General features: G+C 37.1%; 2 protein-coding genes across 2 annotated transcripts; both read right to left on the bottom strand.

The window, feature by feature from the left end:
- Nucleotides 1-6,361: 6,361 nt before the first annotated feature.
- Nucleotides 6,362-98,109, bottom strand: LOC131592086 (otogelin-like protein). The gene is made up of 58 exons (XM_058863364.1): nt 98,026-98,109; nt 97,011-97,050; nt 95,866-95,914; nt 93,725-93,782; nt 93,350-93,409; nt 91,919-92,017; nt 91,126-91,280; nt 88,358-88,479; nt 86,969-87,174; nt 84,161-84,288; nt 83,427-83,533; nt 81,107-81,213; nt 80,292-80,417; nt 79,489-79,597; nt 79,233-79,279; nt 77,765-77,910; nt 76,060-76,183; nt 74,298-74,475; nt 73,454-73,578; nt 71,459-71,668; nt 70,427-70,592; nt 69,293-69,367; nt 68,700-68,752; nt 67,853-68,015; nt 64,657-64,764; nt 63,602-63,740; nt 49,849-49,983; nt 49,231-49,377; nt 47,488-47,607; nt 45,188-45,304; nt 42,291-42,447; nt 41,834-41,860; nt 40,242-40,409; nt 38,423-38,701; nt 37,686-37,803; nt 36,372-36,451; nt 32,676-35,479; nt 31,825-32,002; nt 30,737-30,879; nt 29,660-29,683; nt 29,425-29,517; nt 28,619-28,808; nt 26,209-26,423; nt 24,229-24,370; nt 23,702-23,887; nt 22,980-23,192; nt 22,003-22,107; nt 21,580-21,687; nt 21,109-21,210; nt 19,755-19,859; nt 19,626-19,666; nt 18,607-18,670; nt 17,505-17,683; nt 17,089-17,197; nt 16,179-16,294; nt 14,576-14,621; nt 10,428-10,507; nt 6,362-7,983 (listed from the first exon to the last, which is right to left on the bottom strand). The coding sequence occupies exons 1-58, from the start codon at nt 98,102-98,104 to the stop codon at nt 7,783-7,785; spliced, it is 9,771 nt and encodes a 3,256-aa protein (XP_058719347.1). The 5' UTR covers nt 98,105-98,109; the 3' UTR covers nt 6,362-7,782.
- A 5,177-nt stretch (nt 98,110-103,286) lies between these two features.
- Nucleotides 103,287-107,034, bottom strand: LOC131592062 (small ribosomal subunit protein uS9). Its single transcript, XM_058863318.1, has 6 exons — nt 106,936-107,034; nt 106,790-106,845; nt 106,019-106,120; nt 105,279-105,375; nt 103,618-103,665; nt 103,287-103,483 (listed from the first exon to the last, which is right to left on the bottom strand). The coding sequence occupies exons 2-6, from the start codon at nt 106,835-106,837 to the stop codon at nt 103,338-103,340; spliced, it is 441 nt and encodes a 146-aa protein (XP_058719301.1). The 5' UTR covers nt 106,838-106,845; nt 106,936-107,034; the 3' UTR covers nt 103,287-103,337.
- Between the last annotated feature and the right edge of the window lie 15,341 nt (nt 107,035-122,375).

The following is a 122,375-nucleotide window of genomic DNA, read 5'->3' on the forward strand; positions in this document are numbered from 1 at the left end:
TACATTGTGAAGTATAAGCTTTGTAAAGCTTATAAAGCCTTTAAACTCTACAAATCCTTTACAAGAGGGACCTCTCGAATGAACTGAGACAATAGACTTATAATATTGATGGCATACACAAAAGTGTTTAAGGAATATTTTTCAGATTTTTAATCCAGTATATTGGGTATATAGCTGGCTTGCATTCCCTGAAAACACAATCTGTCTAGCCCGGACAATTCAAACAGTAGGAAAATCTGATTTTAAAGCTAAAAAATATATATTGGGTAATCACTGAATTAACCATTTTTAATAATTTTCCACCACCAGCATTTGTATGCCATTTTACTATACATAAATACATTCTACTTAGACCTAAAAAAACAAGAAATGCATTTTCAATTGTACACAAAAATTGTTCTACACCTACATCTAATAAGAGAGATTTAGAAGGTTCCTTTTTGTTGCCAGAACCTTGCCATCACTTTTTAGGCCCTCATCTAAAGACCCAAGTAATTTAAAAAAATAAAACCAAAATTATTGAATTGACCAAAAAGACCTAAGGTTCAAATCTATCCTCAGGCTAACTACTCAGGAGACAGGAGACCTAAACAACAAACAACTTATTAACTTTTGCTATCAACTGTGTCTCAACATAAGATTCAAGTAGGCTTCTCAGTCTGAAAAAGAGGCACTTGGGGGGAAATACAGCAGAGATCAATAAAATCTTAAGTAGCCAAAATTGTGCAGAAATGGATTTTCATTTTCTCTTCAAGTACAAGCACTGTGAGGGATGAAACACAGGTGGTATGCTCCAAATTTACAGAAGAGGGGAAAAAAGAGTTATTTACAAAATAAGTAGTTTATCTGACAAGGCTTAAAATGAGTACTAAAAGTTTCAAGGGGTTTCAGAGGAGGCCCATTTGTGTTTGGAGAAGTTTGAGTTTATAGAACAGAACTACAATGAAGCTCACAAATAGCACTGCAAATGCATCCATCTCAAAAAGCCCTTAAGCTGCAAATGGTGGGAAACTGAGGCAGTGAAGGTAATTTTCTTACACTATTCTTACAGTCCTCTTCAAGGGTCAGAGGTATGATAATTGTATCATTAAAGCTTTTAATTCATACCTGTCTAAGAGGTGACTTAAAGATGCTGGGATCTCTTATTTCTTCTGGGGAACGCTAAACCCAAAGCAGCAGGCAATAAAGCAGATTAAAGGTTTCAAAAGAGCTTCCAACTATTTAAGTAGAAAGAAGACTGGGAATGTTCAGTAGCACTAAATGAGATCTCCCTGTGAACAGGGAGCTAGAACATCAGGGAAAAACAGCCAGTCCAAATCACTAACCATATATTTTCAGCATTTACTTCAACTAGCTATCCACGCCCAAAAAGCAGAGTATTTTCCTTACCTTAAATAAATATTTTAATAAAAGCAGCAGAAGAATTGGTTGATCCATAGAGAAAGAAATATTACAGTCCCAGTATCTCTTAAGTCTTTGTGTCGCCACGGCTTCAAAGTGAAATCATGTCAGAATATCCTAAGAACAGAAAAACTGCTACACATATTTATTCTTCACATGGTTACAGAGGCAGCCAATGGTGCACCTGAGATGTGTGTCTTTGATCTGGCCCTGCCTCTTCCCAAGCCTCATATCAAGTTTCCTGAGATCCTTTAATTTCAGTGAACTCTGGATGTGCCTGCTGTTCACGAGTAATTTTAAAACCTCTCAATGTAAAAAATTATTTTTAGTTTCTATGTGATTACCAGATCAAAATTTATTGCAGTCACTGCTAGCCCTTATTTTCCTTCAGACTCTGTTTTTCTACACCTTTCTACCCAGATATTCTGTGGCCAGTGTACAAAATAAGCTTGAAAACACTTTTCTGCAGAAGTACTAAGCACAGCTGCAGAACCATTGGCATGTCTTACGATCTCACAGAGGTCCCATACAAAGTCACCAGTTTAAGCAACTATAAATAAAGAACAGACAAGAATTCATGGCAGTGGGACCACTGATCTATTTCTCAAAGGCTGCTGAACAAAAGCTTGGCTCAGAAAAAATACACTGGGTGATATTCATCTTTGGCCAGATCTGAAGTAGCAATTTCAGAGTTGGACTTACTTCAATATAATTCTCAGTGCCCTAAACTTTCCCCAGATAACATTTTTAATAAAAAATTAGTTTTCCACTGTGTTCTTTGAAATTAAATTGGTTTAATAAGCTGACAAAAATTGTTTACTGATTATAAAATAAATAAAAATTAATGCCATGGTATATGTGTACCATAAAAAAGGGCAACAGTCATATCATATTATTTTGTATTTTCCTAGGTGCTATCATCACATCATACTTCTGTCTTGAGACACTATCTTGTTTTTTTCAGTGGGCTGTTCCTAATTTTTACTAAAATATATATCCCACTGAACAGTGAATCATGAAATAAGGAATACAATTTTCAACTAAAGCTTTATTTAGAACTTGTAGTAAACAAGGCAGGCATACTTTCACCAGAAAAATAACATTTTGGAACTTTTATGCTATCCAGACTCAAAGACACACATAGTAAAACAAAAGCTGCTGCAATGAAACACCTGATCTTAAAACACTGAGTCAATCCCCCTGTCAGAGTGGCAGAGCACATGGGTGTAGTCACCTGAATGTTATTTTATCTATCAATGACAAAAGTAAGCTACTGCTTATTCAGCTAGTTTGCAAAACAGACATGCTCAATTTTTTTTTTCCAGAGCAATTTATAATCATCAGGCAGAAAGGGAGACTTTATTAGCAAAGTGATTTTCAAGACAGCAGCAGAAGCCCTCTCTGTGTTAACCCCAATAAAATAAGCATGCATGGCACATTCCACCTTAATCAAAAGAACACTCCCCAAAACATAAACACATTCCTTTTATTCAGCATTTCTACTGATTAAGTTGTGATACCATTCACTACTGGTTTTCTCCAGAGTGTGACATCAGTGCACAGATGCAGCTCCACAAGCTCCCCCATACTAAAACTACTCACAAAACTGGAAACTACACGGATATTTTCCAGACTATCTCCTTGAATGCTCAAATCTCTCATGTCAGGGACTCATTTACCACTGATTCCAGTAGATATAAGACCACCTAACTGGTATATATGTAGAATTATTTTTCAAAATAGGCAAAAATGATAGTTCTTAAATGATCAGCATATGGCTGCCAAGATCTTGTCAATGTATCTTATTTGCTACAGCCCATTGTCCTTCAGCTCTCAATATATTTTTCCTCCCTAAACTTTGGTGACCTGTTAATGGAGAGATAATTTTTTAGATTTTCTTATTCTATAGGCAGCTTGCACATTCCAATTGGCATTTAAAGAAAATTTAGACAAAATTTAGTACACACAAACTGTCTCCACCATAACCTTTTCTCAATAAAACCCCTTTCTTTCTCTTGCATTAATGTGCTGAAGTATACCCCTCAAAAGATTTTTTACTTACATGTTGTGAATGTTTTTTGAAAATATACTCCAGAGAATTATTGTGAGTGTGCAACTGTACAAATTTTTGTTAATGTCCTGGTCTTCGTGCTTTGTCCTCCATGATAGTTATATTGCTATGGTCATGTGTGACAACTCATTTATGTTTTGTCCCCTAGAACACACTCCTACGGGATTTTTCCTTTGGATTCTTCCTTTGTCCATGTATGGACACCCATACATGATTACAGCAGCAGCAGCATCTCAAGGTAACATCTGAAAAAGGTTTTGATGAGACAGAACTTGGAAAAATTAGTTGAAGTCAATGTTTTCCATTGCCACAGTATTCCTGAGTGGTACAAAACACCACCTTTTACACAAAGGTGAATCTCTGTAGTGTATGGAAATTGGATTTATCATTTAAATTATTGTAAAAGACAAGATAGAAGAAATAGATGTGGAAAGAATTATACAGAACTAATGAATAATAATAAAATAATTATAAAAAATAATTTCAGTTTCTGTAAGCTGAGTGCATCAACAGGGCAGAAGTTCAAGGAAAAAAGAATTTGTGTCAGGAAAAACGGACTGTGAAAGAAGGGGTAAATGAGCCACATCTGAAACAGAATTTTGTCACTTCTGAAGCACTTTGAACGGCACAGTGACCATTTGTAATCCTAGAGTGGGTTGCTGTAAATGCCTCTGCCTTTCAGTATATTATGTGTCTTGTAATTATGTTCAGACACCAAACCTCAGGCCTAATCCTGCCTTAAAATTTCACCAATATACAGGCTCATGTATTTGGGAAGAGCTCTGTCTGCAATGTGGAAATACATCATACAAACTAATTACATTTTACTTTTTATTTTTAGTATACAAATTTGGCTAGCTAAAAATGGGAACTTTAACTGCCTGTATAGCTGTACTCATATTTTATTAATGAAAACAGATAGTAAGTGGCTTATACCTAATATTAAAAGCTGTGCTTCAAATTCTAATTGTGTATTGGGGCTAGAGTTGCTCTTAAATTACCTGGTAAAAAAGCAATGTAATTATAAAAGCCTAAAATAAATATGGCAAAGATTTACCATTTTGTAGAAGCATATACAGGTACAATCTGATTCTTCTAAGTGTAGAGACATTTTTATGTTTATCTCTAAAATATCGGCATAGTTTTATGGCTAAGTCTCTATATTGTGTGAATTCTTTTCAAGCACAGGTAGGAAACAGCGCTTAAAAAGAATAATGCCCTGGAGCAGGGGAAACGTGGGAAAGAAGGGCTGCTGGAAGGAGTTACAAATGGCAGAAATGACAAGGCATGGTGGGACTGCAGCACCTCCATCGTGCACAGTTGCTTGGGTTGTCCAGTGACAGTGGGAGTTTCAGGAGTGCCTCCCCAGCCTTCCTTCTAGGGGAGTACAAATTATGCTTGTTAGTTTCAGAGCGGGTAGAAGGGAGTGAACGCTGTGGGTGTGAAAGCTCTTTTGGTCAATAATAAGCAGACTAATTAATTTTGGTATTTAACTAAATAAGATTTGAGTTGGATCAGCTTTCCAAAGCAGCACACAAGAGACCTGTGCAGACAAAGTTACGCAAAATTTAGGACAGGGCTTGAGGGAGGAATGCAGAATTGAAGAGACACAAGAAAGCCAAGACAGAACCATAAACTGCATATGTTTTGTATTATGTATAGGTTGCAGACAGAGGAAGGATGGAGCAGAACAGTCCTGCCCCTCTGCAGGCTCATTCAAACCTTCTCTCTGGAGCAAGGTCTGCAAGGGCTAGCTCATGTTATGTAAAACACATCCCATTGTGCCAGTGTCACCTTCCTGGAGGTAAAAGGGGTGGGTGGGCTGTCCAGGAAATGGTTCAAGGGTTTTAACAGATGTTCACTTTCTGACAAAGCAGCCTGAGTTTGAACTGTAAAATGAAAGACAATCTTAGAGCCACCCTATCCAGCCCCACTGAAGATGTAAGATTTTGCTGTAGGCTTCAGGGACAATCCTAACGCAGTTGCTACTGATTGTTGCATTTAAAAAAGCAAATTGTCTAAGTGGGGAAAAAATAGTTTAATATCATTTATCTTATTGGAGGTTGTCATGAAGTTAATTTTAAACATAACTTCTTTTATAATTTTCAGGCTTTCCTAAGGTTTTGCATTAGAATTAGTGGCAAAGCTTAATTAATTGCATCAACACTGATTTATTATCACTTTGCAAAATAATGTTTATTAAATTCTTTTCAATTACAAACACAGTTCTAAATGTTAGAAAAGCAAATAGCTTACATGGCTTACAAAAGGCCACAGCTGTTCAATGAAAATGTTTGATGATTATATTGAAAAATGCTATATTTTGAGGGCCTCCTTTTTGTCAAATGCTAAATTCATTAAGTAGATTTAGGCCAAACTCTGTTAAGGCAAGTACAGGATACCTCCCTCTATCTAAAAGTATGGTGGTGGTGTTTTTTCTTTAAAGTTGTCCTTTAATCTGCTGTTTAAGTACACCAACATTGCAGAGATGACTATGATTTAACTTCTATTTCTCGGGTGCCTGAAAATTTTCTGTGCACAAATTCTGACAGCAGTATCAGGGAATATTTTGGCCCTGGTATATAATAAAACTTGAAATATCTGCCTTACAAACCATAAAAACACAAAGATGAAGCATAGGCTTTCTCAAAGTGTCACTTTATTTTGATCACTAGTTGATAATTTCTTTCTTTATAATGGTTAAATATTTTGCTGATATTTTACCATGGATTGCTATTTAATTTTTAAACCAATTCACTATTTTTAATGATATGCATGAGTAGATGAGTCTTGTTAATAACAACAGATTTCTCTACATAAGCTATTTTTCTTTATAAGCAATCAAACTGAATGCAACAAAGATTTGTCACACAAAGTTGAAAAATAGCCTTGAATTTTAAGGCAGTTTTAATTGCTTATATTTCATTGTAATAACCCATGTGATAATCCAACCTTTTTGCAATTAAATGACGACAGCTTGAAATCAAAACTGTCAGAAGATTTTCAAACGTTTAGACAAGAATTTCAATTCTCACACAGTTAAAAGGAAAATTGATAAGGAAAATACTGTCATAATTAATATAATTTTCATTCAGTGACTTTATAAAGCAAAGTAATCTTCTAAAAACAAGAGTAAACTTGCATCCTTTATTTTTAAATACAGGTTATGTCGAGTAAAAGGGAAATGATATTCAACTTAAGGTGCAGAATCATGGATATTTACAGCTTGATTGAGCATGAATAACTCACCTAAGTCCTTCAAAACATTTATTTTACCTGACTTTTTTTCCTGGACTCAAAAATTATGAATCCTAAATTCAGGCAATAGTCTAAATATCTGTATTGAAAAAACAAATTAGAAAATATATTGAACACAAATGTCCAGACAGGAAAACAAAGACAAAACCCATTATGAATATTTAAAATGTGCAGTACTGTGGGGTTTTTTAATAAATATATATATATACATATAATCTTATTCTATACTAGCAAACAGCTGATTTCTTTTCTGTGAAAAGTGAAAAAATGGATATAAAATGGAAACCTTTGTAGCAGAAATGGCTTTCAGATATCTTTGAGGCAAAAAAGCTATAATTCTTCAGCCTTTGCCTAGTCATGCTTCATATTTATAATATACATAAAAATTAAATACATCTCTAAGGTTTCAAGATATTATGATTCTGCTGTATACTCTGGAAATTTCCTACAAGTACGTACAGATCACAGTGGTGTTGTTTCTCAGTCACAGTGTAAGCAGAATCCAATCACTGACAGCAGCTTAATGGACAAAATACAGGTTTTTGAGCAAGGTAAAAAATGTTACAGTTGAACCCACTGCTTTAAAAATAAATTAATTCAGTCATTTTCAAAATCCTATTGTGCTACTTTCCCATTTAAACATGGAACTGGTGATGGTTTTCAACCGGAGGCCTCTAAGTAAATGAACCATTGAGAAATTACTTCAGAAAGTCTCAACTTTGATAGGTAGCCACGATCCAAAATTTTAAAACACTGGAAATACTAGCCATATTAACCAGCTTTTTTTCGCCACCTCATCAGAACGCCACTGAGTAGAAATAAATGATGGATAAACTACATCTTATTCAAAAAGATTTATGGGGTTTTTTTCTATTCTTGCCAGTATTTTCAAAGACAATTCAAAGAACAACAAACAATATCTTTGCTAAATTTGGGAAAAGCTATATTGTAAAACATAACTGATGTATTTTTTATTTCCCTGCAGAATACTATACTCATCCATGACCAAAAAACTGTGTCTGGTGAAAGCTAAATCATGTCCACAGTGATGTTCAGTTCCATTGGCATGAGCAGTCTATGGGCTCTTGAAGGACATACAGAATTTCGGTGCCATTTCCTGAGCAGCGCAGGGGCACAGTCAGGACTCGTGTTCCAACTTCTCGACAGCATTTACAGAATCTTAGATGGCTATCAATATTGACATTGAAAATTGTTGCAGATGGGCATTTTCCATCACAAGAAGCCACATTTACCTATGAGTAAAATAAAAGAAAACAAGAATTAAAACTAGAAATCTCAAATTTTATTATAAAAATATTACATTTCAAACTTCTTTGTGATTGAAACCCATTTATACATTTGAAAAGGACTCTGGTCTTAAAAATTATTTTATCTTCTAAAATTCATTCTAAGTTTAGCCACAATTTTTTTTTTTTTAATAAACTTTTCTTTATTGCTTAATCATATGTTTTGTTTCAACCTTGTGCTACGGATACCAAAATTGAATCCCCATTTACAAATTAATAACTTTGGAACAGCACAGCTGAATTCATGTCCTTTTCATGTTCATTGATAAAAAGTTATATTCCTCTAAGTAAAGGGACGGGAAGTTTATCATTCTCCTTGAAAGATGAAAAGCATATCAGTGCAAAAGCTTTTCCTTTTCTTATTTATACAGGAGAGCTGTGTTATCACTCAAAGAAATATATCCGGAAAGTAGATGAAGTAACAAACCAGCTACGGCACATACTAGCTAGGAAATTATTTGTGCTCTAGACAGCAGAGCAAAGCTTTCTCTCACTGTTACATTATGTGAAGAATTTACTTAGCTGATATGCTGACCAAAAAAAGGAAGTATACTTTTAATTTAAAACTTAAGCAGAGTTAAAATGCTGGGAAATCAAGGATGGCTATACTAGGTCTAGTTCTCTTTGTGACAGACTTAAATCTGATTTCTTCTGCAGGTGGGGCATATGAAAGATGCTTTGAGCTACTCCTTTCTGAGCCTGTCATGAGATGTGCCATACCTATATAAATTAAGCTAAAAGATTACTCTCATAACTTTGAAATTTCCTGAGATTTGACAGAAGTAAAAAAAGATTTCATCCTAAGCACTAGTAATCACAGTTATTTATTAATTAATTAAATGTAATAATGCTCAGCCCTCTCCAAAGTTTGTTAGCAGTAACCCAGCCAAGAAGACATTCGTAGTTCCCAGCCAGTCACAACAGATACCATTTGATGGGCCAAAATCACCTGATGGAAAAAGAGTGCCAGAGGGGGAGGTGGAGAGGAAAGGGAGTTTAGCATATGAGGACATGAAAATCTGGAGATACTTCTGTGTTTAAGGTAAGAGAATCTGGACTGTGTGAAGGATGTACAGCCACCAAGGAAATTGGGAGAAAGGAGTTGCTGGGAAAAGGGGGCTCTCAGATAGAGGTGGCATGGTGGTAGGTCTTTTTGGAAGATGGGTAGAGAGGGAAGAAAAGATAGACTTTACAACAGAAAGATGAAAAGGAAGGCTTTGCTTGTTGTGCCATGTAAGACATGAGCTGGCCAACATTCTTGTTGCTCCTCTCTGAATGTTTTAGTTCTGCAGCAATACAGAGGGACCACAGCTGAGCAGAGCCCTCTCTCATAGTGCAGCACTGCATAAAAGACTCTAGAGTGAGTTTGGTTCCACTGCCTATCCATTTTCCTAAATGCCATAGCTCTTAGCCTTTTTGTCTGTAGGAGAGCAGAGATCTTCACAGAGCAGGATGAAAGGCCAAGGATCTTTTCACATCCCCTGAAAACCTATGAGGTTTATATATCTTTCATTTTAAAATTCTTTATTTAGTCAATACCATATCTTTATTTTGTTGTATTGCTGTCTCTTACCCTAGGTTGCTGAATTAACATTGAAGCTCGCCAAACTCATCTCTTAACTATGGAAAATTACTCTAATTTCATCTATATATTTATACTAATTCATTATAAATCCTTCTAAAACTAAATAAATATGCCATGCACTCCAACAATTCAAATTTGAACATGTCACTATTGATCTTTTATCAGGATGGCTTTTAACATATGATGACATTTTGCCTTTTCCCTGATGACTGCTTAGGTTTTCCAGCAGAATCTGGTCAGAGGCCTTTTGGAAGTGTTGAGATACTTTGTGGATTGCTTCCCTTTCAAGTGCTACCTGAGAAGCACATTTTCTGCTCAGAAATTTCCTGGAGTCTGTAGATGGGGCTACACCAAAGAAATAAGTTGTCCCATGAACTTATGATATGGAAACCCATGCTATGTGAGGGAAAAGACAGACAGCATAAAGGTCTCCAAAGAGGAATGCAGCAGTGTTCCATCACATTTTAAGTAGAAATATTTGTGCCTCTCTTTTAGAGCAGGATATTATTTCATAATATTTCATAACATCTCATAATATAACTAAAGAGTTCAGTGCCTTCATTAGTTAAAGTAATTACAGTCAGTATTTTTCATTTGAAGCCAGATGTTTCTCCAGGTAGGAGGGCTCAGTCCTTCAGTAACAGAAATAGCTAGTATTACTCCATTTATGGTAGAATAACTTTCACAGAGTCTAGGGTCTGCTTTTGAGAAGAAAGCAGGATTTTGTTGTTGCTTTTTGTAAACTATAAACAACTTCTTAATGCGTGGCTTGGCATGCCATAGGCCATTGAAATTTTATGCTTACCGGGCTTTGACTTATACAGTCATTTTTTCTTATGGTTGTCCTGATTGTCATTTTCTGGCAAATCCTTTCTTCCTTTTTGCCTGATAAAATACAAAAAATGCATACTGAATCAATACCTCTTCTGTAATGTATTTGCTTCTTTAAAAAGTAAAAATATTAACATACTTAAAATAGTTATACTTCATTTTCATTAATGTACACCTGGAAACTACTACTTCCATAATTTTCTTTTTAAATCTAATATATTAATATATAGTTCCTGTGCAGTATTACCTATTTTTGGCTGGTACATATGAACATCAAATACTCCAAATAAGCTATACATTTTTTAAAAAATATTAAACTATGAATATGTTTTAAAATTGCACATATGAAAAGAGAAATATAAACAAATAGAAAAAATGTATTCGGTAATTTTGAATAGTATTAGAATTAATTTTGTTTTATTGGGAATGTTGAATGTGAAAAGGATTTTGATCCTGCCTTTTATAAAATTTTCAGAACTTAGCATTTGAGAAGGTGAAGGTGTGAATGTGATTACAATCTTCATTCTATTTTGCATGATTAAAAATTAAATATAATTATATTATTTCAATATTTTTTGAGAAATATGTCCTTCATAGAAGCCTTAAAAGAGAGACATACATTTATTTCCTACATATGGTGCATTTTTTATTACCAGATCTGAAGCATGTAGCACATGCAGTCAACATAAAGATCTAGGATGAGGGAAATACTGAATTTTTATATTCAGTCTTGGAGCTATTGATAGGAGGGTTTGGAGTTTTTCTTCTTTGTAAAATAAAGCTGTACAGTTGAAAGACATTTTTTAAACATAATAAAAGTCATAATATAATACTGAAACAATTCAACATAATTTTTCATGCTTCACTATGTATCAGACCATTATTACTATCTGTGTAACAGCAGTTATTTAGATCTCCTGATCCACTAGTTTTGCTGTGTAACCATTCTGGACATACAGCACATAAAATAATAAGAACCATTCAGCAGTTTCTTGACCTTCCTTCAAGGTTGGGTGTACAGAAAAACAACCCTTCTGTTCCCCAGAGGCTTGAGAACACTTTTATAAGACAAATGATCTCTGAGTAACCAAGATATTTTGCAACCGCAGCTCCATTAAGTACTGAAAAATTAGGTTGGCTGCAGAATACAGCTAGATTTTAACCTGTGCATTCAGAAGGATCAAACTAAATTCTGTTACTGAATTAGCAGATCACTGTATGAGTGAAGTTGTTAGACTATAACATCTCACTTTTCCTTCTTCAGAAATGCTTAATTTCTGTGATGTTTCAATCTGAAAATGTTTGCCAGCTTGAGAGGACAGTCTTTGTACTGCTGCAAGTCTTACAGAGATGAATAGCTAACATTTTAGCCTATAAAGTGCTGATGTCTTATGGAAGCTCTGCTGCTTCACTTTCCTCTCTCCAACCTTGAACTGTGAAGAAGATCTGCATTTCAGTATCAGATGTGCTTTGTTTACACATTCCTTATTTGAGGAAGGAGTTTCTGTGATTCGCCTATCCTAAAGAGCAAAGAATTATATGTACTGCAACAGTTCTGTAACATTCTGAAATTTCTGGTATAAAAAGTATATACTGCCATGGGGTTGTAATTGTATGTGCTGTGTATCCCTCCCCGCTCCTGCCCTCAACATTATCATAACTTTGTAAAACATATTTGTGACAAAGAAAAAACACAGCATAAATCCATATCTGCAAAGGTGAGATGAGACAGTAACACACACTCTTGCTCTGTTTTAAGACAAAAGTATTTCCATCATTAAATTTAGAGACCTGGCATCAGATTTAGAATCTCTTGGTAACAGTATTGAGAATTATGAATTTTTTTAAGTAATATCTCTTATTAAATCTACCCTGTACAGCAAGTTTATGTGATAAAACCAATTTCAACAATGAGCAGGAGGAACAACTATCAACAACATATACCATAAATGGATGAACCTAATTCTGACAGGTGCTGAGCAGTGAATCTCAACCAGGCTTTAGAAAACCACTGATTTGGGAGACAGCAGAGGATCAGCATCTCTCAGTATCAGGCCCAGAGCCATTAACTGCATGGTAACATCCAATGATGATGACAGCTATGACACATACATCAAGCAGTGCTTATATTATTTTCAAGAAAAAAAAGAAAATACATTATTAAAAATAATACCTTGTTCACAATTAATACTATCAGTAGGCACTACTGGACTAATGGCAAAGGGTAATAGACCCAATCCAGAACCTGGCAGAATCATTAGGAATAGAAGATTCTCATGAAATAAAAACATTTCTGTATAAATGACACTTCATTAATTCTTACACTGCCAACTGCAATTTTTCTTTTAGCAAAAGAGGATGAGCTTTCCTGTTAGTCTTCTGCAATTTAGAAACTCTGCAGCTGCTTCAAGTCTCACTAAAGATGGCCTATACTTCATTATCCTCCTGGTTAACACCAAACTGGAATGCTTACTTTTAAACCTTTTTAAACCAAACTTTTGGAATTAGTCTGTCTATGGCAAGGTAAGAATTAAATATATGCACTCACTTTGCATGCATTAAATCAAACTCTTTCAGAAAAGTTATTTGTTCCCATTAAAATCCCAATGTGTTGCAAGCTCTATTTATAAGTACTCAACTGCTTCACCACAGGGCACATGCTTTTAATTAAAAGTAAAACAAACAAACAAACAAACAACATATAATAATATGAATGATATCTGGGGGTTTTAGCAGCCACCTTAGCAAGTATTTCTGAAGTATAACAATGCCTTTCCTGAGGCCACAGAATATGGCCAAAGTTATAAATCTTCCTGGTCAACAGAGAACCAGCAGTCAATAATTAAGACTAATTTTCTAAATAATGCCAACCTAATTTATTTATTTATTGGGGGGCGGGGGGTGGTGGTTGATGGGGCAAATTTATTTTTTTAATCTCATGAGAGGAAGATTGTTGATTAGTAAGATTTCAGTGCAGTTCCGGTGTGTTACTTCTCTAAGGTGATTCTCAATAAAAAAAACATTATGTTGTATAGAACTACCTTTCATTTTCCATATTTTGGTTACAATGGAACAATAATATTTGCAGTTTCCTTTCTAAGACTCACATAGCTTGGAAATTTGGTATAGGTCTGTATTTTATAAATATCACTACTTCCCCTTATTTCTCCAAATTATATTCAGTACATTGCACTTCAGTTTTATATAATAACTGTGCAATATATGGTTGTAAGTCTGCAACTTTCTAATCAATAATATAAGCAAAGATTTGTGCACAGAAATTCCAAAGACTAATTTACTTTTACGCTAACATTGAACACAAAAAAGGCCAAAAAAGAGGGTTAAGATTTTCTGTAATGTTGAACATGTCCTTGCTCTACACAATCTAAAAAATCAGTTTTATAAAACAGTGGTTTATATATATATGTACACATAATAATAAATAAAATAATTTTTTTTCTAGCCAAAACTGCAGATTAAACCAGTTTGTTCTCAATCTACTTTTAAAATTGCATAAATTATGAAACCTTTATGTCAGCTTGAGTCACATCTAATCATATTTTAAAGTTACACACAGAAAATGTGAATGTATCACCAGATATTAAAAGGCTGATTTTATATAAGCATTGCAATCATCAGTTTTACTCTAATTTTTCCTCATTTAGGATTTAAGAAAAAACATTCCAGTATTTTGGACCTAGAAAATACATATTAGGGATACAGAGTAAATTGCTAACTTTGAAGATGTATTGCAAAATGTCATTGAATCAGGAATCGCTTTTAAGAGGAAAAATTCTTGTCTTTTAAGAAGAAGATCAGAAGGTGCTATTTGAGAGCCAACTTAATGATAAAGAGAATGTTTTAATTGAGACAGTTTTAATCTTCCATACTTGGAGAGATTTGGTTATACTCCAGAACTATAATGTTAAAAATCACCAAGTCAGCAGCCAAATGAAGCAAGACATTTTAATAAGAGTAGTTAGGTAACTACAACAATTTTATCTCATTTTTAGGGGGAACTGCATGCTTTTTCCCTCTTTATGTCCCAGCAACTGAGGTTAAAAAAATAAGCCCTCCAAAACCAAAGCCAAACTAGCACATATTGCAGCCTTCATCACTTACAGGTCTTGCAGCAGCCATCATTATACGTCTGCACAACTCCTCCATTCTAGGAAAATAAAAGAAGAATATAGCAAAAAAGTCTGGGCCCAATGTAAAGGGAAATTGTATCTCATGACATTTCACATTTTAAAAATGTCAAATTAATAAAAAGTAGTGCCACTGAAATCAACAGAATTAAACAGATGTGTGTCAGCTGAAAGATTGTTTCACAAATTATTTACAGCTTTTGAAACTGAAAATGAACTCATCACTGATGACAAGCTCAGTCATGTTCAGTTGACATCTGATGTAGTTTCCTTTGAAGAAGTCACTTAGTTCCTATAAACATGTATTTTATATAATCTACTACCCCCTATTTCTCCACCATGGAGATTTATTAGGATAGTTTCAAAAATTCATGTGAGTAGCCCAGATCTGCATATCAAGCAGATCTACAGATCAGAACATAAATAGAACTCTTAGGATGACAACAGACAAAACAGATAAATTTTTCAGCTTCTATCTTTTCATGCAAGAATATATTTTTTACCTCATTACATTGAATAAGTTGTTCAAGAACTTCTTAAAAGAGCACTTAAACTCAGATATTCCTGAATTGTCCTGAACTGCCTGTGAGAAAAGCTTTCTTCTCAGCTACTGTTCAAGCCTATGTTCAGCATCTCTCAAAAACAGGTCAGACTGATTCAGAAAGTTAATTTTAGGGCTCCATTCTTTAAAATCTTAACATAATAGATGATGTCAGAATGGTTCCAAGGAAGAAACTCAAGCATTACCTCAAAATAGTACAGGCATTATTTTTAAATAGAATATCTCCCTCAGGACTGGAAGAAATAGGAACTTTTTCAAACAAATGGAAGGGGTAAGTAGGACTGGTACTAAATGTATAATCTGTAGTCAAGGCAGTAATGGTACTTGCCCTCTCAACATAAATATTTATTATTATTTGTAGCTCATATAAAATACAGGATGCACTGCAAGCAAAAAATTTTCCAAGTATTATAAAGTTAGAGAATTATTAAATGAGAATTTAAATTGTAAACAAATATGCAGTCTTTGTGAAGAATACATGTTCTTCAAAGCAGTTTATATGGATATGTCATCTTTATATTTTTAAATATATGATGTAGGTAAATACCTTGGACATTTTTTGTTATGTTACGCAAATTTTAATTTAAGAGATAATAAAGTTTATATATACTCTGTCATCTCCCTAATCATTCCACAATTTAAGGAATTTTTAATATAACTGACTTTTATATGGAGTATTTTTGGATTTCTTGATCTATTTATTGTGGCAAACTAGTATTCCAAACTAAAGTAAGACATAGTGATTAGCACTTTCTATAGTGATATGTCAAGCATGATTCCAATTCCACAATAGTCTAAAAGCAGTCATCAACAAGACCCAAGCCAAACACTCCTCACAGATATTTTGTCAGTTAAAAAAAACAGGAGCATAGGAAATGACTGCAAATTGCTCATTTACAGGTTTTTACTTACCTCTTTCTTAATTTAAAGAAAGTGAATGAAGTTTGCCTGCACTGTGGAGTGTAAGCCAAAATCCAGAGCAATTATTGTCACTTACCTTACCCTAAGTACAAACCTTTGTACACTCAGTGTCATTGAACGGGGGACAGACAACACTTGACCCCAGGACAATAGCCCCCGCAGCAGTCTTTACACATTTGTAGTTGGTACAGTTGGAGGTCCAGGTGCTTCCTTCCTGAATATATAAAGCAAAGCCACTGTTAGGAAAGCCAAAACACTTCACCTTTATCTCCAACCTGAAATGTCTACAAAAGTAGTGCCCTCATACTGTAGTATCTACTGGAGTGGAAAGCATGCTGCAGACCACCTGTAGGTGGTAAAAGGGAAAGACCATCTTCTAACTATCAGAGGCTATTCCTCCCTGCAGCCATGGCTCTTCTCTCCAGTGTGCTGCTGAGCGTGGCTGTCCTACTGCAGAATGAAAGGACTCTGCCAGTTCAATAGTTTCCTTTGCTCTAAAATAATTTGGAAGTATGAACCAAATCATGGCCACATCTAAATTTCTGTGTATGTGGATGCTGGAACACACTATCAAGATCCTGAACCCCAGAGCTTCAATTTACACTTTTCTTTAGTAACTAGCATGAAGAGTGGCCCTGAGAAGAGGGGGACATAGAAATCCTGATGTAGGCTCAGAAGCTCTCAACACATCTAAATCACAATATGTAATTTAGGGTTTGAACCCTGTTCTGCATTTAGAGCATATCCAGCCTTAAGTAAATGATGACATTTGCATATCTTAGCAGAAAATATTATAAGCAATAAGATATTTACGTATGTGAAATGGCAGGTCTTTAGATAAACACACAGATTTCCAATCAGACACCATAAATAGTCTCTTAAGCGTGTAACCAGCAGAAACGAGGTATGAAACAAGAATGACAGCATGAGTTAACAAAGAAATGCCTGTCAGACTCCTGTCTATTGTATCATTACAGTTAGCTCCTCTCTGGGTTCAGAGGCACCTACCTCATACACAGTCAGCGTTCCATTCTCTGTTTGAAAAGAGCAGGACACATTTTGACACGTACCACAACAAGTATGGTGACTGAAGGAAGGAATATATACTTGATGCTGGAAAGAAAGGAAAGGAAAAAGACGAACTAGTACTTTCTAAACATACATCATATGGAAATTCTTTGATTTCTGAAATTAAAAACACCAAGGAAAAGGATGGATGGATGGATGGATTTTTTTACACAGGCTGCTAGAAACTGCCTCTCAAAATAATCATGTAAACACAAGATAGACATCATCACTGCTAAATTCTCAAGTTCTTGCTGAGCAAACAGGGCTAGCAAAAGTCTTCACTAAGATTTCTATCCTAGTTGTGCAGTTGTGCTCACAAATTGCATAATTCCTGTATTTTAGGAATACTCACAGCTTCACATTGCTGGGAACAGTTCATCATTGTGAAATGCATGGCATTGTAGCCTGTGTTCTGATCTTTTTCTTGTAAACACTGTACAGTGTAACAAAGGTCTCCATCCAAGTACTGAATCACTGACTGTCCAGGGCTCAGTACTGTGACCTCTTGGAAGATGCATACATCATCCTTCTCTAAAACCAAAAGAAATAAATGTCACCAGAGGGGGAAAAAATATGAAACAAATTAACAGAACCACTCCTAAGACAAAAGTAAGGCAAATTCATATTCACTGCAAAAGAATTCTATCTTTTAGATGCAATTGGTTTGTGGTTTTAATTACCAAACAAGCATGGGAGGAATGATAACTCAGTTTTTGAAAATGTTACAAAATACAAAACTACCTAAAACTGGTAGTGCTCCTACTATGGAAGTAAAAAAAGTCTGCTGTTCTTATTTTTAAAGTGTTCTAATATTTAACATTCAGCTATTTTGCACATCACATAATGTAGCCTGCCAATTAAACAACTCTGCAAATACCTGTGGTCCAGTAATCTGGCCAGGCTGTGAAGGTGCTTGGCTCTTGGAGGCAGTTTAGCCTGGGCTGCTGCCAGGACTGCAGCTTGCCTCAGCACCCCATGCACAGTGCAGCTGAAATCTGCTCTACATGAGTAGCTGAGAGAGGGAAGCGAGCAGAGCTCTGATCTTAAGACTGGCTAGCTCCTCTTGTGCTGGCTGAACAGGTCTGGTGCTCTGTGGGAGATGTCTCTTTTGTGTTGAAAGCTGACTAGCAGCAGCTGCCCTGCTCACACTCAGCTACTGTTCACAGCCTGTTTCCTATTTGCCTCTCACCAGAGAGACTACACCTGCCTCTGAAGGCATGGGCACTTCTACAACACTCCCACACTCTGCCAAAATAGACACAAAATGGATGGGTTAGCAGGAAAAGTACCATATTCAGAAAAGAGACTATCATTGCGTAACTAGATAGACACATCAAATTAAGATAAAAGAGCATTTACATTTGAGAAGATTACAATTACCTCATTTCTGCTTGCTTTGCACACCCTTTTAGCTAAAAACTAAAACACAACAATGAGGAATAGGAAAATGTTACCACAAATGTAGTGAGTGCATCCACAAGCACTGGAAACACTGCTATCTATTTTTTTAACTTCCCCCTGAGTATAGAAAGATAAAAGTATTCAAAGTCAATTAAATGTAGTGCTACACAGACAACTTTTCTCTAAAAATGTGAAATATTATTTTCATCGCTTCCAGCCCTGGTTTCATAAAAGAGAAAAATTGCAATGTACTCAAGAAACAGAAGCATTCAGAGTTATTCAGTGTATTTATCTCTTAAAACAGAAAACAGCATTTCATTTTCTGTAACAGTGCACAGAACAGCAGAGTCAATAAACAGCATTTTTTCCTGAGATACAAAGTTATTTCAATAATAAATATATTAGCAAAAGATTGCCTCCTAAGGAGTTTCTTCCAAAAGATAGGTGAAAGTTATTTAAATATAAAACTCCTTAGTAGACTTTGTGTTATGCTGTCTTCACATAAGGAAAAACTTCAGGCATTGCATAAGGAAAATAATGGTCACTATAGTATTAATGGGAGTTTGAACATTCACTATTAATTATTTTCCAGATCACAGTCCCTGTCATGACAAACTACATGAGGAACAAAATATTTATGATTTCTCACATCAGCTAAATTCAATTGTGTTTAATAATTTTAATCAAAATCATAAATGTTTAATAAAACAACACATTTCTTCAGATGATACATATAATCATAAAGCTCATACCTCACTGGTTACTTCTTTAAATGTGAATTATTTGTGTGGAAAGCCTTACTAGCATATTGTTTCATGTCAGCACTGAACAGGACAAAAATTACAGTTGCTTTTTTTCTTTTTCCACCTTACAACACACAAAGTGAAATTTCTCCAAGGAATGGCTGACAACACTATGCAGACACTTGGAATTACACGCTTGAGCTGGGGCTGGAAGGAGATCCCACCCTGTCCCTGTTCACTCTTTACAACTAACCAAAACAAGGAGTGTAAAAGGGAGGAGTAAGACAGTTCAACACCCTTACTAGCAGGATTGGAAAGACACCACTTACCAATTTACAGGTCAGCATAGTGACATTTTCACAACTACATTCTGAGGAGATAAAGAAAACTGTGTTAATCTATTAGCTAACTGTTAGCTTTGGTTAGCAATTGTGACTAAGGAGTAAAGCAATAATTACCACAGTGCCATTCTGGACAACATTGCCCAAGTACTTTTTCCTTCACAGGTGTCATGTCATCTGCGCATATCATAGGAGGCTCAGAACAAAGATTTTCATCACAAACTAAATGAGGGGGAAAGACATGAGAATTTACTCAACTTCTCTTCATGTTTTTCAGCTTATATATTACTTTTGATAAACTAGTTTTAAAATAAAATTATTTTATATAAACGTTACTGTGTTTCTTAAGCATCTCAATTATGTTTGGAATGAAAAACTAAAAAAATATTTTCAAAAGTGATTTTAGTTGCCTTCAAACATGTTTAAATTTTCAGAGAACATCTAACAGGAATCATTTAATATTCTTCCTACTTCAGAGTTACTCAAGATTATAACTAGTACCAAAGATATCTAAAGGCATAATCTTTGGTAAACACGGACTTGAAATGTACTGTAAAGGGCACTTCTGGAAGATAACAGGGAGCAGCTTCTCCCCAGGTATGATGCTAATAAGAAAATAGTGCCTCCCTTATCAGAAGTGGCTAACTGGGATTGTGAAAGAAGATCACACTCTAAGATCTAACTTTCTCTACGCCAGAATTGGGGGGAAAAAATGCCAAAGGCCTTTGTAGAAAATTTCACCTGGGTGAAGGTCCTAAGAAAAGGAAAGGACTAAAAAGTGAAGTAAAAATTACTAAACTCCAAACTTAGTGGAAATCAATTTGATTATTTGAAATTACCCTGAAAGACTGCAATAGGATGAAAGTTAATCTAAATTAAGCAGGTATACTTATAGATGTTACTTTAAAATGTAGAGCACAATTTATGCATTTTATGAGGCTATGAAAAGGACTAAGTTACACTGGAAATATTTTTCTTCTGCCTGCTCATTGTTCGAATAGTAGTCAACCGAGAAGCATTTGAAACACTTGGTCTACTCCTTCCCCTAGGACCTAAAAGTGCAAAGAAACTGCCTAAACATTAGTGAATAGTACAACCGAGGTAAAACAACATGGAAACTGTTCTATTAAATGTGTTTTAATATATGAAAATTGTAGATTTATAATCCAAGAATAGGATTCAATGCCACATGAATATACTGTTATTTAGATCAATGAAGATAACCGTATTCTCTCTAGTGAACTAAACAACCTCTCCAGACTCCACTGACTAGGTTTGTCAGATCACCACTGGGCATACCAAGAACTTTGATTTTACGTCACATTTGGTACCTTCACACCTTCATTTGGACCTCTTAGTCTATACCTGAAGCCCACCCTACTTGCCAAACTTAAACAAATCCCTGCACACCCACACACTGTCATTTTTACAGAATTAGGTGACATACCAAACTCACAACAGTTACACTCACCACAGTAGTAATGAGGACAACAGTAGTGTATGGTATTAAGGTCTACAGTGAGAATTTCCCCTTCACTACACAAGGGAACAGGCTCAATACAGGATTCACAAACTAAATTAAAAAAAAAAAAAAGCCAGACATGTACAAAATTTTAAATACTAAAGAGTTAGCATGTGTGAATTCTGTCTAAGACTATATAACAAGCAATACAGCATTTGTTATTCAGTAATACAGTAAGATAAAACTTTTAAGGATTTTATGGATATAGAAGCTAAACAAAGTTCAAATATGATATTCAGAATTATGTTGGAAAGAAAAGATCCCCAAACCCAAGAATAAATATGCTCCAGTCAGCCAGATCTGTGTAAAATCTCACTCCAAGAATTCCTGCCTTGAGTTATTTATTTTAGAATTATAGTTTGTTTTTGTAAATACTTGACTATTTCTTAGCTCTCCATAAAAATATTAGAGGCTTCTTACCACAGAGATGAGAGAAACAACAGGGATCTTCCTGTTTTGCTTCAACAATAAATTGATCTTCTCTGCAGTCAGGCTGGGAGGCATTAAAACAAACTGAGGGATCACACTCTGTAGGATGTGAAACAAGCACTGTTTTAAAAGGAGTCATTGAAACAATATGAAAAAGGATAAATAAAATAGATATGCTAAGTAAAATAAAATACCCCAAATTGACTGTAAATCACAAGTAACACAAAACACAAACACAAAAAAATATAAAAAGGAGAATGTATTCTCCTTTAAAAAGAATACATCATTGCCTGGTGCTATTTACAGCGTCCCATTCTATTAAAAATCAAGACAACTTGTAATGCAAATTTTCTTCCAACATATAGTATCAGTATGGAAAACTTTCCACTAACCATGGTTTTTTATTTCCCTTACCACATCGGTACTGTGGACAGCAGGATAGGGGGTGGTAGCCTACCACTAATTTTTCATTGGGTTTGCATGTTGGAGTAATGGCATCACACAATGACATGTTACATTCTGTGGGATAAAAAACAATTTTGATGTCTTTAAACACATACAAGTGCAAGTCATATAGTTCAGGCTGTTTATATCATATATAATATTTATATATTATAATACAGAGATGCACAAAACAAGAGCAGCCCAAGTCAGCTTGAAGTTCACTCCATACCACCACATAGACCTTCAAGCTCAACCCAAGCAATCAGTTATATCCCTCTTAAAATTGGTATTTACTTGCTCTGCTCCCTATGCATGAAGCCAGCTATAATGTCCCACTGATATTTCCTGAGCAAACTGAAAATACAGCATCGGTTACAGGCATTTAATAAGCACCATATCTGCTGGACCGTATGTTCTCATTTTCCTTGAAGACATTATGAAAAAATTAGTATATTTTGCTTAATGTTTTAGGAGCAATAAGCTTGTTCTTTTTCTTAACAACCATGGCTAGGCAGAATATTAGTATTCAGTGAACAGCTCCCAGAAAACAGCTTCTGGGAAACAGCAGTAGATCAGAGGATACTGCTCGTCACACCAAGGCACTAGAAAGACAAGCAAGCAATCTCTGATGATGTCCCCAAATACCAAGGTACTTCTGTCACTGAGTACATATTAATTTATTAGTAAATTCCATGCAAGAGCTTAAAAAATAATTTTTAACTGAAGTTTTGTTTAACTGGTGGACTTCAAAGAAAAAAAATTATTTCAGTGAATAATTTTATTTATTCTTACAAAGAATAGAAGTCTCAATTGCTGGCCCAACCAGCCACAAGTACTTGAAAATTAATTCTAAAAAATGTTACCTTGAATCTAAAGTTTGTCAGCTGCCTGTGAATGTGAAGCACTTATTTTATAATTCTTTTACAGAAAACAAGTGAGGTACATACCACAAACTTTTTTGGGACAGCAAGCTCTCTCTTCAATGACATGGAGCAGAACTTCCCCTTCTCTTTCACAGACTGGTGCTGGATCCTCACTGCATTCAGGTTCTACAGCAATAATGCTTCCATTTTCTAAACAGTTGTACATGCAGCACCCTCTCATGGACCCATTCCAGATCTCCCCAGCAGAGCGGGGTTGTCCTTTATTATCTGTACATGCTGGAAGAAAAAAGAAAAAACAACATTAAAACTCTTTAACAAGCAGGCAGCTCCCACTTTCTGCAAGCAACTATGACTTGCACAGAATTATTGCATAAAATAATATGGCTGAAGAACATTATGATAAAAGAATCCAAGAAAGGATGATGACCTTAAAAGTCCCAAAGGAACAAATGGGTGAAAATATGTGGGGGCCAGGGACAGAACCTGCCCATTTTATTCCTTCCAAAGTTCTCAAGGGAGGAAAGTCTGGGAGCTGTAGAAGAATGACCATCACTTTTCCCTCAACAGGGGTACATCAGTTCCCAGGGGTACTGGTTCTTAAAGCCAAGTTAACTGAAAGCACAAACTGCTGTACACTGAGAAAAGGTGGGCTCTGTTGAAGGGACATTTACCAGATTCACATTTACTGAGGACTGACACAGAACTTAAGCTTATCTCTTACCATGAATTGTTAATATAACAGTTATTATCCTAACTGCAAAACTACTCTGTCCTGCTCTACTTACTACATTTTTCTTCTGGTATACAGAGGTCAGAGTCTGTTCTATGCAGAATGGTGCCATTTTTGCACACGCAGTCTTCCCTTAAATAGGAACAGGGAGAATCCTCATAGAACCATTTATTCAAGCATGTCTTGGCTTCACAGGGCTGCACACAAGCCTGGTATTCCTTGCCCTCAGGACAGCTCAATGCTGCAAGGAATAAAAAAGGACATTGAGTGCTTCTGTATTCTTTCAGCATTTTATTGGTTAAATAGTTAGTAATAACAAGTGAGTTAGCACAGAAAGCAACATTTATACCTTTAACAGTACTTTAGATAAGCAGCTAATTCAATGGAGATTAAAATCTATTCATGTCTAAATGATGTATTCTCATCTTAAGAACTTGTACTCTGATTAACCAATGCAGTGATAAAATGAGATGTTACTTGCAAGAAAAGGAAGAAATATATTTTAAACTTATCACTAAACAATCACTAAAAAATCTCATCACTGAAGCCACATAAGGGTATAGAATATGTCTATCTGCTTACAACAGTAATCAGGTGTCCTCCATCTAATGCAGATATTGTGCTTGTTGCATAAAGCCACATATGCAGAAAGTGCATCACACTCATAATTCCAAAAATTAGTACTGCTGATCCACATCTTCTCACAAAATTCCTCTGGTGACACCTAGGAACATATTGAAAGTGGGAATTAATAAGGACTTCCTCTAACTAAAATAAATCAGTAATTAGGAGAAATAATACAGTCACAACGGGAAAAAATCACTAGCACTGTCTAAGTTTTAAAATATCCTTTTCATCAGAACAGTCGTTCTGCAAAATTTAAACTGCCAGAATTTTTTTATGCTGATCAGTTGACAAAGAATGTAGTCCTAATGCGATTGTCACACACTTTAAAGAACTTTTCAGTATAGTGCTGTCAACAAAAAGTGAACAATCTCAGCTAAACAATTCTGCTACATCTTCCATACAATCCTGCTGTGAATGAATTATTTATTACTCTGTTTCTATGTCTGTAGGACCTGATAGCCTGTTTTACTGAGCCTAAATGCAGGTGATGCAACCTATCTTATTTCTGTTGGGTTTGTTTACATAAATTTGTAACAAGATTTTATTTCATTCTGCTTCTTCACTGCTCTGCTGCAGCTGAGTTCTCCCTGTGGTTTCAGCAAATCTTCAGGCAGTCTCTCACTTCTGCCAAGAAGGTCATGGCACTGATGACTCTGTTAATTATCCTTGACCAGCTTCTTCATGCCAGCAAGTGCACAATACACTCCACGCACTCTGGCTCTGCCACCATCATGTGTATGAAAAAAACCAAATGTCATAATGGATGAAGCAACCACTTGAAAGTCTTGATGATATGTCAGTCTTTGCTATAAACCAGGAAAAAATGCACTATCAGAGCTCTCCTGGGAACATATTTGCAGTAGGTATTATGACTCTTCAGATTTCCTTAAATTATTCTAAAATGAGATATGTCAAAACAATTATGCAAAGCATCCTGCTACTCCCTGGCACTGCTCTATCTTCTTGATTCCAAACTGCTTACCGCTGCTCCCTCACACTAAGTTTCTGTGGCAAATATCTATTAATTTTTGTATATAAAGAAACTACTTTAGTTCCTTCCTTTTGGAAGAACTCCCTGCATTTTTATTCTACCTCAGAAAATGAGGAGAAGTCTTAGGAATTTGAAGGAAGGGACTCAGCTGCATGCAATACTTCTAAAAACATCTGTCTGTGATGAAAATTGAAGTGCACACAATAAAAACAAAGGGTGAAAAAGTAGAACAAGAAGTGAATCAGGAATCTGAACACATCTATCTCTCAGAAAGAAAGGGCCACTTGAGCAATTAATCCTTTTTCTTTTTAATTAAGTTGAGGAAGTCAGTTAGACCTCAGAGATTTGGGGCTTCCTCATTTTCTGTTCTGGAAAGCAGCTGTGTGCACTACCCACTTCTAGTGACCTATAGAGGTCTACCAACCTCTAGAGGTGCATGCTACAGCTATATCCCCTCTAGAAAGTACAGTTTGTAGAAAAAAAAATTGTAATGATTTCTGTAAGAAATGCTACAAAATTGTCAACATAATATTGACTATGTCAAAAAATTTTAACTGTAAATTTATTTAGTCCAATAAGTCTGCAACTGCATGAATCTCTATTGTGTGCAGCAGAAGCATGAGGCTTTCTGTTCTAGTGATCCATGTCAAGCATTTAATAAAATAACATCTCTGGAACATGTTTATCTTGACATGATGATCCAGTGTCTCTCCTTTGAGAAATGCCCATTAAGTAATTTCAAAAAACACCATAAGAGCATAGGGATCTATATAGATGTGTGTTCACAATGGACGACATGACAGGGGTATTAAAGCCACATATTTCATCGTGAAATCAAAAAAATAAGCAAAACATGAAAAATGTGCATGTATCAGTCACTCTTTTCTTAATTATACAACTATTATTTGGTTTGGTCCTGCAATTTTTCTGATCCTCATACTCACTTTCTTGTGACAAGGGATGAAAATGCTTCTGTTTAATAGCTCCATACAGTATGTGCAGTTATCTTCAGTACAGTTTCTTACTGGCCTCCTGGTTGTTACATCAAGTGATTTCTCAATTTCCCAACTCTTAATGAACATTTCAATTTCCTCCATATTTGTAATTATGGTCATGTTTTGCATTTTCAGGTCATCACTAGGATCTCCATTACACACCCCTGGAGACAGTACATCATATTCAAAGTACAGACAAACATGCCATATACCTTCATTTGGGAAAGAAAAGCACACTTGATAAGATATGATCAACACTGCACCAGGCTGACCTGTGAAACTTAGTCACCTGAGTTTATAAAGCAAAGCAGCTGTATTTCCACTGAGTGATTTTAGTTCTCAGCTCAACAGCTCAGTAAAACAAGTACATCATACAATACAACTCATTGTACCTTTCACAACAATTAACTTTTGAGAAAAACTGCCACCAAAATGTGCTGTTGGGGGTATCAAATTCACTGACATGGCACTAGATTCTGATCTCATTCTCCTGAATGGCAGTCAGCTCCTTGGGAGTAATAGTAGATGGTTTTGAAATTGCTCGTCACCGACGATTTCACACTGTATTGAGGTTTAATTGAACATTCTAAGTGCCAGAAGTTATAAAAAGAATATTTTGATGAACAAATTGCTTTATCTAGATAAAATATTGTTGTTACTCAAGCTATTAATACAAAACCACTCTAAAAAACAACCTTCCCAGACCCTTAGCATTCATTGTCTACCTGAATTCATTTTTCTATCGATTCATCAATGAAAATACATGATCTCTTTAAGCACATAACAAGTGAGTAAAGCCAAAACTTTAACCTTCATACTAGCTTTACATCTCAGGAACAGGTCAGGCAAAGTTCTGCACTGTTAAGCACACCCTAAACCCTTGCCCTCGTGTTTTCAACCCTGCAGTCTGATGTTCTCCAGGGTCCTTTGTTAGAACTGGACTCGCTTGGTGTGGCAGGCTATTATTCCTTCAGACAGCAGAGAGGAATACAGAAGATGGCATTTAAACACAAAGCATTTCACAGTAGCACCACTTTCCAGTATTCTTAACTCTTCTGCTTCTTGCTGCAGATCACAAGCTGCTGCCACTAGAATTTGTAAGGCCATGCTACAGAACTGAAGAATCAATACAGCTTTAAAAATAAAGCAAATTTACCACATAGTGCCACAACTTTCTGTAGTATGAGAGGAAGAGGATTGCAGAATCCCATACAGGAGCAAACAGCAGAGGATAAGAAATAAGCAGGAAAGAAAACTTCAGACTTTACTGCAAAATATCAGGCGGTGCAACATTTTAAGCTAAGTTTGGATTTGTCTGCATAGTCTTCCTCTTTTTATCTTCTCATGACACAAAGAGGAACTATTCTATAATTCTTCCTACATTTGACTTCATCTTGTCCCACTCATTCAGCATGCATAGAGAAGATGGCATGATACTGGGAAAAGATGCAGGGCCAGCCTTCACCTTCTCTCACTAGATTTAGAACTTTCCTTTTGTTCAAGCAGAAGACAGCAATTGATTTTAAAGACTTGATTTGTTTAAATTTATACTTAAAGCATATTTGAATTGCTCTGTTTGCTTTTAAAACTAAAAGAAGTTTAAAAGATTATAAGAAGTTCATTTTCTTTTTTAATATGAAGTAGATTATGTAAAATTACGAACCACCAGAAAATGAACATTTATAATAAAATTTTAAATCACCTGCTTACACTTTCCATATTATTCATACTGGTAAAGATATAAAAAGGCTTAAGGCAAGCTTGAAAATGAAAGCTACATTTACTGTCACTGTAATTGTAGACTGAGATACCTCAACACAGTTTTGGACCCTAGACCCAGCCTCACGAGTTCTAAATTCAGATTCTTAATTCATTGTCCTCACAAGACTTGGACCCTTCCCAAGATACAGCTTTTGTCAGTATTTTAATAGCAATAAGCTGCCCCTGCTAACATCAGACAGTTATTCTTCTCTATATAATCACTAAAATATACTACTGCTACCTGAACTTCTTTAGCAGCCACTTCTTCACTAAAAATTTTCTTTTTCTTTACTTGGCTTCTGCAAAACTTTTAAAACAGGCAGAAATAAGTTTAAAAAAAAGTAAATATTTTAAAAGTTATTTAGATACAATGTGATGATCACTACTTGTTCTGCCAAGTACTTTAGTAGCACACCGTGATTTCAAACAGAATGATTAATTTATTTTTAATTAAGTATTAGTATTTCACAGGCCCTCACAGAGCTAATGAGTGTCACAGCGAGAGCTACAGGGACAGCTGGTCACAGACACAAAAGGGAGTTGCAAATTTCAGTTGGGAAGTTACTGAATAAGAAGAAACTTGCCACCATAGCCTCACCACAAAGTCCTTCTGTCTCCCTCGTTGTGTTAGAGTGCAATCCGTACTGTATATCTATGATGCCTGTGACATGAGCCCACTTGATGCTAATACCAGCTGGGGTATTAAGAACATACATTGCACCAGTATCCTGAATACTCAGTCCTTCTTTTGAAAATGGTAATGGCTGGATTACAGAGTCCACAACTACCTAAAATAAACCAAACACATTTTACAGGTAAAGCCAGATTGCAATGATGTATTTGATATGTAGTCCTATTTTATAACAAAAGACTTTTTTTCACAGCCTCTGCCACATATAAAAGTCACAATGCTTAAATCAGAGAGCTTCCTACCCATGCCACTTCCAAAATGCAAATGAGGTAGGCATGAGGAAAAAAATATTTTCTAATTAGGGAAAGAATAAATCTTATTTATCACATACCGTATGATGAAACAAAACCTCATTCCAATTATTCAAAGACATCTGTTCTGACTTGTTACTGACTAGGAAGGAAAGTAGTTTATTTATCACATGTAGGGTTCTGGAAGTTTAGTCTTGGGCATAACTGCTTTTGCAGCATCATTAAAATCTCGAAACAACTTCTAAGTGCCATTTTGGAAAAAGTACATTTAAGTGAAGCATAGTACCAGAAATGTAAATTGCTTGGTTTGCCTCCAGCATACCATGAAATATTGGGAACCAGATCTGCAAAAGTAATCCTAATGCTGTAGTGTTTCATTTGAAATCTGATTTATCACATTATACAACAAAATAGCTCTCCAGTTATTTTTTAAGAGTACACATACTGTTGATATATACTTACTTTTCTTGCTAAACGATTGATAAGTATTTGACAAGTGTGTGTTGTGACATTTAGTTTCTTAAAACAGAGCCCTGAAGTGTTTGCAGGTGGCACCTTGAAAGAAAAATGACAAGAAAATTTAGTTACTATTATTTTTCTAATTCCATGTCAGTGCTATTGGAATATTTTATATTAATTAAATAATTTATTTTAATATTAATGCATTTTAAAATCAGCAAAATAAGCAAGTACTTACTAGTTTTCTTATTGAATTTGCACTCTGGAAAACATTAAAAAAAATTAGAAGTGCAATACTGATCAGCAGCATTTTTACTTAGCAAAAATAAGTTACTATTTTCTTTGTCTTTAATGTTCTTCTACAATCAGCTAAATAATTAAACTAATTTAATATATTCCCTATAAATAATAAAAAATACACACTTTCCAGCTAATTTAGTGCTATGCTGAAAGGTCCTTTTGAACTATATTTCTTAAAGAACTAAAACTACAGATTCCTAAAGCTCATCTGCACTTGCATGCTGTATTCCCACCCCTAGACTGCAACCAGGAAACAAGAAAGCAATTTAATAGAAAGCATCTAAAACAATGCAAGACTATTGCCTTTAACAATCTTGAAGTTCAAGTGTACGGTTGCCCTGTGAGAGTAAATAAGAGATGGGAAGGAAAGAAGCCTGTTGAAGCCCCTCATCGCTGACTGGATTATCCTCAAACTGAAGATGGACTCAATCCAGCTTCCCAAGACCTGCATAAAGTAGGACTATGGCCAATGCAAAGGAAATGTATGTACAGACTCTATGTACAGACTGACCTGACCTAAACTGGCAATCTAAAAATAAAGCGGTTGGATCCTCTCTGTGGACAATGCAGTGAGTTAGACAACTACAAAGAATAACTCATCACAAAGTCATTAATATTCTCCTAAAATAACTACAAAATATATTTTGTGACTATTAAAAATATTTTACTAATTTGACTATATTACAAAGTATAAATTCAAAGTTACAGGAACACTTCTGTGTGGAGAGCCTGAAAGGAGACATGCATATTGAGAAGTTATTTCACCTCTGATAATTTAAAAGGAACATACATTTGAATTCCCTTATAATACAATTACTATTTTGCTCAAGATAAAATTGTTTCATCTAGACAGTACTATTAAACATGCTTCTTGAATATTAAATAACTTGGTATTTCTCATTGAGTGTGGCTTTTATGTATAAGTTTTGGTTTATATATTTTTGCATAATTTCAAACCTGTACCAAAAGAATTCAAGGAACAATTATAATTATTGCATAAATGAAAGAACCTTACCTGATTAGCAGGACATTTTTCAATATGAGCAACAATAATTTCTCCCGGTAACTTGACTAGAACATAGGAAGCCATATTACAGAGGGCTATGTTATTTCCATCAAATGTAATAACACTCAGTTCAGACAGTACAGAACACTGACCTAAAAAAGAACTGTCATTTAATGAGGTTACCACAAAACTGAATACAGGGCATTTATAAAAACTTACAGTTCTAGCATTATTTGCTTTTGTATATACATTCATAGATAGGCAGACAGACAGACAGACAGACAGATAGATAGATAGACAGACAGACGACCTTGTTCTGCAGGCAACATATTGAGCCATATGCCAAAGTGCTTAGGTTGGTTACTCAGTGGAAATACCTTGAACTGCTTCTGTGTGCCCAGGGTAGGGGACAATGTTTAAACTGGTGAAAAATTATACTTAAGTCAATGTTTTACACGCAAAGTAGTGAACCTCCACAATGTGAAATAAAATATATGCATAAATATATATTTCTTTTTTTTTTCTTTTTTTTTTTTTTAGCTACTGACAAGAGACTTATCTGTCTTATCTTGAAAAAAATGAAAAGTGCAATATTGGTTTCATTGATGCTGCAAGGTTTTAAATATGGCTTCTCTTTAGCCTTTTTTTACCCTGGCAGGCTTATCCGCCAGTTTCTGCAGTTTCTAAGCATGAGTAAAAACTGCAATTAGAGCTAAATGAAATATGAGGATTTTGTCTTTCAGAAAAGCTAGTATTTAATTTCTTTTTCTTCATAAAATGTTGAAATTTTAACATTACTACTGATAAAAATTCTGAAAAGTCTCAGCTGAAAAATATTGGTGTTCATGCTGCAGATGTTATTTCAATGTTTTTATTTAAAAAAAAATATTTTTCATTCTCCAGGATATCAGTTCAAAGGTACCAAAATATTCAGTATATTTCATTCAGTTTTGCTGAAGAATAGCTCTTCTTATTTCATTCCAGTATTTAACCATTAACCATTATTACAATTCCCATTGTAATAACCATTTAATTTATTACTTGACATTTACAGATCAAGACTCCAGATTTTAATTAAAAATAAAAGAGTGACTTACAGGGACATTCCCATTCTGGACAACAGTTATCAGTGTTAACTTGAACAGGCATTCCTCTAAAACCACAATCTGGCTTCTGCACATCCTTAGGGCAGTTCCTTGAAAGATTGTATAACATCCAACCCATATTAACACATACATACTGGCTACATTTGTCAACAGGTTCGAGGTATCTTGGCTGCCATATAAGGAAAAAACAACCAGAGTCAACTTTAACTTCATTGGCCCTGTGAAGTAATTACTTGTCCATCCCCCAGCTCTGAATCAGCACATCTGCCTGTCCCTCATCAGTTATTTTGGAATGACTTGCATGTGTGTGGCTGTAACCAGTGACAATGATGCATGTCCATTCACCCACACCCCTCCTGTTCCATCCAGCTTTGGTGGAGCACTCTATGTAAAGCATTATGCATTGGGGGAACATGTTAGAATCAGTTCTGATCTGAAGCATTTTAAGAAACACAAAATCATGCATTCCCATAATTTTACACCCTATGACAAAGAAGCAAATGGAAAAAGGAAACCTGGGATAAGATTATGCAGAAACATCAAAATTCCAAGGATTATGGCTTTTTCTGCACCTCAGAAATATATTTAGCTACCTAGAAAACTCACATAGCTTTAAAGCCAGTTTTTTTCAGAGCAATAAGTCTAAGTTGCAGAATATATCGGGGCAGTGTAAGAGCAGCAACAAAACTATCCTCTAAGAGTAACTGAGAATTTTCAAACAAATACATTAAATAGAAAATATTAACAATATTAAATCTCTGGCATTATATATATAGAATAACAGAATGGACTGAAAAGTAATATATATTTTAACATACAGAGGAAAGTAAGATTGGTCATACCACACACTCAGAAGATGTAGATATCAGTGTATGCATCATTGTCCCAAAGTAAGCCTTGTCAGCTACAGCTGTTGTTTCTGAAGAGGAAGGCAGAGCCATTCCACCACTAGAATGAGATAAATCTATTACAGCTCTGGTTTGCAGCTCTGTGGCCTCTGTTACACTAAAATAAGGTGTAATGGGTTTCTGTGTTGGGATTTTGGACCTATCTGATGTCATTACATCCAGGACTCCAGACAGAGAGATATTTTTGACTGAGGTTGTATTTCTTGAAAAAAGCAGACTCTGAACTGCAGTTACTGGCAAATAAGGTGAGGAAGATTTGTCAGTTGTGGCTGTCTCTGTAGCATTTTTTTGCTCATGTGAAGTCTGACCATCTTCTGAAATATCCACAGTTTTTTCAAATGAAGTTGTGTATTTAACTTCTGATGTTATGTATGAGGTACTCTTCATCTGTGACAGTGGACCTGTAGTACCAGTTGTTTTCATTGTATCTGTCTTTGGAGTTTCTCTAGTGCTCTGTGCAGCTTGAGTTACTGCAGTTGTAAATACAGATTTGTGTGTTTCTATGATGGTAGGAACTGAAGCTGAAGCCATATAAAAATCCAGATTGACAACAAAAGAATCAGTGGTTTTTGTAGTAATCCTAGAGGCTAGGGTAGTGCCTGAAGTAACTAATAAACTGGCAGAAGAACTAGGTAGCATTTTTGCAAAAAGATAAGGTGCTTTTGAGGATGTAGCATTCACTGTTGTGTTCGTGACCATTGGTGTGGTGGATTGAGTGGCGATTCCAGCTGGTATGGCTGATACTGTTCCATCTTCTTCTGAAGAACTTAGCGAGGAACTCTGTTTTCCTAGAGAAACATTAGAGATATGAGTGGTCTTAGGAGGATGTGAAGGCATAGAGGGCTGGCATTCTAAAGTGATCTCAGAGGTGGTAGGCATTAGTAAAGAGGGCATTACAATGGATGTTTTTAGTGGTGCTGAAAAGTTGGTAGAGAGACTTATTTTTAAGGTGAATTTAGAAAAATCCACAGAAGTTGCAAGGTCTACAATTGGAATTTTTGAAGTTCCTTGTGTATCTAAAGATGAAACTGATGCTTGGGTAGCACTTATATTTTGTGTCAGTGATGATGTGCTACTGACTATGGGAATCCATAAAGGACTTGTAGTCTGAGATGTCACATAAGATGGTACTGATGTTGATAACAAGGTTGTAAATAAAGATAATGACCTTGTAAAAGAAGGATCTTCAGAAATAAAAGTACCTGAACTTTGAGCCACAGAGTCAGTTTTCAATTCTGTATCTGAACTTTTTGGGTACTCTGTAAGTTCTGAAGCGGTTATTGATGTAGCATTTAAAGGTAATACCAATGTTCTGAGAAGGAAGTGTGTAGACATAATGGATTTCATTGGCTTTTTAGAAATGGATGACAATGAAAAGAAATCAGTGTGCATTATATGCTTATTTTCTGTTGAGGCTTTAGTTACTACTGACCTATCAAAGACTGTTGAATTGCCTAGAGGAGTGGGAGAACCAGAATGCACTGTATAAAAACTTTGAGGGGCAACAGTGACACCTGCCATCGCTTTGGACTTCAGGGAGGTAAACAGAGAACACACTGGTGTAGATACTGTGCATGTTGAAGAAGGACTTGAAGAAGTGTTTTTAGGGATTTGAGAAAAAACTTGAGGTGAAGATACTGTCATTATTGGCAGAGCAGCAGAAATACTGCCCTTTTTTAATGGAGATGTCTGCTCAGGAACAGTCTTTGAAGTTTGCACAGAAGATGAAAATGGCTTTGGAGAAAAACTGTCTGAAGAACTATCATTTAATGGTATCAGAGAAGTTTTAGACAAGGGTTTTGCTGTTCTGAAATAAGAAACTGGGATTAATTGAGGAACACTTGTCCCAGAGCCAGAAAACCTAGTCACCTTAGGAATTTGAGGAGCAGTTGAAGTTAGTGCAGAAATGAGTGTTGGGTAAACTGCAGTTTGACTAATGCCAGACCTAGTTCTAACAGGCAAAGTAGATACAGAAGTGCTGCGTGTCAATTGTGGACCTAGAAGAAACACAGGTCTTGTGAAAGTTTCTCTGTCAGCCCACAAGGCAGACAAAGACACTTCAGGGAGTATTTCTGCTCCCGTAGAATGACTTACTGAAGGACTCCTACTCTTCCCAATCCCTGCAGGCAGCTCAGAAGTGACAAGAGATATCTTGGAAGCTAAAGCTGCTAGTGCTGAGGAAGGTCGAACTGCTCCTAGCTGAGTGGTTGATGTTTCAAGTGAAAATGGAACTACCACTAGGGAAGCAGGTGTTAATAATGCAGAATGTGTTGGAACAGGACTTGCACTGAGCAGAGTTGTAGGAGTTGTTATTGTAATGGATAAAGTTATAGATGTGTTAGAGCGGGCAGTATGTGATGTGACTGCTGAGGCTTGAAGAAGAATTGGAAAATCTGCTGAAGGGATGGGTTTGGAAAGGACAGTAGGGCTGGCTGTGCTGTGAAGTACATCAGAAGGCTCCACTGTACTTGGTAATGAAAATGTTGAATAGGTGGCTGCATTAGATGCTTCCAATGAATAAAAGTCTGTAATGGACTGTGCCGACACATTCATTCCCCTTGAAGCTGTATTTGCACTCAAGGTTATTTTGTCTGTCACACCGATGAGAGTTGATTTATTTCCTGAAGTAACAAATACAGAAGGTGTCTGAGGAAATCTCTCTGTGGTAGGACCCATGTGAGAGATTAAAGCTGAAGGTTTCAGTCCAATTTCTGATTCTGTAGGTGTCACAGGTATGCCTAAAAGAAAAAATGTGTGTTTTACTGTCTTTTATGGGTTATTAGTAAAGAAAAATAGCAAATCTATCTCTACTCAAATACTATTTAAATATTAGCAAATCACATCTTGCCAATGGTTCCAGGCTGGCTGATGACTTTGAGGAACTCAGCTGACTCAAAATGTTTTATAATTTTCTCTGCTAACAAAGTAATTAATTCTTTATTATTGGTGAAAACCTTTATTTTGCAGGACAATTTTGAAGCAACAAGGCAATTCCATAAAAAAGTCAGTAAATCCAAAATAATAAAATATTTTAAATAAGTACATTACCTCCTTAAAAGATAGTATATGAGATGACTTAGTACTATCTTATATCAAGCAAAATGTATTTAAATCAAAATTTGTACAATAAAATAAGATATAGTACTAAAATTACACTTTAATGTTAAAATTATACTTTATCCCACAAAATAAGCAAATAATGTGGCAACTTTACACACACCAGAAATTATGAAATAGATGAGCTGAATTTGTTAGTGGTGTGTCATCCTCTGAAAAGACTGAACTTTTTGCCACAGCTGTATTTCTTTCATTTGGGATTTCTCTCTTACAGATGTGTAATACACAAGCATTATATAGCCATAGTTGCTCCGAGTATAACATAAGCACAAAAGGTTATATAAAACCCACTATTAGAGAAATACGAGAATTCAATTTAAAATATAACTCGTTTGAATGCAGAAGCTGTATTTCAGATGACTGGGAATGGAGTCTATGTCCCAGAGAGACAATCTTCAACAAAAACATGTTCTGGCAAAGCATTTAATTAAAAAAATTTATATTTGATTAATCCTTTCCTGGGATCTCTGGAGTAATTTATAAGAGTAGATCAACATAATAAAGTATACTTACAGTCTTCTGGATAAACACATCTAAGTGTGACCTCATCAAGGATCATGTTTTTGGGACAGTATGGCATGCATCCTTCAACCCTTTAAAATATTGCATAGTCAATTCTAGAGTCACAGTAGAAGTTTAAATTATTTTACTTTGGCTAAAAAAGCCATTAGAATGTCTAATCACAGTTCTGAGAACTTTACAGTGGAATTATGAGCATAACATTTTGAGGCATTACAAGGTCAAAAAGTTATTGAGGAGCAAAATTATATTTCTAAAGTATTAATAATTATTTGCATAGGCTGATGAACAAGATAGCTTTGGACCATTCTGCTTCCATAACCAGGTGGCAGCTTAGATCCCTAAGCAGAAGGGTTTTTCACAGAATGATGAACTTGTCTACAAGACATTTGTTTTATCTATATATGTTCATTTGACATATTAAAATATTTAGATTGACTTCATAAAGCCTTTTCATTGTGTCATTTCAACATAGGAGAATGCAGACAAATCACTATATTCCCGTGTCTTTTTCATTCTGGGGGGACATTTCAATAAGAAAATCATTACATTAACAATCAGTGTTCCCATAAGGAAAAAACTAAGAACAGCAACAGGGAAAATCAGCCATATTAGTAGTATTACTAATGATAAATTACATATGCCTGGGGAGTCTGAAATCTAAAATATCCTTTCTTTTCCATCACATGGTGCCTTGAGCTTTTAGACATTTTTCTTTTTAGATTACTGTGGTTTCATAGAGGCCAGGGGAGAAACACGGAGACAGGAAATCTGTTTACTGAATCCCAAGCTAACATCAGCCCTCTGAAATCCCTCCCTTCACACCAGTGAGCATCTCCCAGTATAAAGTTACGTTTTCTTACAGGAGAGGGCGTATTCCTCCCTTACTATTCCTACAACTTTTGATCTCTGTCATATAAACACCAGAAAGATGTTTTAGCATCATGGTGTGCTGGTTTAGGATGCGACTATAAATCCATAGAAGAAAATAACCTTCATTTAATTTAAGAGCTTTCTACTTAAGCACTACCAGAAGCTAAACCTCTGGGCTAAATACAATCCCTCTTATTCTTGTGTTGGAAAGCACATGTAAATGGGAATACAGACTGTGGGAAATGAGAGGCTTGGCACAAATGTTTTCATATGACTACTGAGATTTTCTCATAAGAATGATATTGAAATCTGGATAGTAAAATATCCATATAAAAATAGTAAATGGATAGTGGAGCAGCAGTAATTTTCAGAAAGCATATGGTATGCTTATTACAAAAAACAACACCCTAGCAATATGAGATAAATTTTACTTACAGAGGAAGAAATTTACATGCTATTCCTTCAGGATCACTACATGTCTTAAAACAAGGATTAGCACAAGATTCATATCGCCATTCACACATCCTTCTGTAAGGCACAGAAGCACTGAGTTCTGAGAAGGAAAGAAAGGGGTTTTTTATTGATTCAATAGCCAATAAACAAAAAATTACAGCCTTTTCTATAACATCCTTTGGGATTTTCAGATATATGAAAAAATGAAATCCAAATAGACAAATTTTTCAGAACTTCCCAGTAGGTGAGATTTTTGTTCAGTTTCAAGTAGTTTAAATTTGTTCAAGCTAAAAGACACTTCCAGCTTTGACAATAAAAACAACTCTTCATTCTTACAATATACTCTGTTTCAAAACCTAAAAGATCAGTTAAACATAGTGAAGATACTGTTGGTTGCAGATGCAATACCATTACCCAATTCATTTAAAAGAATAGATATCTATAGATTACTAATGAGATGTTAACATACATTGTTTTGTGACATGCCACCTTCTTCATTTTGAAAAAGTAAGCCAATTAAAACATAGTTCAAAGATTAAGCGACCATCCTATCTGCAAAAGTTAGAAAATAATAGCATTTTGAGATGGAATGGAAGACAGAGAAAAATTAAAAATAGGATAAAATATTTTTTAGTATTGCTGATGAAATACAAGGAAGAAAGTGCTCTGAAGGCAAGCAGAAAAAGAATGTTTATCCCTGGGGATTATGTAAAATTTACCTTCAACACTAAAGCTACTGAAATGTTTGAATTCTTCTGAGCCATCATACTTTTCCACTTTAACACTGGATGATGTGAGAATGATGAAAAAGCCTTTTTTACTGTGCAGCTCAAAAGCACTGAGCCCTGGACTCCAGAGACCCCGGTGGTGGAAGAAGGTGGCTCGTCTCTGAAAGGAGGCACTTGCCTGCCACTGCTCCAACCCAATGGTTTCATTGTCACGTACATACAGAAAATAGTTTGGTCTTTCAGCAGATTCAAGGGAAACAAGAGACAGAGCTTCCACAGAAGAAAGAAAATTAATAAAAAATGGTGAGATATTCACAGAAAACAACTTATAATTGAAATTAAATCATATATATTGGCTGTTAAGTGTCTCATTTTAAAATCCTGCTTTTCACAAAAAAAAAAAAAATTTCAGCTTTATGTTGCACAAAAGAGAGTCTACAGTGCAGGGTCTAAAAGAGACTTCAAATGAGCATATAATCCAGAACCACCAGTGAGACTGAAATTGCATTCAGTCTACTACTACTAACTTTCAGAAATTATTCCTAAGCAGTCTCAGACTGGAACTTGCATCTCTGGGAGTTTTTATCAAGTTTGCACAAATGTCTGACAGCTTAGCAGTGCCAAAATTTCATTAGCAAATAATATCACATTGTAAGAACATTGAGGTCAGGGGTTTTTTAATATGCAGTCATGTCCAGAAATATGGTAAGAAGATCTATGGCCAAATAAGAACTGACCTCTATTTGCTCTACCCATGTCACAAATCAAAAGTGAAAGAATTGTCTGAAAATGTAAAAATTTATAAGAAGAATGACTTCATAGGTGATTTTCAACTTAAATACAGTCTTGAAGTTCTTTAATCTAGAGGAATACTATTTCATCCCTCGTTTCCATATGAAAGTCACCTGTGTACTGCACAGATATAATGAATTATTTACTTCTTCCTCACACTGGGATTTCACAAGACTGAATTCATTCTTCTGTTGTATTTTTCATTTCAAAATCACATCTAAAAACCTGATTTTCCCATGGCAATAAGCATTCAAATATTTGTAAACTTAGTTTGAATTTTTTCTGTGGAGAGAACCCTTCTTTATGTTTATTTTTGAGGGTTTGTGATTTTTTTCAATAAATTAAATTATTTGAGAAAGCAATGACAAAATCTTTCTTGGTTTAATTGGCACAATCTTCACGTATGTGAAGAAAGAAAAATAGATACAGAAGGAAAAATATTTAAACATGTTTATTTTTGTTGTATAGTTTGGGTAAATCTCTGATAAGTAAAAAACAGAGCTTAGGATTAGCTGTTCACCTAAGAAACTACCTTCTACATTGCACAGGGATGCTGCTTATTAATAATGCAGAAATAGATTGATCATTCTGAGTTACACATTTTCTAGGTTAGGAAAAGTAACAAATAAGGTGTAAACATAAAGTAGAACCAATATTACTGGAGACAAAAATACCCTGCATTGACCTTCAGTGTTCATATTTGCTAGATATTTGTGTAAAATTCACCAGTTTCCAGTCATACAAACTAATTGGATTTTTCCACAAGATATTCTATTCACTTGTATTCTGTAATATTTCTAAAATATTTTTTTTAAAGTAAAATTTAAAGTTGGAAGTAAGGTTTTCAAATATTAAAAAAATTAAAATTTAAATCACTCCTTCATTTTGAAATTGGCCACTTACTCCAATAACTAAAAATATCTAGACTACTTTAGGACATTTAGAAGACACAACAAAAATCATTCATATAGTTTGAGATATACATCTCACCATTAGCAGAACTGTTGAGGACACTTACATAAATCTTTATCTTTGAAAAGACCTGGAGTTATCATGAAACTGAAAATTACATTTCCATGTGCTCCAGTTCTAGGCAGAGGAAATATCCTTCTGCTGGATACATTAGCCCCTATAATTGTGTCATTCATTCCAAAACTTGCCAAAATATAGGGTCCTTCACCAAGACCTAAGGGAAGAAAAACAAAATAGAAAAAGAAAAATTTTCATTGCATAAGATACAAAACTTAAATCTTAATTTTCCACTTGGTTCCACTTGGTAGTGGAAACATGCATACCTCTGTTATTGACTTTAACCCTGGCAGGCAGCTAAGCACCACACACCTGGTCACTCACCCCACACCTCACAAAAGAATCAGAGCGAAAGAACTGAAAAAAAACTCATGGGTGGAGATAAAGACATGGTTTGGTTTGAGTTTTGTTTATAGAGAAATTAGGAAAAAGAAAAGGAAACCAAAGAAAACTGTTACAAGAAAAATGAAGGAAAAGCCAAAATTCTTTGCTATCAGCTGACCAACATCTAGATGAACCCTAAGCAATGCCAGTCTCAGAAAACTTCCTTTCCAATTTCTACTGCTGAACTCAACATCATGTGTTCTGCAACATCCCTTTTGTCAGCTGGTGTCAGCTGTGCCAACTCTGTTCCCTCTATCCTCCTTTGCAGCCCCAGCTTCCTTACTGGTGGATGAGCATGAGAACTGAGAAGAGCCTTGATCTCTGTAAGCAGTAGCTAAAACACCACTGTCATCACAAATACAAAATATATTATTAAATTCATGTTAACTAAACAAAGGAAACTAGCCAAAACCAGTACTCCTTCCTATTTTTCTACAGAATCATAGAATAAATAAGGTCAGAAGACACCTTTAAGACCACTGTTGCGATGTTCACGACTAAAATCATGTCTTCAAACCTTTTTGACTAAGATAAAATTCCCTACTACAAAGTAATTGTGGGAAGTCAGCTATACCTTGCAAGATCTACATGCTACTACTGTAGTAGGCCAGACAGAAGAAAAAAACAGTCTCTATAATGATCCTCGTTATAGGATGCAAGTCATCCTACGTCATCAAAAAGATACATTAAAGTCAGATTTGTATCATTGCAATTAGTCTAGTTTCCCTTTCCAATATCTATTGCTGCCTATAAAGCATGTGCACAGTACCCAAACATTAGAGAGGATGATGCAGGAATTCATTCTGTTAAATGAATACCACTCCAATTCTAAGGTACTGCTCTTTTTACAGTACAGTATTGTGAAACGTGCATAAAATCCCATAGCCTTTCAATGTCCAAATACTGTAGGTCCCAGCTCTAAAATTTACAGTACAAACACAAGGAAATGTCCTTCTGGAGTTTCTCCCTGGCTGCTACCATAAGTGGTAGGATGATGGATCAATCCACCCATCCACACTGAGCACTGTGAAATTATTGATGGAGGCATTAGGGATTACTAGGATCATTCAACACAGCTGGGCCACTAACCTTCACTCATTAAAAATAAAAGCAATGTTAAAACTACACACCTCAAGTCAAAGAAAAAGCCCATAAATTAATCAAGTTTTTTAAACAAGATTATCAAATAGTACATACCTTGGTTGTAATATTCACAATCATAAGCTAGAAGAAAAAGAAAACAAGCATATTGTTGTTATTATTATTATTATTATTATTATTATTATTATAACTTTTACTATTACTATTGTTACAAAGTGACAAGAGAATCCATGCATACCTGCATCCTAAAAACGTAAAGCTCACTTTCAGGAGAGGAAGCTCCATGTCCCACAAGATTTTTCAGTCTGTGACTTTATTTTCTTAGACTTTTGTTTAGTGACAGCAGACCTGAAGCAGGAATTATTCTACAGCTAAGAACCCTTCTTGACAATGAATTTGGGTGTGTAAGGATGACATAGCTAACACAGAGACAGCTTGAGTGATGTGAACTACGTTTATTATCAACCTGCTTCTGTCATATTTGTATAGTTGGCAGAAAAAAGCCAGAGATGCCTGAAATGATCTCTGGTGCGTGGCCAGCCCAGGTACATACCACAGAGCAAAGGAGATCGCCAGTGAATCGCTGCTCCTTGCTGGCAGCACTTGTGGGCATAAGCTGCAATACTGGTACACAAACACTCACAGTCCCCACCAAGATTGCAGTTGCATGTATCTGTGTGACAATTTTTGATAAAAGAAGTCACATCAATCTGGGGAGGGGAGAAGAAGAAAAATAGGTGAGTTAATTGTATGAGCTGCACAAATTCCAGTTGCAGCAGGAGCTTCATTTCTGGGCTGACTGAAAGAATTAAATACAAAAATAATGCATTTTCCAAAGTTTGGGCATATTCCTACACAAAATGTACACTTCAAATTATCAGCTTATGCCTAAGTTAAAGGTCAAAAGAAAAATTCAATCAGTGATTACTAACAAACATGTTTGTCCGCATACTTGCTGTTCATCGATTTCAAAGGATTATTGAAGCTGGCAGTTCCGATTTTATAAGGCAAATACTGCCACCTGTAGTCATCCTGTCAGTTTTGCATGAACAACAGCAAAACCAGAGCTGCTACTCTGATTACCAAGTTATTAAACTAATAATATATAGAGGAAGGCTTTCCCAGGGGCAGAAAGCTTAAGACCACTGGTGACATTGTGCAGAAAATAAAATACTTCTGCACTTATCAAGATTTTAATATAATTTCCCCACAAAACTTCTTTAGATCAGAAACCCACATTCTCTAAAATCCTATTACAATATTTCATGGTTTTACATGAAACACTATTTCTTGATTTTAAATCATCTTTTTTATAATGTTGAGCAACATTTCCAAAACAACGTTCTTACTCAACACATGGAATGTTTAAAGCAATGCTTTTCTTCAGTTTACTCTCTGGTCTAGCTCAGTTGTAAAGCACTGAAATGGCACACGTCAGATTACAGAAATACCACCACAGTAACAAAGCAGTACTTATCTAACACAAAGACAGCTTCTGAGTTGCTAGAAGCTGGCAGGGACTGGATCAAGGGCAGAGAGATGTTATTGTGCTTTCATCCTTTTTCTTGTTTTGAAAACAGGGATACCACTGGGGACATGGGGGACACACATGAGAACTAGCTCCATTGAATGAGGCTGTGGTAGCTTTGTAGAAATCACCAAACAGCAAACCGGATCCAAAGATCTCAACCTGTCTCTCAAGCCTGCAGAACAGCATCTCTCCATGGGTCAGCAATATCTTGCTCTTGTGATAAACTGGGAGCCTTGGGCCAAAGCTGAGTTCAGGAATTATGAGGAAGACCCTTTTCCTCCAAGTGTTCAGGTTCCTCAGACCCTGTTGAATTCAGTGCTTATCTGGGCAATTGCAATCCATCAGTTGCTGCCAGCCAGAGATGCAAGATTTTGTCTCCCTGAAAACTGATATTGCAGCCTGAGTTAAACTGCAGGGCCACCTGTCCCACAGACAGGAGTTTGACTGCTCACACTGCAGGATCTTCCACCCACATAACAGGAGCAACAAGAAGCACATCTGAAATCCCCATCTATGTTTTCTGTTCTTTCCATGCCCCTAGTGCCGGTTTCTGCTCGGGCTTTTTTCTTGGCACCCTGCTCCCCACCCAGCAGTCAGCTGCACATGCCCTTGATAGGAGCTCACTTTACATTACATTTCCAGGAGCTGTACATTTTTCACATGGTGATTAATAGGTTCTAAAAACACATGAAAGATGTTTGCTTTACAGACTCTGCCATATCAGACAGATATATACGTGTGGAAATACTTGACTACTAACTAAATTACATGTTTTGCACCTGGCATAGATTTTTTAAGACAATTATGCTAAATTCTGGCATATATTTATGCCAAATTATTTGCAAATTCTAATCACAACACGGATAAGATACAGAACATGAATGTTCAGGAGAAAAGATCTTTCTGAGTTGTTATAATAATACAGTTCCTTAAAAACTCTTGAAAGTTCAATTTTTATTTAATATTTGCCACTTTGAAAAATACACTCATCACTATTTTCTCAGGCACATGCTCAAAAAATTCTTTGCATAGTAACTTAAGTCAACATTAATAAATCTCTTGGGTTAAGCTACTGCAACCTCCTTCGCAGGCAAATTCCTAACCATGTTGATATCCAGCTTTGGTCCTGAAAGCCAGGAGGTTCAGCTGAGACAGCTAATGATCTCATTTGGTATTAATAATCATGAAGAAATTAAGAGACTGAGATGAAATGTTGTAGTGGTTCTTGCTTGCTCAGGTGCAAAGAAGCACCTAAATACCATTGGGAGACTAAAATTAGAAATAAGGAAAAACGTATAAAGCAAGTCTTGCACTGATAATGGGTGGATTAAAATGGAATAAAAAATTACCACATAAAATAGTGCTGTCCCCATCTTGTCTAGACCGAACTGAAGGACATTATTGTTACTCAAGTCCCAGGCTCAGCCATGTATTGGGAAAACAAGGATACCAAACCTCTGAGTTTTAATAAAACCAGATGATAAGCTGCCAAATAACTAAAAATACCTATAGCTCTGAAGCTGAAATCTTGCTCTCTTATATTTCTTTCTATATAGAGGAGAACACTTAAAAAAATAAGACCATTTGAGATAAGGTGTAGGTGCATTACACATACACTTTTTTTAGAATCACTCAATTCATACAAATTTACAATTTATAAAACTTAGCTACCTATATAGATAAAAGGCAATAGAACCTTGATTATTCAGTCAACTAACTCACAATTCTGTTACACTCTTACATTTATATTCCAGTCTTGAACAAGGAGCTCTGCACAAATATAGCCCACCCACACAGAGATACTTGCAGGGCTTTACTCTGTATCCTCATATTCAGACTGAGGGTACTGGCAAGAAGAAAGTAATTACTGGAATTTTATTCTTTTCATGACAAAAATCTTAGATATTTAATGAACTTACCACATTGCGACAAGGTGCAAAAAGATCACTGTATAAAATTGAGCATTCCTTTTTGGCATAAGGGAACTTGCTCTGATGTACTTCACATGGCCTCAGTGTTTCATTTGGGCTCTTGCACTTGAAAACAAGCAAAAAAACCCACAAATATTTTATAGGTAGATGTGTTTATCAAAGATTCAGGTGCATCACAGTATCATACAATTCAATACTTGCATAATCAGAAAATAAAAAAATTAAATGCTATCTTCTTCATCTTCTTTCCTTGATTTGTTTTTATAATTGAAAACATTGGCACAAAAAAAGAATCTTTTTGTTTTGTTCTAAAGCACTAAAATGTTCCTGCTGTCTGCTCAGTGCATAAAGACAAAATGTTTTCTTTGTGACACATTATAATCATTACCAGAGCAACCAACTGTAACATCACAAACAAATACGTGGTCCAAATCCATCCTGGGTGGTTTTCACTGACTTTAAATGGAGTCATACTACAGATGGCTTTAGCCCTGTAAGTTCAAATAAAGAAGCAGTGGTAGGAAGGGAGCAACTCATTAAAAAAATATAGAGTCAAAGATCATAATGATAACTCAAAAATGAGTGAGGTACAACTACATCACTTATAGGAACTCTACAAAAGGAAAAAATAAATAGAACAGAAAAATACAGGAAAGGGACACTCATCTCAGAGAACGAGTTCATCTGAAACCACGCTGTTTTGATGCAGCATGTAAGGTGTGTGTAATGCACCAGGAGGCTGTGAAGATGAATGCATAGGCATCACCAGGGTGTCCCACAGCAGCTTTAGCTGCAGTGCACCACCTGTGCTGCCCTCCTGTGCAGGTGCTCAGACACGGCCGTGAGGATATGTGCTGCCAATCCCAGGAAGGAGAAGCTCTGGAAGCATCTCATGCTTCACAGTGCTGATACAAGCACATTTCCCCATAGCAGAGCTGGGTTCTAAGCCTCCAGCTATCAAATACTCCTTACACTATTTAGATTTTTCAGAATTGGTGACCAGGATACCTCACTACAAAGGTTAAAGGTTCTTTCTGAAAAAATCCCCAAGGCCTGCTGCAGGGGCAGATGAGTCAAGTCTGTCTGAGCACAGACAGCCAACAAGACCAAGGCTGAACTTAGATCCTGAGCACTCTGGCAGACACAGAGATCTGGAGATTACATGAGATCTTGCAGATATATATCTCCACCGAAAAGTTAGGTCAGAGTCTGAGATGCATAAGCAAAAATTATAACATCCTACAAGTTAATGTGCTATGCAAACACTATGCACCTTTTTAAGGGAGCCACTGAGTCGATAAATTGAAAAAGAAAAAATCATTAACTTCATACAAAGTATTCACACATATGGTTATATACAACCTTCTAGATGACCAGTGTAACTCTACACATCTGCCTTGCTTGCTTGTGAAATTTAAACATTTTATGTAGAATAAAATATGTTCAAAGGGAGATATTGAGGCAGAAAAGCCTCAAAATCTTTATTTATGAGGCGACAGATATTTGGTCAATATCCTGCTGTGTTAAAGAGGAAACAGATTAAAAACTGGTCCTGACAGACATTCAAAGAGAATGCGTTACAAATAATGATTTTTAGGAGGTCTACAAGCCTATGAAACTTTACATCTTCTCAGCATAAATTAATGAAATATCTATTCTCCTGTGTTACAAACCAGTGTTGCAGTCACCCACTCCCTACAGCATCCTCCTAAGGAAATAGAAACCAAGTTTCCATACTGGGTTTTATCTGTTGCTGTTCTGAGCCTTTTCTGCCCATCCCTTCACCACCTCTACTTTGTCAGTTTGTTTTGTTTACAAAGTGCCACTAAAATAAATCTTAATTTTATTTTCAGTGTTCAGAAAGAGACTCTTCCAGGCCTCTTTTTTCCAGCATTAAGATTCTGTTTACTTTCAGTATCCTGATGCCTCCAACCCCAGAGAAATCACAATTGTTTTTAAAATTGGGATGAATCAAAAATACCAGAAACAGTGTACCTAACTTGGTAGAACACTGAAATGCAGACAGCTATAATTAATTGTCTTACAAGGGGAAAACACATCCTTCCCTAAAGAGATTGTCTGGTTTAATTTAAATTCGGTATCTGTTTATTATGGCATAAGACATTAATAACACATTTCACATCTACGAACACAAAAAATTAAAATGTCCTCTTATAGTGTGACCAGAATTTTAGAAAATACCTGTACATCCTGTGGTTATAATGTGCTCATTTACAAACTAAAATTATAGATTTTTTACCTAAATTTTTATTGGACATGGGACTTACCTGTCCTAATACCCAGCTGTCTCCAAACACCTGTGCATTTCTCACCTCCATGTTGTTTGATGTAGTCAGATCATTTGAAGTATATTTGTCAAAATTTCCACACAAGCCTGCCAGTTTGCCCTGAAAGAGAAAATTATTTTTTCATAAACTCATAACCTATAATTGGCACAAATGACACACATGGAATATAAAAATTTATAAGTGAAAACGGTGAATGTAAATCTGACTTATCCTTGGAAAAGACATGATACTTTGCTATGCCTGCATTTCCACATTGCAAAAATCTTTCAACAGAAATCAGTAGTTTTCTTCTTATTTTCCAGAACTACTTCTTACTGCCTGCCTGTGAAAACGGACTGGAATCTAGTAATATTTTTTTCTGAAAGCTCAATAGTGATTCCAGTCCAAAAGTCAAAAGTTCAGGCAAATTACCTCATGGTTGTGAAGCCTGACTAGCTGTTGTCATTAAAACTTGCTGCCTCTAATTTTAGTTCACAATAGCTAGAACATTTGTAATAGCAATTATAAAAGAGACAGCTGCAACTTTCTTTTCTTAGGCATATGCTGCTGATGGGAAAACTATGTATACATGCATACATACATGAATATATACAGGAAAACAGACATTCCTGCACAACAATAAAAAGTAGAGTTGGATTTTTAGGGTGTTGTGGCTCACACTAATGAGTTCTTTTTTTCTTAAGGTCTGCTGCACACATCTTACTGAACTGGAGCCTCTAGAAGAAACAGTCACTGGAAACAGAAAGAACTCAAAGTATTTGTGTTCCTAAATGCAACCTGTAGAACTCAGCTCCCTGCTAGCTTACTCAAATACAATATTTTTTTTTCTCTATGTGTATTGATGGTTGATAAATCAACTTGTAGGTGAATTAAGTATTTTATGGCTATTTGGACAGAAGCCTACAATATTTTTGCTTTAAAACCACATTAGATGGTCATTATAGCTTTGACTTACACTTCAAAAAATCTGACACTGTACTCTAACCTAGCATGTTTTCTTTTGCTGAATGAGCCTCATCTTAATACATGTGTTCATGTTTGAAACAAAGAGAAATGTAATTCTGAATTGCCAGCACCCAAAGACTGAATTGCAGAGACTCCAAGATAGATGATGATACAGGAATGGAAAAGAGAAGAGCAACTGGAAAAAAAGGATCCTTGGATTCTTCCTTGCACCATTACTGATCCTGACATGATACATCCATTAAGTTTAAATGTAAGTTTTTGTCTAGATCTATTTCTGTATTCTGTCTTTTTAAATTTAACTAGTATGTGACTCCATCTGTTCATCTCAGAAGCCTCTACTACATCCTAGGGTCAGTTCTGTCATCAGTCTAATGTAATCTTTTCTACAAACCTGCCATCTTCCATGTCACTGGGCATGGAAACTTCTTTTCCATTGTCTTTAGCCAACGAAAACATGCAGTGAACTGGGTAACTCTACCAGGTAAGACTACCCCTCCCTTCCAGCCCCCAAGTATCTTTGAGTCAGAGCTGAATCACTGCATAGCTCCAAGGCTGCAGTGGAAGCATACACATAGAAACCACTCCTCTTCAGAAGTTGCATTCTCCATCTCTTCTTAGCTGGGAAAAGCACCACAATAAACAGCCATATTACTGGGAAAGCTAGTCTTGAAGAAAAGACTAACAGTTGTTCAATAAAAGATCACATTAGCAATATAGAGAACCTACACAAAATCTCAGGTTTATATTTCGGCTCACCTTCCATCTAGGTCCAACTTTAACATGCATCATTGTCTTCTTATCCCACAGAATTGTAATGTCCTGTTCTGGAAAGTGTATCACAGTATAATATCCAGCCTTCCAAAGCTGATAGTTAGATTTGTTTTCCTGTGCCCCTAGGGTCTTCTGACACAAATGAATATTTGTTAAGATCTACTAAAGTAGTGCTACTAAGGTATACAGCCAGATAACAGAAAAGTGTATATTGAAGAATACTTTAGCATATAGCTGAATCAATAATATTAGTAGAACTGTTGTTTAATACTTTGATATTTTGTCTTTTCAGCCATCCAAATTTGCTTCATACGTTGGTTTCTCTTTTAAAACCACCTGGAAAGAAACTCATTAATGCCAGTATGTTTCAACTCCTTGAGACTTTTGGACAATCTTCTTTGTATGACAAATAGAACTTGAAAAAAAACAATGGGGAAAAAAAAAAAATGTGCATCCTGAGACCTGCTGCTTTATCCAGGCCTAAACATTTGTACTATATTAACTCAAACTGAGAGATGCTTTCCAAAAACACACTCCTTTAGAGCTGTAAATTTGCAGTGCTTATCTTAAAGGGCAACCCAAAAAGGAAAGAAAATAACTAACCTGCTTCTCAGAAGGTTCGCTAAAATAAATCTCAGTGTCTCCAACAGAGATGAAAACATTCTTTGAGCAAACAATATCATTGTCAAAGCACTTTTTGTTCTGGGCAATTATAGATATATTTGAGTTATCTGTGCTCTGCAAAATTAAGAAGATTTCATTTTACTTATATATTCAATTGCATTTCAATCTCACAGATTTATTCTATGCTTACCACCACAAAAAAAACCCAAACAAACAGAAAAAAACCTGGATACTTTCAAATTTACACACATTTGAAATTAAATTTAAGCAAGTTACCAAATCAGGAAATATATTTTTTAATTCAAAGCTGAACCCACAAACTTTGGCGTTAAACACAAAGGGCAACTATGTTCAACTGTGACTCCTCTTGCTGAAGACTTCACAAACTCAGAGGATTAGGCCACCCCTTAAATCAGAATCTGGTTTAGGCTTTTAAAATATGCTTATACTTGGAATCCAATATTTACAGCACAGTGTGGTTGTCAAAATTGAGACATGCTATAAAAAGAGCTTTATTTTTAAACCAAGGTACATGAGATCAAGCTGTTTTTGTATTTTTAATACCAAGAAACCTACCATCTGTTGGTAGTAGATAGAGAAGTTTCTGTGCCACCACACATCAAATTTCACAAAACCATGAGTCATACTCAGTGTTATTGGAGGGAGCAAAGGTTTCTGCCAATATTTTTGTTTGTAGGGTGGGGTTATTTTAACACTTATAAGATTTGAATACTTTGCTGTCCTAATTTACTGGTGTTTTAGTACTTAAAACTCAAATGTACTTCCATCCCAATCCCACAACTTTTGGCTCTACAGCTTGTTCATTAATTTTGCATTCTAGGCACAAAAAATCATCTTTGCACCTTGGCTCAACCTGTCTGTTTATTCACCTACAGCTTCTGTGGTTCTTCTGTATCCTGAGGAGAACACACATGCACCTTGTAATTCCCCATGCTAAGATTTTTTCCTTGAACAAATGAGATGAGCTGTCTTTTCACAGTTGCTAACACTACCACAAACAAAAACAAAGTTGAGTTTTCCTATTATTTCCTACTTTATTTGCTTTCCTGTTTATTTCTGTACCAATCCTTGCAAATCAACAAGTAGCCATAACTCTAGAAATTACTTGAGAAAGTTAACTTTGTAACATTAATATGAGTCGATAATTCAGTTCCTGAATCTGGTTCAATTTTTGATCAAATTCAGTCCTACAGTCATCAGAAACCTTAGACAGAGATAAAATAAAAATCTTGGAAGTGGTGAGTAGCACCCACTGACTAATCTAGTCTTATGTGGGACACTTGGGTAGTGCTGGGAACAAAAAGGTTCTCTTCTTGCTAAAACTTTTGCTCCCACCCTCTTTTGAATATAGTCTCTGAGACTGATTAGATGAAACTAATTGCAGGTGCTAATGGGCATAGTGTGCAGGATAGAAATGGTGGTTCTCAGCAGCTCCCCAGTCCCAGGAACTACTCTTGGCTCCCAGCAATGCTCTTGAAGAGCTCCACTTGGCCACAACAGGAGGCATGCCTTGGCTTGGTTTCTGCCCACAGCATCTCTCCCCAGAGCTTCGCTCCCTTCTGTAGTCAATGTACCACTGCTTTGGCCAGCATACCCCTGAAAGTTTCAGGCTACTTACTCCTAACTGCTTCTTACCTGTCTCACATTTGTACCCTTATTTATTCTGTGCTCACCAGAATTCAAGAATTTTAAAAAAAATCAGTATTTTTTCCTCATCAGTGAGAAATACTGCATGCAGAAAACAGATGTTATACAGTGTGTGCATTTTTTCTTAATAAAAGTCATAGTGACCAAACTCTTTAAAGTTCACTTTCAATCTAAAATCAAAAACAAAGCCAACCCCAGATGATGGAAAGCATAGAGGTATTTTTTTGCCATACAGAGCAGGTGCTACCGTTTTGCTACCCTTAGTCTAGCATGACCCACAAGCCAGAGGATGCTGCTACTGGCATAGAAAACACTCTACAGCAAGTGAGTGCTTGTGAATGCAATAAGCACAAGCTGTGGGAGTCTGCCTGCAAGCTCTATGTTACCCTAATGCCAAGGCTTAGGAAACAGGTGATACTTGTCAGCAGTTAGATTGGAAGACAACAGTTACAGCGGGTAAAGTTATTTACTAACTGCTTAGTGGTGAAGGGGGTGTAGGAAATCAGATCTCCATGATCAGGTCTTTAAAGTCAGTTTAAAAGTATCAAAAGCTTTAAGGTAGAGCAAAGTTCATCCGTTCCACTCTGTTGTAAGGTTGTTTCAGGTTGCACCCAAAATAAAATTGATCACTACTACCTTATTGGGAAATACACTATGTTTCAATTAAACCAGGCCTGCTGCTGGAGTGAATACAATTATTCCCTCCAAGTCAGATAACAGCCCAGAGCATTTTTTGATTTATTGGATGTGATGTGGTAAATTAAAAAGGAGACAATCTCATTAGATTGGTAGATAGGACACAAGCTGATACATTCTGTGCTGGCCAACTGAAAAGTGAGAAAGGGAGTTACCTCCCCACCACGGCTCAGTGGAGAGAAGGACTTTGCTTGCTTGCAGTCTCTGGGTCTATTTGATGCCTAGGACATTGTGGGCTCTTCATTGCACAGTTCATTCTTCTTCAGTTAGCTTAGTGTCAGCAAAAAGGGACACTGAGTTAGTTAATAGGGAAGCAATGTCTTCCCTGTAAGAAAATAAATAAAGAGCTTGATTTTAAATAAGGACAGTTAAATCAGGCTAATTATCCCACAGTAAAAATACACCTTTTTTGGCAATGAAGACAAGTCCATGAGGCAGCAGTGAGTAGCTATATTAGCTATGCTAATTGAAGCCTGTGCCTTCAGAGTCCAGGCCAATCCCTTCAGTTGAACAGTATCAAAACACTCAAGTCAGAAGTTTTTGTGTATGGTTGGGATTTGAGCCAAGGGCACAAACTGAGTTATATTTCAAGTTAACTCTGCAGTGCAGAGAAGCCTGGAGCCAGGAAGTGTTTTGCTGACCAAAGCCAGAACAGGGAGTCCTGAAGTACTTCCTTACTTGTAGGACTGCATGATGGTGTTAAATTACTAGAAATTATGCAGGATGGATATGCAGAGATACTGTGGTAGTAGCTCAACAGAGTTATTAGTAAATCAGACATTTAAGAAAAAAGGGCTTTGCATTAAATTCTGAATCTTCTGTGCTTTCTATTTTTCTAATTAAATCTTAGACCTAAACCCAAACATAAAAATATCATTATGGATTACATGTCTCTTATGGCTCTAAGCTTTCCCAAAATCATTTGCTTTACATATATCTTCTTGCCATTCTCTCCATATAGCTCACCAGACACCTTTCCAAGCCACATGGTACTAGACAAATTCGAACTTGAATGACAGTTTCTATCACAGTCTTCAAATTATTCTGTAGCAGCTGCACATGCGGTGTCTTCTTTCAATAAAGAAGAAATAAAGTGCAATTGAAACTTAGCACTTAACTATCACCAATGCAAAAGAAAGGACTATTCAGATAAAGTGAGGACCATCTTCTGATGTTTGTGTAAGACAGGGAGGTCTTAGGCAAATTTCAAGAGTTCTTAGGGAATGTGATGGTATAAATGATAATGATTGAGTTCCATCTCTCTAATCTGCTCTAAATCCACACAAATATGAAAACAAGCTTTTGTCGCGACCACTAGAAGAAATGTCTGAGTAGACACTAGGAGCAGGTCTAATGAATAACAAGGTGGGGGTTTTTTGGTTTTGTTATTTTCTGCACAGCCTCTTTCCAAGGCAGAGTCACTCTTTACCTTTTTAGGTAAAATGCACCCAGCAGGGGATGTACTACAGTTCATCATGTGAAACCTACTTACGCTGACAGAAACTAGAAATAAAATGGTTTTCCCACTGCAAGAGTATCTTCCCACGTAAATTACCATATCCAGCCTGTTCCAACTTAATATCAGTTTCTTTGTGATAACATGGAGTTGCCAAGCAACAGAAAAGACAGAGTCACAGCTCTGGGCAGTCAGTCAAAAGCTCATTGTCAGTCCCACTTCTCAGAACATTCTTTTTCTAGACTTCACTGCACTTTTTTTCCATATTTCTTCCTAGTCAAAAAAGCAAAGCACTGCTTTCCTTTTTCTGGTTTGGTGCTGGTTTGGGGTTTTTTTTAGCAGTGCTTGGGAATGCTAGAGTTTATTTTTGTTAGAAACTTTCTATTTCAATATCCTGTTAGAAATTTTCTGTCCCTTTTAACCAAAAACAATGCTATGTAGTGCGCTTACATAGTCAAAATGAAGCCTGGAAGAAGGCAATTTAATTGGCTGTATTAATTTCTTTGAAAGTTTCATTAAAATCTCTGTAACTGTTCAGTGTAAAAACTCTTTCTTTTCCATTCTCAGTACCCTGATTTACCCATTACTTTTGGTTTGTTCCCTACAAAATTGCAAACTAGGGTGACCATAAAGGCCAGGACATCCTGGGAGTAGGGTAGAGATAGATTAGACCTATCTTCCTTTTGCTTTAATGATGGTTTAGTTGTTTTCATATATAGCTACAAACAGAAGCACAAAAAAGCTCTAAAAATACTGAAAAAAAATTACAGTAGTTTAAAAAGTAGAATTTCCTTTCTATTTCCTACATATATTCAGAGATTCCTTAGCTCTGTTCAGATGCAATATTTCAGGAGATTTTATGGAAAGTCAGAATTAGCTTGGTTGCGGTTTAGTGGCTCTCAGTTTCTTCTGAAGGAACTTAACATTTGAAACTTTTACTTCTAGTGAGCTTGATCTAGGAAAAGCAAAACATTTTAACCTAGATTTAGGAAGCATTTGGGCATAAATATATAAGTTATTTTGGACAGCGGACAAATGCCTTGACATCTAACTTGTTCTTACTCTATTAGTTTCCTGTGCCATTTTACTATGGACTTGATCTCCAGATAATCAGTGAAAACACATTAATTATGCAAAACTCATTTTAATTTACACTAAGAAGTGTCTTTTATTGAAAGGCTTCCTTTGTTTTGTTGGTGCACTAATTTCTTCCACACCTTGCCAGAATTACATATACAGTCCACGTAACTTTATTTGATCCCTGTTTTTGCATTCTGCACTAATTTGTATCAGCAAATGTTCTTCCCCACAGCTATTAAAACAATGCAGCAATATTGCTTGAAGTCAACAGATGGCACTGAAACACACTGTCTCAGTTTGGGAAGAAATCCACATGAAAGTTGGGAAAAATATTATGGGAAAGACAGTGGGTGATCCTCTTACACGAGAGAGAAAAGAGAGAAAAGGAATAGTAATAGCACAGTTTTTTCCCACTGATGTAATCTATTTTTATACAACTATTGAAAAAAAAATAACCAAAAAACTCATCTAGGAACTAAGAACCTGAGAGCCAAATTGTTTATGCAAATGCAGATTAATTTTCTTTTCCTTCACATCTTCTACATGGCTGCAGATTATTTTCACTCTAAATATGGCAAAGAAGCTTGCAGTACACTTGTAAGGTATGAGATATTTCTAGCTTTGAAGCACAGCTGAGTAGAAATGGGGGAGAGCAACATGACTGAGCAGATTCACCGATGAAAATTCAAGAGAAGTGAGATTATTCCAGCTACTGACTTATCCTCAAACAACTTCCAGATATTTCCTAATGCATCCATGATGACTTTCCTATTTCTTTAAAAGTGACTTCTGAAAACGATATATCTCAAGCAGAATAAATTCTCAAAAACTCCAAAAATATGTATGACAACTATCTATATGTATGTGTATATACAAGCAACAGGAAAAACATATAATTATATAATATCTTCTTTATACATAGGTTTTTTTCTAGCAGATTTTGATGCAATATAGAGCTGTTGGGTGTTCTGAAGGTTTGTCAACAATAAAATCCAAACCCTTTTTTTAAAATCTAATAATAACGAAAATACGTGACAGTAAATATTTTACTTTATCTACTTTAAAAAGAACCTTGTTCTAACTCAATGTTTCTTAATTTTGGAAACACTAGAGAGAGACCACTGAAAAATTTTGATTTTCTTTTTTCTGAATTTTAAAGAGAACTATATTAAAAGGTTTGAAAAAAAAATCATTTAAAACATATTTCCTTTTGCTTAATTTACTTAACTTTGCCTGCTTATGTACTAGATTTAGCTTTTACACAGGTAATGCAATCCCTTTCTAATTAAAAATGAGACCTTCTGAAGACTGAAGATTTGGGAACATTTGAATATTTGTTACCAAGTGACACATTCTGTAATATGAATTATTATTAATTACAAATCAGCAGCACAGTTGGTGGTGTTAGTTTTAATATCTAAGAATGTATTTATATATATTTACATGAGACCTGTTAGTGTTGTTTTATTAATAAGTGCATGATAAATATAAATATTATATTGTTGTTGTAATGATAAAGTGCAACAGGAAAATAAGGGACAAGAGCTCCAGCAAAAGATTGCAGAAGCTAGAAAGCTGCAACTTCCACAAAGCTTTTATGTTTTTCAATATAAAAAAAGTTGTGTGTTCATTTACACTGCTGAAGTTTAGTTTTTATATATTTAGACAAAAAAAATCTAACCCTCATACCCTGACCCAAATCAGAATAAATTTAATTCACAGTTCTCATAGCTGACCAACACCCAGAGTCAGAGGCCATACATACATAAGCAGCACCTGAGGTGACTTGCCCGAGCATCCAATCCCTCCAAACACAGAGAAGGGCTGGGTGTTACTGCTGCACACACAGCTCTGAAACAGCAGCACACCATGCTGGGCTTTGCTCATCTTTTCCTACACTGCATCATCAACAGTCCATGAAGCTGTGCCCACCAGAGGCTCTCAGACTCAGCCAGCCATTCTTACAAAAAACTGCCTTTCAGGCAACCATAAGAGTAAAACATTCTGGGGTCAGTATAACCGAAGGGCTTTTGGATGATGAACATTAATCCAAAATCAGAAATTCAAAGCAAAAGGTCACCAAATAGCAAAGTCCTCTGAAAGGGAATCCAACTTCTGAATCACACTATGCACACATCACCTCCAGACTGCCATTCTCATTGTAACGAACTTTTCCCCAAGCCTTTCCTGGAAGCCCTCCATGCTAATCTGCACAAATTGAAAGAAATCTTTCCTTTGTTGGATAATAAAAGTGATTCATTCATTGCATAATTTAATGGTCTGGAGAATCAGGTGGTGGGGGCAGAAAGGCGTATAGAGGTAATTGAGTCTGAAATCATTGATCTGAAGAAAATGGAACCAGAGTATAAATCCATCGCCAAGTGTAATCAGATCTTTTGCAGGAATAGAACAAATAGAAAAACAGGTACAGCTGAAGACAGGATGGAATGGGATGTCTCCCTGAGGGAGCTTGCTATTGACCCTTACAGGACTTCCAGAGACCCAAAAGAAAGCGGGCATCCAGAAAGGTTTCCCCTGAAATCATGGGACTGATGAAAAACAAACTGTTGGTATTCTTTGCAACTAGAGCAGGACAAAATATTCACAGTGAACAGGTTTTTTTTTTCCCTAAAATGTAGTCTCTTTCTTTTTTGGACACAAATTTTCAGAGAACACATAATTATTTCTACACAGTTACTACTGCTATAAATAATTTGATAAGAAGTTGGTGGAAATATTTTGTTACATCATTTACTCATGAAACTACATCCTGGAATGTGGCTTGATGATTATATATGCTAATCAAAAATTTAAAGGCCCTTTGATTGAAATACCCATGTACAGCTTTATTCCCTGAAAAAATGAGAATTACTTTTAGAGTCTGGTGCCCAATTTTAAATATTTGTAATTTCAAATTCAACATTATTTACTTTCCCATTAAAATCTCCAGAATCTATTAAAAGAAACTATTTGTCTTAACTATGAATAGTCAGCTTGACAATATTGATTAACCATGAACGTGCAGCTTTAATCCTCTATAGGGTTACTGATAGCAAGAAGAATGTATTTATTTTACAGTCTATGAGAGAGACCGTGCCAAATATTTAATTCTACATATTTGCCAATTTCATGGATCTACAGTCCAGCTACCCGGCAGAAAAGATGTTGAAAAGGAGCTGCACTAAAATTTACAGATACTCAATAAGGGAGAATAGGATAAATCCTAGTTCTGACTTCTCAGATGTGCCAAATGAATAACTGAAAAATTGTTGCTCTCTGTGTGATTGCTTCAGCTTATGCCCTGTCATCATCTAAAAAAATTACCACTCAAATATATGCACAAATAATGGCTAAAAGATTATCAGCACATCAAACAACCTCTTGTATTAAGCACTCCAATAAAAGTAAAATTTACTAAGAGCCTTGAATTTGTTTCAAGTTACTTGTTCAAGTTACAAAAAGCTCTGGAGACTGCTCAGCCATAGGAGAATCATTTGGGAAACTATAGTGGTGGTTCCTGAGGTGATGCAGGTTTTGCTAAATGAACTTAATGAAGGGGATCCTATGTAATTAATGTCTGCTGACCCAAGAGAGTTACATCTGCACTTCTAATTGGCATAATGGTTTGATTATTTGATCAAATGGCTCAAAATGGTTGTTGCTTTCATAATCCTCCGACTTTGGCTTAAAAAGAGTTTTCATGATCGCATCAAAAAAGCTTAAAAAGGCGACTTAAAAATACTCAAACCCCCAATGGGAGGTAAAAAGAAGTGAAAATATTTTTACCACTAACTTTGAATTTAAGAATAATCTATGAAATAGGAATATTTGAGGATGAGGCATTAGTTATAATGACCTTCATCTTTCAGGATATAGGAACAAAAGTGCTCATTCCTTTCTGTGCTTTAGGACCTTCATGACAACCTAAGGTTAGTGGAAACTCAATGTTAGTGGAAATACTTCAGTGGGGGTTTTGGGTGTTTTTAAAAAGGCAGATGAACATTGCAACAAATGAGAGGTCCCTCTCATTTGAGAACATTATGATGGGTAGTTTATCCCTTTGAACTCCTGCTTGAAATCTGCCTGAAAGCAGAGAAAATATTTTTTTCTGAGAAATGCTACTAATAATTTGGTTTTGGGAATATTTTTTTCTGAGAAAAATTTTTCTTCTGTTTCACAGAAGAGAACATGTCTGAGGGGCTCCAAATGCACTGACCCTACAAGCCTCAGTAAAAATGCTGAGCTGCGGGACTGAAAACCATCACAGAAATAACAGAGGACAACTCTTGTCATAGACATCAATTTTACCATAAGGGGAGAAGTTTATGAAATAGGTAAGTGGAAGAAACAGACTGCAACTAATAAAAAGTTAGCCAGAAAAATAACCCCATCTTTTGGAGGAAAGAATGTAGCATTATCAAATCAGTAAAATAAGGCAATAAGCAAGAAAATGAAAGAAAAAAGATATTTAAATATTTTCAAGTAAGAAACTGTTTGACTTTAAATTTATTGTTCATATTTAGATTATCAAAGTGAAGTGTTTACATCATCTACACTGATAAATGAGTTGGTCTACTAAGATTTTTTCCTTTTCATCTTCAAAATAACTGAGATTTTTAAATGTTAAAAATAAATATTAATGTCTTCTCTGTGAATGTCATTCATCTATACAGGGACTTCACATCTCAGTGTGTAATGTAACTCCTAACTCTTTGATAAAAGGGAAGTTATCATTTCATGAGACTTTACTGCCCTAATATTCTTAATTGCTGATCTAAATATTTTTTGTCCAATGGAGAAATCTGTTGAACTTGTTATAAAGGGCTTTTTCATACACTTACAGTCACCTTAAACAAAAAGGCCTGACAGGAGACACTGATGTTGAAAACAAGTAAGTTTCATAATTGGCTGAAAGCTTACACCTGATTTTTCTCCCACAAAAGCACAAGGGCTCCTTATTAAAAACATAATAAAGGTAAGGATGAGTTCTTTGTTTGGTACAGTGGAATATGATGACAAATTAAAGAGATGTTCAAACAGATCGGATTTAGGAAGGCCAACAGCCACATCAAACAGTGAGGGCTAATAACATGGATGGGAACAACACACTATTATGCCTCTGGGGATGATGGATTCAGATTATAATTCTTGCACTCAGTTCTATATCTGGGAAGAGTTCAAATGCCAAAAAACTGATTGTAGCTATGACTTCCCTTATTGCCCTGCTAAAACACCTTCAGGGTATTTCTGTTAGTAGAAACAAAGCAGTCCACTGCTTACAGGAAAAAATTAAAGGATAAAAGGGAAAGGACAAACTCATTACAGTTTTGTATATACAATACTACAACCACTTTAGCTGCTTCAGTTTCAGGAGTCTGCTGAGCATTTCATGTCATCCATAAAAATCAGCCTCACAACAACACTGCAAACTAGCATTAAATCAATGGAATGTGTATTAGCAGCTGTGAAATCTGTGATATCTTACAGGCAGGAAATGAAGCACACAGCACACACCCCCATGGCAGGGGGTTTGGACTAGAAGACCTTTAAACATCCCTTTCAACCCAAAGTATTCTATGATTCGATGATTGTGTTAAAAAAAAAAAAAAGGTTTGTAGAACAGGTTTAGGTGCTACTGCCTTGGATAGCTGTGCCTGCCAAGATGTTAGGCAAGGAATTTAAATTTTACATTTGTATATATACTTTTCCACCTTTCATCTGGCTTCTCTATTTGGATAACAAGCTGAAAGAGACAGGGCTCTCTTGCATACCTTCTCAACAAATAGTAGCTCAAGGTAGACTCATATTGCTTGGATCGTACTATTTAAAATGTCACAATATCAGGGGAAGAGGATTATAGAGAGAGAGAGACATGGAAACCTTGCTTTAGGAACAAAAATTACTACTTCAAACAAAAGCAGCTTCATCATGTTTCCATGTTTGCATATATAATGCACATCATTATAAGCACATCAGGATGTGGTACAAGTGTAGTGTAATTGTGTACATGTATTTACATGTACAGCACATGTGATTATCACTCAGCCTTCTATTATGAAGATGTACAATTGTGTTTAATTTCTTTTTCTCACTTAAAATTCCATTGCTGCATGATAGTAGCTAATTTAGTGCCTCTCTTCATGTAATGTAGTTACAGGGTTTTGTTCTCTGTTCATTGATATGCATTTGTTCATTGTTGAATTTCCTCTTTTATTTTATTATGCAGTGTTTTCTACCATAAGGTCTCTTACAACTTTTGTTTCAGCTGTTCTTACTGAATTTTTATCATCAGAATACTCTGCCTCAATCCTCACATCACATTTTCGAAATTGTTTCTGATGCTGAGTGCAGGTCTCAGCATGGATCTCTGTGGGATTTCACCAGGATTTCTCCCTTCTAAAAACAAAAAAAGGTCACTTATTCCTGTGTTTTACCCTAGGACTTGTAATTAGTTTAGCAGAGGGCAACAAAGATGATGAAAGGACTGGAACATCTCTCTCACAAGGAAAGACTGAGGAAGCTGATCCTGTTCAGCCTCCAGAAGAGATGGCTGAGAGGGGACATCATCAAAGTTTTTAAGTATCTAAGGGAGGGTGTCAGAGGATGTTTCCAGGCTCTTCTCAGCCAAGCAACAGGACAAGAGGCAATGGGCAGAAAGAGATGTACAGGAAGTTCTGCTTAATATAATAAAGAACTTCTTTACTGTGCAGGTGACTAAGCACTGGAACAGATTGCCCAGAGAGGGTGTGGAGATAATGAAGAACTGTCTAGTCGGAATCCTGCACCATATGCTCTAGGATGACCCTACCTGAGTAGGAAGGTTGGACCAGATGACCCACTGTGGTCCATTCCAGTCTGACCCATCCCATATTTATTCTTTGAGAATATTTATCCAATTCTATGGGATGAGTTCTCATCCTGTATGAGAGTAGTTTCTAAAACATATTTTTTGAAATCTTTCTCCAAAAGGTCTTTGAGCTAAAATACACACATACTAACTTGATTATCCTTATCCATCTATTTATTTTCTTCACAGAATAACTCAGAAGACTCATCATGCATGAATTTCTTTTATTAAAACAGAAAAAAGGGGTGGTTCAACTCTTTCCTCATGGCAATTTCTCTTTATCAAAATTTCTGTTAAGTTCCTTCATATATAAATCAGACATATTGCTCTGCTCCTGTCAAATTCAGCCATTAAGTCCTTTTAAAGTATTTTTTCAACCCTGCCATCTTCCATTCCTCTGATTTCAGGGTTGCACATCACATAATTCATCAGTTACGTGGTTTAGTTCCCTCAAAACTCAGGGGTATCTTCCATATAATCTCATCCTTCATTTCTTTTTCTTTTTAATATCCCCCCTTAAAAATTCTCAAAACATTTCCCAGTCAAAAATCAGCCCACAGATCCATCTTCCATTCCAGACATAATTATGCACTTCCTAATATATACTAAAGAGTCCTTCAATATAGGTCATGAAAGCTTTCCATATACTAAAGAAAGAAAAATTGTAAACAAATTAGGCTACACCTTCTCACATGAGCTGAGTTTGGGAAAATAAATTATGCTTGAAAAGCTGAAAAAGGGAAGTCTGAAAAGCCGATCTGTGTAGGCAGTATTTTCATCGTTTGTGTCATGTTCACCTGAAGGATGGTCCATTGGCAGTGTGCCACGTGCCTTAATTATTTGGCTGTCAACTTTATTCTTGGATGCCAAATGCTCCCCACGGATTGTTTCCAGATAGGCTCTTTCTTACACAGTAGAGTGACAGGTGATATTTGATTGTAAAAGCCAAACATTCCAGTATCATACTAAATTTTGAAAAGGGAGCATGGATTTGTCTTACAAACCTCTCTGAACAAATGGCACAAGAATTAAGAAATTACAACCTACCTTTCCACATCATCATACAGGCAAAGTAACCCTTATTTTTTGCATCTTAAAGAAGAAAGGCTTGTACAAAGGTTCATATAGCTCTAAGAGTAGGAGCTTCATTGATACATGCCAGGAATTTGCTATGAGGTATTATTATCTTTTTCAAATCTCTCTTTTTTCTTTTTAAACACACACAAAAAATCTGGAACCAATGTATTTAATCCACAATGTTTACGGTAGTCTTTGTTGAGAAGCTATGCTTTATTTGCTAAGTTAGACAGGAAAATTTCTAAATGTCTAAAATATTCTTCTAAACATATTGCAGTAACTGAGAACACTTAATCTTAAAATAGCAACAATTATAATAAACAAGAGTGGTTTTAGTAATAGACTATATTTTTAAATGTCAGTAATGGTATCTTTAAACAAAAAGCTAGCAATGTGCTCTAAGTGTGTGCTGCGAGGAACATTAGCATGTAGCTGCCAGACAATCTCAATGAATGATTTCACTGTTGAATTATGAAATCATCTTGTTTGATATTATTATACACATAAAATCCAGATCTGATGCAGGTCATGTTCAAGAAGAATTCCAAGAAGTCTGAGCTCATCACTAACCCTAGACCAAGCAGGGTTTATAGATAATTATTAAATAAATCTATGGATTATACCCAGTTCTAACAGTTCCTATAGTGCTATTCATTACTCATTGTGACAAAAGCATGCTTAAGGTAGAACAGAAAACATTGAGTTTTTCTCTTCTCTAAACCATAGAGATATGCAAGAGCATACCCACATGTCATTTTCAAACAGATGAGCACAAAATGTCATGTACAGGTTCTTCTTCCACATCTGTTCTACAAGTGTTTTCTTAATGCTTTTTTCTATAGATCAACTGATGTTCAAAATACTTGTTTTCTCATGGACACAAGAAACCATATGGCCAATCCTCTTACCTTTAGCAGGTAAGTTTGGCAGTCACTGACATAATCATACTCCAGTCCATCAAAGGTGTAATAATGTCGGTCTCCATAAATGGTGCACACAGCAGGGCAGGGGTAACTGGTGCAGTTGAAGACACCTCTCCGACAAACACTGCAAGGAAAACCAACAATCAGTGACTCCTCATAATGTCAGTAATTTGCTGGATATTTTCAAGAAAATGTTTTCTTGCATTCTTTATTTCAAATCATGCAGAAATTAGTGAATTCAATAAAATTCTCAGACCTTGAAACAGAGAATTGCTTCTGAAGATATTGGGGATGCCATGGCAAGAAAGTTTTAAACATTTTGGCATCTGCCCATATGTACAATAAAAATGAATTAAAAATAAATGTAAAATCTATTTTTTATAAATTTTGATAAAGGTCAGCAAATTTTCAAAGGAAAATACCTCCAGGTGCTACCTGTAAGGTTTCAGAGTATCAGACAAATATGGCATGAGTTTAAGAAATTAATGCTGATCTTTTGCAAGATTACTTTCACAGCCATTCAGTGGCTTACACAAATTTGTATGAAAGTAGTGCTGGCATCCTCTATTTTTGCTTGTGTAAGTGTAAATCCTCAGTTGATTTGCCGGTGCAATTTTAACAGATTAAAAGCTGCCATTCCAATTTTTTTTTTCATTATTAAATTAACACTTAACTGAATAAAGATAGTTTGGCTAGAAAATTAGCATATCTCTCTTTTTCTCCTTGATGTCTTTCATTATATTCTATTCTGTAAAATACCACATCTTCATCTCAGAGACTAACAAATGTGTGTGAAGTTTAGCATTTGTTCTTGACTGCTTTTTAACTTGGATATCTTCAGCTTCCTTTCAAGATCTGAAAAGGCACTCACCCCAAAGTCTTCCTACTTATCCAAGTCTATCAGTAAGCCTAATAAAATATATATCCTGTAGCTATCTATAAACAAGCATCTATATTTTTTGATTTTCACAGTATTCAACACATTTTCTATATCAGTTTCACTTTGGCTCTAGATCCAGATGATTTGAAAATTAACTCACCACGTGTAACATGGAGTAGCTATTACTTCTCCTGACAGAAATTCTCTGTCTTTCCAGGTGCACGGACAACTGTCAGGAATATAACATTTCCCTCTGTGCTCAGCCATCCTTCAAAATAAAATAATTATTAAGATGAAAGAGTAAATCCAAAAGACGATCAAGGTAACTAAATGTGTCGTGTATTGTTGAAACCCCATCAAGGGCAACCAGTCTTCCATGCAGCCAAGGAAAATTGTTTCATTGGCAAAAGCTGTCCAAATCAAGTGATCTCCACTGTGCACAGCTGGAGACCTCACCAAGCTCACAGCTGCAGCTCTCCTTTTCTCTAGAAAGGGCTATGTTGGTGTGGGCTGCAGTTCCCATGCAGGAGTGTAGATAGTGTAGGTATTCCTGTCTGAAGGCTCCAGAGCAGCTGGGTGCCATGCGAGCTGCTGGGGCTGTGGCCAGACTGCCCTTCCCTCTCTGCTGCTCTCTTGTCCTGCTGTGCCAGGACAGCTGCTGGACTGCAGTGCCAGCTCCTCTGCACAGACAGCGTCTGTCCTGTTCTGAGTGCAGAACAGTAAGCCGGCCCATGGCACCTGAAGCGCAGTGGAGGTCACTTGCCTAGATAAGGGAAGCTGAAATAACTAGCAAGATTAAGACCAAACAGGTATTTAATGAAAAAAGTGTCAAATATAATTAGATCAATAACTGACCCAGATATATGGTCAACCTCATTCTGCTATCTCATTTCCACCTATTTAGCAATTTTAACTTTCTTAACAAAAATGCTCCTGACACTCCCAGTGCTGTTCTTTGGGAGAGCAATTCCTGGAGTTACCATGCAACACAAGGCTCAAAATAAAATCTAGACATTGTTCTGCTGGAAGTATAAAGGAATAGACAGTTTCATTTTCCTCACCCCATTAATACTTCATTAAACAGTAATCAGCTCTAAGTAAAAGAGTCAAGCGTTCAGAAAATTTCTTAAGGACTGGAAAACACCAGAACAGATGGCTTGGGAAGGTACTTAGTCTCAGCCAATAGAAGCTAAATGTCTCTCAAGAATAACATCAGTATTGCTGGTGCTGCCTAAAGGCATGAGAAAAACTTAGTCCTGTGAAGTCCCTTTCCACACTACTCTGTCCTTCTGCAACTGAGTTTAGCCTCATGTCTCCAGCTCAGTGTAAGGGCAACTTCCAGTGTATCTCTGGGTGATGAATTTACTGTTATTCTCAGCTCATTTCCTCATGAAAATTTGAGCTGTTATATTATTCAACTTCTACAGTATATCAGAGACTTCCAGCATTTCTAATTCTTTGTCATCTCTTGAACTACTGACTTAAAGAACAACAAGCTGCTGTGTAAGAGCTTTAACAATAGAAAATGTAAACCAGTTTTATTTTAGGAAGACCATTTTTTGCATACTAGAGTCTATCATTTAATGGTTTTCCAAAGAAAAGGGTTTCAATACCATGCAGAACCTGCTTTACTTTTCAAGCACCATAAATACCCAGGATGCTAGAATAAGGTGCCAGTCTCCAGGGGAATTAAGGATTCCACCCCAAAAGTTTAGGTCATTCAATCAAACAATGGTTAGTGGTAGAAATAAGGTGGGAAAGGAGAACCAAAGAGAAGAATGGCAACTCAGGAGAGTTTAAAAATTGCATTACAGTAAAATGTCCCACAACAAGTTTTTAATGACTTACCCACTTATATTTAATAGCAAGAGACATATTTTTAACATTTTCTTGCATTAAAAAGAGACTTTTTGAAACTAATTTTTACGATAGTACAGCTGGCCCTTCCTAGTTAAAAGCCAAACTCACGTTTTGGAACCATAAGGCTGAAAGGCATAATTAAGTACAATTTAATGAGAACATTACTAAATGTTCTACTAAGTGTTATACACTTACTTTTCAACCTAATGGCAAAAAGAGTGTTTATTCTCTTATGAAATAAAAATAATTCATGTGTTTTACTGTATTATTTGACAGAAACTTAGGATTTTGCTTGTCTGTACTCCTGTTATATTTCAGAAAACAATCAAGTAATAATTTGAAATGGCATGACTGTCAAAGCAAGGCTTTAGCTCTGTTTTTAACTTTAATTTTAGTTTCTTCAAATTTTCAAATGACCTTTCAAGTCAATACTGCTAGTTTAATTTAATGAAAATATCACCGTGATGTTTCAGTTTATTACTAGTTTATTCATTTTACAGATTCATGTACTTTTTGTGCTTATAGTAATTGCTTATTCCCATAACATTAATGGTCCTGAAAGCCAAGTTCTCAGTTGAGGCAGAGGTTTTAGAGGACTACAGAATAAGAGGCAAGAACTAGTGAAATCTTAAATAGGTATGCCTGAAATCTGTACGTTCACCAGTGCTTAGTCATCTATGAACATCACAAAGTGCTGGAAGGGGAATGGTGACAGTCTCATTTATACTCTGAGCTGTGCACAACTGATATGCTGTCAGGAGACCACTGGCTACACATGAAATAAAATGGAAAGTTAAGAAAAAAAGGGGAGCACTCCATCTGAGATGAGCAGCAATTACAGCAATTTGCACAGCATATTTGACTCCTCAATCTGAAAGTGCACACAGGAGGTGTCAGGAGGGAATGGGAACAAATGGAGGAAGTGGTGATTGATCCTGACACAAACTACAATAGAAGTTTTTAGAATTTATACTTGGATTTGACCTCTGCCAGGCTCAGCAGACTGCTTCTGGGCACCAAATCCAAATACTGGAGCTAAGAAAACAAAAAAAGGACAGAGAGAATGAAGGGAAATAGGGCAGAAACCAGTCCATATACCTGCCCTCCCTGCCCCAGGCTGGCATCGACATTGTAAGCCTGAGTAGAAATTCAGGCGAGAAAAAGACTTGGGCAGCAATAAGCAGGAGCACAAATGGTTTACATCAAAATTTTTTGTCATGTTTGCTTTTACATTCAAATAAACTACAGGGTGCAAGTGGTGGAAATCATCTCCTGTCCAGACAGTCCCAAATACCAGCCAATTGGAATGGTAGTAAACTGAATATCTTGATGGCTTTTTAGCTGTTACTATGCCTCTGCCACAATTTATAGAACAATAGTTTCAAAATTAGAAGTGTGATACCATTGGAATTTATGAAGTAAAAAGAAATTTTCATAGTTGAACAGTGGAAAATATGCATTTGGCTTGTGCTCCAGGTTGTTCCATCAAAGCTTACCCTGGGGGGCAAATGCAGCCACTTGCACAGGGTGGTGAGGGGACACAGGAGAAGTTCATGGCAAGGTTTGCACAAGAGATCCCACAATTCACACCCGCTGCTGGCAACCCAGGCACAGGAGATCTGCAGTCATAGTAGATTTTTCCTTCAGGGCATACATGAACTTCAAATGCAAAATGAAGGTTAAATAAGATCAACAGTTCTTTTACATTGAAGGTTTTCTATTTGTTTTTTTCCACAATCTATTTGTTTGGATACAAAGGGAGGTTACATTACAGTTCATATCAGAATGCAATTGGAATAATAGTCTGTAATATAATCTATATTACAGATATATAAAATTAATATATGTTCTAATATAAAAAACAAATAATATTAAGCATATGGATGCATGCATCCTGGATCTCAAACACAGTCCATTCTTAAGGATGGAGCCATTATACCTTAGGCAGAAAAAGCCCTTAGAGGTGGCATAATTATCAAGGTACCTCTAAATCTATTAGAAATATATTAAAAAAATTTACTTTCTACAAATTAAGGTCTTAAGGCTTCCTAAACACGGACAGTGAGGCTAATTATAGGTATTCCCATGTGAATACATTGACCTAGATGTCACATGCAATTATTTATTTCTTTTAATTTCCTGAGTGACTGAGTAGTACAATTCGTACTACAGAAAAAGGGGGAAAAAACCCAAGACTATTTGTGCTTCTAACTTCCTGTTTTAAATATGTTGTGATAAAAAGTATCTCATAATTTAAATACATATGAGGAGAAAACCAAATTACTATTCAATATCAAATTCTCTATTTGTGCAACTTTTATATGTGACAAGACTGTAAATTACCTATGTTTTCTGTAGTGGCTTCAATACATTTCACTGTTCCATTCAAACATTGGCTAGAAAAGAAAAGGAAACCCATGTTTATTTAAGGGAAAAATGTTTTGTAGCCACCACGTATAAAAGATTATACAATTCAACCTAATTTAAACAATAGGAATTAGGAGAAGAAAGAGGATTAAAATCCAAAAGCTTGAGTTCTGCTCAATATTTCACTGGTATTTTCTAATTCCTGATCTGTAGAGAGGGCCTAAATTCATAGTTTGTGTTCTATGTAATTTCCTAATTTCCATTGAAATAAAAAAAATCTGAGTACAACCCCTGTGAGAATGGAGGGCCAGGTGATTCAGGATGCAGGCAGTATAACACAAAAAACTTATCCACCATGGCTTGCAGAATTTTCTAGAATTATTTTGTTAAAATAATCAGGTACATAATCCAATTTATACTAGGCTCCCTTCTACTAAGTGTGGAAAAAAAAAATTTAAAAAATCTTGAAACAATAAACTTTCAATCTACATGAGAAAAATTTTCAAACCACTTAAAGTAGTGTCCAAACTGTGATACAAAAAAGATAAAACTCTTGCACTCAAACCTACCAGGAGCCTGTTGGAGTAGGAAGGATTTCTCCAGGCTGGAGGGCTTTGCCTTTGTAACGACAATGACAACCAGATCTATTAAAAGAATATTCATGCATTTAGGTAGAAAAACAAGATGAAATGGGATTTAAGGGCCCTCTATTTATCAAGCTGTTATGATATGCAGGTCACATCGTAATATTAACATAATTCATCAACTCAACTCTTGGATGTACAGTATTCTTTGAAAGACAAAAACTTAAAGATGACACTCAGACTGTATTGAAGTCAGTGGCAAAACTCAAATCATCTTCAACAAAGCCAGGCTTTTTTTTCCTCAGTTTCTGTGCTTTATATTTGCTGTTTCTAATTCTGTGCATTATTCTAATAGAAAGAACTTTTCCTTCCCAGTTATGGGAGTAGAATGAAAACTTGCAGTTCCCATTCAAAGTATTGTTAAAATCATGAACTAGAGCAATTATCATAGCAAAGTCTGTTAACTCTGCGATAAGAGCCAGATGGGTTAGAAGTAGCAACAGAATGACTTAGAAACCATGAAAAAATGTGCAGATAAGAAGTTAGTTCAGTCTTGAATAGTTTAAAACAGTCTTTATCCCTACAGTATGAACTTTACTGATCTTTTCAAAATATATGTTGCAATGAACAGAAATAACTGTAACTACCCACGGTGGTAAGCTATAAAGTTTTGTATATGCAACATACTAAAACTATTTCCTTTCATTGACCATTTCCTCCCATTTAACTGAAAAGGTTTGCATTGTGAGACCAAAGAAAAGACACTTCTAGCTGCTCTTCCCATACTTTCCCTTACTTTATAGTGCCTTCTCGCTTTTTTTACAAGTGCTAAACTTGGAAAACAAAGTTTTCACATAAAAATACTATCCCACAAATTAAAAAAGCTTCACGACCCTTCTCTAAAGCAGTTTGACACTAAAGTGAAGCAGATGTATGTACACACAGTGACAGATGAGGCCTCACTATTGATTAGTAAGACAGAACATTAAATCTTCACACACTGTTTGTTATCTTCTCTAGGCAGTCTACATCTTGAGGGAAACTGCAGCAAAGCCACTTTAAATCTTGCTGGAAAGAGGAAAATGCGCCCATACATATATTCCATTTTTTATTACTTACATTGAGACACAAAAGTTGACCGACTCTTCAAAATACTTCCCATCAGGACAATTACATCCTTCTGCACAGTCATCAGCACAGATATTTGCCACAGAAAGTGAAGCACAGGAATGTTTACAAAAAGAAGAGCACTGATGATAAAGCATACCACTGTGACACATCACAGCTGGAAGGAAAAGAGTAAGAAAGAAGGGAGAACAGCATACTCTTAAAATATGAAAAATAGAAGACAAAGCAGTATATCATGGAAGTTCAAAAAAATCAAAGCAAAGTGGTCTCTTGTTGCACTGGGTTTAGCTGAAATGCATGAGAAACATATGCTGTTTTACCAATTTTTTAAGTCAGAAATATTTAGATTAAGGTGGGTTTGTGTTAAAATAATTCTTTGACTGGAATAATCAGTTTTTTAAACAGTAGCTTTCTATTCTTTCTATATGTTCAGTTGGGCATTTATCTAGTAATTCAGACTTCCAAGAGAGGAAGAATGGTGCAGCTAAGGCTGAGGCATTGCTATACGGCTTAGAAGCAGAAATACAGGAGTTGGATTTCACTAGCCCTTGTTAGTCCCTTCCAACTTATGACAACCTAAGATCCTGTGAAATGCTTTGCTTTAAATCATTACTGTATCCTACTTGTCCAATCAGTAGTGCCCACCCTGCTCTGCCAACCCTAGGAAACCCGTGACAGCCCAGCTTGCCTTCTCCTAGGGAATGGCTCCACTCCTGCCACTCCCTGACTACTTTATCCTAATAGGGGCTTCCATATGACTTAGGGCTTAAAAGAAAGTATTGCATTTCTCTGTGTGACCAATAGAAAGGGCAGACACCTCCCTGTCTGTGAGGTAGCTCAGGGGCCCAAATTCAGATGCCTAATGTAAAGGCTGTTACCATTCTCCCCCAGTACATCATTACACCATGGCACAAGTCTAGTTTCCAGGAAAAAGAAGCCAACCCCTGTATTTTGTGGAGTGAATGAAATTTGTAGAGTTTTACACATTGCTAAGAGATCTTCCGTTGTGGAAATGCTACTCACCGCAGTAAGAAACATGAGATCTGAAGTCAACAATGACACCGTGCTTGCCACAGACATAAGCATAGTGTGCCAAAGCATTGCACAAGCAGCTGCTTCCACATTTGCAGGCATCGAAGCGGCAGAGCTGGTAGTACAACCCTGGACTGATGTACGCATGGCAGGGAGCAAAAACATCTTGGTTGATGACATCACAGTGAGATGCATACCCAGCTAAGAAGAGGTGACATTGTTTTAGCCAGATCCATTTTAATATAACAACTAGTCAAATGAATAGCACGGCATATTAAAACCAAACATAGCCAGCTGTGCAATAAACACTTGCATACAATGTCTTTCTGTAAAATTCTATAGCTTAAAATTGATATTACAAGCAACTCCCTCAAAAGCAAACTTCGCTTAAGATAAACATAACCGTACTAAAACATTTATGCCTTTCTCTTATAGCTCAGGAAATTTAAATGCCAAAATAATATATTTCTAAAGAATAGTTAAAAGAGTTCCCCAAAGCTTGGAATATGTTTTCCTACTCGACATTCATTTAGCTTTAACATCAACAACGGCCATGTACTTCCAGGCATGTGGTCTCAGGAAGTATTACAAAGTAGAGCTCAAGGGCGTGCAAATCCCAAGCTGGCCATACACATTCTAGCAGCAGCAAACCCTCCTCCGGCCCTCTGGCTACTAAAGCAGACTACCACCACAAGTGGTGGAATAGCTAAGGAACCCTGATGTGGATTATTATATTTAAGCCACTTTTGCTGCTGAAAGAATGCACCTCCCCTTCAACCTCCATGTTCATTTCCACATACACATATTGACAGAAGAATTTCACATTTATGGATTCTCTCAATATATTAGATTCAAGGACTGAACTTGACTCAGTTGAAAATTAACCTGACAAAATAAGTAACCAAGCAAACAACAATTTATTTTTTTTTTAGTTTAATCAGGTAATTATCATCTCAGAAACAAAAAAGATGTCTGTGCTTGTAGCATGGTGTGGATCACTTCACTCTCCACTGCTTTTTTACAGTGATTATTAGAGGATCATAGGGAAATTTGAGTTGGAAAGGACCCTCAGAAACTCATGCAGTCCACCCTCCTGCTCTAAGCAGCTCACATTTATGTCAAACTCCACTGAGCTAGCACAGAACTGAGGGTGAGGCATGAAGGCTCTGAGCTGTTCTGTCTGAGATCTAGAATTTTAGAAGACAGACAAGAAAGGCATAAAAAACTCCTAGAATGCCCCACATTATAAGAGATTTATTGTTATTCTAGGCTTGCTTCAACAGGCTTTAAATATGGATAAATCCCAGATTCTTAGTGAGATCTAATTTCTGAAATATTAAAAATATTAGACTACATTCTGTCACAATTGGCAACTACAGTCTACCCATTGTCTTCATTAATTGAAAAGAGCAGCAATGCAAAAACGAGACAGTGAAAGTTCAACACAAGCTGGTAGGCATGCCAACCAGCCAAAACTAAATATTTTCTCAGGAATTTGAACAAATTCAAGCCTCTCAAATTGTCTGCATCAGTTTTTGTCAGAGAACATAGCTGGAGGATAAAGAAATTTTTAATGCAAATAAGCATTGAGGACTTTTGATCTCAACACTGTCTCCTGTACTTTCTGTAGCAATCATACATCAATTCTTTCTTCTCAACTGGCATCATTTACAGAACCATAAAAGAGCTAAAAATCTGCATGTATATTTAGTACTCATAGCCAGTAGGCCCAGCACTAAATGACCAACTAGCTTTTATTTATCAAGTACTTACTTCATTTTACATGCTAAATGTATGGCAAAATGGTATTTGCCTAAAAAAAAAAAAAAAAAGAAAAAAGAAAGAAAAAAAGAAAAATAAATAAAGAAAAGAAAATGCTCATCTAAACTGAAATACATGTATGTGCAACTTTTTCACAGAGAAAATAAAAACTGTCCCATAATAATAAGATACATAATAAGTCCAGACTCTGATGTGAAAACATACCATTTTGCTGATTCATGTTGCAGGGATCAACCACAGGAATATTGACAGGCATGGAGCAAGCTGAGGATACCTTCCATGCATTGGCATGAAGTTGAGGGGTCCCTTCTATCATCCCTGCTGGAGATCTGCAAAGGAAAATATCAACACTGCAAGCATCCTGGGTCTACATGGGTAAGGATGCAAGCTCATTAAAAAGGCTTAGATGCATATTCACATTGAACAGTCAATCTGCCAAAAGAATTTCCTTCTCTGAGGTACAAAAGAAGAGAGGGCATGTGAAACTTTTTCCTCAATATTTTATTTTCTTGAAAATGTTCCTAGATTCCAAGTCTGCTGTGCAGACAAGTTTAGTGACATTATAGCTTGAGGAAATTTGGAGGAAATAAGGTTAAAAAGCAAGGAAAGTGTGCCCTTCTAATTAAAATATTCCTGTGGTTCAGAATTACATTGCTTTTACATTGTAACTTGATGTGGGGAGGAAAATCAAGCAGTAGTAGTTGTCTATTATGTAATTATCACCCACTTCTTATCTCAGTGCTCATATATTTGCTCTGAAGATAAGGGAGCATCAAGACAGGGAAAAGTGCATTCAAATAATATCATCATCCAGTAACTTCTACAAATAATATGGTAGCTTTTTTAATTACTTAGCAAAACATCTGAGAATGCCTAAATTTTTTGAGTTTCATATTTATAAAAGTGGCTATTTTAATAAAGACATTTTATGTTGGTTAGTTTAATAAAGTTTGATCACATTAACAAAATTAAATACTCAGATGATTATGTTCAACAAAACTTTTCACTTGTTATTAAACATGATATAAATGTACAGCATGCAACTTACAGAAAATCATCTCTTAAATTTCCATTGTACGTTCCACATAGTCCTAATGTTCTTCTCTTCCATCTGACATCAACTTGAACATAGATCCTCTCTCCATCTTTAGCAAACAGTATCTTCAAACCAAAACTGGTTTTCAGTTGAACAAAGAAAGAAGACACATTCTGAATTTCAATAGCCCCTGAGCATAGCAAAAGAAGAAGAAAAACAAAGTCACTGAAACACAGCTTCCAGGTTGTACTGGTTTATCCATTAAGAAAAAAAAAATTAAAACCCAGAAATGAAATGAAAAACTGTGCACAACCTCTCCATCAGACCATCATCCTCACCCATTCTCCATCTGAGCTTATTTCCAGTAACATCACAAATCAGGAATTCCAGCTACTGTTGACAGTAAAAAAATCTCACACCTTTCTGTATCTGTGAGTTATCTAGAAACCATGTTTGCATCTGTCTGGTTTTTTTTATTTTAGAAGAAAGCAATGCAACTGCAAGCCTCTGGCAATAAGAAGGCAAGACAAGAAACCTCTTGTTTCTTAGTCTGCAGTGATATTATAAAAGTAAGAAATGTTTGTAAAGTGTATTGAATCTTTAGATAGAAGGTTCTCTCTTACCACTACTGACATGACATCAGTATAGCTTCTTCCTTGTACTGCATGTGAACTGACCCCCTATCAAATTCCCAAATTTCCTTCCCAGCAAATCTATTATGCAAGGAAATGGAAATTTCACAGTCACTGCATTCATTTGCTACACATTGTTGGGCTACTTGCAGCTGAAGGCCTAAAGTAGATCCACCTTCGTAAGCAGCCTCTACACATGCACACACACACAGACTCAGGTGCATAAACTGAGAGAGGAAGGTAAAATCCTTAAAGATGTCCTTAGGGAATCAGACTTACTAGAGACACACAATTATTAAGAATGCAACACCGAAATATTTTTAATTGCTTATATTTGCTGCAGACAGTGTAAAGAGACAAGAAAGTGAATAGAGACTAATTCAAAAGAAATAAAATGAAGTTAACAATCAAATTATGAGCATAACTGAGCTATGAAGCTCATTGCCATAGGAAGCTGTGAATGCCAAAAGTAGTACTGTGACTGGACAAATTCTATGAAGACACTACTGCAATCACCAACATCAGACTCACTAAACTCTGTTTTGCTGAAGGCTGGGTAAGAATTTTACTCTCACTTTACTCTTTCAGTGAGAGACTAAAATTTCAGTAACTGGTCACTGTAAATTTCAAAATTTAGCAATATCATTTCTATCCTCACTGCTTGATTTTACAACGTGCTTTTAAGGCTGGTTTATTTTACTATACTTTCTGAAGATGTGAAGTAACCTGTCTGAAATCACAACATAAGTCAGCAGTGAAAATCAATATAGATCTCATGGAGCAAATAGATTCTATTCCATTCTATTTAGTCTAAAAAGTTTTGAACAAGCATCAAGGTCTCTTCACTTCCTTGCTTTTTCTTACCTCTCTGCCCCTATACACAAACAAAATGAGTGAAGTTTCTAGGTACTCTGTAAGATAAGAAATGCAACGAAATGAAGGCATAATGAAGAACTGTTTCACAGACGATAAAAGTAAATTTCTATAATTTTTACTAATGTTCTAAGAAATAATTGATCATGTCCCTTTATAAGCTATGTTTAAAGAAATTCTTTTTTCATAGACTGATATTATTAAAAAGTTCTGGAGCGTATAAGAGACAGAATGAGAACTCTGGTAATTCTTCTCCATGCACTTCTTACCATTGAGGTTAAAAACTTGGTTAGGGACAGTTTGGATTTGACCATATCTTGTGAGAGTTACTTGTTTCCTCACATCATCTTCAAGAACTAGTGTTATAGACTCAATACAGGCGTGGTCAAAGTTCTAAGTAGAAACAAGTTTCAACATCAGGAACAGGTAATGACATTAATAATATTGTGGAAAATAGAACCAAACAAACAGGGAAAACAAACAAACAAACAAACAGGGTTGGGGGGAAACCATATGGAAAGGAAATATCAGAACTGCTATCAGGTAAATCAGCTGTAAACTATTGCTCAAAGCATTAAACAAAGCACTCAAAATTGTATGGACAACATAATAAAATATTTTTTATGTATAATCTCTATATGCTAGGAGAATGCATTTTAGCTATTATGGTAGTATAATAGTAGGTGGACAGAGGTCCCCAGGTACTGATACTGGGTTCAAAATTCCATATTTGCATGGCCACCCTGGGTACTGCATATTGATGGGTTAACCATTGGTAGAGCAAGAGTATGACCCTATCTAAATTAAGCTGCTGCAACCAGGGCACAAATGCAGCAATGCAGGAAAAAGGAACTTTGGCACACATTAAGGTGTTTCTCACCTTGAAATGTAGTGATGATTTCTGATTACAGACAAAAAGGATATAAATTCTCCAGTATTACATTACAATAACTTATAAATACCTGACTATTGAAAAATCATGACCTATAAACTATGTCACACACACACCATTTTAGTGTGCAATCCAGGCAGAATTTATGAACCCAAGTACAGGACAAAAGTCAACACAGAATTAGCTGAAACCAACTGTCTTATGCTCCCCAGGGACCCTTCTGTATTCATCCAGAAACTTTTTGAGGTGCCTACAGTTGTACAGAACATTATTACCAGTGGCAACCTTGTTTCTCAGAAGCTGCCTAACCAACCATATCATGCTTGAGGCCAGCTGAAATACAGGAACAGCTGTCTCAACACCTATGCAGGAGAAGGAGGTGCTTACAAGAAAGGCAGAGAGGCACCAGCTCATAATCAAGCTTTTGAAGAGAGGACATGAGAGACAGTCCCAGAGCAGGGCATTGCTCCCTGCTGAGGTGTTCAGACATCCCTGTCCTCAGCACCTGGTCAGCTCTGAGTCACAGTCTCAAAGCCCCTTCTCCTGAGAGTCTAACAGCATCATTAAATCCACTCTCACAGGTAATTACTCTTTATAAGCACCTTTATTGCTAAAGCCTGTCTCCCAAAATATTTTCAAACAAGTATGTATGGTGCCTAGTTTCAGATGGTTTTCTGAAAAGCATTGTTCCAACAAATTAAATATAAGATATCAAATAAAAATCTAAAGCTACAAAAAAAAAAAAAAATCTTGCCTAAATAGTAATGTATTAAACCTACAGTGCTGCCAGCAACAGCTTTTCCAAGGCCTGACATCTGTTGGTACCATAACTAAAGGTGTTTATACAACTTCAATGTGCATAAATGAGTAACTCTTTAGACTTCATCCCTCAGAAGCTGCAATAGCTTTTACAATGGGCAATATAACATGTTGCAACACAATTACAAAAAACAGCTGTAAGATGGTTTCCGTTTATATTTTCTATTTAACATAACCAAGTAGTTTACATTAGAACTCTTAGAAGATTGCCTGAAATATGGATGAACCTGATTGTTTCAACATTTCAAAAAAATGTGGCTTACCTGTCCACAAGGTGCTTTTTGTAAAGTGATTGTGAATTTGTTTTTTCCAGTGCCTTTTACCAAAATGTACTGGCAAATCCCAAGAAAGGTAAAATGACGTCCATCAAATGTTGTGAAATGAGAGCTGCCTATGATGGAGCACTCAGCTTGAGAGTAAAAGTAAAAAGAATGTTCACTTGCACAAGAATGTATCATTACTTTGCAAATTATGTAAGAGAGGGGAAAAAAAGAAACTTTCTCCTGATTTCCAAGTATATAACCCAGGCTAACTTTAATCTAACAATAATGGCATTTAGAAACAAATTATGCTAGAAACATTATTTCCAACGGGTACCATCTCATAAAGAACACGTCCATGTGCAGCATCTTTTGTCTCTAACTAGGTGAGATGCCTATGATTAAAATACAAAAGACAATTCAGAAGTATCCTAGAATTTTTTCATCATTTTTCTTCCATGAGCCAGCATAAAAGAGGACAAGCCTCTTTCTCCATCCTTCTAGGTATTATGGAACTGCTTGTTACCACAGGTATGAAGGGGAGCAGGTGTCATCAGGGCACACATTTTGGGGTTTTTGCAGTTCAAATCAGGAATGCACTGCTGAAGCAAGTCTCCAGTTCATCCCCACTTACTGCACTTTCATTCACACCATAAGGTAGCATCAGAGCACATAAACTACTCCTCAGTGGGAGCACATCTAACTTGCTCCCACTACTAACAGGAACTCAGACCCTGGGACCAGACCAAAGTAGTCGTAATGAACTCCTCGCGTGCACACACAACACATCGAGACTGGTTCTCAATGTCAATTCTTTTACATTACAGATCCACTCTGTCAAGCCTTGCTTAACAACTGCTAAGCCTTATTACCTCATTCAAAGAGGGCTCCTTAATTTGCAAAAAAATCTTTTACACAAGCTTCATAATATAATCTTGTCTGAGACAGACAACTACCAAGGCATTTTCACCACCTGCATGCTGCATGTTCCTCTGTGTAACTCATTGCTGAGACATGCTACCTTTAAAGATAAGGATCATTATTCAAACACGAGCTGCTATTATAAGAGAGAAAATCTATCCCATAGCATCCAAATGATGGTTTTCTTATTACTTACAATAAAGTTGCACCTACAAGTGAGGAGATCCTTATGCCTGGCCTAGGTACTGCACAGGCAGTAAAAATACACCATCTGTGGCAAATAACACTGAGCATAAACAAGAGATAAAAAACAAGAAGTGGAGGTAGCACACTGAGGCAGGGGAAGAAAGTGGGAAAAGGCAAGATGAGTATGGTCAGGCAAATAACAGCTTCATTCCAGCTGGCTCACAGCTACTGTCAATATCCACCTGCTTAATCTTTCTTCCTAAATTGGCAGCCAAAAGCCTTGGATCATATATAGTTCTCTTGTCTTCATAAAAGTTTATCATTTTTGTTATGACGTGAGAAAAGAATCAAGAAATACAAATACCTGGACAATCATGATCAGTGCAGTTCCAAATGCCACCAACACAAATACTAAAAAGAAATATCACAAAATAAATAGTGTACTGATCTTTAGCAAGACAAGCAGTTTTGAGTTGATGAATATACCTTGAATTCACACAGAATAGCCTGTATATTTTAATGATACACATACAGTAGCTATTATTTAAAATGTGTGACTATGATGTTAAACTAAGTATGGACAGTAATCCTAGAGAGATGAAACACAGTCTTTCACATACCAGTTGCTACATTCTTGTTCAATTTTTGAGCCTACAGGGAAAGCAGTTCCATGATAAATACAAGGACAATTCGACAAAGAGATACAAGTTCCATTTTCCATAATGAGACCTATTGGGAAAGAAGTTAATAAATGAGATATAAAACAAATTAACAAACCCTGAATCACCGCTCTTCCCCCATCTGACGCAAATATTCCAATCTGCCAGAAGGTCATGTCATCAGTCTTAAACAACTACCAGCAAAAACAGTTGCCCAGTGAGTACAGAGAGCTCAGAGCTCAGCTCCCTATTAAGAAATTGTCACTCTGAATTGTTGTGTTATGAAAAATGTCTGCCTTAACCACATAAAACTGTACAGACTAAAAAATTAAAGGATTCTGAAATCTCATTATTTTTAGTCTGTCTAGAACTAGAACGGTTCATAGTCCAGTCAACAATTTTTGTCCAGTACAGGCCTCAGGAACTTTGGTTTCTTGTACAGAGCATGACACATTCAGTTTAAACAAAATTTCTATGGAGTTTTGAATAATTCAAATAAAGTAGACTAAATCTGTGCAATATCTTATTGTAAGAAGCACTAGTAAAAGCTCCAGATTTTAACTGATATTGCATGCTGAGACACCTTTGTAGATACATGTCTATCACAAAAAAAAGAGCAGTATCACAGTGACAATAACAACAGCTAGGGCAGAATTTACAATATTCATAATTTTCAGGCTTTAACCACAGTCTATTTAGACATCATTATGATGTTGGACACTAGCTTTACACATAGTTTTTTAAATAACACTAACAATATTTACCATCTGGACAGTAACAGCCATCTAAACAGTGCAGATTGCTGCCAAGACAATCTTTTTCAAATGTGCAAGTTGGTGGACAACAACTGATACAGTCACGGTGAACAAAGGTGTCTTCACACTTCTCAGCTTAAAAAAAAACCACATGATATACTGAACATTAGTGCAATTTCTCTTTCCATGCTAGAAAACATTGCTATCAAATTAACATTGTGCAGTTCTTCTGGTATAGGTAGGTAATCAGATCAAGTGGATGTTCTAGAGGAGTTTTAACTGATGAGCTATGGTGAAGCTCTTGTCAATATTTAAGTCTTTCTTTAGTAAATCCTTGTATCATCTGTCCAAAATAAGCTATAGCTTCTGTGACAGGGAAACATATTCATTTCTCAGCTAGTTCTAAGCCTTGTGCATGAAACTGAGCTGCAATTGATGGGTGGTAATGATAACAAGAAGGAGCTGGATTAACTAAATTAATTCTGTTACAGGGCCAGTTGAGGCTGAAAGGTCTTCTGTGACAAAGACCAACAACAGATCTCCACAGATGTCTCTTTGTCCTAGAACATGATCAGCACACGATGTTTCAAGAAATCCACAGAAACATGAATTTTGTGTGGATCTAAATCATAGTACAATGGCATTAAAATATTCCTCTTGCAAGTCATTGACTTCACTGTTTGCTAGCAAGAGTGAAACTGGCTGATCAGCTTGAGTATCAGGTTTGAGTTTTACAAGGAAAAATATTGTCAAGATGGAATACTTGAACTGAATACATGGGATATCTCAAAGGTCACGTAGCATGCTTTATTAAAGAGTCTTACTACAGGCAGGAAAGTCATCCCTCCAGTCCCGCACCGGGGACCCAGCATGAGAGCATGCTCTAGCGTACTCTGTCACTGCCCTGCAGTATGTTTCATCGTCATCCACTCTGAAATGATAAATAAAAGAATAATCAAGGAACACAAATCCTGTCTACAAATTTCTGCCTTGTGACACAGTACTGGATATTTCACGTATAGCTGACACCACTTGGTCATAAAGGCACGTAGGGAACATATAAAAAATGAATGAGCTATACTGAATATACTATTGTGGTTTTATCATTTGATTTCACAAAACATTATTTCATTTTAATATTACAACAAGGAATAAAACCACTAGTCCGTTACTTTTAAAAAGGGCTGCTTGAAGTGAGAGAGAAATAGGACCTTTTCATGAAGACAATGGACAACTCAGCACTCTCAAGATCCCCATCTCAGCCCTCTCCCTCCTGCATGATGGAGAAACTCTGACCTGCACTGATAAAAGACTTTCTGGTTCAAGTGAGAACTTCAAGTCTCCAATTGCCTTGAATTTAGATGAAAAGAACCTTATTAGTGGTCTTCTGATCTTGTGTTGAAGTTCTCAGAGCCAGAAGTATTATCCACTGAATACTGTGGACAGGCTCAGGGATTTACAGCACAGCCTTGAGCAGAGACAATATTTCTGCCTTAGTCTATACAGGACTGTATAGTGCATTTTTGCCAGAATCAAGTAAAAAGACATTCATTAATGTTTAGGCAAGTTCAAATTTCATCCAGATGTAAGTCACATGTGATGAAATACCACCAAACTTTTGTTACGGTGAAAGTTGAACTTGTAACATTCGCTGTGGAAGATTTAATGCCAAAATAAACTACTCATAAACATGACATTTCTATTATAAGCATGTTTATGACAGATCAACTGAGTTTGCCTCTCAACACACAAGATCATGCTTCTAAAATTAATTGTCTTAAGAATATGTTATATTATGTTTGTGTTCTGCTTTCAACACATCTATTATAAAATCAAACACCACTATACTCTGTTACAGTGATCAGTCTCTCCCACTCTCTTTATCTAATCCAATTAAATGGGTCTTAATAGGAAGAATACTTGGCCTATACTATGGCCACACAAAAAGCCTTCATAAACTGACACTAAGCCACAAGAAGAGAGGTCTCTTTTATAAACAAAATAAGCCTAAATTAATTAAATTCCTAGACACACATACTTCAAGGTTTTTAACATTCACAAAATTCACATGAACACACATCAGATTGTTCACAAAAAATCCAACGCTCCTTAACACCCCAGCACTGATTCAATACCTTACTTGAAAAAACTAGTTTTCATCATTCTTCAAAAGTCACAGTAAATTCCTGAGTTACACAGACGATACAGAGGCAGCTCATCTCTTTTCTCAGCAACATCAGTGTTTGCCTACAAACACAAATTCTTCCATCTTGACTCTATGGTAAATCAGAAAACTAAACATTCATCAGAAATTAAACTAAAAAGTAGTAATGGATTATACTGAGTGATCCTTATGTTTAGTCTTGTGATCCTTTCTGTGTATTTTTGATTAAACTGGTGATACTCTGAGAATTATATACTCTGCAAAAAATCCTCTTATTTCTGACAATTACTTCTTCATTTGAAAACCTTACTAAAAAGAAAATGGTACATTGCCCAATTATCTCTTCAATTACTGCAGTGTAAGTTTAACTTGAATGACAGGAACTAATCAGGAGTCTGGAGAGCTCAGGGAAAAATTCCAGGTTGCCTACAGTGCCAGCATCTGAGGGGGTGTGACTCCCACCAAAGCAAATGAGCTGAATTTCTTTTGGCAGCTCTGAATTAAAATAAATGGCACCATTTTGTAAAAATTCTACTAATTTGAATGATAGTGGTTACTCATAAAAAAACAGTCCAGCTGTCTGACAACTGGCCCACCTCCTCCAGTATTGTTGAGATTTCTTCCTAGTATCATCTCTGTGTAGTTCTGCTTCAGGGCCTCCAGATACAAGTTTCATGGGTTTTTTGTGACTAGCAGCTCATCTTATGTCATGAGTGATGCTCCATGAATTTACCTTCCACTTATCTGTCTCGTGTTTCCTTGAATCTATGTAAGCCTTTAGCAATCAAAATATCCCTTGTCAGACTGGTTCTGTGCCCTTTGTTCCCACACAAATCACCCCCTGAGAAACCCCGTCTCTTTCATTTTGGACTTGGTTCTTCCCAGCTTCCCTCAGTGTTCTTTCATTCTGGTCCCACACAAAAGACTGAGCATTCATTTCATGTGTCAAGATTAAATACACAAGAATTCCAGTACTTTACCTGCAAAGATCATTCATACAGCTTGAAATATAAGAATACGGATCTATACTCTCATGACAGCTGAGAAAAGGAAACTGTAGGAATATTTGGCACTTGAAGAATATGTCCTGTGCATTAAGGAGAATCGGTAAATGGAAGTTAGCCAATACTTTCTGAACAGGCATCATTCTCTTTAGCTTTGCTCCCCCAATCTAAGGTCCTTTACATCCCCATTAAAATTTGAGCATGGTGCTGTCTCAATTTACTATTATATCTCTTTTATTATTCTTCCTAAAATTTGTCCTTTATACCTTGGCCTGCTTGACTGCATGCTGGTCCTAAACCACCTGGGATGAAAAAGTGTGAAATGACCAAGAAAAGCATTTTGTGTCAATGCAGTAGCTGACCTGCAACTATTTCTGCAGTATTTCAGTCACTAAAATAATGAGGTGTAAGATGCCAGAACTGGAAACTAAGCCCAAGTTTAATGCAGTAATGAAGAGCTATGCCAGCAGACTGGTGCCACTTGGCACATCCAATCTGAGCCTTTGTACTTTTAAGCTAAACATATGAAGAACTTCAGGCACTCCCTAGCAACAGCCCTAATCTGAATCTTTCCCAAAGCCTCAATGCATTCAAGGCTTTTTCAACACTGTGTATATTGTTAGATTCTTGTACCAGCAGTAGCAGGGAAGATTAAGAAAATAGATGCGTACATATGCATGTATCTATGTATATACATAAAATATAAATACCTCAGTGGATTCTGCATTGGCTGAGCAAGGACTGGAAAAATCTGAGGCAGTAGGGACACAAGTTATATCATCTGAGGCTTGCACAGCCCAGCTATTTGCAAATTCAGCAATGTCTTCTGTATATTCACCTACTGCATAAAAACATTGGGAGAGCAACAATTAAAAAATTCTCAGCACAAAAACATAAGACAGCATTTCACAGTACGAGTCATAAAGAAAAATAATAACTTTTTTATTTCAGGTTGTATTTTACACTACTCTTAAATAAAAATATTGAAAAAACATGACAAGGTGTTGGCTTGGGTTATTTTAAGTGCAATAGCTGATAATTTCATAACAAATATACAAATAATGACAAGTGTAAGGCATTGAATACTTAAGAAATAATATATTTCTTTGAAGCAATTGAAGTCTTTCATCATGTTTCACAAAGGTCAGTTAGTGTTATTATCTCCCTCCTTTTCCCTTATTGTGGAGAGCCCTACAACACACACTCATAAGATGCCCAGCTCTCCTCACAGCATGGACATGGGAGAATTAATGAACAAGATGCATGACCGGAAGTCATGGCAACAGGCTTAGATACACAAACATACAAGAAGGTTGGCAGTAAAAAAAACAGACACAAAATTCCCATATACCAGCAGCAAGAACTAAATTTTACATTTCCTCTGCATTCTTAATTAGTTTTAAAAGGGTATAATGCCTCCACTTTGAAGAATCAGACATTAATTGTCTATGCTATGCTATGGTTATCTATATCTACACACAACTAGGAGACAAGATATTGAAATGAAATCATCTAGAGGGTTTTTCCTTTTCACAGAGCTGTACTATAGAAAACTTAATCTAACTTCTAGCACAAGAGGTACAAAGTTGGACACTGCAATGTGGAAAGCCACAAAGCACACTAATGAGATATATATACTTGGATCTCCACAAATAAATTCCTATAAACTTCTAACCTTCAGTCTGTTTTACTTATAAGTGAGGGAGACTTAAAATGTTTCTTCCTCTCTGACAGAGTAGTTCTTTCTGCAGAAAACCATTCCCAAACATAAAAGGCTGGGGTTTGATCTGGAGGTGAACCTGTCGATATAACTCTTCTTCTATTAAAACATTAAAAATACTTTATGTACTTTTTTACATGGCTTAAAAAAAAAAACTAAGTCTTTAAAAAATACCACAAAATAAAATCTTTGTCCTTGAAACACACAGTTCTATACACAGATACAGTCTTGCATATTAAAGCAATACAAAGATGACATTAAAGGTGAAGATAAGGAAACAGAAAATGAGGGGTTTTTTAAACTGTAATGGAATATGATATGCCTCTCAGCAGCTTATTTATTTAGTCATTACAAATAATGAGCATTTGGACACAAGAAGACTCAGGATAGATATAAGAGCTACCTTTACACTACTCATGGAAGTAGTTTAGCTGGGAGAGAGAAATCATTATATCAAATGATTGATAAGATTTAGAAATTCTTAGAAAAATGTTGCAGCTTGGTAGGGACCTGAATTAGCAATCTGTTCTTGTGAAGATCTCAGAATTTCATGCTTTGAATTTTCAGAGTCAAGGCACCATTTATACAGCTGGTTCAATATTAAAGTGATTCATTTCTCTCTCAGTTGTAAACTGCAATAATGCTATCATTTCTGATAAAGAAAAATGCTAGATGAAATTATCATGGTGAAAAAATTTAGCTCCAAAAATGAAGACAGGTATGAGCTGGAAATCTTTTATAACAGATAATGCATCAAAAGATACTGAAATTACTGAATTTGAAAGATCACATGAATTCATTATTTCCTCCAAATACTACTTTTCTCTATTATTACACATCAGCAGACTAAACTAGTTATTAAGCACACTGTATTCTAGTGTGCAGAAGTCACTGCACAAAACTTACTGCTCTTATGGCAAAAAGATATAAAAAACTTATACTCCAGCAGATTTTTAAGGACTCTGTAAAGATACGTATAGTGAGCATTCCTTCCCTAAGAAAGTTTAAAAGCTCCACTACCAACCATAGAAAACAGGGAAAAAGTTACTGTGGGATACCTTTTGTGATTTAAGAACATGCAGAGCCATGGGACTAGATTCTCTCAGCAGTTAATGGTAACAGTAAGATAATCTTATTTTGTTTGTATAAGAGAGTGAGAAAAATCCTCAAATTTTCAAGCTTGTTCTTGTTCTTTTTTTTTGTTGTTGTTCTTTTTTTATTCACATTAGTTGCAAGTAGGACAAAAGTCCCCATGAAGTACTCCCTACCTAGGTTACAGAATACAAGTTTAAAAATTTATCTCTGCCTCAGACACAGCACAAAGCAGCTCCTCATCCCAGAGGGTAGTCAGAAGCCCATAGTCCACCTGACCACTAAGGAGATACAAGGAACTCCCAAGAAACAGCTTGGAAATTTACTTATTTCAACTAGGATTATTATGATGCTGCTATAAACGAATGACTCAAGATGTTGCTCTTCCCTCCATCTTTAAACACAGAGAAAACCATAAATATTTGTTTATGTATTTATTGTTTGAAGGCATTTTCATCAGCTAGGATAAACATACCCCAAGTGCTTTGCTGAGCAAGACGCTTAAATGCACATATAAATACTTTCTTGAACTAGGACCTTTTCCTTTTGCATCTTTAATGAAGAAGAGAAGTAAAAGTAGAGCAGATACACTATTTTACTGAAATAACTGATTCAGGACTGCCTTTTTCCAGCATTATATTTATACAGCACTGTATTTTAAATGAACATGGAAACTGTTTACACAAAGGATAAGCTATTTACTTACTATTTTGAAGTATCAGGTCATCATATTTATTGCCATTAAAATTTCCACAAAGGCCACAAGGTTTTCCCTTATGATCTTCTGTCAGCTTAATATAAATACCAGAGTTTCCATCCCAAGCAAGAGAAAAACCAAAGGTAGTCTTCACCAGAATATAGTCAGCCAGTCTCTCAATGAAAGCATTTCCAACTGTCTGAGGCAATATCAATCTGGAAAAATACAGTCTACATCAAATATCTCAGATGAGATGAGATGAGGTTCATGCTAGAAAAATACCACATCACCTTCTAACTCAAAAAACTCTCTTTCCTGGGTGTACACCGTCACTCCGTTCAATTCTTCACCATGTTTTTACTATCTTATGTTTACTTCTCTGTAAGTAAATCATTTTTTAAAAAAAATTTTGATCAGCCATCAAAAATTAGTGCTTTCTGTTGTATACACCTATCAGTTGTACAAATTTTAGGCTTGAAAGAATAATTCATCTTTACTTTCAAAGCCTGGCACACTACATTGAGGAATACTTGAGTTCACTAGCATGCTCTACTGTGCAAGGAGCTATATGGTGCTATGCCCACCAGCAGCCCTTCTGAGCACTGGGTCACCACTGGCTTAGACATCTGCAAATGGAGGAACTTGCAGTACAGAAAATACCACTGACAAAAAAGTTGTAGCTCTTCCTCTGGTGAAAGACCACTGGACAATAATAAGCACAAATCTATTCCTGGTCTTCCAAAGTTGCTTCTGTTGGGTTGAACAGTATCACCATAGTGACCATTCTCAGATACTAAAGGCACTACAAAGGGGATGGCAAAAGCACCTCAACAACTTTCTTAAAATTTCTGTACTTTATCAACCAGTAAAATATACTTATGATAGTCTTGGGCACATCTTTTTACTTACAAAAAGAAAGCTAAATTTGGAGGTTTGGTGTACCTCAGAGATATTTTGTAGAGTTTTTGCCCCAAAGGGACTCAAGATACTTGTTTTAACCAATTCAGACTCATCTAAAAGAAGACCAGGTCTTATATTAGTTATAGTTACCAATAATAAATAATGAGAGCCTTGTCACAATGCTGTCAGGATACACCAGGGATTAGCTGGGACTGCCTGACACAAACTTTGTAAAAAGCAAGAGTGAATGATTGTCAGGTTTCAGCTGAGAAGCTGAACACAGTAAATGCAGGGAGCGTATTCTATCCCCACTCAGGTATTACATCAGTACTGTTACAGCTGCTCACACTAGAGCCCAAATCAGCCCAAATTCAGCAAGGGATCAACAGAGGCACAGAACAAACTGATTTATCTGCATTGTGAAAGAAGCATCCATTTCCCAAACTCCACATTATTTTTTTGCAATAAAATATTAAAACTCACCATTAGAACACTTACCTGATTCCATTTTTTCTTACTTCATGTCCTGAAATCATTATTTCTTCTTGGTTTGAAAAAAATAAGCTGATGGACCTATGACAAGTATATACTGAGCCGTAACAGTGAGGACTGTTATGAACCTTTGAGGGGAAAAATAAACACAAAACAAGAATAAATGCTTGCCCTCAATAATTTTGCACCATTTTTATTAAATTCATTTATTATATTTAAATTTTTTATGCTCTAGTTACTGAAAGAGGTTTACAAATAAATACCTAGAATATTACAAAGGCACAATGACAAAGATATGCAAAACTCAAAGTTCACACTACACAATACTTCTGAGAAATACAGCAACAGTTTAATAGTGCATGTCATCACAGGCCAGTGGTCTAAATACTAGTGAGCTAGCTTATAGAGGCCAAAGCAGGAGCTTGTTACTTGCACTGAAAAAACACCCCTATTTCTCTGTTTCTAGAGATCTGATCTATAAAACAGGATTACAAACCAATACAGAACCTCAGTGTAATAGCAGCGCTCTCCCTGCCAGCTGAGACTGGTACTAGCTTAACTGCAGCATGCACTCTGGAACCACTCAGGATTTCTTGAGATTTTGAAGTGCTCCCACGGATTACAGCAGGCATCTAAATTACATGGATCTGTTAAAATCCATTTTGCACTGGCTTTCCAGCACTACTAATGGAGAAGGGCAGACTTTGCTGAAGTGTGCTTCTCTACAGCATAATGAGCCAGGGGATTGGTTTAGTCACATATCAACTTACCTTGCTTGAATACAGTACTCTCAGGACTTGAAAACTGTGGGTTTGTGCTTGAGCAAAACTTACACAGTTTTCATTAATCTCAGTGGGAATGAGCCACCCAAACCTGTAGGATGTCCTATAGTGCTTCAAAAGCCTATGAGCTCATTTTAGACATCACTGAAGAGCGAATGTGTTTTGAATCTTAGATGCCTACCATTACCCAGATTAAAATATAGACAGAGTTTATATAGCTCAAATATGACTTCTGTTACTGTGTGTGTCATCATTCTCTGGGAAGGATGGGAATTCCATTACCAGTTTACTGTTAGGCTGTGAAGCATTTAATGTAATGCTGTGAATGCACTGTAATTGCAGTGCTGTGAAGCTAAATAAAATTGTAATTGGGAACATTTTATAAACATAGTTATGAAGGCTGTAAATGTAACTGTTTGGAAGAAAATATCTGTGAGTAAACACATATAGTGCTCGTGAATACTTGAATGAATCTTCCTTGACTGACACTAAACTTGGAAGTAAAAACCAGTTACTATTTCTTTGGGTGAAATAAACTAAACCAGGAAAAGCATTAGGAATTTTTACATGTATAAAGATAATCATATTAAAGATGACATAAAAGTTATTAGCCCTGGCAGATGGCTTCTATGTAAACCAGTCCCAAGACAGAAAAACAATAAAGGAAAATCAAAATAATTCTTTCGTGTTCTTCTCTTGAGGGGCGGATTATTAAAGCCAGAAGGACCATAATGTTAGGATTTGGCATGGATTTTTTCTCTCCATTGCCCAGTCAGTCTACAGTCTCACATTACTTATGACTATGCTGAGTAAACATTTTCAGTTTTTAGTAAAACATTACATTAGTTCCAGCAATTGAATAGAACCTTCTCTCTTTCCAGAGCCACTGGAATACACTGGCATATTGATTCCAGATTTTAATATAATCTTGGACTTCACTACAGCACTTTCTGAAAACTTTCAAGGGGTCGCAGCTGCATACAGGACCCAAATAATTAAAATGAAATTGTGAAAGGCGAGTGTAACAGGGTCTCTCTGTAACTTAAGCAGGTAGAAATGCCAGTTTTAATGGTAGATTTATCTTCACTAAGTGCTGTTATCTGAGGGAAGAACAGGTCATCTGTTTATAATTAAGAACAGTCCTCAGAGTAGAAATCAGCATCTAGATCTGCCCTTATGCCTTTGACCACTCTATGCCCACGGGCTCAAAATTAGGACCTCTCTTGTCCCTTCTTCCCTGCCCAATTAGCACCAATCCCAACCATTGTGAATAAGGTAATATAAAGACATTGTATCCTCTCCCCACAGTAACCACTAGCCTGAAAAATAGGGCAGCTATCTTCTAAGAGGGTATAGGTTTGAACTCTCTCCGACCCACAGTCATTAACCATGGACAGTCAGCAATTGGAAGAAATTACTAAAAAGAGAGCTTTCCATACATAGGTCAAGATGAAGCTTTTGAGCTGTTAATCTTATCTGCATGACGTAGAGGCAATCCAAAATTAGAATGAAAATCCCTGGAGGGGACAAGACAGGGAGCAAATCCCATTGGCCAGGGAGGCAGATCCTTATAGCGTGCCAATAGCTGTGAATTAGGGCTGTGTTCCTCGCTATTAGGCTAGTGATAGCTGTCTGCACTTTACTCAGCAACTCAATGTTTTTACAGCCTGATAGCTGAAGTTTATTGAAGTTTCTGGGGTCTGGTTTAAGACCCACTTTTGGTCCCAGAAGGGAGAAAGCAGAAATCCCATTAAGGATCGGGGAGTAAAAAGTACTATTTTTAATATGCTGACTCTTTTGATTATAATTTCATCAGTATTTTGAGTTACTGCATGTAGGTTTAGGCTTTTCCAGAAGTTTTCCACATTTCCACAGTTTTATATTTAAGTAATTAATGCCCAGTTTGGTACATTTATTGTCTCTCTACTTATTTTACTTATTTGTTTTATATTTACTTACATACTTATTTCTAGGGCATGTTTACATACTTACCCAAACAGTATACTGGGGTTCCAGAGTACTGCAGTCTTTTGCAAATATATAGGAGCAATTTCCTGGGAAGTAGTAGTAGATGCCATCAAAAGTTTCAAAATTATACTGTCCCCACGATTTGCAAATCCCATCTCTGTCCTTACCAGTGTTAGGTACTGAAGAGAACACACCGAGTTTACAAAGCATGGTCATCAAAAATTAGCAAGTACAAAAGATAAACTTATGTCTTCAACTTTAAATAAAGTCAGCACTCTTTTTTAATCTTAAATATGCAGTTTTAGCCATGTGAAATCATCATTAGGTTTTTTATTTGCTTCAGTGGAGACATTTTAATTACAAGTAGAGGCAAGGGATTTAGATATTCTGCACATCCTGGAAAACAATTGTTGATTCCTACAAACAGCAGATTACAGAAACCAATGTGTTTAAATAGTGGGTAATTTAATTTGCAATAAGCCACTCCTTGTTAAAAGAAATTAAGAAATGCAGTGTTTTTTTGGTTATTCAGCTAACTATAAAAAAAGCTGTCTGGTTACTGATATACTAGACAATGGTCTATCTGTTATGGTATCTATATATCATTACAGCCCAAATGCTGGAATGTAGGCATTTCTGATGTTGCTTTCTATATGTCCCTAATGCTTATAATTTTAATCTTCCTAGCTACTGGCCAAATGAGAGAGGCCTGCTACAGAATAATCAAAAATATGCTGGTATCAGTATATTTTTCAAAATCTGTATCATAAATCTTCCTGAAAGCTGACACTAAACTATTTTGACCCAAAAAACTTACCAATTTGGCACCTGCCTCCTTGAGCCTGAAATAACTGACAGTCACAGTCACCTGCCTCTGTGCAGGCTGCTCCATTAAGGCACTCCTGGGGACATGAGCCTGTAAGTAAGCATTCCAGCCTTTTAGTAGAGACAGTATTTTGCAAACAGGGTGAGAGATTCCAGCTAAATCCTTTTATTGCTAAATCGCGAGCCGCTATACTAGCTGAGAAAATTAACCAACAGCTATCTCCATTTTTTAACATATGCTTAATTTTATCCTTCGTGTTCCTTGGTTAAAAGAGAAGCAAGGTTCTCATTTGGTTTGAGACTCATAAACTAACAAAGGAACAAAAGGTCAACCTCCTCCAAGCAAACAAAAGGTCAAGTTCCCATGTAAAGAAATCAAATCCCAGTCCTGCTGATCTCAAAATATACAGGACACAGATCATTCTAATTCACTAAATTCAGCATAATTTATACATATATTCAGCTTCTCCCTCCTAAACATTACTGCAAATGGTACATTCAGTTTATGAACAGTCCAGAATATATATTTTAGAGTCAAAACCAGTCTTAAACAACCTTCCCCACATGCTAAAAAAAAGTCAGCTGAAAGGTTATTTCTACTTCAGAGGTGACTGGAGTCAGAGACTTTAGATTCCATGGCAATGGCTTGTTTTGTGTTATAATTAGTAATTTTTTCCAAAAGAAGTTACATTAAATGGTTTTATAGTCTGTTTGAAAGCTAAGACCTCCTTGTCCTTTACTAATCATTCATTGAGTTGGGTCTAAATCATTATTCCCCAAAAGTGGAAAAGAAAACTAGTCCCAAAGCAAAACTTCACCAGCTATTACAGATGGTTGCTTGCTTTCTTGGAGTAGGATTAAGACTCTACGTACATACAAAATCTTCCAATGTTTCTGATGGAAATTTAAAAAGCATAGCAAAAGGCAGGAAGTAAATGAAATAAACAGGCCCTTCCACTCCCATTGAGGCACAGCAAAGCTGCTAGTGATATTAAATTGGAAAAAAATGGGACCTTTACTCTAAAGGTACACAGAAGCTACCAGTGGTTAGGAATATCATCCATCATTGTGAAAATTCCTTTCCATGCTTAGCTTTGAATGTTTTCCATTTAAGAACTGCTTTCCAAATATACATAGATACTCTGAAAATACCAACAAAGTGAAAACTATTGTTCCTATAACAGCACTAATTGGGAAATACTTTGTTGTTCTTAGAATTTTGAGCTGTAAAATTTCATATATTCATTTACATAGAAAACTGCAAAAGAAGGCACCTGCCCAGGCATTTTCAAAGAAGGATAGCAAAATTCCAACTGAAGTTGCATACAGTGAACTTTTCTGTAAACAATTTCTGTAACTTGAGCCTGCTTTATATATTTGTCCAATTCCTAAATTCCTACAGGAGAAGCTTCATGCTCATTACCTGAGTATTCCTTTCTCTTTGCATAACCAGTTATAAACCTCTCTGACAGACTTCCATCCTCTGACAAGACCAGAAAAAAAGTGGCAGAAATTAAAATTTGTAATCAAGCTAAAATTTAAAAAAAAAAAACAAACCAAAATCTCAAAAGATTGGTTTCATTAGCTGTTCAGATTTGGTGGTAAGGCCTTATTTTGAAAGCACAATTTTAACAGATTTCTTTTTCCATATTTAACATGGATAAAATGAGAAAATGAGACAGGACAGAGTTTTGTAGGGACATGAAGAAGAGGGCTTCCACAGCCCATGGCAACACAGGGGAGGACGGCAGCATTTTCAGGGCTCTCTCCTCCTGCAGGTGAGGAGCACAGCACTGACCTCCTGGTGGACTTCGCATCAGGGCCCCATGATGGTGCAACCGGGAGGCAGCTTGAACCTGTCAGAGAAACATAAGAGCAAAACTAGGGTGTTTGTGGTTTACAAATTAATTGATAAAAGCCTGAGGCTTTGCACTCAAACACTGGGTTGGGACTTGTAATACAGAAGAGTAATTTGCATCTCAGCCAGTGCATGGCACAGTCATGGGTGCGGCTGGAGGGATTGTGCCTGGGAAGGAGAAGCACGGCGGCTTTTGAGGAGATGGGACAGATACATCTACTATGTGAGATCACTACTGGCTTCTCATTCATGCCCTCCAGTCCCAGTAAATCACCAAGGTTCCACATGGGAAGTTTTGCATTTATATTTCACTCAAATAACCATACTCTTCATAGTTGAAGAACTCTTTCTATTGCTTCTGCTCCCCTGACGCATGCTCTGTGATGCACCCTGATCATCCCACTATGGCCAGTCTAGCTGCAATGGATTTTGTGTTCGCCTTGACTTCCTTCAGAATTGCATTTTGGTTCATCCCAAACAAAAGAGAAAGCTGATCTCTTTTCTAGGAGATCTTCCTATTTAGGAACAGGGAGCCTCACACTGTGAGGAAGCCCTGCATCTGGCCCAGCATTCTCAACACTAAAGCTTGTTACATCACATTTTCCCTTCCAAGAACTGATCCCATTTCAGACTGAAAGTACTCTGGGGCTTTTTCCCCCACTAGTCTGACTGGAAAGTTTACCAGGATGAAGTGCAGAGTACTTAAATATTTCCCGCTTACATTTATTCACGGCCAGTTTAAATCCCTTCCTTTATAAATCTGGTCCTTTTTGCTTAAATAGCTCTTCTTCCCTCTGTTTTTTATTTATTTCTTATCTGATGTTCTATGAAAAAGCAGTTACCTTTCTCCAGCCCCCACAGACTTAAGTGCCAGCCTTCACCTGCTCAACTAAGTGAAGAAACTTTTTTAGTCTTTGTTTGTACGCTAATTTCTTTCTTCCCTCCTGACTCCACTCATTCTCCACATCTCGAGTTGGAACTGATTGATCCCAAAGTTAACAACAGTGTGCAAGGAACATTTTAGGGTTAGTCTTGCCAATACGTCTTACAATGACACATAAACCTCCCTTTTTTCAAATGGAAATATGCTGTGGGATGCTTCCAAGTAGTACAATCTGCTTAAAATCAACCTGAAATAGATTTCATTGAATCACCACTTGGAAGGCTCCCTGCACGAAAATTATTCCTGGTGCCCATGGTAGCTGCAGAGGGTCCCTTCCCTCCCTGCGCAACAAGATCCATTTCCATTTTTTCTGATAGCGACTCCAAGTCACTTGCCTCAGAAAAGCTGCTTTTGGCCTTTGTGTCATTTCGCAGAGCGTCCTTGTTGCAACAGCACTTCCCTGCTGAGGGCCCTCCAAGAACACCTCCAGTCCTGCTTCTCTCAGAGGCTTGATTCCCCTTAGTGCAGTGCTTCCCACCAGCTGCCTTCTGACTCGGTAGCAGCACACAGACCCCACAGGCCTTGGAGAAAATCACCCCTGCTTCGGCTGCAGGCTCCCTGAAACACCCCGAGGTGGGACCAACTCTGGCTTCCTGCCTACCCCTTTCAAAGGGGTCATAACCCTTGGCTGGGCTCCATAGCCCAAGTGTGTACAAGTGGGGGAACAAGATTCCTCTATTTAGGATTGAATTTCAGCACAACATTGCCGGGATGCAGCACTGAGGCAGCGTGGGGTCAGGGCGATGGGAACCAGGGCTGGGCCGGAGCCGCCAGGGCTCCATGTCCGGGAGAGAGCCTTGCCAGTGGTGCCGCCATTGTGCCTCTCACAAACACAAACAGTTTCCACATCCTGTTCACCCCCACAAAAGACAGAGATGTCCCGGGTTTATTTCTGTGGTGTGTGTCAGTCGGCTCGGCAGGGCAGGTCGCTCACCGGGTGCTTTGCTGAGGGAGAATGAAGGCATTAGGCCACGGCTCAGGCACGGTAAGCAGGTGGGGAGTAGCTGCTCCTCCTCACTGTCCTCCTGTTACTGCAGCCCATCTTCCCACAAAGGGTCATTTGTAAGGATGGCAAAGGCCCAGAGCAGAAAAGGGAGGAGGGTTTCCCCACCCTCCTGCTTTTGGAGGTATAACCTACCTCGGCTGTTACAAGATCTCTTTTCTGTCGAGTTGCATTAGACTCATTTCTGGAAGAAAACAAAAAGGATCTTGTATTATCAAAGGTCCCTGGAGCAACCTGAATAAGCAAGTCCCCAGAGAGAAGTGTTTCTCTCTGATTACTATCACTTTATCAAAGAGGTCTTTCTTGGGTTAACATTTAAAAAGGTGATTCTTTTCTCCTTTTTCTTTTTTTTGTTTTGTCCGTGTCTCATTTTACAAAATTGGACAGCACTCCAATCTCTGCTTGCACAGGGAGGTACCTAGAGCATTGGGGAGACATAAATAGGCAAAACAGACTTACACAACAGGATACAAAATTGTAAACCAGCTTCATATTTACTTCATGCCGCATGTCAGTGGCTACAAATTCCCCAGAGTGTTGCTTGAATATGCTCTGATGGTACTTTTGATAGCAAGAGATGACTCTCCAGCTGGAACCGACTTTAATTTGTGATTAAGTTTAGAAGCAAGGGCATCAAACTATAAAACACACTTAGTTCTATCAACACTCCATGATGGCATATCATTTGACGTGCCTGTGTGTCCCCTGGATGTATTAGAAGTCATGAGACACACAAAGCTACATCCAACTTGATGCCTTCATTGAAATTGATGGCATAGATCCCATTTAATTCAATGGGATCAGGAACATTGCCTAGTTTGGGTTTTGTTTGGATTTCAGCTTCTATGTGAAAATTTGTATTGAAAATGTTTATTTTAAGGCTGTATAGCACTTACTTCTCTGTGCTTCAAATAGCAGCTAGGATTTTATTATGTAGTTAAAACTGTAGATGGATACTCATTTAATGTATTTTTCCAGTTGTGAAATCATGATCTCATGCTGTTTTCATTCCATTATTCCTCTAAGCTTTCTCAAGACCATAGAAGCATCATTTTTCATAAGGACCTCCATTTTTCAAACAGAGGACCCATGCCCATTGCATAAATACTTAGAAATGAGTTGTAAACATTCTGAAAGTGTGTTCTACATCCAACCTACATGTAGATGACATTTTACACATTGAATTCAAGTCTATATTTTACTTTCTAACTTGCACTGCATTGTACTTGCTCATTATTATTATGTTTGTGGGACTTGACAAATAAGGAATAAAAACTTACCTCGAAGTTCTTCTCAAAACAGAAAGCTTGCAATAAGATCCTGTAGATTAAAAAATCATGAAGGTAAACATTTTTTTTCTACAGCATCACTCTGCCCTTGGCAAGCAATGTCAAGTTTAAAACAACATTATTGAATTTTAGGGTTTAACAATCCCAAGTTTTCCAGGGCAACTTTGTACAAACTCTGCATCCAAGGAATGTACCACTATATGCACTCCTTCCTAAGCATTTGATTCTCTCATACAGTCTTCTCCTGCAGGTTTTCATGGCTGTAATTCTGGTACATGCTACCATGAAGAAGTGAAAAGAGTTCATAGTTCTTTAGGGGCTTAGAACAAAAAAATAGAACAGGTAAACAGGTAAAATAGAACACGTACTCAGAGCTTTCCAGAATCAAGCCTCCGGGGTTATAATACCTTTCCGACTGTTGTTTGTAAGACTCAATTGTAAATAATTTTAAATGAGTCCATGCTTAAAACAAGCAGCAAATAAACAAAACCAAGCAAAATCACAAAAAAACTTTTTATATTACATTAGAAATCTTTATAATTGTAGCAAGGAAACTAAGGAAACTATCTATAGGGTCCAGTTGCATTATATAGAAAATAAAATAATTTCTATAATTAGAAGAGCAATTATTTACCCTGGAAGTCTAAAAATGTTTAAACAATCTGCAGGTGCATTCAGTTCAAACAAAATCTTACCTCATTGAAAATCATTAAATGCTACTCATCTGACAATAGTAGCAATAAAGGTAAGAAAGTTAGATTTTGTTCATAAATAATTGTATTCTAACAAATTCAGACATAAAAAACTACTCTTAAAAAATATTTATATTTTAGTTTCTACACCTGTGAAAGAGAATGGTAATATATACTTGTTTAAACTGCCTTTACAAATGCCAGCAAGGTTAAAAAAATATGATAGAAATAGAACTAGCTGTAATATTAAAATATTTAGAAAAATTTTTGTAAAAATTAGTATTACTACAAAAAAAATGGAATAAAATTCTTACCTTGCAAAGTGGACAGCAGTGAATGAAGCAAGAATATACTCCACGGTATCATTAAACTGAGCTTTCCTACAATGTTCATTTCAGTTTAAGTTAGAAAAAGGGAATTTATCAAAATTAATGGCTTTGATTATATGACATCTTACAACTATGTATTTCTACAGTGTTTTGAAATCCTTTAGAGGTTAGATAATTGGACACATTACTCAAAATAATGTAATGCAAAAGAGGAAGGGAGCAGGAGACATCAAGCTTGGTAGCTACATACAGCTCCAGGAGCTTTGCGAGTGTTGCGTACGACTTCCTGGCTGCATGTCTCTCATTAGCAATGCATGGTAGCTCCTCAGCACAGTCTGTATTAGTTACACTTCCACCGGACCTGCGAGCCTTACTCCCCTGTTGAATTGAATCGGCCCTTTATAATCTAGCAGACAATGACAGAAATGTTGCCATGTCATGGTGGTTTGAGAGATCCTTCTGTCGTCACACACCTTTGTGTGCATTGAAGCTTGAGTTGAGGGCTATTCTCTGCTCCTTAGTATGGAAAAATAATTTTGCAAGACACTGAAATAATACTACTGTATAAATTATAACTGCATGATTTTACATATTAATATATTGGTTTTTTTCTGTCCTGGAAGGAGAGAGATGAACTTCTATTAAATAATACATTTGGCTTTTTAAGAATATTCTAGGTATAGTTTGCTTATAGCACAGAAGAAGGCTTCTCAGAGGACAATTATATTTTAGTTTTAATAAATCATGTTATGAAAATTTTGTATTAGGAAAAAGGAGAAAGAATTCAACAGGGCCAAAGGGTTTAATTTCTAATTATTGTTAAAATATAAAAACATAATTTTACCAAAATTAAAAATCATCATGATTTAAAATAAAAGTCCCTTGCCTGCTTTACCATAGTGTAAATAGAATCATTGAAAAGGACAGCTTTAAAAACACAAATAATGCTACTTGAAATAGCTGATGCTCATTTTATTTTGCAAAGCCTACCTTTTGCCTACCATCCATTCTTCCTAGGAGGCGCTTTGTGAGACCCTCTAAGCATGCTACAAAAGAGTGGTTGGACCCAAGTAAAATTCAGATGTTGATGGCCTCTCTTGGGTAAAAAGTTCCCCCACCCTTTCTTCTAGCATTTTCTCTTTCCTGTTCCCCAGATGGACAAGAGAAAGCAAATGAAAACTCAGCTAAGTTAGCCAAGCACAGACAAGGACAAAACCCTGTGTCCACACAGCAGCCAACAGCACTGATGAAGACTTGGGATCACTGACGGCACAAGGGTACTTATTGCAAACTGATGTGTAACACTACACTCTGTGGAGTATTTAAGAAGTATTTTTATTACTGTTGGATCTGAGAAGCTGACATTCCTGTAGTTGCATTTCAAGAGCGTTTTTTTGCTTTGTTTTTACTTCTGACTGGCTTTGGGCTGTTCCCATGGATTGGCTGTCTGCAGCTGGACAGCATCTCTCAGCTCAGTTGCATCTGCAGTATGCAATCCAAAACCACTCCACACCACAAACAGAAGCAAAAGAAGTGATTTCTTAGGTCATAGGGACACATTGATGTAGTCATTCACAGACTTTGAACCCTTATGTAAGAACTTATAGAAAACAGACTTTCGCTATCTCATAAACCTACCGCCAAGAGTGCTATCAAGATGAAACCAAGTATTACGTCTTCCAAATTTCATCATGAGTCTCTGTCACCTTACTGTCAAGCTTGTTGAAGTCTGGTTTAGAAAATGTTCGAAACTCAGGCTCTTTTGAGAAATCTGATCTGGGATTCCTCCCTTTCTCAAGACTATTTCTCACCATACTTCATATGCAGTTTCACAACTAAGTTATTGTTATATTAATAGAAATTAACTCATTTGGTTTAACAGGAAAAAAAAATCCAGAATAGCTTTTTTGTGAGTTTTGTTTGGTTTTGTGGGGTTTTTTAAACAATTTTTCTATAGCAAAGTTGATATATGTAGGATTTCCCAGTTGTTTAATTTCTAATATTTAAAAATAGGCCAAGCCTTATTAGCTGCAAAGGAACTTTGCAAGAGTTAAAGCAGTAGGCTTCATAAAGTTTAGACATCTCAGCCCAAAGCAAGGTAGGAAACAGCTAAGTCCCAAGTGCATTAAGGATGTCAGCTAAGGAAAAATAATTATTCAGCCAAGCACTCTGAACTGTAACTCAGAGGACTATATTGAGATTAAAAGAATCAAATCAAATTATATCAAGGCAATAAAACATATTATCTACGCAAGTATTAGAATACTCCCAGACTGGCACTACTGAAAAACTTGAACAGAAAAAAATGCACTAGAAAATAATTGCTTTTGTAAGAAAACAAGCACAACACAGAACACGCTTGTCCACAATTTAAAAATGCCAGTGTTACATTTCTAAGTTACAGATGTTTTCTTCAAAAATAAAATTTAAATATTTCAGTAGTAATATATTTGTACATTGAAGTCAAGATAAATTTTCTATAAATTTTCCAGCATGATGTTTGAGAGGACTTAAATATATAGAGGTCACAACATTCATCAGGATTATAAACAACTGATTATAATTGCTTTCCATGCCACGGGCACAAGATTACCCTGGTTTGAAAGTGGGTCCATTGTCATTAACAAAATATGGTATTTTCAATGAAGAATTCAAGTGAGGCCACATTTTGTTGCGCACAGATGATCTTCCTAAGGATTAGCTTTGGTGAAACTAATGAGAGAGCTGGACAACATGAGGCTGGGGGTATTTCCTCTTTTCTGAGAATCCTCTCCCAAGCTGCGCAAGAACCTTCCTAATGGTTTGAAGATCAAACTCTTACTATTTCTTTGGGGATGCATTTCTCTGTCCAGAGTGGATGCTCAATGACAAGTGCTTTATTAACATCCCTGCAGAATCAGAACATGTGGAAAGGAGATGCTTTTACATACACATTCAAACTTTACAGTGGTTAGTTCCCCAATGAAGTTAAGCCCTCTAGTGGGTGATCAGTAAGGAAGCTCTCAGAATAAAAATTTTCAGCTATCCAGGCAGACAGCAGTCCAATTCTACAAACATTTCTCATTTAGAAAGCAAGTGTGTGAGAATGACATCACTCTGCAGGATTAATGGGGCATTTTTATAGGATTAGAGTTCCGTTCAGAAAGCATTTTTATTATGTTAAGAGTCTTCTGGTTTAAGAAATGGCATGCAGATACCATCTCTGAATATATTAGTAGCAATGCAAGTTTTATTTTCAGTCTTTCCACTAAAGAATAGCAAAACAATAATCCCCAATTGTTACAAGCAGTTCTGTGAGCAGAAAAACAGATCCATCAGGCTTCCTCATAATGGTGAAATCTACCCCTAAGGTTACTGGCATCATGTCTTCCATCTCCCCCTGCCTCATTAAGTTTCACACCACAACTTTGCACAATTTTGCATCATCTCTTTTCCTCTCCATCCCACAGATCTAACAGCCAGACAAGAATCAGCTTTGGACAAGCCACAGCACAGAGTACGTATGTGCCAACTGGCAGGCCAGGAAGCATTTCCTAAGCAGAGTGAGCCATTGCTTTTCAGTCACACAGCCAAATAACTAGAGACTATTTTCCCTCAGCTGAAGCTAATTAACATCAAGACACAAGTCTTCATAAAACTCATAGGAATTAAAGCGATCAAAATGAAGTTAGCTCTGCATAGCGTCTTTCCCTTGGAAAACCAAGCCAGGAGGCTGAGCACGGCAATTTTCAGCAGCCCAAGAGTTTAGAGTGCAGGAAAGGGGGACTCAGGATAAAAGACCATGCATCTTGCCAAAGAAGAATCTGGGATGGAGTATCCCATTTGCTTTGTGTAAAACCAAATAATCCTGGTATGTAAACTGGTGATAGAACATACTACACTCCCCTTTGCTTCAACAGAAGCATCAGAGGTTTGAATACAAGCATTGCACTTCCATTCAAATTATGGAATGCTGTTATTTTGTGGCAGAAACTGACAGCTAAAATGGGGAGATGGATGCAGAATTCCTTTTTTAGAAGGAATTTGTTTGCTACACATTTAACTCTTGAGTAACTCTGAGTATACTCTTCTACTAAAAAAGCAGAGATCTCATGACAAATGCTTAGCATTAATAAGAAGCTGTAAGCATCTGTTTTATTAAACTAGAGCGAAAGGGTGGATTTTACCATTCATTCCAATTCTCCAACAAAGGAAGCTGGCTTAACTTTGTGTTGACTGGGTACACTAAGAAAAATCTCCCATTAAGCAAATGAGAATAACATGCTAAGAGAAAGCCCAATAAAAATCTCAACCAAGGTGCCCCTATGACAATCCCAGCACTGCCATACAAGCGTACAGAGGCATTAAAATACCAGAGCAAGCAGTAGCTGGGCTCTGTGTCCAGCATTTCTTCCACTTCCACTCTGAACTCGTTTACAAGCACAGGAAACAGCTCAGGGCTGTACTCACAGGTTGGATCAGTTTGTATCCACAGCCTCACTCCCTTACTTGCACCTCTTCCAAAGGACAGAATGAGTCTTACAAAGACTCTTGATGGCTCATCCCACATTTACTCAGAATTTCTGTCCCTGGGTTAACAGACAGGAACTGAAACTTCCCCTACATTTAATATGCACATCCTGTAGCCAAATTTTTGAAAATTACTTTTCAACTCACTTTTTTCACCCTTTCTTCCTCCAAGGCTTTCAAATTGCCTCACCTAGCTCATAACATAAGCAGTTACTCCTCTGGGCTTGTACTCTGTGAATATGTGGTTGAAGGATTAATTCCTCAGACCTAATCTTAGAATACAAAATTCTTGATTTATTTTTCTAAAATACTATATTGAAGTATTTTAAGTTTCCTACATTTAGATGTACCAGCCCAAGGTTCAGTCTCTGCATTTTCTGGTAACGCAAGAGTTAACACACCTCCCCTCCCCTGCCCCTGTAATTACTTTGGTTTTGACAACTACCATATAGGCAAAGACTGAAATTGTCCATGAATCACTCTATTGTTTCATGTGCCCGCAAAATCCAGGATTTGAGACTTCTTTATGTTTGGATAACCACACATTCCTCAACAGAAGCTTTTCTTTACTCCTAAAACCCTACCTACCTATTCAGAATTACTATGGAACGATAAAAAAAACTGCCATCAACCCTCTGGTTCTACTGTAATACAAATAAATTCCTTTGTGTATCAATTTAACACACAGTGAAAAAATCTATTCACTCACTCAAGAAAAGGCAATTTAGAAACATGAAAATTATCAAATTCTTTCTGTTTATTGACTGCCAAATGACTAGAGACCAATTTTAACGGTAAGACTTCTGGTAGCGTGCACGAGCACCAGGTCCTCCAAATTTCTTGGATTCACAACGGCGAGGATCTGCAACAAGCAGAGTCCGATCATACTGGATTAGAATATCCTTGATCTCTTTCTTGGAAGCTTCATCAACATCTGTTTAAAAAAAAAACAACTTTAGTTTAAGCAGTTTCACATGGAACAAACCAATATTAATACTTTTTTGCAATAAAACAACCAAAAGCCATACATTTCCGCTTAATGCTAATAAAACAATCAAAGTTACTTACATTTTTGATAGTAAGCCACCAAAGCTTTGGAAATAGCTTGACGGATAGCTGTTAAAAAAAGATAAAAGATCAGTATGGATTACAAATCTATTTAAAATTTAAACACAAAGTGCTGGTTATCTGAGAAATGTGCTGTTTTGTTCGCTGCAAAATTGTCCTTTCTCTCCTTAATATCCCATCCCACATACTCCACATGACCCTTACTTTGGCTAATCTTAAAAACACCTACAATTCATTTGCCAATTTGACAGCTACCAGCTAGCCAAGAAACTGCACAAGAGCTATATCATCACCTTCTCTCCAGAGTACTAAAGTAGGTTCATCTTCTATCTACAAGCAGTCAACTTTCAAAACCTTTAGAAACACAGTTCTCTGAAATGCCTACACTTTTCAACAAACATAAAATTGATTCTGTGTTGAAAAACTAAGGAGGCAAAAGGGCCAACAGGACGGTCTGAGTGCTAGAACATGGCAATACAAAAAAAACTAGCACAGTAACAGTAATCAGAACTCAAACCAGGAGAATGGGAGTAACTGTCAGGATGTTGTTACACTTATCTGTTAAAATATTAACATCAGGATTTTGATAAAAATATGAATGCTGTGAAAAACAAATGATACTGAGTTTGGGCGTGAAATTTGCCTCTGCTTGTTATGCAGCCTCAGCTCCATTTCACCAAGTACATTCAAATTAAGAACAGAACAAAGCTATCTTTTGTAAAGATGAACTCTTATCAACAGCTAATGCAAATATATTCCCAGCCTTCTCTGCAAGGGGAAAACTGCCTAGCTTTGCTCATACTAGAAAGTCACTTCTGAACAACATGGAAACATACAACAAAGGATAGAATAGAATAAAGATAGAATAGAATAATGATAGAATTTCTAAACCCCTTTGAAAATCATTGTGCTCAGCTGCACAGTATATCTGAACTATACTGTCACTGTAAAATGTAAAGGTAGTTCTTGTGCATTTCGTCTAAACTTCATTTTGCTTCACTCAGCTTATGCTGTTACAGCTTTGCACATAAAATGCAATCAACATGCCCTTATGAAAAACAACATTTGCACAGTGGAGAAAGAACATTTTGGCAAGTCACTATTCCAAACTTAAGCCTCTTAAATATGTGGCTGCATTGGGTCTGTCTGAGATGATTTTCCCATGACCGGTCTCATCTGGTTTGTGTTCTGGCTACAGCTGAGCAGTGCTTGCACAGCATCAAGGCTGTGCCTACAACATATCTCCATCACCATTAGGCTGGGAGTGGGCAATATCTCGGAGGAAACATAGCCAGGACAGCTGATATCCAAACCGACCAGAGGGGATATTCCATACCAGAGAATGTCTGCTCAGCAGTAAAAGCAAAGAGCAACAGCTAAAGGTATTGAGGCCCCACCTGCCAGGAAGTGGCTGAACATTGCCTGCTGATGGAAGCCTTTCGTCTTTCTTAGCTTCAGTGTACAGCCTTTGCTTTTGCTTTATTAATCTCCCCTCATCCTGACCCACAAGGTTTTTCCATCTTATTTTCTCCCCCTCTGCCATCAAGATAAGGAGAGGAGTGATATAGCAGCTTGGTGGTCATTGGGCATCCAGCCAGCGTCAACCCACCAGTGGCTTTACCCATTCCAGCCCACACCAGAAATCCCAGCAAAATCCTTACCATAGATTTGTGCTACATGGCCACCACCCTTCACACGGACTCTGATGTCAACACCAGCAAACCGTTCCTTCCCCAAGAGGAGGACGGGTTCAAGCAGCTGGGAAACAAACACAAAGAAAATTCATTTGTAATGAGGATCAGAGCTTGTAGTAGCTTTACCAAATGTGATGTTATTGAATCTTCAAAAAAACAGAGCCTTGATTTTAAAAGCACACACCCAGGTCAAGCACACCTCCTGCAGAGCTCTCTGAAATCTACTAGTGTTGTTATAAGACATATTTACTGAAGTCTTTGGTTTATTTAACTTTCAAATACCTAAACAGCAAAGCACATGTCCATAGGAATTAAGAACAAGAGAATAATTTAACTAGAATACCATAAATACATACAAAAGAAAAATAAAGTTCATTAAAACTGAAGACCTGAAATAATTTGTAGGTTATTTTCTTCTTTATAGCAATCTAGACAGTTTCAGATTCTGTCAGCATTGTTCAGCAGCTATTATATGAAGTTCTAAATAACCATTTTAAAATGAGGGCATAGGAAGTGCAGAAAATACTTCAACTGAGTGAAAACTGTTAAGCAACCCCCCCCCCCCCCCAGACATGCAAGTTACTTAATTTGTATTTTAGGTTAACAACAAAATTTTGGTACTTTCAGTAGAACAAGCCACTTGTCTCCAGTGTGAAGCAATTACATGTATAAAAGGAAAGCAGGGCAGAGTCTGGGTGGATGCTTACTTTATACTGCAGAGTTCTGGGCTCAATCATTTCCAGAGGTCTTCCATTAACTTTAATGAGGCCATTCCCTCTCTTGCAGTGGGCAACAGCCGTTGCAGTTTTCTAAAAATCCAAACGTGTATTAACACAGCGTTTCATTTTTGCACAAGCAGCAGGAACTTCGATTTCATTTTAACAATCCAGCAGTCTTAAGTCTTATGCCGCAGACTAACCTTACACACTAAACGAAACAGTAGCTCTCCCTACACCTCCAGGTAAAATCACAGTCTTAAAACAGAACCTTAATAAAAGTTTCAGTGTCTGATACCATAATCTGGTGGTTCATTTTCTCACAAGACATTGGCACCGTCAATTATTCGAGAGGCTTCATTCCATCCAACAGGGCGAGCTTTACCTTCCCGCCACCACCTCATCTCAACGTGGCCCTCGGAGACCAGCAATGGTAAGCTAGGCCGCTGTGGACAGGGGCGACAGCGACGGGCACTCCCGAAGGCTCCGGTGAGAGGCCACCCAGACCCACTCCTGAGGGGAGCAAACGCTTCCCCTCCGCTCCGCAGCGCCCCAGGGCCACGGCGAACTCCGGCAGCCACGGAGCGGGACACGTGGGCTGCCCGGTGGGCCTCACCCCGGCGACCCTCCCGCGGCCGAGCCCCGCCGCACAGCCCCGGCGAGGAGCAGCGGCCGAGACACCCCGAGCACGAACGGCCCAAAGGCGCGGCCCAGCCCGGGAGCGAGGAGCAGATGGTGCAGGCCGCCATGCCCGCGCCTCACCTTTCGTCCGAAGACCTGGACGCTCTGAAGGGGACCCTTGGCCGGCATGGCTGTTCCTGCAAGAGAGCGGGAGCGGCGTGAGCGCGGGCTGGCGGGGGCGAGGACAGGGACGCGGGCGGGCGCGGCCGGAGCGCCCCGGCACTCACCTGCCCTCGGCGGCGGCTCCGCGGAAAGGCCGTACGGGGCTTCCCGGCCGTGGATCAGGGGCGCCGCGCCGCAAAGCGCTTCCGGCAGCGCGACAGAGAGCACGGGCGGCTCCGCCCCGGCCGGCGCGCTTTGCGGCAGCGCGGAACCCACTGCCGGCCCCGCCTCGGGCCGAGGTCGGAGGCAGCGGCGGCAGCGGAGAGAGAGAGGGAGAGAGAGGCTGGAGAGAGAGGGAGAGAGAGAGAGGCTGGAGAGAGAGAGAGAGAGGCTGGAGAGAGAGAGAGAGAGGCTGGAGAGAGAGAGAGAGAGGCTGGAGAGAGAGAGAGGCTGGAGAGAGAGAGAGAGAGAGGCTGGAGAGAGAGAGGCTGGAGAGAGAGAGAGAGAGAGGCTGGAGAGAAAGAGAGAGGCTGGAGAGAGAGAGAGAGGCTGGAGAGAGAGAGAGAGAGAGAGGCTGGAGAGAGAGAGAGAGGCTGGAGAGAGAGAGAGGCTGGAGAGAGAGAGAGAGAGGCTGGAGAGAGAGAGAGGCTGGAGAGAGAGAGAGAGAGAGAGGCTGGAGAGAAAGAGAGAGGCTGGAGAGAGAGAGAGAGAGGCTGGAGAGAGAGAGAGAGAGAGGCTGGAGAGAGAGGCTGGAGAGAGAGAGAGAGAGAGAGGCTGGAGAGAGAGAGAGAGGCTGGAGAGAGAGAGAGGCTGGAGAGAGAGAGGCTGGAGAGAGAGAGAGAGAGGCTGGAGAGAGAGAGAGAGAGGCTGGAGAGAGAGAGAGGCTGGAGAGAGAGAGGCTGGAGAGAGAGAGAGGCTGGAGAGAGAGAGGCTGGAGAGAGAGAGAGAGAGGCTGGAGAGAGAGAGAGAGAGAGAGAGGCTGGAGAGAGAGAGAGAGAGAGGCTGGAGAGAGAGAGAGAGAGAGGCTGGAGAGAGAGAGAGAGAGAGGCTGGAGAGAGAGAGAGAGAGAGGCTGGAGAGAGAGAGAGAGAGAGGCTGGAGAGAGAGAGAGAGAGAGGCTGGAGAGAGAGAGAGAGAGGCTGGAGAGAGAGAGAAAGACTGGAGAGAGAGAGAGAGTCTGGAGAGAGAGAGAGAGAGAGAGGCTGGAGAGAGAGAGAGAGAGGCTGGAGAGAGAGAGAGAGAGGCTGGAGGCTGCCTGAGCCTTCTCCCGCTGGCACCCTGGGACCGGTGGCTCCCAGCCGCAGCACAGAACCTTGGTACGCTGCTGCTGTAAAAGAACAAAATGGTGCTATGCCCACAGTCGCTGTTTGAACCTCCTTGAGGTGCAACAATACAAACTCCGTAGCTTTTATAATTTTGAGCTCTGGTAAACTGGCGAAGATGAAGCATTAAATCCAGTATTCGCTTCTACCACTGTACACTGACACATATTCAGGCAATGCCTTGTTCCCACTGATGTACTCAGTGATGGTTATATTTAAGATCAACTCAGAATTCTGTTTAGATTTAGTACAGCCAGGAAACCCTGTCAAATTTATCTTCTGTCTCCGTTTTTTTCTTGTTTAATATCTGCCGGAAAGCATGGAATTTAAGCCACTTTCAGACTGAAAATATTTTACTTCTAATGTGGTAGCATTTATTATGCAAAATTTTCTAGAAGGACAAAAGGAGAATCTGTTGATGAAGTGAGGTCATGCTTCTTGGATATTTTAAATGATAAGAGATTTAAATTACTATGATGAATTAGAAAGTTGACTGCTCAAATGAAACAATCAGTTCCTTTGTCTTTGGACAGGGTTTTAAATACTGAACGTTAGTCATCAGTCATGTGAGGATTTAAACAAGCACTTAGCTTCATGCAATTTGAGTGATTAGTTCTGTTCAAGTGAATAGGACTGTGCAGAACGTGTAAGATTTAGCACATCTCAAACCCTCAATTGTACAAAGCTTTAACATGTGATCCAAAAAGTGATTTATTTTTTTAAGGCTGTTTCCTAAGGAACAGTGTTTATGCAGTCACACGTGTCTACCATCCAGTCTTTCCCTATCATCAGAGGAAGGGGAATGGTCAACTCCTTGTTGGCCAGTTTCAGTTAATTCTTGAAGATGAGTGGAAATTTCAGAACCAATTTAGGTTTTACATACTTGGTGAAAATAGGTGGCTCAGCATAAGACAGATCTTTAACTTGTGCAATGAAAGCAGCTGCAGGAGCTGAAATATTAAGATTTTATAAAACCTTTATTTAGGTGAAAAAGAGAAAACATAATACCTAATTAACCCAGTTAAACAAAAAGGGTCAGCTAACACTTATAATCAACACAAAGGTGAGCCATTAGTAATTCAGTTTTGTTGGGTGTCCAGGGAACTTTTAAAGAAAGCAACTCTAAATCTGTTTCCTATGTGGGCGTTATCTAAGGTCTGCTATACAAGACCTGTATTTTAATAGGAAGTATACCATTAAATTGGTATTTTTTAAATGTGTAAAACTTACATTTCAGGAGCATGCTTTCTTAGATCATTTAAAATTCATCCTCATTTGCGTGTTCATCTGCTGCATGCTCTTCCTGGAACTGAAAATCATCCTAGAGGAGCCTGTGTGGAGCCTAGAGGAGCATACAGGGATATGGCTACCTGTATGCATCTTCTATTAGCAAGAGAAGACAATAACCAGCATATAATGATAAGTTTGCCTGGAAGATAAAGGCTTTGTGCTGCTTGATCCCTTTGCTTTCTAGCATAAAGACAGAAATAAGACCTAAGAGGTTGTAGGCTGTAGCACTGTAGGGGTTAATTGGAACATGAACAGCACAAAACAAGCAAAAAAAGTGATACCAGAATGGAAAAGAAACCCCTCAGGTAAGATACTATACTTTCACAAAAAGTACCAGCACTAACAATATCCCTATTTAGTTTTACTGAGAACAGAGTACTTTAAAATGGTAGTGTATCTCAGATTTCAAAAGGAATACATGGTAAGAATCTCCAAGCACCACTTACAAACTCTTGTGTTCACTTCCTTTTTATTTGTGAAATAATTGCACCTGTGGAATGCAAGGCTTTTGTTTGGTGGCCTTCCTTTTTTTTTTTTTTTTGTTAACCTGATTTTGCACCAGTGTGAGGGCTTCTGTAAGGAATAATCAGACCCAGAGAAATTAAGGCATGTTTGCTAGTAAACCACTCTTAGCAGAAAGAGCATCTCATTAAAAAGCTGGCAGGTTTGTACTCATCTAGATATATGGCATTTTATTATTTCCTAATAGAAGGAAAACTATTTGGATTTTACTCAAATGTAAGTACTTCACAGTCATTCTACATTCTACTAACAGATGATGAGTTGTGTATCTTTGTAGCAACAAGATACTTCCAACTACTAAATCTTTTACATGGGCATTTAGTGAGGCCTTAAGGGATTGAGACTCTCACTGCCTGACCTCCTCCACTGGGGCTGCTTTGACCTCATTGCAGGCTATGATGTAAGGTGCTGCTGTGACCTGCTCATCTCCCACAGACCAGCCACACGTAGTGCTGCTGTCTCCGTTTTCTGGAAACAGTGAAGGTATGGCAGCAGGATGTAGCACTGTTAGGAACGTCCCTGACAGCAACTCTGGCTGTTAATTCACTTTGTGACAGGAGCACAAACCTTGTGTATATAACATGGCTGCACAGGGAGGAGGGCTGGAAGGGAATGGCAGGAGGCAGACAAAGGTGAGCTGAGCAGAGCCAGTGAGTTGGGCTGAGGAGAGAATCTTTCTTTGGAAATTTGCCAGCGTGGAGCATATGGAAAACTGCAGTACAAAACCTATGTGTCAGTCCACTGCCCATCAAAACTGTCAGGCTGATGTAGTGCAATCCATGAATTTTAAATTTATACATATTTGTTACTTGAAGGCTCACAATTTATTTGGCAGCACAGGACTCAAATATATTGAAGATGTTTGTGACTTATGTGCTTGCGTGGGGCTTGTTTTTTTCTGGGATTTTATGTACTTTGGAATTTAAAACAGCAAGTGACTGGACTTTTATGTAAAATCATGATATTGGTTCTCCACTCGGATCTTCTCATCTTCGAAATCAAATTCACATGTAAGTTCAGAAGGTAAACATTCAAAGAGGATAGCATTTTAGCTTCTGCTTAGCACGGAATTATGTAGCTGCCAGGAGTGTAAGGCAACAAAGAGTCAAGGTCAGTATGTTAACAAGGCCAACTGTAATGTGACTCTAATTTTCCTCCTGTTTAAAAAGGAGAGAAAATTCTCTCAGTGAAAAAATAATGGGAGAAATAGTGAGATTATCTTCCTCACGTATTATCTGAAACGTTAATAGAAAGGTAAGAGCTATGGCAAAATACAGTCAGTTACTTCTATATATATTGTCGTAGGAAATGAAATTATTGTGAAAGTAAAATAACATTTAGGGGAAATACAAAGAAACATTCTTCTACACAGTCCATAATCACATTTAAAAACATCCACTCCTTCTGCCAAAATGTCCCAATTTGCAATTGATTGTACTTTGTAGGATTTTGTGTGGTTTTTTAGCAGACTGGATAATTTTAACCAGGGAATAGATTTGTTCAGATTTCATGCATGATAAGCAAAGCAAATTCTCTGAAGTTTTTACTTCAGACAGCAAAATCATCTCTTTAGGAGGAAATGTTGGTCTTGTACAGCTGTGTATCTTTTGAAAATTAGTGGATTCCTTCACTAGGAAATATGAAGTATTTTAGGAAAGATATTGACATCCCTTTTTGGTGGCAGATCTTATAATCTGAAGGGTCTGGAATACCAGAATATAGTTCTCATATTACAGTTTGCAACTGATGCATGTTTGATGATAAAGCATAATTAGCTAATGGATCCCATTATTTCTGAGGCTTTCTTTTCACAGATCATATTCATCCAGGCAGCAGCTGAAGAGTTTTCTAAACTCAATTAGTGCAAGAATGCTGTGGCAAATGGAAAAATGTTTGATGCATGCCAGAAAACAAATCTTCCCAGCTCTTGGAAATATGTTCTGAAAACAAATATGGATCACACAAGATTTTCATAGCAATAAATATTTTTTTTTTAATATATTTAAAATATAAAGCTAAATTTGTGGTTTAAATATTCTTCTCAGATGAAGCTCTGTAGCAGAAACTCTGGGACATAAGGATATGGGTTATCCTGACTGATGTGAATACTGACTCCTATTTGCAGGTTAAAATTGTTAATGTTGCATTGAGATTGAAAACATGAGGCAAATTCTAATGTAGAAATTAACACAGTGATAGGCCTCATTCACACTGAAATTCAATGCATGAAAATAATTAGCAATACAATAGTTTACTTAGGACCAAGCTTAGCATTGGTACTTCAGCAAAATCACAATTAATGATTGTCTTGACTTTAATTTGGAATGAATAGGCTAATTATTTCGGTACAATAAGCAATAGAAATACAAAGCCCATCTTGTATCTGAACATACAGACAAAGATTAAGGCTCATTGTTTCAGTTCTGTTACCTGGCTTGTTGCTGAAATCTGAAAAAAGTTGTGACTTAATTTGCAGCATGCATCCTATTTACAGTGGCTGGAAGTTTGTATAATCAGTTAACACAACAACTTTCCAGATGGAAAGTTATGGCTCATTTTGGAATCTGTCTATATATTAAAGGCTAAAATTTAATGATCTAGGATCTAGACTTGGAATCTTGGAATTGGTCAATCTCTCTTGCAGCATACAAGGCTTTAGTGAAATCTGCTGACAGCAAATTAGAATGACTTAAAACTCTTCTCTGCATTCACAGAAGCTGCTTTTAAGTATGTGTGCGTGAGCTCACACACACTTTTGTATGTCAACAGGAATCAAAGCTGCAAGAAGCTGACCTGGCAACAGCCCAGTACCCCCAAGCTACACTAATAAGCAAAGAAGTAAATAGAATCACGTACATGAAACAATTTATTTTTTTAGAACAGAACAGCATCTCCAAGCTTCCTGCTGTATTTTGCTGCCCCTGGAGGCTGCTTCTCAGTTTAGTTCCCATTTTTAGAAACTAAACACAGCAGGGTCCAGTGGGATCCAGCTGCCCTCTCTCAACTCTTTTGCAGAAAGAGAAGTCCTGGTTCTTCTGCAGGACTATTTGGATCCTTTCTACTTTGTTATATTAAAGGAATATGAGGAAGAGTTATTGTAGAAATAGTAGAAATATTTCACACTTTTTGCTCCAGTTGGCTTAATTATGTTCAGATTGCAAATACAGTACTGCACTCCATGATCCACAGGTCTACACTTCTCTTTAAATCACACGTTTATCGTAACACACACAGAAAGTTGCTGACTTCTAGTAGATAATAAGGTGATATCATTGTTATTGACTGCAGGAGAAGACTTAAATATGCACACACTTACTTTGCTGAAACATCAATCACGGTTTAGAGCAGAAAGAGATAGGCTTCTGTGAAGTTATATTAATATCTACTGAGGTAATTTCTATTTCTGATTTTGAATGTTTGTTGTTTCAAGTGAAACATTTTCCATTGCCTGTGGTAAGAGAGCAGATTAGGCAGAAGTATCAGAGCTCATGAACTGTTGTGTACTTACTGACCTACCAGAGAACTGAGACATTTTCTTCAGAAACTGGAGCAGCTGAACTCTAAAGGAGAATGAACCCTTTTGGCAAGGCTTTGTAAGGGCTGTGGATGGAAAATCTTGTGTTTATGAAACAGAGAGAGCAATCAGAAACATAGTGACTGTTCAGCTTGTAGAATTAAGGGAAAATAATTACATGTTCACACAGAGCCGAACACAGCTAGGTTATCTGGACACTGTGTACTGTCAGGAGTCGTGCAATTGTCAAACACAGCAGAGTATCTGTCTGGTGTAGGATTGACAAAGTGGTTGTTACCTGTTACCTGACTAGTGTTTGTTAGCAGTAGCTCTTGAACTGAAACAATTCTCAATGCCTTGTTACATATTAATAGTTGATGCATTTCAAAGTAATCTATCCATCCTCACCTAGCCCTTTGTTCAGGGACTGCCGAGAAGAAGTCACAGAATCTGATATCTCCAAATGACTCTTCCATAGTTCATTCCTCCACTGTTCCCAAGAGAATCTAGCCCATAATATCTACACACTAGGAGATCTGCACAGTTCACAGAAACACAAACATATGCAGTATTACAACACACGTATTAAAGTGACATTTTTTTACAAGATCAAAAACAGATAGAAAAAATGAAGGGCTGTGGGAAAGCTTTTACCAAATAAAAATGTCTGTGGAGGCTTGATCATATGTGGGCCTGTGAATAACACTCAGGAGACTATAAACTTTAGATAAACCAGATGGTTAGACAGCAAACCAGATGCTTTTATTTATGAAGACAAAGTTCACATTTTGTAAGGTACTTTGTTCTTCTCGAGAAGGTTTCATACACAAAGTAAAGTAATTATATATGTGTTCTATGACAATGGGCTGGAACATTCATACAAATAAAGTCTCATCCAGTAGTCCATTACTCTTTCAGTACCTGAAGGAATGACCTGAAGTTGTGTCAGGGGAAGTTTAGGTTGGATATTAGAAGAAGGTTTTTCACCCAGAGGGTGACTGGGCACCGGAGAAGCTGCCCAGGGAAGTGGCAGAGTCACTATCCCTGGAGGTATTTAGAAGAGGTAAAATGTGGTAGTTGGGAAATGTTTTACTGTTGGATTTGGAAGTACTGGGTTTATAGTTGGACCTAATGATCTTAAAGGTCCTTTCTGACATAGATGATTCTGTGATTTTATGGTTGGTGCCTCTAGTTTTACACAGGAAGGACAGTGTCAATGCAAGCTTACAAAGTCTTGTCAAAAGAAGGAGTTTGGAGAGTAAGTATAGAAATACAAACTGGTGACTTTATACCACACAAAAATCAGTGGTTAGATTGAAAATAAATGCCAGATTTCAAAAATGTTTAAAATGTATGTGAGATTTAGATGCCTAAATCTCAAAGGAATACAAAACCTCTGCCTTCAGGTAACTTAGGAGTCTGAGTTCTCTTTGCAGAATGACATAGATTCTTAGTTTATATCTAATTAAAAGTTATTTAGATTAAGCTTTTTAAAGTACCTCTACCTTTTGTAATTAGGACTTCTCTTCATTATCGTTGGAAATCTTTGGAACATTTCTTTTCCATCCAGCATGCTGTCTGTATCAAGGGGAATGAACCTTTCTGTTTTACCAATTTCGTTATTTTAAGGGGTTTGAAAGCAAATGGGTTGAGTATCTCCCAGACACGCCAGTGTTGTGCTTGGAACAAATACGTCAGGGTATTAAGGGTTTAAAAAATGTATTCCATTGGATTTAAAGATGCTCTGAACTGTTATTCTTAGTTATTCTTATATAAGCACTTTTCCTTTTTTCTTTTTTTTTTTAAGATTGGGGTTAAAAGCTCTTCAAGTCTGTTTATTATGCATTCTGGACTCAGTTGCTAGTTGTTTATTTTAAGAGTTAAAGTATTTTGAAAAAAAAGGTCTGATATAATCTCTACCATGTAAATCCATTCCATGGTCAGCAGCATTTTAGATAGGTAAGCCACAAACATAATTTTTCACAATCTTCTATCATCCCAAAATCTGTTTAATGGTAATTATATATTTTTGCCTCTTCATATCGAGCAGTATCCATAGACAGTATCCAGTTTCAGATCTGTTAATGTTCAATTTGAATGTGCTTGGTGTTTATACCTTTTCCACTAAAATCATAGAGAACTTGAAATTTTCTGTATTGTATTAATTTTTGAAATGTCATTCATACAGTTCATGTGTAACAGAAATAGTATTAATAGTGTTTTAATAAAATACTAAAATGTGATACAGTGATTTATCATTTTGAACAAAATATTCTGCGGTTAGTTGTATGTCATGATCTTGACAGATATTTGCCTTTCAAAACACGAAAGTCAAGCCATCATTTGTGCAAAAAGAAGAGACCATCTCTGTGTGATCTCAGGCTCTACATGAATGAATTTCCTCTATGCAGTGATCAAATCCTCTGAGTACAAAGATTGAATAAACTAACCTATAGTTGTGAGTGAACATGCACAGAGTCCTTGCCTTCAGCATCAGGAGCTGCAGTTTTAATTTAACAATTTCATTCAGTGCCTTTATTGATTGCTCACAATGAGGCCATTTGGAAACCGTAGCAACAGAAATCTTGCTTTGTATAGAGCAATGTCAGTGCAGGCTTGTCTGCCTAGAGCTTGAAATGCACATTTTATCTAAATTCTCCATGTTCCTGTCAATGTCTGCAAATTTGGATTTCAAATTTGTTGGCATATGTGCCTGAGTAATGATGTGACAACTGTTAAATAGGTAGCTGTGGTCCAAATAATATAACACTACTCTAAAGGATGTATGCAGTGTTTCTTTCCCAAACGTCCAAAAGAAACTGCCACTCTATGGGATGTTCTGAGAATGAAAAATTAATCTTGAACTGCATTTTCTTTCAGCTATTACTGCATTAACTCTCCAGAGGAAAGGCTGGGCAGAGGGTTTCACTTGAGCTACTCTATAAGGACCAGTTGATGATTTCATAACTTGCATAACCATCTAGTGATCAGACCTCCAGTTGTTCTAATCTGATCTAGATTTGAAATCAGTTCACTTAGAGGGACACAATATTGTGACACTTTTCAACTTCTGTCATCTGTTTGGAGTCCTATAGAATGCTTTCTACTGAGGGCTTCCCCAAACACAACTGAAAACCATAGTCAATGATCTATTCAAGCGTTTTCCACTCCACATACATATTCCTTCCATCTCTTCCCTCCTTGCTAATTGTCTCCTTACCCTTTATCCCTTTGCCTCTCCTTGCTTTGTCAGAGGGTTGTGACAAGCAGCCTGGAGCAGACTCAGTGCTGATCTGAATGTGTGTGGGTGGCAGGAGATGAGGTGGGCAAATCCAGCTAGCATGCAGCCCAACGTAGCTGTGAGTGTCCTTGTATGGAGAGCGGGAGCACACCGGGTTGGCACTGATGCCAGCTGCCATGGGGGTGAATGCTAATGTTCCCATAGCTTTTCCCTCACCACCCAGCAAGACCTGCAGCTTAAACATAGTGGACCAGCTACAGTGACGTGTGTTTGCACTAACTCAAATTTGTCAGTACTTACCTGTACTAAAGAACAACTAGAAATCAGCTTTGTATTACTGTCATGGACTCAAAAATAATGCTTGAAAAAATATTGCTATAAACTTCAATGTGGATCCCAGAAGCAATGCTTTTCAAAGTGACTTTGTCAGGGAGCAGGAGGACTGGGGTAGCTCCATGAGGTGGGAAGAGTCAGGAGCTGAGCATGAGCCCAGCATAGGCAGTGCCTCACCAAATGTGCACCATCCTGTGGGGTCTGAGCTGGAAATTGGTGGTGTTATCCATTTCACAATTTTATATTATTTTGGTTTTTCAAGCATGGCTTGCTTTTTTATCTGTTTCTGAAATTCCTGCAAGCCCTGCACAACACCCACTTTGTTGCCCTGAAAACTCAGCTTCTGAGCTTGCTGACATGGTTTTCTAAGGACTTTCCCAGGACAGTAATTGTAAACATAGATATGTGTACATTCTTTCTGTTCCACGTCTTGTGATGGACATCTCTCATGGCCAGTGCAGTGAGAAAGTGTTATCCTGACCATCCAATCCCTGGCCGTGGTCAGAAGCCTATAAATCCTGGGAGGAAAAATAAACTCTCTCTTCTTTTCACCACACCTCAACCTGTGTCCGTGTAATCTATTCATCTTCAGCGGCAGCACCACTTACCAAAAGAAATACTTACTGGCTTTAATATAAAAATGTTGCGCGTTGATTAACTCTTTGTGAGCTACAGCCCATTTGAGCCCATGGCTCCTTCAGTAGCTTTAGCTGGCAGTTTGAACAGCACTGCTGTAGCCAGTAGTTTACATTGTCAGCAAACTGCTTTGTTAATAAAGAAAAAAACTACTAACCTGGAAGTAAGCAGGCATCATTCTTGAACGTGAAACCACTTTTACTGAGATGCCTGCTGGCATTAAGATATCTGAAGAATTTATTTGTAGTGAAATTGTCTCTAGAGGCCTCCACAACCCTAAAGTGTTTGCTGTCCTTCTCCCCTTAGGCACACGCATCCTGCGTCACCCACAACCAGGAGGCTTGAAAAGAAACAGGAACCCACCAGTGGTGGGTGGGGAGAAAAGCTGTGGGGCTGCCAAAGGGAGCTGGTAAAGGACAAGCAGATGATGAGAAGCAGAGCTGGTCTGAGCCCTCACCTACAGCTGCCTTCACTGAATTCCACTCCCCATGAGAGTTTAGATTCCTCCACTTGTAAATTGTTATGGACGCTTATGTGCTTTTTATTTTTTTATTTCTTTTCCTGTGCTTCATTCACAGAAGGTTATTTCTGCTGGCCCAGGAGAGTGGAAGGAAGCCCCAGCTGCTGTGTTTCCCCTCCATCTTGCAGCCCCAACCCTGGCTGTGCCAGCTTGACTGGCACACTGAGGGCTCCCTCTGCCATCCTGTAAAGAGATCAGGGGGGATTAGGGTTCTTGCTTGTAACTTGCTCCACAGCACTGAAATGTGTGCCTTCCTGTACAACCTATACCCACTTCTGTATTTAGGATACTGTAGCCCACGTATTGAATGTTTTTCTCTCACACACAAATATATGTGTCTTGGTTTCAACACAGTAATGATCCAGCTTTGCTAGTTTGCTCAGTCTGCTTTGTGGCACTCCAGCAACACAGAGCAACTGTAAAGTCTGCTTAATTGAGCAATTAAACTTTATGACCACTCTGCATCCCTGAAGCAGTAAAAGGCAGACAGAATGCACTGGCAAATCTTGCCCATCATTTGGAAGAACTAAGGAAGCACAAACCTCCTCAAACCAGCCCTCACCCCATGCAGAGGCACTGACCAGTGGGGCTGCACTGGCAGCAGGGTGTCCAGAGGACTGGTGTGTGCAGAGATTAGGCAGAGTTTACCTTTGCAAAAATGCAGGCATAGGCCCTTCTTTAAAATGTGCTTTTCATTGTCTATAATGGAAGTCCACTAAAGGTAATGGTGCTTGAAATGTAAAAATTGCACCCTGATCTCATCAAACCCTTGGACTATGCATGAGCAGAAGACCTGAAATCTGTGATGGTGTTTACAGGATCAAATCTTACTTTTCAGGAGCACCACTGATGAAAAATTTTGTCTTTAATTCTAGTGACACATCTAGAAGGATAACTACTGCTAGCAGTCTCATCACCATTCTGTTAGTCTTTCTTGGAGAGGTCATTATTTTCTATACAAAAACAACAGAAGTAGTCCAAGCACAGGAGGCAGGACTGGGAGCATTGCTGATCCCTGTGTGTGCTCCGATCCTACTCCTGACTCACTGGCTGACCTTGAACCAGTCCTAGATCTGAGCACTACTTCCTTTGGGAAAGCTGAGGTCTGAGTTTGAAGATTGCATTTTAGACCTACCCTTCAAATGTTTTCTCTATTTGGTTGAAACAGTTCTTCCAGAGGCAGGGTGTTAAATATTCCAGGAAGGGGTTAAGTGGGTCTGGCTGTTTGGTTCCCTCAGGAAATGGGAGCTACATTCTAGAGAAAAAAGGAACGTGGGCTGTGCATGGTTCTGAACTTCTCACAGAAAGGCTCAAAATGAAATACGTAGAGATTCTAACTGGAATATGAAATTATTGCTAATATGCTTGTCAGCAAAAAACATCTCTAGGATGAAGAGCTTTTTATTCTTAAGCAGGAAGATGTAGTTTAAGATAATGTAAGTAAAACACCCACACAAAACCTGCTGTTTGTTTTTCTCATTCCATTCACAATAAAAAATATATTTGTTTTATTATAAAATACTTGCTTTGCACTTACTCTTAGGAGTGCAAGTAGCTGGAAATGTCCCTTTTAAATTTTGTGGCTGCTTAGTTACCACAGCTTCTTGCTATCCAAATAGACTCACTCTGTCAGGGCTGTGAGATGGGGAGAGATAAACACGAGGAGCAATTGTGGCTTCCTGCCACCAGCCCTGCTCAGAAGGCAAGAAAGCAATAGCAGATGAACGGTTGCTGCGGCAGCGGTGGGAAGCTGTGGCCTCAAAGGAATAGGGAAGAAAAAAAATCCAACCAAATATCCTGAGAGCAGGATAAATAATGTCAAATAATGTGCTCTCTTCTAGGCCTACTTTGCTTAGTCAATAGTTTTAAGGCAGCCGTTACTCTGCCAGGAAATAGTCCATGCAGATATGCTTAGAAAGTATTGGGTTTGAGGGAGCACAGTGGGATGGTCTATATGCAAGACTTACTGTGGTGGCAGCCAAATTTAAAATGATGTGGTATAGTCATTATCAGCTGTAATTGTTGTGTGAGTTTTGCCTAAATGTTATTTTTGGGTATTGTGTTTCATTACCTGACCATGTCCAGTCCTTGTTTGTTCAGTTTTGGAAACTGTGAGTAGAAACAAACAAAGAAAACTGGCTGATGGGAGAAAATAAGAGAAATGGGTAAAAAATCCCAGATAATAAAGTTGGACAATAAAGGTCAAAAGCTCCAAAAAGAGGCAAGGTCCAAAACATGAACAGCTCTCAAGCAAATCGGCCTTTCCATTCCCTCTGGTGGGGTGTGGAGCCAGCAGTTTTCCTATCAGAAACTGCAGGACTCATTTCTGCTGTTGTAGGGCTTTGTAATAGGAGTTTAATCAGACAGACTTTTGCAGAGGGAGGGAAATAACAGCATTTGTTTGTTGTTTCTTTAACTTTCAGCAAGGTTGCATGGGGTCTAGCTAACTGCTGCTAGCAGGAGCTAAGCCCAGCCATGTTTCACACCAAAGGAAGGTTACACAATGCTGTGGGTGGCAGAGTATTTCTGGGAGGCCCACTGTGCTGCGGACTTTGCTTCACTTCCTGAAATAGAGATTGACTGGTGTGATATATTCTTACTTTTGGTTTGTTTTTTTTCCTCAAACCACACTTTATACTTGCACTCTGTTTGCAGAGTTGTGTTTTGAAGAGAAGATCATAAAGGCTCAAATCAAGGTGCACTGTATTTTAACATGAGTTCTCCTGATTCCTCTGTTTTTTTTTCTCTGTTCCTCTAGCATCTCAGAATGGAAACTGCCAGAGCACTGAATAAAAAGGGAATTATATTCTCTGCAATATCTGTCATAATTCTTATTCTCTTTACTTTGGGCTGTCCTCAACTTGTGCTTTCTTAATCTGCTACAGATTTTGGAGTTAACAGTGGGTAACTGTGAAGAGCCAAGAGCTGGTCAGCATGCAACTAGGGTTTTAACTCTCAGGAAAGTGTAGGAGGTAGTTTAGAATTTATTTTGTTGGTTTTTTGCCATGGGAAAAAGATACCTCTTCTCTGTCCCTTGTGCATGGGAGAAATGTGAAAGAAGGGAGGTCTGGCTATTTCCTGCTTTTCTACTCAGCAAACCCATGACAGCCACTGTCAGTGTCCCCCTTTAGCCTACTCTTTACCAGTCTCTGTGTATTTTTGATGAAATTATTAACAGAAGTGAATTTAAATATGATATATTGCACACTCAAATTCAGTCTCTACCAGCACTAGAGAGGAATGCAACTCTAGAAAATAGTGCTTTGTTTGGTGTTTCTACATAACATTGTTTAATCAAAACCCATTTGTTTCATCAAATCAGTCTTGATTATGTTTTTCACTATTAATGTGGACTAGGCAACAAGTTCAGGTTTGAGAATTAGAACTTACTCTTTATTGTGCTACAACAGGGAAGGGTATGGGATGACAAAATAGACATGGTTCATCACTCAAAACACTCATCAGCTGTGTGGTATCACTGCTCTTAGCTGTGACAAAAATACAAATGTGCTCTTTCTGTAGTGGTTTCAATCAATATATTTAACTTCTTATTTTCAACTCATGTATAGCTAATGAAACATCTCAGAATGATATTTCCAACAATAGGAAACAAACAAATAGCAATTAACTCTTCCTCCCATATGAACTGCATTTGGATTATCCTGTTTAATAGGCAGCACTGGCCTAAGCAATAGGCAGCACTCTGATTTTATCTCACCTATTTTTCTTACCTCTTTTGAACTTTTAAGTCCAAAGTCTCCAGTTCAGTTAATTCTGCATTTAAAAAAAAACCAATAAATCTCTTTGTTTCCAGTTTGCTCTCTATTCATTTAATTCATTGCCCTCATTGTAAGAAATATTTCTATTCACCATTTTGATCCCAACCACTTTTCTTTTGTAAGTCCCCAGCATATCTTTTTCACATGCATCTTTTCAAATGTGAAAAATTTACCACACAGGAGCTGGCCAGAATCTGCTGCTTACTTCTAGGACATTCCTACCACTGCTTGCAGTGTTCACATTTGGATTGTGGTGGCCCAGTCGTACATTTCTATTTAATTTGGCTTTTGATCATTGCAGACATTACTAGTTGAATATCTGCTAGGAATTTTTTAGATATTTAGGTATTATTACCTTTAGAGATGCATGCATCTCCCCGTATTGTAAAGTAGGACAGCTGTCTTCCAG

This window comes from Poecile atricapillus, chromosome W (genome assembly GCF_030490865.1).
Source record: "Poecile atricapillus isolate bPoeAtr1 chromosome W, bPoeAtr1.hap1, whole genome shotgun sequence".
Taxonomy (NCBI): Eukaryota; Metazoa; Chordata; class Aves; order Passeriformes; family Paridae; genus Poecile; species Poecile atricapillus.

Bases quoted from the DNA above. Each gene is read 5' to 3' on its own strand.
- LOC131592086 (XM_058863364.1), bottom strand. From the start codon at position 98,104: ATGAACATTGTAGGAAAGCTCAGTTTAATGATACCGTGGAGTATATTC. The intron at 88,480-91,125 runs GTAAGTATGTAA...TTCCCCTCAAAG, and splicing joins AACCCCAGTATACTGTTTGG to GTTCATAACAGTCCTCACTG. The intron at 49,984-63,601 runs GTAAGAGGATTG...TTAATTTTGCAG, and splicing joins GCCAAACTTACCTGCTAAAG to AGCACAGATAACTCAAATAT.
- LOC131592062 (XM_058863318.1), bottom strand. From the start codon at position 106,837: ATGCCGGCCAAGGGTCCCCTTCAGAGCGTCCAGGTCTTCGGACGAAAG. The intron at 106,121-106,789 runs GTGAGGCGCGGG...TTGGATTTTTAG, and splicing joins TCCAGGTCTTCGGACGAAAG to AAAACTGCAACGGCTGTTGC. The intron at 105,376-106,018 runs GTAAGCATCCAC...TTTGTTTCCCAG, and splicing joins CCAGAACTCTGCAGTATAAA to CTGCTTGAACCCGTCCTCCT.